This window comes from Gossypium arboreum, chromosome 2 (assembly GCF_025698485.1).
Source record: "Gossypium arboreum isolate Shixiya-1 chromosome 2, ASM2569848v2, whole genome shotgun sequence".
Lineage (NCBI taxonomy): Eukaryota > Viridiplantae > Streptophyta > Magnoliopsida > Malvales > Malvaceae > Gossypium > Gossypium arboreum.
Genome location: NC_069071.1, coordinates 5,942,868 through 6,087,046, shown reverse-complemented (window position 1 = coordinate 6,087,046; position 144,179 = coordinate 5,942,868). Strand labels below are relative to the sequence as shown.

General features: G+C 32.7%; 12 protein-coding genes and 2 long non-coding RNA genes across 19 annotated transcripts in view; 10 read left to right on the top strand and 4 right to left on the bottom strand.

Annotated features, from left to right (window-relative positions):
- Nucleotides 1–48,748: 48,748 nt before the first annotated feature.
- On the top strand, nucleotides 48,749–50,405 carry LOC108467150 (histone H3.3). Of its 2 annotated transcripts, none has more exons than XM_053023965.1 (5): nucleotides 48,749–49,059; nucleotides 49,456–49,529; nucleotides 49,628–49,704; nucleotides 49,800–49,890; nucleotides 49,982–50,405. In XM_053023965.1, the coding sequence occupies exons 2-5, from the start codon at nucleotides 49,458–49,460 to the stop codon at nucleotides 50,150–50,152; spliced, it is 411 nt and encodes a 136-aa protein (XP_052879925.1). In that variant the 5' UTR covers nucleotides 48,749–49,059; nucleotides 49,456–49,457; the 3' UTR covers nucleotides 50,153–50,405. The 2 variants fall into 2 exon arrangements, with proteins under 2 accessions (XP_052879925.1, XP_052879929.1); XM_053023969.1 differs by lacking the exon at nucleotides 48,749–49,059 and adding an exon at nucleotides 49,072–49,196.
- Nucleotides 50,406–52,831: 2,426 nt separating this feature from the next.
- Nucleotides 52,832–54,311, top strand: LOC108465899 (histone H3.3). Its single transcript, XM_053023974.1, has 5 exons — nucleotides 52,832–52,908; nucleotides 53,306–53,379; nucleotides 53,478–53,554; nucleotides 53,651–53,741; nucleotides 53,833–54,311. Exons 2-5 carry the CDS (start codon nucleotides 53,308–53,310, stop codon nucleotides 54,001–54,003), a joined length of 411 nt encoding a protein of 136 aa, XP_052879934.1. The 5' UTR covers nucleotides 52,832–52,908; nucleotides 53,306–53,307; the 3' UTR covers nucleotides 54,004–54,311.
- Nucleotides 54,312–60,609: 6,298 nt separating this feature from the next.
- On the top strand, nucleotides 60,610–64,471 carry LOC108465055 (pentatricopeptide repeat-containing protein At4g02750-like). Its single transcript, XM_017765369.2, has 2 exons — nucleotides 60,610–61,804; nucleotides 62,169–64,471. Exons 1-2 carry the CDS (start codon nucleotides 60,997–60,999, stop codon nucleotides 63,128–63,130), a joined length of 1,770 nt encoding a protein of 589 aa, XP_017620858.1. The 5' UTR covers nucleotides 60,610–60,996; the 3' UTR covers nucleotides 63,131–64,471.
- A 778-nt stretch (nucleotides 64,472–65,249) lies between these two features.
- On the top strand, nucleotides 65,250–67,580 carry LOC108465599 (putative WEB family protein At1g65010, chloroplastic). Its single transcript, XM_017765970.2, has 2 exons — nucleotides 65,250–65,569; nucleotides 65,659–67,580. Exons 1-2 carry the CDS (start codon nucleotides 65,557–65,559, stop codon nucleotides 67,386–67,388), a joined length of 1,743 nt encoding a protein of 580 aa, XP_017621459.2. The 5' UTR covers nucleotides 65,250–65,556; the 3' UTR covers nucleotides 67,389–67,580.
- A 1,650-nt stretch (nucleotides 67,581–69,230) lies between these two features.
- Nucleotides 69,231–71,481, top strand: LOC108461407 (40S ribosomal protein S6-like). The gene is made up of 6 exons (XM_017761256.2): nucleotides 69,231–69,399; nucleotides 69,501–69,565; nucleotides 70,251–70,308; nucleotides 70,417–70,525; nucleotides 70,619–70,891; nucleotides 71,012–71,481. The coding sequence occupies exons 1-6, from the start codon at nucleotides 69,394–69,396 to the stop codon at nucleotides 71,248–71,250; spliced, it is 750 nt and encodes a 249-aa protein (XP_017616745.1). The 5' UTR covers nucleotides 69,231–69,393; the 3' UTR covers nucleotides 71,251–71,481.
- A 1,111-nt stretch (nucleotides 71,482–72,592) lies between these two features.
- On the top strand, nucleotides 72,593–78,260 carry LOC108467056 (uncharacterized). Its single transcript, XM_017767521.2, has 15 exons — nucleotides 72,593–72,983; nucleotides 73,064–73,152; nucleotides 73,259–73,325; nucleotides 73,429–73,544; nucleotides 73,995–74,061; nucleotides 74,157–74,205; nucleotides 74,337–74,422; nucleotides 74,618–74,883; nucleotides 74,978–75,033; nucleotides 75,142–75,227; nucleotides 76,013–76,105; nucleotides 76,312–76,624; nucleotides 76,723–77,339; nucleotides 77,485–77,719; nucleotides 77,817–78,260. The coding sequence occupies exons 1-15, from the start codon at nucleotides 72,825–72,827 to the stop codon at nucleotides 78,080–78,082; spliced, it is 2,565 nt and encodes an 854-aa protein (XP_017623010.1). The 5' UTR covers nucleotides 72,593–72,824; the 3' UTR covers nucleotides 78,083–78,260.
- Nucleotides 78,261–78,401: 141 nt separating this feature from the next.
- LOC108467058 (ras-related protein Rab11A-like) lies at nucleotides 78,402–80,301 on the bottom strand. Its single transcript, XM_053023952.1, has 2 exons — nucleotides 79,873–80,301; nucleotides 78,402–79,006 (listed from the first exon to the last, which is right to left on the bottom strand). Exons 1-2 carry the CDS (start codon nucleotides 80,091–80,093, stop codon nucleotides 78,556–78,558), a joined length of 672 nt encoding a protein of 223 aa, XP_052879912.1. The 5' UTR covers nucleotides 80,094–80,301; the 3' UTR covers nucleotides 78,402–78,555.
- A 4,722-nt stretch (nucleotides 80,302–85,023) lies between these two features.
- On the bottom strand, nucleotides 85,024–86,488 carry LOC128289438 (uncharacterized). Its single transcript, XR_008279081.1, has 2 exons — nucleotides 86,406–86,488; nucleotides 85,024–85,231 (listed from the first exon to the last, which is right to left on the bottom strand). It is a non-coding gene; the product is annotated as an uncharacterized LOC128289438 (long non-coding RNA).
- A 13,656-nt stretch (nucleotides 86,489–100,144) lies between these two features.
- On the top strand, nucleotides 100,145–104,685 carry LOC108467172 (polyadenylate-binding protein 2). Of its 2 annotated transcripts, XM_017767724.2 has the most exons (6): nucleotides 100,145–100,477; nucleotides 100,567–100,669; nucleotides 101,066–101,136; nucleotides 103,870–104,061; nucleotides 104,215–104,342; nucleotides 104,429–104,685. In XM_017767724.2, the coding sequence occupies exons 1-6, from the start codon at nucleotides 100,355–100,357 to the stop codon at nucleotides 104,475–104,477; spliced, it is 666 nt and encodes a 221-aa protein (XP_017623213.1). In that variant the 5' UTR covers nucleotides 100,145–100,354; the 3' UTR covers nucleotides 104,478–104,685. The 2 variants fall into 2 exon arrangements, with proteins under 2 accessions (XP_017623213.1, XP_017623214.1); XM_017767725.2 differs by lacking the exons at nucleotides 100,145–100,477; nucleotides 100,567–100,669; nucleotides 101,066–101,136 and adding an exon at nucleotides 102,078–102,738.
- A 3,863-nt stretch (nucleotides 104,686–108,548) lies between these two features.
- Nucleotides 108,549–111,024, top strand: LOC108467080 (uncharacterized). The gene is made up of 3 exons (XM_017767572.2): nucleotides 108,549–109,355; nucleotides 109,841–109,951; nucleotides 110,409–111,024. The coding sequence occupies exons 1-3, from the start codon at nucleotides 109,101–109,103 to the stop codon at nucleotides 110,601–110,603; spliced, it is 561 nt and encodes a 186-aa protein (XP_017623061.2). The 5' UTR covers nucleotides 108,549–109,100; the 3' UTR covers nucleotides 110,604–111,024.
- Nucleotides 111,025–111,695: 671 nt separating this feature from the next.
- LOC108467068 (F-box protein FBW2-like) lies at nucleotides 111,696–114,382 on the bottom strand. 4 transcript variants are annotated; one of them, XM_017767550.2, is made up of 4 exons: nucleotides 114,144–114,382; nucleotides 113,745–113,818; nucleotides 113,179–113,486; nucleotides 111,696–112,706 (listed from the first exon to the last, which is right to left on the bottom strand). In XM_017767550.2, the coding sequence occupies exons 3-4, from the start codon at nucleotides 113,484–113,486 to the stop codon at nucleotides 112,052–112,054; spliced, it is 963 nt and encodes a 320-aa protein (XP_017623039.1). In that variant the 5' UTR covers nucleotides 113,745–113,818; nucleotides 114,144–114,382; the 3' UTR covers nucleotides 111,696–112,051. The 4 variants fall into 4 exon arrangements, with proteins under 4 accessions (XP_017623039.1, XP_017623040.1, XP_017623041.1 ...); XM_017767551.2 differs by lacking the exon at nucleotides 114,144–114,382 and adding an exon at nucleotides 113,922–114,115; XM_017767552.2 differs by lacking the exon at nucleotides 113,745–113,818.
- Nucleotides 114,383–131,533: 17,151 nt separating this feature from the next.
- Nucleotides 131,534–132,067, bottom strand: LOC108465159 (uncharacterized). Its single transcript, XM_017765486.1, has one exon. The coding sequence runs from the start codon at nucleotides 132,065–132,067 to the stop codon at nucleotides 131,534–131,536; it is 534 nt and encodes a 177-aa protein (XP_017620975.1).
- Nucleotides 132,068–140,277: 8,210 nt separating this feature from the next.
- Nucleotides 140,278–141,044, top strand: LOC108466642 (uncharacterized). Its single transcript, XR_008279080.1, has 2 exons — nucleotides 140,278–140,651; nucleotides 140,918–141,044. It is a non-coding gene; the product is annotated as an uncharacterized LOC108466642 (long non-coding RNA).
- An 881-nt stretch (nucleotides 141,045–141,925) lies between these two features.
- LOC108467250 (mediator of RNA polymerase II transcription subunit 18-like) overlaps nucleotides 141,926–144,179 on the top strand; it is a 2,345-nt gene continuing 91 nt past the window's right edge. Inside the window, exons 1-5 of the mRNA XM_017767841.2 lie at nucleotides 141,926–142,192; nucleotides 142,316–142,415; nucleotides 142,632–142,689; nucleotides 142,957–143,313; nucleotides 143,924–144,179. The exon at nucleotides 143,924–144,179 is cut by the window's right edge and continues 91 nt beyond it. Coding sequence (XP_017623330.1) covers nucleotides 142,157–142,192; nucleotides 142,316–142,415; nucleotides 142,632–142,689; nucleotides 142,957–143,313; nucleotides 143,924–144,026 — 654 coding nt within the window. The 5' untranslated portion in view covers nucleotides 141,926–142,156 and the 3' untranslated portion in view covers nucleotides 144,027–144,179. The remainder of the gene's footprint in view (nucleotides 142,193–142,315; nucleotides 142,416–142,631; nucleotides 142,690–142,956; nucleotides 143,314–143,923) is intronic.

Below are 144,179 nucleotides of genomic sequence, written 5' to 3'. Positions count from 1 at the left end.
AATATACAATAAAAAACTAATTGTTGTGTTGGTTAAAAGAAAAATATTCTATACTAGTAACATGTTCTTACTTTCTCAAGTGTTTTTGTAATATTATGTTACTAATATTCTACTATATATTTAAGACATGTTGTTTAATATTTTTATTTTTATTTCGAGTAATTTATTCTTTATATTTATAGAATTTAAAAATATAAGTTTAATTATTAACATTATTTTTTATTAAATTTAAGATCATTACAATGTAAATTATTATTATTATTATTACACTACAAGGCAGTATTTTGTTATTCCAAAGTGTCGCATCTATGAATTTAGCAAAATAAATTTGTCAATTGGACATGAATTTTAAAGCCGGAAAATAAAAAATTAAATTCCTATAAATATAGAAAGAATAAATTTTAAATATATGAAAAATACATGTACTTGAAACATATTTTAACCTACAAATTTAATTTTAAATTAAACTCCTACACATGAATATCTGATTTATGAATAATGTATGTCAAAATAAAAATTTAATAAAACGAATCAAACTTAAATTTTAACATTTTTATTTGAATCAAATTTAAACAAAATTCTATACGTATTTTTCAACCCGAATCAGGCCAAAACTTAACGCAGAAGCTTAAAATTTTAGTTTAGCCTAGCGGTAACCATCAACACCTGTGTTTTTCATATGGCTGTTTTTTAATATTAAGTTTTTCTATTTTTTATTTCTCAATGCACGTGTGGGGATTGTAAAAGCTAACGTCACGGCCTACTGCAAACATTTCAATGTACACGATCTCCACACTGATCCAACGGCGATAAAACAAACATTTGTTATCCTAACTCACCCACCTGAAATCCAACCCTGTTTTCTTTATAGAACGAACTTTCTGGGAAACCGACAGGAAATTTGTTTCCCACCCCTAAGTTGTCTATATATATATCCACCCAAACCAAACCAAAAGACATCAACAGTCGAAAAACTCCAAAAAAAAAAAAAAGATTATTATGGGGTTCTCTAAATCAAGCTATAAATGCAACAAGCACCCAGATCACCAAGAAAATCAAGGGGTTTGTCCATCATGTTTAAGGGAAAGATTATCTCGTCTTTGTTCTTCATCTTCTTCATATAAAGATTCTAGCTTAAGAATCGCTTCGTCGTCATCTTTTTCTCCGGTTGAAAACCGATGGGGTTCTTCTTCTTTCACGGTAAACGTTGATACGAATGGCTTGAAGAAGAGTAGATCGGTTGCTTTTATTGCAAGAAACGATGATGAAGTTATTAACAATGGGGGGAAGAAGAAGAAAGGATTTTGGTCAAAGTTGCTTCGTTTCAAAGGGAAGAATGATAAGGATTTTCTTACCCATTCATCAAGTATGAGATTTGTTATTGGAAGAGTGAATTAATTGTTTCTTTTTTTATTGTTACAGAATCAAGGGGATTGAATTGAATGTTTTTGCAATTAACAAAGCTTGAATCAATATATTTATCCTTTTGATTATGGGTGTTTCAATTTCTTCCAAGAAACACAAAATTAGGTTTTAGGTAGGTGTTGTCTTTTGTTTATGCTCACGTCTTTCTCCATTTTTCATGCATATCATGAATGTTGACTTTTCATCCACCATTTACATTCAATTATTATAACTCACACCGTATATCTATTTTAAAAGTTTATATTTTATTGTGCTTTTTAATTACGTATTAATTCATATTAAAAGAATGGTTTGTGATGATATGATGATCAAAAGTATTTAGATTCGAGTCGCATGTAAATAATGTATGTACGGATTCACGAGACAAAAATGTTTGTATTATAAAGTGGGTTCAAAATTCCCAAAAAGATTACAGCCAATTTCGTTGAATTTGAAATAATCTGCAAGACAATCCTAGTCAAATGCTTCCTACTTTTCACAATTGTGTTAAACGTGCGGATTCCGACATTTATCATTGACCAGTTTTCGTCCAATCGTTTGCACACGTGTAATATGCTGAAAATAATTTCATTTTTCAACAAATAAATCGTTAGTTTCATACAAAAGAGATAAAAAGAAAAAGAAAAAGAAATCAAAGTAAAATCAATCATATACCAAAACAAAGAAGATGAGTAGAAAACCTAAACACAAGGCCAAATAAGGCATGATCGTAACCTTTGTCGGTTAATGAAGTGTAATACAATTATAAAATATCTATAATAACTCGATTTAAGATTCAACCCCCATAAAATATTCTTAAAATATAATTTTAAATCCTCTCATTTTTCTCCATTTCCATTAATATTGTGTATGAACATAAATTTTTATCTAATCCCGATTTAGATTAAAAATGTTAAATTTGTGCATGATTTGGTTCGCCAGATTAATTTTTTAGATTATTTTTATATAAAATAATTTTAAAAATATAATATATAAATACACTAAAAATGTTAAAATAATTGTTTCTTAACAAATTGAAAATACATTTAAAAAAGTTGAAATACTTAAATAACACTAAGATAGTTGCAACTTAGTAAACAAATGTCTCTAAAATAGTATCAAAATTAACAATAAAACAAGAGTTACACAATATCTAAACAATAACAACAAAATAGTAGCAATATAATCGCTACATGATAGCAAAATAGCTGATTGGGGTCTGGGCCAAAAAATTCTACCCAATACTTAATCTGTTTAAAAAACGGTGCTTATTTTTTGTTCAAGCTCTTTTTTGGGGCCTATATTTTTGCTAATACCCTTCCATTTTTTGGGCGAACCTTCGGACTTGGGCGAGTGGCCAACCCATAATTAGGTCTAACTGCCCGTTACTCCTTCAATTTCTCTTCACATACAATAGTATTTTCAGTACTCGTTCTTCCCCTAATTTTCTTCCCCTATAAATGTTACAAGCTTTAGCCTTAGTTGAGTTTTTCCTCTTCTTCTTTTTTCCTACTCGTTGTTGAAACTAAAGAACTCGTGGAATCTTAAGAGATACACTATCAGGCGAAATAATTTCACTACAGGAAAATAGGGCTTTAATGGCTTTTTTAGTGGCATTTGGACAAAAAACGCCGCAAACACAAAAAACTGAGCAATAGCGGCGTTTTTGGTCCAAACGCCGCTAAAAACTGAGTAATAGCGCTTTTGGTACCAACGCCACTAAAAACTGTGTAATAGCGGCGTTTTTGGTACAAACACCGTTAAAAACTAAGCAGTTGCGGCGTTTTTGGTCCAAACTGAGCAATAACGGCGTTTCTGGTCCAAACGCCGCAAAAAGTTGAACAGCGATTTTCGAGTAGGGTAACCGACACTCATTTCGATTTGATTTGATTTAATTTTCATATTATTTTCTTTTTTTTTTTAATTCGATTTTATTTTGATGTTTGAAACTGACTTTATAAAAAATATAAACAACACCATTCACTTATCTATGAAAAAGTTTCATTTTAGTTACTTAATTACGAAAAGTTACAAATTGATAACTAAACTATTTAGAAGTTTTCATTTAAGTTACCAAGCTGTTAAAATCGACGCCGTATGGCTTTCTCTAATCCCCTAAACCTTAAATATTAAACCCTAAATTTTAAAAACCTAAACACTTAAACCCTAAACCTTAAATTCTAAAAACATATACCCTAAACACTAATCCATAAACCCCAAAATCGTAAACCTTAAAAAAATTCATATGGACGTTGATGTGTATATACATAAATATTAATGTAAAAGCTTATGTTTATAATAAATTGTGGATGCAATACTTAATATTGATTACGTAACACCCCTAACCCATATCAGTCGCTGAATTAGGGTTACGAGGTATTACTAGTAAAAAAAATACAAATTAAAACAATCACATACACATACTTGAATTTCAATAGTCAATTTAATCTCTACTACCACATAGCTGAATATACTTTTAATTTAAACTCATAATACATGTAGATAAACAAACTTCATTACAACTTAGTCGCATACTATAACCATATACAAATGGATTACACGAAATGTACTACTTATAATCATTTGATAAAAATCATGTCATATTCAAGTATTAATTTAATATTAAGTTAAACATTTATACATCACATAAAACACATATAATTTTCATCATTTATTATACCACATGTAACACTATATACATTCCCATTCACACATAAACAAAACACATCATTATACTTCATATAAATATCAAGTGTCATTATGTCCATTTCACTTATCAATACTAACAAACCTTAATAAAATATAATACTTATTTGTAAATATACAAAACCTTACTTATAACATAAACATACAAGAGAATAAATAATGGCCTAATTTAATCACATTTACCGAACCACATATAAAGCATATTGATAAGATTAAATAACATATTCTAGTTGACTTTACTTAGTCAATTCATTACATTAATATTCATAACTTATGCACATATAAATATATATACTCATTCAAATATATATATATACATATCAATACACAAATTTTACAAAATCATATATATATATATATATATATAATAGCTCCAACCAATTTCAAGTTAATACAAGATATCCTTTAACACCAAATCATTTATAAACCTTAACTAGACAAGTTACTAAATTCATTTATATACTTTATTTTCATATAAATCACATTCAAACCAATCAAAATACCTATGCATATATATTGTGGCCAATTCATTCATATCTCATCCAAAATTCTTTAACCAATTGCAATGCACAAACACATATTATAAATACTATTTATCCAAAGCACATAGCATTTTAACCAAAAATGAACTTGAAACATAATCCAACAAAGCCAAATTCAAACTTTGAAGTTAAGCCATATTCGCATGGCTAAATTTATACATATCCAAGGTTGAATAAAATACATATTAGCCTATACATGCCATAAGTTCGAAAATAGACTTTTAAAAGTACCGAAGGTTGACGATAGTGTGGATAACTTCACTGACGGTCCTGAGCTTGTAGCAAACTTCCAAAAAATCTATAAGAACAAAGAATAAATATTCTCACAGTAAGCTATCGTAGCTTAGTAAGTTATAAGCAATTTAAGCAAATTAACAAACTCTCTATATATATAAAATAACCCGAATCAAACATATATTTATCCATCAATATTCCATGGCCGATTATACTATATATATAAATTATCAATATATTCTCCAATTTCAAAGTCATAATATCATAGATAATCGATTATACATATGCATTCATATATATACAATCACATGAATCAAACTTTTAAATCACATACTTATACTTATCATAAAAAACCGAATACCTTACTCATAATTTCATACATTTTCAATATCATCACAAAATATTTCTATCACATATCTTTCAATCAACTAACTTTCATTTCGAATAGAATAGCCATATTTACATACCTGAATGCTTTAGCTCACTTAATACTTTGATTGTTTTTACCATTACTCATATAAAATTCATTAGGCATAAAGCCTTGTATAAAACACTGGCACAGAGCCTGCTAGGCAATAAACCTAATATCATACACCGGCATCAAAGTCTGCTAGGCAATAAGCCTGATATCATACATCGGCATCAAAACCTGCTAGGCAATAAGCCTGATATATCACTGTTACAAAGTTAATCTTATTTATAATTCATATCTCAATTGAACCGAAAATATTCCAAATCTCATAAACATTCATGCATTCGGCTCTAACCATAGGAATTCATACAATTAAATTCAACATATAAAAATCATACACATTCAAATTCAATAACGTTTATTGCTTATAAACTTACCTCGGATATCGACGAACGATGTAAATCGACTATTCGACTATTTTTGCTTTTCCCCGATCCAAGTCCGATTTATTTTGCTATTGATCTATATAATTTCAAATTAACTTCATTTAAACACAATTTCATTCAATTTAATCCAACAACACATAAATGGGCAAATTACCATTTTACCCAATTGCATAAAACACAAAATATACAAAATCTCATCACATCATAGTTAGGCTGAATCTTCCTTATGCTCATACTAATCCATATATTTCATTTATTTTTTATTTTAGTCCTTCAATTTATTATTTTTGCAATTTAGTCCTAATAATTCAAAATCATCAAAAACTCCAATACAAAACATATTAATCCAAAACATATCTTTCATAATTTATTATTAAACATCATAAAACACAAATATTCATCAATGGCATAACTCAAAATATTCACCAAAATCAAAAATTGAAGCATGGGTCGGGTAGTACTCGAAGCAGCGATATCAAAAACGTAAAAATTATCAAAAACCAAGCAAAGTCCATACCTTAATCAAGCTTCAAAGTTGCCGAATACCTAAGCTTCTTACTTTCTTTTCTTTTTTTAAGGTTTCAGTCACAAATATGAACAAATGCATGGCTTTATTTTTTTATGTTATAATAATACCATTTATTACTTTACATTTTTAACCTTAAAAATTTAATTATAAAACCATATAAAACATGCCTTTAACCGTCCACTCATAGCCAATAGCCTAATTACAACATAAGTACTCCATATTAAAAAGCCACTAACACTATAGTCCTTATGCTTTAAACTATTAAGTTTTCATTTTACGCGATTAAACCCTTTTATTTAATTAAGCAAACAAACAATCAAATTTTCATACGAAACTTTCACACATGATAATTCACATATAATAAACATGAAAAATAATATTTAAATATTTTTTTGACTTGGATTTGTGGTCCCGAAACCACCGTTTCGATTAGGGTCTAAATCGAACTGTTACAACTCTCCCCCTTAGGGATTTTCGTCCCCGAAAATCTTACCGGTGAATAGGTTCGGATAACGCTCTTTCATTGTATCCTCTGTCTCCCACGTTGATTCCTCAACTCTGTGTTTATGCTACAGTACTTTAACTAACGAAATTTTCTTATTTCGTAACTCTTTAATTTAATGAGCCAGAATATGTATTGATTTTTCCTCGTAAGTCAAATCTGATTGAATCTCAATCTCTGATGGACTAATTGCATGAGAGGGGTCGGATCTATATTGTCGAAGCATCGAAACATGAAATACATTATGGATCTTTTCTAACTCAGGTGACAACAGTAGTCTATATGTAATCAGTCCAATCCTCTCTATAATCTCGTACGGTCTAATAAATCTCAGACTCAGTTTGCCTTTACAACCAAATCTGAGTATTTTCTTCCACTGTGAGATTTTCAAAAATAATTTATCCCTGATCTGAAACTCTATGTCTTTACGTTTCAAGTCTGCATATGATTTCTGACGATTTGATGCTGCTCTCAAACTTTTACATATCACTTTTACTTTCTGTTCAGTTTCTTTGATCAAATCGACCCCGTGTATCTTATTTTCACTGAGCTCAGTCCAGTACAAAGGTGTACGACATTTACGACCGTACAAAGCTTCATAAGGTGCTATTTTGATACTCGATTGAAAGCTATTATTGTACGCAAATTCAATCAGAGGCAAATATTGTTTCGACGTACCTTCGAACTCGAGAATGCAACATCTCAACATATCCTCAAGTATCTGAATAATTCGCTCGGACTGACCGTCTATTTGGGGATAAAAAATAGTGCTAAAATGCAGTTTAGTACCTAATGCATCTTGCAGTTTCTTCCAAAATCGCGATGTAAACCTCAGATCTCTATACGAAACAATAGATATAGGCACACCATATAACCTCCCAATCTGAGAAACATACAATTCAGCCAGTTTATCAAGTGAGTAATCTGTACAAACCGGAACAAAGTGAGCAGATTTAGTCTATCTATCTACAATAACCCAGATTGCATCCTTCTTGCTCGGTGAAAATGGTAAATCGGATACAAAATCCATCGTAAGTTTGTCCTATTTCCATTCAGGTATCATGATCGGCTGAAGTAATCCAGAAGGTAACTGATGTTCAGCTTTTACTTGCTGACAGACTAAACATTTTGATACAAAGTCAGAAATGTCTCGTTTTATTCCTTGCCACCAATAGTGTTGTTTCAGATCATTATACATCTTCGTACTACTTGGGTGTACAGATAGCCGACTATTATGAGCTTCGTTCAAAATCATCTAAATCAATTCTGTATTTATTGAAACACATATTCAATTTCTGAACAGCAAACATCCCTCAGCATCCACTTGAAATTCTGAATCAATGTTCGAATCATATTGAGCTCGTTTTGCTATCAAATCATTATCAACCTTCTGAGCTTAGCAAATCTGCTGAATAAATGACGGTATTGCTTTTAACTCGGCTATAATCACACCATCATCTGATATAACCAAATGTGCATTCATTGCACGCAAAGCAAATAGGGATTTTCGACTTAGAGCATCAGTAACAACATTAGCCTTTTCTGGGTGATAGTCAATCATAAGTTCATAGTCTTTTAACAATTCTAACCATCGGCGTTGTCTCAAATTCAGATCTTTTTGAGTCATCAAATATTTCAGGCTTTTATGATCAGAATAAACATGACATTTCTCCCCGAACAGATAATGGCACCATATCTTCAATGCAAACACAATAGCTGCCAATTCTAAATCGTGTGTCGAATAATTCTTTTCATGCGATTTTAACTGTCTCGAGGCATAAGCTATGACTTTGCCTTCCTGCATCAAAACACAGCCCAAACCATTTAAAGATGCATCACTATAGATAACAAATTCTTTACCCGATTCTGGCTGAACTAACACTAGAGCTTCGGTCAAAAGGGATTTCAACTGATCAAAACTTTTCTGGCACTTTTCTGACCACTCAAACTTAACATCTTTCTGCAGCAGCTTCGTCATCAGGGTTGCAATCATAGAGAAACCTTTCACAAACCTTTTATAGTAACCAGCAAGTCCCAGAAAAATTCTAACTTCAGAAACGTTTCTCGAAGGTTTCTAGTCAAGGATTGCTGAAATTTTGCTCGGATCAACCTGAATACATGATGCTAAAACAACATGTCCCAGAAAGCTAACTTCGTGTAACAAAAACTCACATTTACTAAACTTCGCATGCAACTATTTTTCTCGCAAAGTCTGTAACACAAGTCTCAAATGCTCGGCATGTTCGGTTTTGTTACAGGAGTAGATCAGTATATCATCAATGAACACAACCACAAACCGATCTAAATACTGTCTGAAGACTCGATTCATCAAATCCATAAAAATAGCAGGTGCATTAGTAAGTTCGAACGGCATAACTAGAAACTCATAATGTTCGTACCTCGTTCGAAAAGTAGTTTTTGGCACATCGGAGTCTCTGACTTGCAACTGATAATAACCCAATCTCAAATCTATCTTCGAAAACACTGAAGCCCCTTTTAACTGATTGAACAAGTCGTCAATTCATGGAAACGAGTATTTATTCTTTATAGTCACCTTATTTAGCTGGCGATAATCAATACACATTCTCATAGTTCCGTCTTTCTTTTTTACAAATAGTACTGGTGCACCCCAGGGAGAGAAACTCGGTCGTGTAAAACCTCTATCTATTAACTCTTGCAAATGTGCTTTCAACTCTTTTAATTCTGTAGGTGCCATCCGATACGGAACTATTGAAATTGGAGTCGTCCCCAGTACTAACTCAATACCAAACTCTACCTCTCGGATAGGTGGCAAACCCGCTAATTCTTTAGGAAACACATCCGGATACTCGCACACAACTGGTACAGATTCAATTTTCTTTTCAATCACTTTACTATCAGGCACATAAGCAAAGTAAGCTTCATAACCTTTTCTCACATACTTCCGAGCTAACATCAATGATATTACTGCGGGTAAACCATTCAGATCATTAGATTCAATCTGAATAATCTCGTTGTTCTGACATCTCAAATCAATGGTCTTTCTTTTGCAATTAACAATGGTATCGTGCAAAGTCAACCAATCCATACCCAAAATTATATCAAACTCGTCGAAAGGTAACAACATCAAATCGGCTGGAAAACATCAATCTCGAATCATCAACGGGCAATTGTTACACACTTTATCAACCAGAACACACCGGCCCAGAGGGTTTGATACTCTAATCACAAACTCAGTAGACTCAACAGGCAAAGTCTTACTGGATACTAATGTTTCACACACATATGAATGAGTCGAACTAGGATTAATCAATGCAATAACACTAGAATCATAAAGAGTGAAAGTATCGGTAATAACATCTGGGGAAGAAGCATCCTCACGAGCGCGTATAGCATATGCTCTGGCAGGTGTACGAGCTTCAGATCGAACCGCTGTATCTTTTGTCCCTCTTTAACTGCCACCTACATTACTCGAATGTCTGGGTGGTCTGCCTCACACTGTCATGTTACTCGATCTCGGGTTCTGAATAGTGTTTTGCTCGGTTAACATCGGACAATCTCGGATAAAATGATCCATCGATCCATATTTAAAACAAGACCGATCATGCAATCTACAATTTCCAGAATGCCATTTACCATAATGCTTACACTCGAGTCTGTTCTGCCGATCATTGCCAACACTAGCAATCGAAGTGGCTTGTGAACTCACAGGAGGTCAGCCTCGATCTCGTCTAGAAAAGTCTGAAGTAGCTTTAGATCGCCCTGAATCATCTTTTAACTTCTTCAATGCTGAGTGAAAAGTCTTACTTGATGATCTTTTACGGGAATCTCTGACTTCAAAATTAGCTTTTATTTTCTCTTTCCCAAGCTCTTCTACTTTGCAAGCTTGCTCAACAAGTACCACGAACTCTATAATTTCAAGTATACCAACCAGCAATTTAATGTCTTCATTTAAACCGTTTTCGAATCTTTTACACATGATAGCTTCGGTTGAAACACATTCATGAGCATATCGATTAAGTCTCACAAATTTCCGCTCATACTCGGTTACGGTCATACGACCCTGTTTCAATTCTAGAAATTCTTTGCGTTTCTGGTCGATAAATATCTAGCTGATGTATTTTTTATGGAACCCAGTCTGAAAGAATTCCCAGGTCACTATCTCTTTTGGGACCACCGATACTAGTGTATTCCACCAGTGATATGCGGTGTCTCGTAATAAAGATATGATACACTTTAAACATTCATCCGGAGTACAAAGATAGCTCGTCAAACACACGAATAGTATTATCAAATCATAACTCAGCTTGCTCAGCATCATCACCATCATTAGCTTTAAACTCTTCGGCCCCGTGTTTTCTGATTTTATCTACAGGAGGCCTGTTAAATCTCATTGGATCAATCATCGGAGGTACCACAGGTATTGGAGATGGATTATTCGGGGGTGAAGGTTGTTGTACAACCGGATTAGTCTGAATATACTGAGTAAACCATTCATTCATCATTTGATGGAAAGCTTGCTTAGCCTCCCCCTCATGGCTACTCGAGATAGGTCGAGATTCAACTGGTACTGCCCCATGTGCGGGAGTAGGCACTACGCTCTCGACATCATCAGCTACAGCTCTCTCGGGATCTATTTACTATATGAAAGCACATTTTCAAATGTCAGAAGTTATCACACTATCGCAGTATATAATATGGCATGTATAGCTAGACTCACACACGCTACATTAGTCCTAGAACCAACTAAATTGTAGCTCTGATACCAAATCAAATGTAACACCCTTAACCAATATCCATTGCCGAATTAGGGTTACGAGGTATTACCAGTCAAAAAAATAAAAATTAAAATGATCACATACACATACTTGAATTTCAATAGTCAATTTAATCTCTACTACCACATAGCTGAATATACTTTTAATTTAAACTCATAATACATGCAGATAAACAGACTTCATTACAATTTAGTCGCATACTATAACCAAACACAAATGGATTACACGAAATGTACTACTTATAATCATTTGATAAAAATCATATCATATTCAAGATTAATTTAATATTAAGTTAAACATTTATACATCACATAAAACACATATAATTTTCATAATTTATTATACCATATGCAATACTATATACATTCCCATTCACACATAAAAAAACACATCATTATACTTCATATAAATATCAAGTATCATAATGTCCATTTCACTTATCAATACTAACAAACCTTAATAACATATAATACTTAGTTGTAAATATACAAAACCTTACTTATAACATAAACATATAAAAGAATAAATAATGACCTAATTTAATCACATTTACCGAACCACATATAAAGCATATTGATAAGATTAAATAACATATTCTACTTGACTTTACTTAGTCAATTCATTACATTAATATTCATGACTTATCCACATATAGATATATATACTCATTCAAATATATATATATATACACATATCAATACAAAAATTTTACAAAATCATATATATATAGAATAGCTCCAACCAATTTCAGTTAATACAAAATATCCTTTAACACCAAATCATTTATAAACCTTAACTAGACAAATTACTAAATTCATTTATATACTTTATTTTCATATAAATCACATTCAAACCAATCAAAAATACCTATGCAAATATATTGTGGCCAATTCATTCATATCTCATCCAAAATTCTTTAACCAACTGCAATGCACAAACACATATTATAAATACTATTTATCCAAAGCACATAGCATTTTAACCAAAAATGAACTTGAACCATAATCCAACAAAGCGAAATTCAAACTTTGAAGTTAAGCCATATTCGTATGGCTAAATTTATACATATCCAAGGTTGAATAAAATACATGTTAGCCTATACATGCCATAAGTTCGAAAATAGACTTTTAAAAGTATCGAAGGTTGACGATAGTGTGGATAACTTCACTGACGGTCCCTGAGCTTGTAGCAAACTTTCAAAAAATCTATAAGAACAAAGAATAAATATACTCACAGTAAGCTATCGTAGCTTAGTAAGTTATAAGCAATTTAAACAAATTAACAAACTCTCTATATATAAAATAACCCGAATCAAACATATATTTATCCATTAAGATACCATGGCTGATTATACTATATATATAAATTATCAATATATTCTCCAATTTCAAAGTCATAATATCATAGATAATCAATTATACATATGCATTCATATATATACAATCACATGAATCAAACTTTTAAATCTCATACTTATACTTATCATAAAAAATCCAAATACCTTACTCATAATTTCGTACATTTTCAATATCATCACTAAACATTTCTATCACATATCTTTCAATCAACTAACTTTCATTTCGAATAGAATAGCCATATTTACATACCTGAATGCTTTAGCTCACTTAACACATTTGATTGCTCTTACTATTGCTCACATAAAATTCAGTAGGCATAAAGCCTTGTATAAAACACTGGCACAGAGCCTGCTAGGTAATAAACCTGATTCAATACACCAGCATAAAGCCTGCTAGGCAATAAGCCTGATATCATACACCGGCATCAAAGTCTGCTAGGCAATAAGCCAGATATACCACTGTCACAAAGTTAATCTTATTTATAATTCATATCTCAATTGAACCGAAAAAATTTCTATATCACATAAACATTCATGCATTCGGCTCTAACCATAGGAATTCATACAATTAAATTCAACATATAAAAATCATACACATTCAAATTCAATAACGTTTATTGCTTATAAACTTACCTCGGATATCGACGAACGATGTAAATCGACTATTCGACTATTTTTGCTTTTCCCCGATCCAAGTCCGATTTCTTTTGCTCTTAATCTATATAATTTCAAATTAACCTCATTTAAACACAATTTCATTCAATTTAATCCAACAACACATAAATGGGTAAATTACCATTTTACCCCTGATATTTCATACTTTTACAAATTAGTCCTAATTGCACAAAACACAAAATACACAAAATCTCATCACATCATAGTTAGGCCAAATCTTCCTTATGCTCATACTAATCCATATATTTCATTTATTTTGTATTTTAGTCCTTCAATTTATTATTTTTGCAATTTAATCCTAATAATTCAAAATCATCAAAAACTCCAATACAAAACATATTAATCCAAAACATATCTTTCATAATTTATCATCAAACATCATAAAACAAAAATATTCATCAATGGAATAACTCAAAATATTCACCAAATAAAAAAAATCAAGCATGGGTCGGGTAGTACTCGAAGCAACAATCTCAAAAACGTAAAAATTACCAAAAACCGAGCAAAGTCCATACCTTAATCAAGCTTCAAAGTTGCCGAATACATAAGCTTCTTCCTTTCTTTTCTTTTTTTAAGGTTTCGGTCACAAATATGAACAAATGCATGGCTTTATTTTTTTTTATGTTATAATATATAATATATACCATTTATTACTTTACATTTTTAACCTTAAAAATTTAATTATAAAACCATATAAAACATGCCTTCAACCGTCCACTCATATAGCCAATGGCCTAATTACAACATAAGTACTCCATATTAAAAAGCCACGAACACTATAGTCATTATGCTTTAAACTATTAAGTTTTCATTTTACACGATTAAGCCCTTTTATTTAATTAAGCACACAAACAATCAAATTTTTATACGAAACTCTCACACATGGTAATTCACATATAATAAACACATAAAATAATATTTAAATATTTTTCTAACTCAGATTCGTGGTCCCGAAACTACCGTTTCGATTAGGGTCTAAATTAAACTGTTATAAATTAAATTTATTTTAGGGTTTAAGGTTTAATATTTAAGGTTTAAAGTCTATGGTTTAGGGTTTTATGGTTTAGGGTTTTATGATTAGTATGTTAAGTTTATGGTTTTGGGTTTGTTATTTTGGGTTTGGGGTTTAATGTTTTAAAGTTTGTTGTTTGGGGTTTAGTGGTTTTAGGGTTTAGGGTCTTAGTGTTTATGGTTTTAAGGGTTAAGGATTTTGATAAAAATGACAAAAAATCAATTTATTTTAGGGTTTTAATAAGCAAGAATAAACTTCTTTAATAACTTTTGTACCTTGTAATATATATATTTAGGGTTTTAGGGTTTAAGGTTTGGTTTCATTTTTTAAAATTCAATTTGTACACAATATAATTTTTTACAAATTAGATATATTGTTTGAAACAAAACAAACTTAGTTTAAAAGGAATTTAAAAACTAAATAAACTATTAAAACTTACTACTATCAAAGACATTAGTGGCGTTTTTGACAAAAACGCTGCAAAAACATTTTACTTTAGCTTAAACGGTGTCGTTTTAGGTTGCGTCTCTAGTGGCATTAGCGGCACATTTTTAAAACCGCCGCAAAAATTTTAATTAAAACGACGTCGTTTTCTTTTGCGATATAGTGACGTCATTATGTTTACCAAAACGTCGTCATTTTTGTTTCATCCATTTTATCCCCAATACAAACCCAAAACCCCTTATTTTTCCCCAAATCAAAATTTCCTCTAAACCTTAAATTTTCCCCAAATCAATCCCATCTGTTGTCTCCCTTTCTCTTTTGGTTTCATAGGTTTTTGAAGCTCATTGTTTCATTTCGATTCATATTTTGGAAAGTTATTATTTTTCTATTATTTTTTATGTGGGTTACACTTGTGTTTTATTTTTGCAGCAAGTAGAAAGATTAAGGAATCTAGACTCAAGGCTAGCTTTTGGGAGTCTAATAGATCTGGGTCCTCTCATTTAGTTGTTGTTTTGAACCATGGACTTTAGCATGCTGAGATTGGTAATCTTAGATTGTTGTGCTTATCTCTGTTTCTCTCAACTTTCTGTTAAATGTTACGTATGTAGGTTTTAGTCTTATTTAAAATTGCTTCCAGGCAGCCATTGAGCCTCGAGCCTTGGGGCACCCTAGATTTTGGAAGTGCCAAAGTTTTGGTATGTATGATAGAATCTTAATTTTTTGTCTAGTCGCTTCTTCAGTCGCTACCTTATTGTTCATGAGCCTAATTTTGATTTTAACTTTGTTAGGTGAAAGAGGAACCAAATGTAACAACCCGTTTTTAGGGTTAATCGAAACAGTGGTTTCGGGGCCACTAAATCTGAGGAGTAGGTTTGTAAATATTATATTTAATATTTACGAGTTATTTGTGATTTTAAAAATATTTTTGATATTGTGATTTTTTTTTGTTTTATAAACGGTTTATTAAGTTCAAGTGGTATGACCATAAGATTAAGTGGGTTTAGAAAATGAGGTATTGGGGACCTCATTTCTATAAACCGAGTCATAAATATTTTTATAAATATTTACAGAGTGGAAATAAGATGGTATTAAAGTTTCGTTGAAAAAATTTATCGTTTCCATAGTTAATTAAGCAAAAAGGACTAAATTGCGTAAAGTGTAAAACTTGTGTGCTATTAGTTAAGGTGTCTAATAGCTATGATTTATTAAAGTGGAGGCACTTATGTTGTAATTATACCATTTAAGTGTTAGTGGACATTTATGAGAGTTGGTATTGTTGAAATTTGTTTTAAATTAAAAGGTTAAAATTGTAAATTGGATATTAATGTTAAAATGAATAAAACAAATTATGTATCATCTTCCACTATCATTTTGGCAACTAAAAATTGAGAAAGAATGGCAGCCATAGAAGCTTTTACATTCGGCCATGGAAATTGGATTGCATGGTATGGTTTTTTATTCCCATTTTTAATAATTTTTACGTTGTGGGATCGTTGCTTTGTGTTCTAGCTAGCCTTGTATCTCCGATTTCAAACTGTTAAAGTACTTGAATGTTGCCATTGTTGAATGCATGAGTATTTTGTTAGTTGATGCTGGAAAATAAATCATTGTTCTTAAATGTACAAGTGTTGTAAAGTGAATTTTGGTAAAAATGTCAATTTTGGATTAAATTGTGAAATGTGGAAATTTAGTGCTTACTATGTGTAATAAATTGAAAATATGGGCTAATAGTAATATATGGAAAATTCTGCTAGCTTGGGTTTGTGTTTAATTTCATGAAATTGTGATTTTATGTGATAAGGACTAAATTGTAAAAGTGTGAAATTTTAGGGGTAAAATAGTAATTTTACCAAGATATGAAATTGAGTTAAAATGAATAGAATATGAATTGAAATAGCTGAATTTGATGGATTAGATCAAGTTAAGCCTCGTACGAGTCTATATCGAGGGAAAAACAAAGTTTCAGATTAGTCGATCCATTTCAACGTTTTGACGATTGAGGTAAGTTTGTATGCATTATGTATTATTATATTTAAATATTTAATGCGTTGAAATTGTACAAATGATATATTCATGACTATTACTATGTTAAGTAATACATCGAATAATTATATATGGCACTTAACGTGCGAAGTATCAGGGATGGCACTTAGTGTGCAAGGTATCTGGTATGGCATCTAGTGTATGATACATTTATTATTCAACGGCTAAATGAAAGATGTGATTGAGTATGAGATTGGTACGAGATGATACAGGTATCTACGGAAATTGGTACAATATGGTACAGGTATGTACAGAAATTGGTACAATATGGTACATGTATGTACAGAGATTCAATTGAGTATTGAATCTATGAAAATGGTGAGTTCATGATCATTGTGGAATGAATAGTGATTGAATAATAAATTTGGTTGATGATTACATGTTAGGCTTTTGGGTCAAAATGAGTTGAGATATACTCCATTTTCACTCATTTAAATTGTAGCTTGATGGTTATGAGAAAAGAGTAAAGATTGACAAATTCTTAGATTTTAATTGCTATTGAAAGCATGGAAAAGAATAAGTTTTTGGATGATTTAAAGATATTTAGCTATGTGCTTGATATGTGAATACACATAAGTAATGTAAACTCAGGTCATAATGCTTTATGATAATTTTCTAGTTCATGTGATAATAAAAATTTAAAAGCTAATGTTGTGTTAGGCTAAGGCCAAGACATGTTGGATTGACTTAAATGGTTTATGCTTATAAATTGAAGTGATAAGCTTTATTTCTTTGAATTACGAACTTACTAAGCTGTGAAGCTTACTTTGTGTTATTTTTCTATATTTTGTAGTGTTTCGGAAGTTTGCTCAGGTTGGAAGTCAACAGAGATCGCATCACACTATCCTGCTGTTGATTTTTGGTATTTTTACACTTTGGGGCTTGGTATATGGCATGTACAGGCTAGAATGTTTATGTATTTAAGTTTTGATATGTATATATGTTATGCCATGAGAGTTGGCTAGCAAATAATCTGTTTGTGCTTAGTTTTGGTATGGATTTGAATAAGTTATTGAATAATGATGATATAGTTATAGTACAGCATGTTTTGAGCATGGAATTGGCTGAAAATTATGGTATAAATGTTGTTTTATGTTGCTTGTAGGAATGACCCAAAAAGGGGTAGCAATTTTAGCTTAAACCAAGCCTGCATTGTACCAGACAGCCAGGGCACACGGGCGTGCCTTGTGGCCATGTATGCAAAGCAGTAACCTCCTAAGACCACACGATTAAGACACATGGGCGTGTCATATGGCCATGCGCTTAAGTCAGTAGCTAGCTAAGTATTACACGGCCATAGCACACGGGCGTGTCTGTTGGCCATAGGTGAAAGTCAGTATGTATACTCTATTTTAGGACGGCTGGATCACATGGGTGTGTCTGGTGCCCGTGTGAGGCACACGGCCAGGGTACACGGGCATGTGACCCCTGCAGAGATGAAAGTTTTCTAAGTTTCCAAAAGGTTTCAAATGTTATCGGTTTAGTCTCGAACCTCTTCTGAGCATGTTTTAAGGCTGTGATGAGCCTAGTAAGGGACAATATGATTGTGGATGATAAAGGTTTTAAATTATATGCAAAATGTATGATTCGAATGTGTTTAAATGTTATGACGTATGTTCGGTAATGCCTCAAACCCTATTTCGGCTTGGGATACGGGTAAGGGGTGTTACACCAAACATATCTTACATCTGTTCTAGGTACTATCGAGCACCTAAATTAATATGTAGTGCAACTGAATACACCACAGCCATTGACATCTGGTTTGCTGGCTCCATTTTGGCTGAGCTATTGCTTGGGCAAGTACATGTTTCCTTGCATATATTTTTTGGCTTATTTATAAGCATTTTCCTTTTACATAACTTAACAACTACTATTTTTCTGACTTCAGCCTCTGTTTCCTAGTGAGAGTGGAGTAGACTAGCTTGTTGAACTTATTAAGGTACATTTTAGTTAAAAATTCTCATCAATAATAGTTTTATCATGATGATTTTGGAAAAATTAATCTTTTGGGGCTCCGATTTTGTATAGATTTAATTGCTGATTTTTCTTTCAAATATTGGATCATTTTACTCATTTTACATTTGCCATCCAGTTTTCTGCCTTCAATTCTCTGTTATCTACCATCCAGTTATCAGGTAAGAAAGTTGTACTTCCATTCTTTCTTTGATATTGTTAGATTAGGGCATTATTTTGACATTGAAAATCAAATGAAGAATATGAGATTGTTAGGATGGTAGGGGCATTATTTCTTTCTTTTTTTATTAAATTTTATTACCATAAGAATTTTTTCAGGGGAGAAATGAGAGATATTTTCTTCCACCATCGATAATTATTTGACTCTTGCATTTCAAACAATTTACATGATACATCAGGCCGCTCTTTTATAGGTATAGAATTTAATGAGGCGGTAAATAAAGCGTGACTGCTTCGAGAAACCTCTAAGTGGGCCTTCCTACTTTACATCAAGAAAAGGCAAGGGCGTTAAGGTAGATAAAGCTCTCACAAGAGTCGCTAAAGAGGATTTCCATTTTAATTCCTTATAAACCGAAGCCCCGACAAGCTGTATTTGAGTCTGTGTTCTCCTCACTCTACTAAGGCGGGGTCGGTGATTATTGATATCCGACTTCGATGGGGAGACCATAGACTGAACTGAAACCTACACTCTTTCTTGTGTGTAATGAGTAGCTACTAATCAATGCCTAGTAAAAGTAAAGTAGAGTAGGACAAGAAGATACGGAGATTCAGCGCAACGTCCGATCTTCTTTCATCTCGATTTTGTGTGAAGCATGAGTGAGAAAGCTACAGACTTGGTAAGATCATGCCTCACTGCTTAGTGAGATGTTCCCATCTTGATCTCTTTTTGACTTTCCAGCCGGGACCCTTCCTTCTTTTGCCGAGGATTGCTGAATGAGTAAGCACTCTTTGCCGTTTTCGAATTACAGCCACTCCTTTCTCTTTCTTCCCTCACTATCCGAATTAGCTCTTCCGGGAGAGGTAGTACTTTACGTGACATTTTGATCGAGCACTAGTAATTATTTCGTTTACTTGTTTTTGGTGAGAGAATCTTTCCTTTATCCGTATCGGCCAGGTGCATGACTTTCCCCAAGGCGTATTAATGATCACCTTTTCTTGCTGCCATGGGGTCGACCTGTAAACAAGGTAAACCCAATGGGAACCAAAAAATGGGAGGGTACCGCATTGGGCAGAAGACGATCCAAAAAGCGAAAGCTCACCGAGCTGAAGGAAGGAGCTTTGGAAGCATTCTTTTTTAAAAATTAGTTGTGCACAATATAATATATAGTTTTGAAATGAAATATGAAAGCAAATTTGAATTTGGTAATTAATCAATAGCATTGGCATTTCCTTTCTAATACTAATCTCTATCCCAAACATATATTTGATTACAAATATAAAGGTTTTTGTATTAACGGTTATCTTAGATACGAGAAAAGGAAAGCCAAGGCATATTTAAAATTTATTAGAGCTGATGATTTTAAAGAAGAATGGAGACATATGTAGAAAAATAAAAGATATAAGAAAAGATTAATGAAACATGTGCATCTTGACATTGCCAAACCAGAAAGCAGTGAGATTTATTTTTTATAAAATAATATGATATTATGAAATTTAAATCAAAAAAATATGGTAATATTTATATTTGGGATCTACTTTTGAACTAAAATTATAATTTAAAAATGAGATCTACTTTTGATAATAATAATAAAAAACACTGAGATTACATGCGAACTCTTCAACAAACCAAAATTTCCTGTTATACTTATTATTATTATTTGTAATATATGATATATAATTTCAAAACTTGACCATATGCGATACAAAAAAAATTTCAGTCACAAATTTATATAATATTTATGTTATTTTATGACATCACTTTTGTATCATATTTTAATTATGGAAAAAATTCATAACTTATTAATTTTACAATTTTTTAGATCATTAAATCAAATGAAATATGTAGTTGAGATTAAATTAAAACTTTCTCTCTTTTTCCCTAATTAAAACTTTCCTTTTCATTTCAATTTTTTTCTACTCCAGTTAAAATCATAATTTTATTTTTACAATAAAACTTTCTCAATTTATTTTCTTTATTTTACCTTTATCTTCATGAATTAAAATTTTTAATCTTCTTTATTTCTTTCGTTAACTAAAGTGTCTATGAGCTGTGTGATTTATCTAGTCTAGTCATCTCTACTTGACTTGATTGAGTTTGAATAAAGAATTTTTGTTACAGAGTTGACTTGACCTATATATATCATATCATATCATGACTTACATAACTCAATAACTTATATATATCATAACTTACATAACTCACATAACTTACATAACTTACATAATACATAAATATATATCATATCATAACCTAAATAAATTAATTATACTTATAAATAAACAACTTATCCGTGTAATTTATTGTCAGCTTTAGACTTCAAAAACTATGAAATGGATAAGACTTGGATGAATTTGTCAAGGGTAAGCAACGACTATCGAAATGGGGTACAAACTTTTCTAAATTTTGCATTTCAAAATGCAAGCCAAGAGAATATGATTCTTTGCCCGTGTAAGAAGTGTGGCAACATCAATTGGCATTTTCCTGAAGTTGTCTACGAACATCTAATTGTTGATAGCTTTATTCGGGGTATAAAAAATGGATTTTCCATGGAGAGTGTACACCTAGTGGAACCATTTCAGCGATTAATCTGACTTATCCTTATAGTGCTTACTATCAGTCTGTTAGAGAAGATGACATGGAAGGTATGTTATGGGATGCATTTAATATGCGCAGTCATGGTTTACAATCGTTTCCACATAACTTTATTGCATTTGATGATTGTAATCTTGGTGGAAATGCTTTTACCGCAACAGGAAGAAGTGTACCTGATGAAGAGTCAAATGTTGAAGCGAATAAGTTCTACACGTTACTTAATGAAATGAATGAAGAACTTTCTGAGGATCAAAATTTTCAAAAATGTCCTTTTGCATTCGTCTTTTTCACTTAAAATGTTTAGGAGGGTGAACCGAAAACTCTTTGACAATGCTATTAGAGTTTTTGAGAGATATGCGTCCGTTTGCAAAAATCTCTCATTCATGCAAAGATATGAAGAAACTTATAAAAGATTTAGGCCTTGGGTACAACAAAATTCATAGTTGCTCAAATGATTGCATGTTGTACTGGGGTGATCGGAAAAACCAACAATCTTGTCATGTTTGCGGTAAATCTCGTTGGATATGAATAGAAATACAGAAGATGTGAATAAGGACGAATATGAGACACAGTCAAGAAAGAAGCCAATTAAGATTTTGCGATATTTTCCGCTAATACCAAGGCTTCAAAGGCTTTTCATGTCGTCAAAGACAGCCGAGTCTATGACGTGGCATCATGATGAACGAACCGATGATGGATTATTAAGGCATCCTATGGATTCTTTAGCTTGGAAATCATTTGATAGTAAATTTCCAAGTTTTGCAAGCGATCCTCGGAGTGTGAGGCTTGGGCTAGCATTTGATGGATTTAATCCTTACAAAATCATGAGCACTTCTTACAGTACTTGGCCTGTAGTGCTTGTTCCTTACAATTTGCCTTCATGGATTTGCATGAAGCAATTTTCTTTATCTTATCTATGATTATCCCTAGAGAGAAAGGTCCCGGAAATGATATTGACATTTATTCACAGCTACTTATTGAAGAGTTAAAATAGCTATGGGTGGATGTTGAGACATATGATGTATTAAAAAAGGAGAACTTTTATTCACGTGCAGCTTTGTTATGGACTATTAATGATTTCCCGGCTTATGCCAATTTATTTGGTTAGAGTACCAAAGGGCGTTATGCTTGTTCTTGTTGTGTTGTACAAACATGTTCGAAGTGGTTATACAATGGGAAGAAGTTCTCTTATATGGGGCATCGTCAGTGGTTAGATGGAAATCATAAATTTAGATTTCAGAGGACTCTATTTGACAGTACTGAAGAGTTCAAAGGAGCTCCTGAGCAGACCTTTGGATCTGAAATCTTGTTTATGTTAAAAGATATCAATTTTAGTTATGGGAAGATGAATCAACCACCCAACACGCAAACAAAGAGAAGATCGAGGGATGAATCTGATAATGACTCTGATGAAGAGGATGATCCTAATGCTGCGGACTTGTGGAAAAAAAGAAGTATTTTTTTTAATTGCCTTATTGGGAGCACCACATTTTACGCCACAATCTTAATGTCGTGCATATTAAGAAGAATGTTTGCGAGAACATCATTGGGACAATTTTGAATGTCGATGGAAAATCGAAAGACCATCTTCAGAGTTGACTTGATTTAGTTGACATGGGAATTCGGCTTGATCTTCATCTCCAAGTACTTCCAAATGGGAAATATCGGTTGCCGTCTTCTATTTTTGCAATGTCAAAGGAAGAGAAAGAAGTGTTCTGCATGGTGTTGAAGGATATAAAGGTCCCAGATGCATATGCATCAAATATATCTCGATGTGTGAGTCTTAAATATCGAAGACTATATTCCTTAAAATCACATGATTATCACATCTTAATGCAAGATTTACTGTCAGTTGCTTTACGGTGCTGTATGTCAAAAAAGGTGACGTCCTGTATAATTGAACTATCCAATATAATGAAAGCTATTTGTGGCAAATATTTGAATGTTGAAGAACTTGAGAAAGTACAAGATCGAGCCGCTTTGACTTTATGCAATTTGGAGAAGATCTTTCCACCTTCCTTCTTCACTATTATGGTGCACTTGCTAATCCATCTCCCTCATAAAGCAATACTTGGTGGACCAGTTTTCTATCGATGGATGTATCCTATAGAAATGTTCTAATTTATTTGTAAAGTATTCATTCATTCACCTCTATACATTTAGTTACAACTTTTGATAATGTTGTATATCATGTTTAGGTTCCTATGCAAATTAAAGTGTATGACTTTCTGTTCTAGATATTTATAAGATGTTGAAACAAAATTGAATAGACCAAGTAGAAATGCTGGGCTCACTAATCATAATTTGCCTTAAACTTATTTATTTCAAAGTTATGAAGAATCAATCGATAAAGTTGAAATTGTAGAATTAGATGATAGATCTTGGATACAAGCACATCGATATGTTCTTTTTCACCACGATTCAATTGAACCATTAAGCAAGTAAGTTCTAGAATTTGATAAATATTCATCTTTTTGATTTGTTCATCTTCTAACCAATTAAACCTCTTTTTAACATAATGAGTACAAACAAATCTTGAGATCTCGTTCACGCTCCCGAAGATTACTGTAATGGCCCAAAATTCACAGGTACCGAAAAAGTGAGTTATAGGGCCTTCGTCTTAGTGAAATATGTTCAAAAATAATTATTAAAAATATTTTTGAGCTTAGTGGTGTGTCTAATTAGGTTTTAATTAGGTGAATTTAGCTTAATTTAGAGTAATTAGTAAAAAGGACTAAATTGAATAAGGGGTAAAAGTTTAATTCTAAAGTAATAGAAAATAAAAAGGATTAAAATGGTGATTAAATCATTTACAAAAGTTGAGGCGGCATATATGTATTAAAATCTAAGATTTTATTTAGGTTGTATTTAAATATTTTATATAATTATTATAATTATTAATTAACATTATGGTTTTATATTAGATTATTATTAGTAGTATTATTATTAAATAAATTAAATAGTAAATAAGTGTATGGTAATAAAATATACATGTGTAAAAATTGTATTGATACATTTGTAATTTAAATACTCAAATTACTTATAATTTAAGTATAAAGATATTTTATAAAAATTAATTGTATTAATTATATTATGAGATTTTTATATAATAATAAATTAAAGTTATGACAAATGTATGAGGATGATAGGGTACAAATGTAATAATATGTATGTGTACAAATGTAATATATGTAATTGATATTAAAATAGATATTTATTAATTATTATTATGTTAAAGATATTTAATAGATAAATAATTAAAACAAGATTTTTGGTATGAAAAACAAATTAGATAATAACATTTGTATTAATATAAATATGTACACTTGTTATATAATTATTAATTTACTTAATATTAAAGTAAAAGATATTTTACTTAATATTAAAGTAAATATGTACATTTGTAATAAGTTTTATGTTGTATGGATTAAATTGAAGAAATTTTGAAATTAGGAAAATATGCTGAAAAATTAATAGTTAAATGTAAGTATGGAGGAAATTTGAATAGAAATAAAGTATGAATTGAATTAGAAAAGTAAGTAAAATTGTTTAGGATTAAATTGGGAATAAGGTAGGAATTGATTAGAAATTTAATTATTTAATTTAATTAGTATTGTAATTAATAGTATAATTATTTTAATTTTCAGTAGATAACAAAGAACCGTAGATATCGGCTCAAAAGGAAAGGAGAAGATTACTGAGGAGTAAATCAAGAATTTCGGATTTGTATTACTATAATTCAAGTTATTTATTTTAAATATTAATTTTAAATTTATTTATTTTATAGTAAGTAAATATTGAGGTAAGTAATTTTATTGAATTGAATTTAGAAAATTGAATTGAATGAGAAATACGTGTTAGTATTATTATAATTCAAATTTAATTGTTATTAATTGTTGAATTTTAAGTTAATATGCATGATAAGTATTAGTATTAAATTGTATGAAATTAAATTGAATTGTGATTATATGTGACTAATTGAAATGCATATTGAATTGAGAAAGTGTATTGAATTATGAATATGTGAATTGAAAATTGATTGAAAAGTGGAAAATGATTGAATTGAAAATGTGAGAAATTGTGGTTGAATTTAATTGAGATTTATATGTGATCTGGAAACCCTATTAACTAGTCGGGTTGAGTCGGATATAGTTGGCATGCCATAGGATTGGAAGTGTTCAAGGATGCTTCGACCTCGAGTTGATGAGACACTGGGTGTCACTATTTTACTTCGGATAGATTCAATGAGGTACTGGGCACCACTTTACTTCAGCTAGGCCGATGAGACACTAGGTATCAACTTTGCTTCGAACTATCCGATGAGGCACTAGGTGCCAAATTGGTGTGTTTGGTTGGATCCATGTATCCGCCAAAGTTCGAGTCTGTTAATAGGGTTAATTAAAAGAATAGTTAAGTTTAATAAAATGAATTGGTTGAGCCACTGAAAGAAATGTAAAAATGGAACATGAATTGAAAGTGTGATTTGAATGTGAGTATGAGATTGGAAAACATGAACTAATGGTTCATGAATTAGATAATGGCTCAACATGAATGTTTATGATTTCAATTGACGAATAGTTGAATTAAATTGTATGAATATATTGAGAATGGCAAATTTATGTTTGAATTAGTTTAGTAAATATTAAAGTTAGATGATTTAATTTACATGATTATTATGTTTATAATTTGAATTATGGTAATACCACTGAGTATAAAATACTCAGCATACGGTTGTTTCCATGCGTAGGTTAATAGGTATTCAGAGTCTCGGTTCAGCATCCAGGCAATTCTGACTCTAGCGCAAACTCGGTGATGTATTCTTCTTTTAGTAAAAGTGGCATGTACATAGGTGTTAATTTAGTCACTTTAAAATGTTATATAATTTTTGTTGTAAATAATGGTATTTGATATTTTGGTGTTTAAACTAATGAAATGGTATGAAAATTTACATGATATGCATGGTACAATTGGTGCTAAATTTAGAATGGATGAATGAAATTCTAATTAAATTTTTAATGGTAACATAAATGTTAATAGAGTAAATTATCAAATTATTGTTATAGGTATGATTTTAATACGATTAAACATGAAATTGCATTGGTTGAAATATTGATTTTGGATTGGTTTCGGTTTGAAATTGCAGGAAAGGTTAGATATTTATAAAAGGGGTTATATTGAATTTTTTTTTAAAAGAGAGACAATTAGTAAAAGTTTATATGAATTTATAATCATATTATAATATGTTCGATAATTATTAGAATATTATTCGTAAATTGTCCAATTGTCCGGTAATGCTCGTAACCCTGTTCCGGTGACTGTTTAGGGTTAGGGGGTGTTACAATTACAACATCAAGAGATTAATAAGTTATTCACAAAATCTTTTCATGAATGGTTAAGCCAAACGGTATGCAACTGAAGTTAATAAGTTACACATAATCGCAATATTTTGTATCAAATAATAATGTTTTCTCATAACATTTATAATTACTCAATTTACTTTCGATTCAATAGGTTTGGAGTGGCAAGGACATCAGTGAAGAAGTTAAATGGCTTTCCCAATATCCGAATAGAGTAGTAAAAAGATATAGTGTCTTTCTCATCAATGGATTCAGATTTCATACAAAATATCGCGAGAGATTGAGGAGAACTCAAAATTTTGGAATTGTTGTTAATTCTTCAATTACAAGTTATGCTAGTGCTAGGGAAAGTAATCCTGTTGAGGGAAATGTAGAGTATTACGAACTTCTTACTGACATTATTGAGTTAGATTACTATGGAAAATGGAAAGTTGTCTTATTTTGATGTGATTGGGCTGATGTTAATACTGCTCGCGAAATTAAAAAAGATCAATTTTGTTTTATAATGGTGAATTTCTCTCGCTTGATTCACACTGGACAACAATTGGTAGACGAGCCGTATGTATTTTCTTCTCAAGTGAAACAAGTTTTTTATTCGAAAGATCCAACTGATGAGGCTTGGTACGTAGTACTCCGAAACACCCCTAGAAACTTGTTTGACATGGGAATTGGAAGTAGAGATGACATCGTCGAAAGATCAGAAACTTTGCCTTTTCCAGAACAAAACTTAAATGAAAATATCCCTAGTACTAGTACATAATTTCAATGGGTTTGCCAAGATGTGGATTAAGATATTTACGAATTATGATGTAGTAAGATTTTATGATTTTTTAATTATATGTAATATTATAATTTAAATCTTAGTCTTGCTAAATATTTCAACTATTTTATATGTACTCTTATTGTTGTAATTAGTTACTAAAATTTCAACTATTTTATGTGTATTGCAGAAAAAATGCCTAGAAAAAGATTACGAGATCTAAGTATTGTTCAGAATACTCCAAATTCGGAAGAAACAAATAGTGAACAACAGACTGCTATTGGATCTTTGAATGTTCTGGAAACACCTGACGAGCCTGCAGAAATTCAAAGTAATGTTAAATTTAATTTACATGCGTGTTGACTTTTATTATTGATTTATTTTTCAAATTCTTATATTATAATATACCATTTTTCAGCTGAAAGTTGTGGAACGCGCAGAGGTTGAGGACGTACGCTACTTAAAGATTTATACGAGTTAAATCTTGTCGAGTGTGTCAAAGTATCTAGAAACATTCTTGGTCAGCCTGTTGGATCAAAAGCTCGACTTTTAGCAGGATATTTGGGCGTTATAGCACGAAATGCCAATATGTTTCCTATCAACTACGAATCATGGCATCAAATGCCTAACAGTAACAAAAATCAAGCTCTCGATAATATTAAGATAACAAAACATGAATGTAATTTATAATACTTTGGTTTAAGTTCCATTTATATTTACTTTCTAAACTTGTGTTTTTTTAGGAGAGATTTGCTTTAGAGGTCTCGGATACTTATATCAAGAAGGCTTTGGGGAAAAAATGGAAAGACCATAAAAGCACTTTAAAGAAAGAATATTTTAAGAAAGATATAAGCCTCGAAGAGAAATTGAGAAATGTCCCACTGGGAATGCTGAGGTACCAATGGGAGGATGTGATAGATTCTGGAATTCAAAGAAATGAGAGGTATTACGTACTTCCAAACTCTTATAATTCTTTCAGTTTATAGTATTTACTATATACATAATAATAATTTCATAATGTAGGACCGTGAGCGAGTTGGAACAAGCAGTAGGCAAAAACAAAAATTCACGCCCACAGCAAGGTCGAAAAGTTTTGCTTGTGTAGCTGAGGCCGAGGTATTTTGAATTTTATTAATTGTGTCAAATATTAATTACTTTCTATTAAATAATATTTTTACTACTATATTATAGGAACTCTCGTCTGGTTAAAAAGTTGGACGCCTTCAGCTTTTTGACATTACACATAAGAAGAAAGATAGATCTCCAATGACTTCTGAAGCTGGAGAAATTATGGTATATTTACTAAATAAAATTTGGTTTATTTTAAATGTTTATAATGTTTAATTATAATGGTTTAATTTGCCGTTAGTAGTTTTAAATAATGTTAAGTTATGTTGCATTTGCTTTTGTTATATATTTCGTTTCTAACTATTTGATTGATTTATTAGGAGGAGCTAAAGGATAAAAAGGCGGAGTATGAAGCGGTTGCTTCGAGTGATAGTTTTGTTAATCTTGAGGACATTGATAACAGAATTATTACTGAAGTTTTGGGTCCTGAAATGTATGGTTGGGTTCGATTTCAAGGATCTGGTGTTAACCCAACCCAATATTTTGGATCCAGCTTGCAGCAATACATGCCTTCGGAGAGTTAAGCTCAAGCTAAAGTTCAGAGGTTAAGAGACCAAATGGCTCAGTTACAAGCGAGCACTGTTGAGCAAATTGCTCAACTTAAAGCTGAGGCAGCATCGAGAGAAGTAGAGGTTCAAAGAAAATGTGAATAACTCCAACTACAACTTAAAGAGGAGGCAACAACAAGGGAAGCAGAGCAAAACAGAAAATACAACGAACTCCAGCGACAGCCTCAGAATATGATGAAGATGTTTCAGCAGTCGCAGAATCCACCATCTTAGTCGTTTATTTTCTTATTGTAAGGATGTTTTAATAATATAACTTTTAACATTACTGTAAGAATATTTTGTTATTTCATTTATTAATTTAGATAATATATCTTTCGTTGGATTTTTGAAGTATCATTTTGATTTGTTGTTATTGGTTGAATTGATGTTACATGAAGGGTTGTATATGAATGAAAATAAGATACTAGAAATCTGCTAAAATTAGTGGCGTTATTACTAAAAATGCTGCAAAAGAACATGACCTTTAGCGGCGCTTTTATAAAAGAGCAGCTAAAGGTCATAAAAGCGTCGCTAAAGGTCATGTTCTTTAACGGCATTTTTGAGAAAAGCGCCGCTAAAGGTCACGTTCTTTAGCGGCGTTTGTGTGAAAGGTGCCGCTAAACGTCACGTTCTTTAGCAGCATTTGTGTGAAAGGCACTGCTAAAGGTCATGTTCTTTAGTGGCATTTGTGTGAAAAGCGCCGCTAAAGGTCACATCTTTTAACGGCGTTTGTGTGAAAAGAACCGCTAAAGGGTCTCATTTTTTAGCGGCGCTTTCTCAAAAACGCCGCAAAATGTTAGCGGCTCTATCTTTAGCGACTTTTTTGTGGTGCTTTGACAGTTTTAGCGGTGCTTCCAAAAAAATGCCACTAAAAACTTGTTTTGCAATAGTGTTTTAAAGACAATGATCTACACACCTCATGCACTATTATTCGAAATTTTATGTTCTTCGGTTCTATTTTACACAATATTGAGGATACTTATGGATCCCATTGTCTTGTTATTCCTCTTGCTACATCTAATGTTGCTATCAATCTCATTGCTAATGCTACTGCCAACTTTGCTATCAATGTTGTTGCCAATATTGTGGCAATGCCAATGTTACCTGATATTCTTCTCAATCCTAGATATGCATAGAGTTGCCTTTGTGCTCACAAAATGCAAACCAACTAATTCCTCAATTAAGCGATTTAACCTATGGGTTAATGCTAATATAGTATGCAGGCACACTATTGTTTCCACACTTTTAAATGATATTTTTGATGTCTACTCTTTGTACATAGAAATAAACGAAATTTAGGACTATGCGATTACTAAACATATTATTGAATTTGTTGGTAAGTAGAAAATTGTAATAGGGAAGTACTATAGGGTGGAGGTAATTGATGACAAAAACATTAAGTGCAAATCCATGAGTACCTCAAATTGCTAAAATACCTCAAATCTTAGAATATATCTCTGTAAGTAAAGTTTGTTGCTGGACTTCTTTTCGCAAAGCTGCCTCTAACCTAGAGTGATAATAAGCAACAACTTAAATGTATGTTGTCAATGTCTATTTCAATTTCTTAATAGAACTTTGTATTGGAAGTTTGGCTATGGGTGAATGGGAGAATAGAGACAATGCTTATGATGAATATGAGACTTATCTTAGGGTGTGTTGGAAAAAAAAATTATCATTAAAAAATTTAACATTTAATTTTTTTATGCGTCTCGATAACTATAATAAATTCACTTAATTCAATATTTTAAAAAATGTTGAATAAAATAAATAAGTAGATAGTTATTTATCACATAATATTAAAAATATTAAGTTAATTTTATTTTTAAAAATATTCAAAATAAATTCTCTTGCTTTTGTTACAAAAATGAAATAATCAAATTATTTTATTTTTCAAAATTATCTAAAATAATATAAAATGTCATATTAATAATATTAAAAACATGAAATAAGCAATTTTGAAAATTTAAAATGTATTAATATCAAGCAACATAATTATATTCGTACTTAATTTGTATTAATATAACAAATAGTTTTATAATGAAAATCCAACACTTACTTTTTTTCACTTAATTTTAAATTATCAAAAAATATCATAATTCGCTTTTTGACATTGTTGACTATTTTTGACAATTAATAGCCTTTTATTTTACAAAGTTTCATTGTAATGCAATGTTGAATGCTAGCTATAGCTAAGTTATTGGACTGGAAAAAAAAGTGTTGTTTCAGAAAGAGGTTGCTGTTTGGCATAAGCTTAACCATCCTAATATTACAAAGGTTTCAAAATTTCTTCTACTTTGTATGTTCACTTGTTGACATCATATTACAAAGGTTTTAGTATATTCATTTTGTTTTCAATTCTAACACACACACACATATTTATATTCTTATAAATCACATTTGTATGTTCTCCATGCCCTCCACTTATTATATGAATGATTCAATATCAATTGTAGTTCTTGATTAACATTTAAAAAGAGAAGTTCTAGCTTGTATTCTGAATGGAATAAGTACTAGAAGAATATTGACAGATTTTATGCTCTTGTTTATTGTGAGTTATGCTCTTGTTTATCGTGAGTTTAACACATTAAAGAAAACACTATTTGCATAAATAAATTTATGTATAAAAAACACAAATGTGAAAAAGTTAACAACCTTTCCTCTCCTATCTCCTAGATTGCTTGTTTTCACATAGGGTTATATTGCCCATATTGATTTCCCTCATTTTTTTGTAGAGTATGGGAAACCCTTTTCGTGGTTGTAAAAGGGACTCCGAAGCATTTCGTAAATAACAACATAAATGAAAAATAACTGAGAAACACTACTATATATGTCTTAATAGAGTGAGTACCGTTATATTAATTTTGTAAAAATTGACTGATATGCATTAAATGGCACACAACTCAAGATTGTATAAACAGAGTCTCAGCAAACAGGAAAATGAAAAGACAAAACACAGCAGGCCAACAGCCAAGCCATAAACCGCACATAGAAAACCAACAAAACCATAAATGCAAAAGAAAAAACCACCCTATGCCAAATACCAAGAATGATTCAAAAACAAAATATTAGCCAACACCTATCTTCTCTTTGTGTAGAAAATGTAACTGAGGTGAACAAAACTGAAGAAAATTCAAAAGCTTTGAACCCATCAATGGAGATTCTTAGAACCTTCTCCATATTCAAAGTGATTCTAAAAAGAAGCTTGGTGATTATGGATCCAAGCCATTCGATCCTTATCTACCATTGTCCTTACCAATTCTGGAACTCTATCTACCCAGACGCCAGAGATTTGTCTTCTCCTTCCTTCCAAAACCAAAGTGTAAGCCACTCTATTAACCGTTCAAGGAACAAAAAGGTAGGATACTTCTTTGAAAATATTTTCAAGGGTACGAATATGGTGCGTAATTGGTCTGAGAATTATTTATCTTCCCCTTTTGTCTTGATTTTTTTATTACCGTCAGGGAATTCCTTTCCAAGAGAAGATGCCGAAAACACATATTTATATTCTTATAAATCACATTTGTATGTGCATCTCCTGCCCACCACTTATTATATGAATGATTCAATATCAATTGTAGTTCTTGATTAACATAATTTGTCTTTAAAAGGAGAAGTTCTAGCTTGTATCCTGAATGGAGTAAGTGCTAGAAGAATATTGACAGATTTTATGCTCTTGTTTACCGTGAGTTTAACACATTAAAGAAAACACTATTTGCATAAAGAAAAAAATACGAATGTGAAAAAGTTAAGAACCTTTCATCTCCTATCTCCTAGTTTGCTTATTTTCACATAGGGTTATATTGCCCATATTGACTTCCCCCATTTTTCTATAGAGTTTGAAAACCCTTTTCGTGGTTGTAAAAGGGACTCCGAAACTTTTCGTAGATAACAACACAAATGAAAAATTAATTGAGAAACACTACTATATATGTCTTAATAGAGTGAGTACTGTTATATTAATTACATTGGTTTTATTAAACATTAACTTAAACAGGTGAAAATATTTTCAGCCAAAAAAGTGGGGCAATTATGCCAAATGGAGCCATAAAGTTTTCAATGAGGTTGATGTAATAAAGTTTCTTTAAATCTGATTCTTTTGTTCATGTAAGAAAGAAAAAAATTTGCAGTCTAGGAACACATTTTCCTTTAATCAATTTGTTAGACTTAGAGAAATAATATACAATTGATATTTCCTTCTTTATCTATAGTTTTCTTGAAAGTAATGTATGTAACATTTTGATGCTATATATTTTTTGCAGCTATTGTTTATTGTCTTCCATGTTTCTAAAACAATTTATTCTTTTGTAACTCTATTTTTAATAACATAATTTCAAAAATAGTCCCTAACATTTAACTGATTAGTCAGCTTAGTACATTTAAAATGAGTTGCTTTGATAACATAATATAATATCACACATTTAGATTTGACGATCGAGTCTGGAGTGAGGTTTCACATACCATATATCCAAGGAAGATTAGAGATTTAAATTCGTATTTATTCTTAGGTAAATTTTGGAACTTATTTTGAAGGTGATTATGGGTGTTGGATATTTGTTGTTGTTATGTGGCTTTTACATTTGGCAAACCACTAGTATTAGTGGTATTTTTTTTTATAAAATTTATTTCTTTCTGAGAAATTATTTTTTTGATAAACATTATAAATTTTATTTGTTTTATAGGAAAACTCTATGCTACATACTTTGTCAACACAAATGACTTAACTATTACACCCCCTATAAATTGGAAGGAGAAAGAAGCTAGAACATTGGTGACATAAGAGATGGTTTTGTTTTTTAGGTGAAAAATGGTTTTGTTTTTTAGGTGAAAAATTACAAACGAATATTGATTGTTTATTATAAGATTGTTCCATCCAAAAACAATAAATAGCTACGAAAAATAGAGAAAGAGATCATATAAGAGGTGATGACACAACCTGAATGTACAACTCCGTGCAGAGAAAACAGAATTACACAATACAATGGTGGTTTGTAGGGAGGCCCTCCTTCAAATTCTAAGGAAGGTTTAAAGGATCTTTCTATAAGGAATTTAAACTGCAGGCATTAATTGTTGGATATGGTTCTAAAGATTCATGAGGTAAAAGATAGTGAGTCAATTGATAATCATATACTAAATGCAATACAAAAAATCCTAACGCATTTGTGAGATTAATTTACATGATTCATATCCATTGATTTATCGAATTCTTTGAAGATGTTTATGAGATTAATTTGCATCTTATGTATTATTTGATCAAACACCTAATATAGCAATAGTTGTTGAGTGGTTAGCACGCTTTCATCTTGTAAACACTTACGAGGGAGAATTGAGACAACTTTTGCGTGTATTTTGTTAAATTTATAAAATAAATCTAAAATATAACTTAATAAATCAGGATCTGTCATGTCAAATCATCAAGAATAAATCAAGAACAAAACCCTGAATCCATGAATTTCTTGAAGTTTTACCGGATCTTGGGGATTTGATCTTCCAAATTAGTACACAAGAAGTTCAAAGAATATCTGCTCTCTCTTTCCTAATGATGGGATATTAGAAAAGATATCTTGTGTGTAATTTGGGGACCATAACCTTAATATTTATAACCTTGGCATATTAGTTCTAATAAAATTCTAATTAGCCCATCATTAATTAGAATTTGATTAGAACTTAATTACTAGAGTATCTACACATATTTGACCCATACTTTATATAATAATTAAAGCCCAATAAAATTTTAACCAAATTAGATCACTTTTAATTTGGGCTAACCTATCATGAGAGTAAATAATAACATGTAATTACCCTTATTATATATGTGATGTCCATATTTTCCAACAATCTCTCACTTGGACCACATATATATAATAATTACTCTATAATTACATGTCATTATATAACCTTATGAGCTCAAAATTTTACTATCATATCCAAAAAGTATTCCGAACAATCTCGTCCATTAATTATGTTAACATAGAACCAATGTGACTTTCGTTACATATATCGTAACTAAATCCATCCATGATCACATATATTAACACAACCAATTGACAAAGATCAAGTATAGATGTGTAGCATGGAAATTACATGCAATATGATCTAAACATGTATATTTCCAACAGGTCCTCCTTAGTGAGATCAAACCTTACCAAAATCAGAGTGTGAATAAACCAAATAAACTTTATTTTTGCAGAAAATAAACTTAATATCTTTAAACTGAAAATATGTCTATAACATAAAAGCATTTAAAAAATACAAACTCCCACTAAAACCAAATATCCTTTAAATGACATTACACCCATATGAGCAGTATGCTCTTATAAAACCTTTGGTGTAGTTTCTTAGTAAGCGGATCCGCAATCATGGAGTTTGTCCTAATATGCTTTATAGGCACCTAACCACTTTGAACTTTTACTTTAACAACAAGGAACTTAAAGTCTATGTGTTTTGACTTTGATGTACTCCTGTTGCTATTGGAATAAAAGACTGCAATTTGTTTTCACAATTTGCACCTTAGTGAGAAAATCTTGTATCCATATTCCATCAAAATCGGAGTCTGTATACCTGATGATCTCTAACTGATTAGACCTTCGATATGTGAGCATGTAATCTTTTGTTCTCTGAAAATACCTTATAACCCTCTTGGATGTTATTCAATGGTCCAAACTAGGGTTGCTTAAAATATTTGCCTAACATCCCAATAGTGCACACAATATTCCAATGTATACAAACCTGAACATACATTAGACTTTCTACTACTAAAATGTAAAAAATCTAATGCTTTTTTTTGTAATCTCAAAATCATTCTTAGGGCATTGATTGAGGCTATACTTATTATTAACAAGCAGTATGTCATTAACATATAAAACCAAATATAGAACCTTACTCCTACTAAACTTATGGTATATACGATTATCAATAAAATTCATCTCTAAACCGAATAAGATAATCATTTGGTAAAATTTGTAATATTATTGACGAGAAGTTTGCTTAAGCCCATAGATGAAGTTCTTTGCAAATCATTAACTTTGCATCATTAGACACAAAGCTTTCTAATTGCACCATATAAATGTATGATCAATGTTACCATTGAGAAACCATTAACTTAATATTCATATGATGTAGCTTAATGTCAAAATATTCCACTAAAGCCATTATAACTATTTTTCTAGTGGACCTTTTTAATGACATTCATTCTTAAGGTTGTTGAGTTTGTTCTTCTGGAACAATACCTCATATTGAATAATGAGTTGTTCAACATTGTCTTATTGAGATTCTAGATTCACTTCTTAATCAATAATAGGTATGAGAACCTAAACATTATCAAAAATGATAGTAAAAACTGAGTTAGAATCCAATTCCTCCTCAAAAGCAATGTCTCTAACCTTATTTCTCCCCCCAAACTCAACATCCTCAAAGAATATTGTCATTCTCATCTCAAAAATATTCCTAATTGTGGGATCATAAAATTCATAACCCTTAGATCGCTCAGAATTTCCTTGACCCTTATACTTTATAGACATCAAAGAAGTCAGAAGTGATGTCATTTCAACATTATCGTTTTTAGCAAAACGTTTCTCAATTTCGTCAAGGAAACTTTGGCCTGAGTAATCTTTTTAGATTCTTTGCCCCTAAAGGCTTATGAAATGTTGTGCTTCATGATCATTAGACTCTTGCAATTTGAACGATCCCACCTCTCAAAATCCATTTTAACATAAGGGGTGTTTTCTGCAGTAAGAGGTTCGAGTAGTTCTTCCTTTAGTGTAAGGTCTATGTTCATACAGCCAAGCACTATAAGTAAGTGCCTTTTCCATTCATTGAAATTAGTCCCATTAAGCATGGGTATAGAATTTATATTAGCAGATATTGTGGCAGTAGAATATGAATTAGCTAAATATAGAACAAAAAAAAAATAAAAATAAGCTCACATCAATATTCATAAGTAAACAATAAATTCAGGATAATGGCTAATCCCATCTCAAAATACCAAACACAACATTAATATCAAGTCTTTGGACAGTAATATTAACAGTAAGCGGTACTCTTGTTGTAGCAATCAAACATTGACAATAAATTATGTCAAACAATGAATTAATCTTTGGACTAACATATTACTCACATAAAGTACCTTATAATTATCACACACTTATCGCCACAGATGCCGTTGAAATTTTGCCAAATATTAAATTCCCTTTGGGTCAATTAATAAACGCATGAATTACAAAAACATATAATCATCTTGATATTTTAAATAAATTAATCTACACAAAAGAGGCCACTTTGGCAGCATTTTATTTCAAGTAATTTATTTAAAAATATTAGACATCCTTAATTAAAACCTAAAGCCAAAATCTGAATTTATTTGTTTCAAAATATTTTTTTTAATTTCATCTTTCAATCAAATTAAAATATACTAGTATATATATATATATGTATATATAGTTATCCCAAAACAACATACAGTGAAGTGGGTAAATATAATAATAGTTAAATAAATCATAAACTATAAACAATTTCACATAAGACTTCAAATTTAAACCAAAATAATTTGAATAAAGGTAAAACTCATCTTAAGATATCGGACACTCCATTAATATTTCATCTTTGGACAAAATATTAACTTGTAAGTGATATCTCGGTGTAGTAATCAAACATTAACAATAAGAACATGTCGAACAATAAATCTTCCTTTGGGCAAATTTATTACTCACATGTGAAACCGAATAATCGTCACATGTTTATCACCATAGTTGCACATGTAATATTATTAACCTTCATTTGGGCCGATCAATATCAACATAACTTGAGTTACATGTACAAAACTTTTATATTTTAAAACAAAATAATTTATACAAAAAAAATCACTTTGGTGACTTATTGCTTCAATTAAGTTATTTTAAAATATATATAAACATACCAATATTTAAATTTAAAATTTCCCCAATAGTCAAATGTCAAAACTATTTTAAAATAGTCCATATTATAGTCCATATTAAAATAATTTTATGGTCAATTACGGTATTACCTTCATTAATTAAGTAATTGTCTACAATATACTTAAATACTTCAAAATTTTTAACATATATGTATAAAGCAAGATGCAACATAAAAGGCTATATTAAATATTAGGCCATAATTAAATTTAAGGAACATATTTATAAAAATTTTAAAATTTATTTATTTTGCTAATGTCATGTTAGTATTTGTTGACTAACTTAGTAACCATTAATGATCACGTCATCAATTCTATTAGAAATTAATTGTCAACATCAATTAAATGATTAATTTAGTCAATTTATAAGTTTAATGGTTTAATTGAGTACAAAAGGTTTGAGGGATTAAATTAATATGTTGAAGTAGTTCAAAGGCTTATGATACCATTTAACCTTTAATTTATCCAGAAATAAGTCATGTTGAAACAAACAAAAATAATTCACATATGTTGTGTTGAATGGTAAGAAGTTCAATAACCTTTAACAAGGTCTTAGATTTGAATATTGTAGTTCGAAAAAATGAATTTGGAAATATTTCGTCCTTTGTTTTGATATTCGATCCAACTTAATTTTAAATTTAATTAATGCATGTTATTGTTGTCAATACCAAAAGTTTAAAAGATATATTTTCTAATTAATAATAAAAATTTTTTGATTTCTCTCCGCTTTGATATTAAACAAATTGGCCCCTCTAAAAAATTAAAATAATTTGATCACTCTCAAATTTGAAAGTTAGAAATTAAGGACAATTAATCACAACTTTAATATTTTTGGTCAAATGCACTTAATTTTATTGGTATAATAACAAATTTATCACTCAAAGTTTATTATGCATTCTACCAATTTGGTGTTTATTTGACAAATTTAGCTTGTGACATTTACACACTTTATCAATTTAGTCCTGATTTAACAAATTTAGTTTACAACATTTACACAAAACATAGAAACATTGAGGGCTAAAAATTGTAATTATATAAAGAAAAATTATGTACAGAAAATATTAATGTCATGATTAATTGTTGTTAGATACTCACTTTCGAAGTTGACAAGATTAAATTAATGTAAATTTTTTTTTTGGTGATAAACATAAAACTTAAAAACTTACAAATAAACTATTGAGGGAATGTAGCAATCATATGCTTGTCCCTATCAATAAGACTACCCTTTTGGAGAGACATCAAACACTTGTATGTTAGCTTTTCCAATTAAAGCTTGCTTAGCTAGATAATATGCCACTTGATTATGTTCCCTCGGAATGTATCGGGTAAAGACCACTGATTTTCCTGAGTTAAAATATTGTGAATGCGTCAAATTAGAGTATAATTAGAATTTGTAGAAGAACTTCAAATAATGGCTTTGATTACTTCCAAACTATCTGAAAAGATGATAATTTGGTCATGTCCTCTTCGTTGAACAAGTTTGAGGCCATCGAGAATGCCCCAAAGTTCCGCATAAAAAAATGAACATTTACCGAGGAATCTATGAAAACCAGCAATCCAGTTTCCTACTTTATCACGAAGCACCCCCTGCTGCAGCGAGTCCAGAATCTAGATAAACTGCTCCGTTAGTGTTGAGAAAAACTCGTTCCTCAGTGGAATGTGCCTCAGCGAGATGATTGATACAGATAGAATTATGAACTTGAGTTGAGGAGAAATATTGAAGTGCCCAACCAAGAGACCCTTGGACCATTTCTTTTGAGCTCCATGGTTTGCCATGAAAACTGTATAAATTACGATTTTTCTAGATACGCCAACTTAGTAGTCCAAAAAGACAAGCCAAATTAGCTCCCCCTCGTGAATCATGATGTTCACCTGCAAATTTAAAAGAATCCAATCCTGAGAAAGAATAGAGAAAAAATTAGAGAGGTACGTACCTGGATTAACCTGGGCCCAAACATTCTTAGCAGTAGGACAGTCACGAATAATATGTAGAACATCTTCCGAAATGTGTCCACAAATATGACAAGAGCATCATCTGAAAGTCCCTTCCTAACTCTTTCCACATTACTTAGAAGTCTTCTTTGTAAGACCGTCCAAAAAAAGACATGAATCTGTTGAGGGCCAGGATACTTCTAAACAATCTTCTATTTATCATCTCTCGAATTCCAAACTCCCTCATTAAGGACCTTATAAGCAGATTTAACAGGAAAAACACCAGACGAAGTGTGATTCTAAGCAATTCTATCAGGACCTTCAGAAAAGTGAGGTGGATGGATGCTTTTGATAACTTGAATCACATCTTCTGATAACCAAACCTGAAAAAGATCAAGGTTCCAAGAACCATCCTCTAAGATCATCTCTTGCAGAAGACAGTCGGCATTCAGGTTACTATTAAGGGGGATGTATTGGCATAGAGGTCCGATATCGAGAATCTAAGAGTCCTTCCAGCATTAAATTTTGTGGCCATCTCCAATGGACCAGTGCAAGTTTTCTCTAAAAAGTGCCCAAATTTTTGAAAGAGACTTCTAAAAAAAAGAATACCTCTTCCTATCTATACAATCAGGTACCTCGTCTCTGATTTGATACTTCGACCTGATCACATGAACCCAAAAAGCTTTCTTATCTGGCACCAATTTGAAGCACAATTTCATTAGAAATGAAATATTTTGATCACGTAGTTTCCTCATTCCTAAGCCCCCACACATTTTTGGTTGACAAATAGAATCCCAACCAACCAACGACATTTTTTTTATCCTTTTAGAAGACCCCCAGATGAATTGTTTAACTAGAATTTCAATCTCATCTTGAATTTTCCTAAGAATCATTATGGATTGCATGAAATAACTAGGAATAACTAAAAGAACTAATTGGGCCAAAGTGATACGTCCAGCTAACGAGAGTTTTTTGGCTTCCCAACTTTGAAGCTTACCGCGCACTTTCTCCACCACAAACTGAAGAGTACTACCAATAACCCTTTGGTGAAAAAGAGGAACTCCAAGATAATGGCCAAGATTATGAACCCGTTGAAAACCAAACATAAAACTGATCGTATGTAACGACCTAAATTTCACGGGCACCAAAAAAGTGAGTTTAGGGCTTCCGTCTTAGGAAAATGAGTTCGTAAATATTTATAAAAAATATTTACGAAGTTAGTTGTGAGTTGAATTAGATTTTAATCAGGTGAATTTATTTTTAATTAGAAGTAATTAGTAGAAAAGATTAATTTGAATAGAGCATAAAAGTTTAATCATAGAATAGAGAAAAGATAAATGATTAAATTAGTAATTAAACTAAATTAGTGACATGTGTAAGTTAGAAAATAAATACATGTGTATTTAAATTATTAGTACAAATGTATATAATATATAAATTTACTTATAAATTAAGTAAAAGATATTTACTTATTATTATTATTATTATTATTATTATTATTATTAATTGAGATAATGACAAATGTATGGTGATGAATTATTTCATGTGTACATATGTGTATGAATATACATGTAGTATTTTTATTTATATTAATTAGATATTTATAATTAATTACTAATTAGTAAATGAAAGAAAAAAAAAGGTGCAGAGAAGTTACGAAAATTAGGAGAAAGAAAGAAGAAAAGAAAAGAAAAAGGAGAAATTAGGGTTTAAAAGTTTGGAAGTTAAATTGGTAAGTCAATTAAGTCCCTTTCTTAGTGATTTTGATGTTTTTGAAGTTCTAAAGTTGAATACTTTTGAAATTTGTGTGAAAATACTAAAAGATGATAGACTTTTAAGCAGGGTTTATGTTGAACTAATGATGAAATTGGGAGTTTAATTGATAGAAATTCAAAATTATGGAAAAATGATAAAAATTTGATGGTTATATTAAAGTTTTGATGGAAATTGAATAAGGAAATAATATGAATTATAAAAAGGAAGAAGATGAAAATAGTTGGGACAAATTTGGGATTTAGGTTAAAGTTACATGGAAAGTTATTATTTTCTATAAAATATGTGTGTTATTAATTAATTATAATTATGCTAATTTTCGTAGCAAACAAAGAAACCGAGACGTTGAATGCGAAGGGAAAGGAAAAAGTGATCGAGGAGTAGCTCAAGAAAATATCGATTTGTATTATCTTAATTCAAGTTATTTATTATTAAATGTTCAATTTCAATATATGTGCATGAAAAATGAAATTGAGGTAAGTAGTGAAATTTGAATTTAATGAGAATTGGATTTGATTGATGAATGTATATATGTGTGAAATTGAATTGTATAATGATTTGTGGTGAATTTGAAATTGTGATTGAATTGTTATTGCGATTGATTTGAATTCAAATGATTATGATCAACTAAAAGTGAAAGTGATATGAATATGTGATTCTGATACCCTATTAACTAGTTGGGCTAGGGTGGATATAGTTGGCATGCCATAGGATAAGAAGAGTTCAGGGATTCTTCAACCTCGAGTCGATGAGACACTTGGTGTTTCAAATTTGCTTCGGATAGATTCGATAAGGCGTTGGTCGCCACTTTGCTTCGGCTTAGCCGATGAGACGTTGGATGTCACTTATTTACTTCGAACTATCCGACGAGGTGTTGGCCACCACTTTGGTGTGTTTGGTTGGATCCGTGTATCCTCCAAAGTCCGAGTTATGTTAATATGGGAAATATATGTGAAGAGAAAAATTAAATGAAATTGATAAATTGAATTATTGAATGAAATTAGAAAATGATATTGTAAGATGAAATGAAAAATGCAATTTGTGCTATGAGATTGAAGGCATCAAACCAAGGTTCATGAATTATTCATATTTGAAATGTGAATTGGATATTTATATGTGATTGAGAGATGAACCAAAGGTTCATGAATAGTTCGATGAGATATTGATTCAAATAATGAAAATGATACAATGAAAATATGATAACTTGGTACGAATTATATGTATGATTTGTTAATTATCTATGCATGTTTATGATATTTTATATTTGCTAAAATTTGAATTATGGTAATGCCACTAAGTATTTCCAATACTCAGCGCACGGTTTGTTTCTGTGCGCAGGCTAGGTATAGTTGAAATTCGGTTTAGTATCCGAGTCAATCCCGACCACAACTAATTTCTGGTGATTTAGCTTAATTTCTGGTGATGAATCTATCTTTTGGAAATATGGCATGTATTAGGTCTTGTTTTAGTCACTTAAATATATTTTATGTTTTGGATGTAAGGTAATTTGTAATTTTTAAGAAGTATTTGAAATGAATAAATGAATGTTATTTGATCAAGATTTATAAGTCAATGTTTTGGGCATGAATTAGGTGTGTTTAATATGTGAAAATAGCTTTAAAATGGTGAAAAATCAGATTTTCACAAGGCTAAGTCACATGGGCATGTGCCCAAGCAGTGTGGCAAAGTCAGAATTGCCCACAGGTTAGTCCCATGACCGTGTGAGCAAGTCAGATTTGCCCATGAGCTGGCCCCACGGCATGGGAGCCCCACGGGCAGGCCACACGGGCATGTCCCAGGCCACACGAGCGTGTGCCCCTATTCTCAAGGAAAAGTTTCCAAAGTTTCTAGTCTAGTCCCAAATCACATCCTAAGCTTATTTTGGGCCTCGTAAGTCCATATTAGGGACTTAAAGATGGAATTTGATAAATTTTAAATTGAAATACAGATTTATGACTCGGTTTTGTTCGTTTATTAGTGTTTAATTTTGGTAATTCCTCGTAACCCTATTCCGGCGACGGGTTGGCGTTAAGGGGTGTTACATCGTACTCACCACAATTTCATCCACTCCTCTAGAAAAGAAAATATTGGTCTTTCTCGCATTAATTCTATGCCCAGACAAAGCACAAAAATTATCCAGGATAGTTTTTAAACACCACCATGCCTTGAGTCAGCTTTACTAAAGATAACCAAATCATCTGCAAAAAATAAATGCAAGATAGCATGCTCATTCCTAGATAGCCAAATAGGGTTCCATTTACCTTTCGCAATAGTAGATTGGATTAAGTGCTCGAGCCATTCCATGCAAAGTAAAAAAAGATAAGAGGAAAGATGACAGCCTTGCCTAATTCCCCTAACAGGTTTGAATTTAGGAAGCGGAGCTCCATTCCACATAACCTGCAAAGTAGAATTAGAGATAGATGATATAATAATGTTATTAAGATAGTTAGGGATACCTGCTGCTCTAAGGGAAGTTGTAATGAAATCCCAACTAACTCTGTCATAAGCCTTCTCAAGTCTATTTTAATAGCCATCCATTTCCTTTTCTTCTGACTCCTCATAATATAAATCACTTCTTGAGCTAAGATTATATTTTCATTAATGTTTCATCCTGCAATAAAACCAGCTTGCTCCTGTATAATAATTTTAGGAAATATGTGTTTAAACCGATTTGCAATAACCTTCATAGTCAACTCGTAAAGAATAGAACATAGGCTTATAGGTCAAAATTAACCAAAATTATTTGGATTCTGAACCTTCGGAATGAGAACAATCAAAGTATTATTCAAATTAGGATCAAAAGAATTTCTGTTGAAAACCTTTTGTACCCAGCCGCAAACTTCTCCCTTTATAATGCCCCATTACTTCTAGAAAAAAAGGGCGTGAAAACCATTACTGCCTGGGGCCTTCAAAGGTGCCATATCAAACATAGCCTCATTGATCTCCTAATTTGTCACCAGTCTTTCCAAGAAGCCAATATCCACTGGATCAAGCTGGAGGAAACCACAATGAGACAAGCTTCCCATAGGATCAGGAATTTCTCTATACAGTCTTTGAAAAAACTTATTTGCCTCATCTTCTATATCCTCAAGATCATAAATCCAATTACCATCAGAATTGCGAATGGCAGTAATGCGGTTATTTTTTTTCCTTAGTAGAGTACGAGTATGGAAAAACTTTGTATTTCAGTCTCCAAATTTTAGCCAATCGCATCTTGCTTTTTGCTTCTAAAGAAGTTCTTCATGATGTAGAATAGTTTCGAGTTTTTGTCTAATGACCAAATCCACCTTATTCAAATGAGGAGAACCGGAGAAATCTCCAGTCTTCTGAATGCTGGCAATTCTTTTAAGAAGGTCTCTCTTGAGAGTGGTAATGTTACCATAAACTTGTTTATTCCAATTCTTAAGATTAACAGTGAACTTACCAAGGGTATCAGACATATTCCCTGAGTATTCGCACTTCTCTTTTAGAAAATCATCAAACACTGGGTGCTCAGTCCAACCAGCTAAAAATCTAAAAGTCTTTCCTTTGGGAAGTATATTACTCGGATTCAGGGACAAGAGGGAGGGTCAGTGATCTGACTTAATCTTTGGAAGGTGTGTAACCACGCCATTAGGAAAATTACAAAGCCAGGCTTCATTTGCTAGAGCACGGTCTAGCCTCTCAAAACAAAGAACCCCTATGCCAAGTGAAAGGCGACCCCTTAAAACCTAAGTCGTAAAGCTCCGCAGAATCAACAAAATCACCAAAATGTGGACATCTCTTGCCCCTAGTGAGCCCCCCAGATTTTTCCGAAGAGGAGAGAATTGCGTTGAAATCTCTAATGGAGGTTCAGGGGCTCTGATCAAGTGGAATAGATTTCATTAATTCACTCCAAAGATTTTGACATCTTTGTCTATTAGGACTCCCATAAACAAAGGCGAAGAAAATAGGATGAGACAAGGATGAATGCCAAACCCGAGACATAATAAAATACGGATGGCTACGAATCACATCATGACTAACAGAGTCTCTCCATCCTAGCTAAATGCCCCCTGAATATCCAATTGCTTCTACTCGATGTGAATACTGGAAACCCAACTTAGCAATAATATTGTCAGCATTAGACCCACTGAGTCTCGGTTCAAATAGATTAATAATATCCGGTTTGTACTAGATATTATATTCCCAAAAAATTTTGGGAAATTTCGCACTTGCATATCCCTGACAATTCCACGACAAGATAGTGATATTCATTAATAAAAATTAAAAAGTTGGGATAACATACCTAACTGTTCAGACCGATATTGTTATCCGTCTTTGATCCAGCACCATCAACCTCAGCATTTGAGCACTCATTAAGGATTTGAGGGGATAAAAGTTCAGCCACTGTTTCCATAGATTTAGCTAAAGGAACACGCGTGGTTCCCGAGGATTTAAAACGGTTCCCTCGACCTTGTAGAGCGATATAAGCTCTCTTAGAACTTCGACTACCCCTGTCTTTACCCCCACCTCTTCGATCTTTGGAACCATTAGATTCCGATTGCAAGTTAAAATTGGGGATTCCACAGATTTTAAGGTTAAATTATCCTGTATAGATAAATAAAATTTTTTATTAAAACTAAAAGCAGAGTGCTTACCTGGATCAAGGGTATTATCAGATATAGGGACGATAAAAACCTCGGATTCGTCAAAAATCAGATTATAATAAGCTTTAATATTTTCTAAATCCTCAGCTTCATTGTTTTCTTGTACGTTAGAAACCAAATTGCCTTGAGAAATTGCGCATTCCAAATAAATGTTTTTTGGTATATCCACCTTTTTTGTTCCTGCGCCATTAGAAATAACCAAATTAGAATTAGAAAAATTTCCAAAAGCCTTCCTGTTATTTTCCCCTAATCCGCTTACTCCTATTGGCCTTTTTCCTAGGCTCTTGTCTAAAGATTTTTTGTAATTTTGGCCCAAATTTTTCTACCCATTTTTGCTCGTTATTTCCTTCCCGATGGGCCTATTAGAAAAACCCAAATCCATCAAGTCTCTTTGACCTGGCTCACTAGCCGATTAATCCACTTCAATAAAATCCCTAAAATCCCTACTCCTTGCCTTGTCTGCCATCTTATCCCCTAGATCATTCCCAAAAATCCTCTCTGCAGACTGTCCCGATTTCACTCCCAAATTTTCATCCTCTAACAGCACCGAAAATCTGAAACCAATAGCGACTTTATTCTGATTCGCCGGAGCCTCCGTTTTGTTTCCCCACTTTTCTCGCCGAGAAGACCTCATTTCCATCAGCATCCATGGCCCGAAATTCAGGTTGGTGACTGATACAGGTTTTTCCTCGTTCAAGCACCCCGCCAGAAAAGATCCCTCCATGGCTGTTGACTACTCGGGAGAATTATTTGCCGAGTTCGCCAAATTCGCAAATTTTTGGTTCGCCATAGCCGAAGTACACAAATCTTTAACATGTCCGTATTTGCCACACACAAAACACACAATCGGAAGGGCCTCATATTCGACTCGTTGAGTAACTCTGTCAACATATATTTGTGAAATCAGTGGCCTATCTAGATTGATATAACCTGCTAATCTTGCAAAACGGCCTCTGGTCTGATTTTCAGTTTGTAAATCCAGTTTAACCACCTTTCCAATAAGGCCTCCGATAGCCTCAATGATTTTCCGTTTATACAAATTGCTCGGGAGATTCGACAATCGAATCCATGTTAGCACCATACTCGGGTAAGGTTACATTGGATTGAAATGCTTAGACCAAGGTTGTACGGTCAGGTACTAGCCATAAACTGTCCACGGACCCTGTGAAAGAGTTTTGTTGTAATATCTAAGATCCTGAAATTTCACAAAAAAATATCCGTTAGCGATATCCATTAACCGAATAGAATTCACAAGCTTCCAAAAAAAAAAGAATGCAATTATAAATGGTGTTATAGCCAATGTTTCGCCCTAGGAGTTTAACGATGACTGTCAACTCCATTTATTTGAAAATGATTTCCTTGACCCGATCCGAAAACTCAATCGCAGGAATCCCATCAATGATTGATGCATTAATGTCTCCTTCAAGTAACTCGAATTCATTTTCATTCGCGGTAGAAGGCACTGCCCGAACTGAGTTAGTGACATCATCTTGTTTCCCTAGTAATTTGTCTTTCCACTACACGATCTGTTGTGGCACGGGATCCACAGCCATAGAATTTTCATCGTCAACAACAGACTCTTTAAATCTCACTTTTTGGGTGTTACGATCACCGTTGGAGTGAGTGTCACCCTCCCCAACATTGCCGAAAATTTGCGAAGTTGAGAGCATTTTAATTTTCAATGTGCTTTGTTATGCTCTTTTAAGTTTTGAAATTTTAATTTTTTAAGAATGACTAACTTGCTAATTATTGAAATTGAGATGGACTGAAAAAGTAGTTTTTACCATTCGAATCCCATCCTTGACAATTACATTGACCTATTCTTAAGCAAATGCTAAATTCATCAGTGACAAATCAAAATTTTCTACTTTTAATTTTGTGTTAAATTCTCATAACATCTTCGTAACCTTTCCCAAACATAAAACATTAGAGCTAAAAAGAACTTTTCGTCGACCAATAAGAATCAAGCACTCAACCATCACGATCCGTGTCTTCCCTCTATAATCTAATCCCAACCGTCCTTCTCCTCTCAGAAAACACAACTTGTGGCAGTTTTTACCGTCAGATTTCATACAAAAGAAACACACGGATAGTAAATACTAACCGTTAGATCAACTTCATTAACAACCCCCGCAACCTTCTACAAATAGCTCTCAATTGCATCACTTTTCGAACGTTTGATCCAGAAGATAACAAAGCGTTTGTCTTAGATCTCAGAGTTAGTCACCTTCTCTCGCTCTCTTAGCTTTTATTTATTTGTTTATTTTTATAATAAATTAGGGTTTGTGAATTCTGATTCTTCTATTTTGTTTTTGTACTTCATGTTGTGTAAGTTGAATTAGGGAAATAGGGGAGGTAAGGTTGAATTTATTTATAATTAGGGCACTCTTATTCTGTTCTGAGTTCATTTAGGACCTTCGACTTCTGTTTTAATTATTATTCTGATTTTCTTTTTTGGCTTAGAAGTTTTCTAGTTTGAAAATTAGGGCTTTTGGGAATTATACAGTAATTATCTAAGATCTGGCTTTTCTGTGTTATGTTTGGTAGTTCATGAGAAAATGTAACTAGTTTTATATTTTTTAATTGTCTTCTGAAATTATTCATATCTTTGCAGAGATGGCCCGTACCAAGCAAACTGCGCGTAAGTCGACTGGTGGGAAGGCTCCAAGGAAGCAACTTGCTACCAAGGTGATTCATTGTATTGCATTCAAAACATTATACGGTTTACCAAATTTGAGCTTTCTTGTTCTGTAATTAACTTCTGAAATATCTCTGTTGTATAACAGGCTGCCCGTAAATCTGCCCCAACCACCGGTGGTGTGAAGAAGCCTCATCGCTACCGTCCTGGAACTGTTGCTCTTCGGTATTCTTTCATATTTTCTAAACATTGTTCTTGTTCTTATGAGTGTGGGTGTTTCGTTTTATGGGTTTTTAACATATTGTAATTCATTTTTACAGTGAAATTCGAAAGTACCAGAAGAGTACTGAGCTTCTTATCAGGAAATTGCCTTTCCAGAGGCTTGTTCGTGAAATTGCCCAGGACTTCAAGGTACGGAATATCTCTATTATTGTGTCAATTCCTTGGCAATTGATGGTATTGTCTTTTGGTTGACAATCATTGATATGATCTTTGTTTGCAGACTGATTTGCGTTTCCAGAGCCATGCCGTTCTTGCTCTTCAGGAAGCTGCAGAAGCATACCTTGTGGGTCTCTTTGAAGACACCAACCTGTGTGCGATCCACGCCAAGCGTGTTACTATAATGCCCAAGGACATCCAGTTGGCTCGTAGGATCAGGGGCGAGCGTGCTTAATTTCCAAGTGTGTTGATCACTTACTTAGAATGGAGAAACTATTGTTTGTTGTTAAGCAGATGTATTGTACTATTTTTTTTTATGTTTAATTTTATTCCTCTTTTAGGCCAATATTAAAAGATAGGTTTATCTTAGTGCTGAGGTTCAATGTTATGATGAAATGGGGTTATGGTGGAGAGTGTGATGTCTGATATTTTAATGGTTAAGAACTCATGTCTGGTATAGTTTGTTTAAATGTGCTTCCTGATCAAAACTAGTGACTTCGAATATTTATTCATATATTGAAAAGCAAATCTTGTTTAGTCGTGTTGTGGAATCAGCCCGTGAAGAGAATATTTTGGAGGGGGCATGTTTAAATTTATGGGCTTAAATTTGTAAACCTGCCGGAAAGAGCGATTGAACCAGGTCGGTAATGAAAATGTGTCCATGGGAAAAGTGGGACGCGTGTTTTTCAGCGTATCTTATTACTGTGGTCAGCGTAAAATAAAGAAATGATATTGGTGCTTTTGTTAAGAGGCTCAAGATGTTTTGTGCTTACAAGTGGCATTTAAGGTGAAATTTTTGGTTCCAAGAATTTGAATTTGATTCTATATTTACCTAAGATACTTCTTATTTAATAATTTGAGATATTAGAAAAATGTATAATTACTTATTTAGGCCAACTTTGGAAAAAAATCATTTTAGCTTTCAAATTAATTTATTTATTTTTAAATATTTATATTTGTATCTTTTTCAAATTATTCGAAAATTAAAGTTGAAACTATAACATCAACAACTAGTTATTTTTAAAATATTGAAAATTCTTAGAATTATTTTAAAAATTGTAAAATAAATAATATTTCAAAATATTAAAAATTAATTAATTTCAAATGTTGAGATTCAGAGTGTTAAAAATTTCAGTCATTTTAAGATGTTTTGATAAAAAACTTAACTTCTAAAATTAAAGAAACGAGTAATTAAATGGTTAATTAAATTTTTTTTATTAAATTGTAACGTGAATAGGTCATTATTTCTAAAACAAATTTAGCGCAATGAGCCTTGGAAGGAAATTAATTAGGTAATGTAGTTCTCGGGGGAGTAATTTGTGATGAGAATGGGAATGGGTGTCTTGGCTATAACTGTTATTTAGAAAAGTGTTTAGTAATTGATGCCGAACTTTAGGGTATCTTGGATAGTCTCAAGCTAACCTAATGTAGAGGCCATGAGGCCTTTGATAATGGAATAATCAAATCTTATAGTTTGGAGGTTGTTAAAGCTAATTAAAGAAGCGTTTCTAATAGTCTAACGCGTCAAATTCAACTTTGATTAGATGTATACAAAATATTTTGGCACAAGAAAAACGGTGGCTCTTGCTTTATTATATTCCTAGAGAGTAAATCAATCTACAGACTGTTTAGTCAAACTAATTTTAATTAGAAAAAGGATTTGTAGATTTTTGATACCCTTCCTATGTCGTTTCTAACCTTTCTAAAATTAGACAAGATAGAGGATGTTTTTCTTTTCCGAGTATTTCTATATAATTAATTAGTTAATATCTTAACAAAAAAAATTTGCCCAAAAATCAAGGCTCAAGTTGATTATTTATCTGTTTATATTTATTTGACCTAATTGAAAATATTGTAATATATTTAAAATCTTGTATAAAATTATAAAGAATGTTAAAAATGATTAAAGATCATAAATATTGTTAACTATGAAAAGATTTGTCAAAATAGTCAATTATAAGCCAAAATATCACATGTTATTAAGGACAAATAAAATTTTCTTCAAAACACTTCTTACTCTTTTTAAAAATAATTTTTAAATTTTATTTTTACTATTAATTATTATAATTTTTACCATTTTGTTAATATATATTTGAATTGTGTTTGGAATGAAGCGAAACAAATTTATATGTTACATCAAAAGGAGCTTTGATGTCTATTTCTCCCTCTTTTAAACAAAAATTTTGGTAATGAAAGAGTTTTATTTTTATTTTTTTTAATTTTGCTTTTGGGACTTCAATTCTGTGCATATATTTTTTTAAGATGTAAATTGATTTATTAATTTTCATTAAGAGTTTTTAATCCCTTTTGCCAAAAAAATTATGATTTTTATAAATTTAAATAATCTTATAATTTTACTATCAAAATTATAATAAAATCTAAGTTCAAACTACTCAAAATTCTTTCTTAAGTCTATTAAGGACTAATACCAAATTACAACAACTTTCATAATTTAACCCATGCATTCACCTATTTATAAGTAAATGTTAATCCAAATCAAAATTGCTATGTATATTTTTAATAATCTCATTATAAATTATGATCATATCTGTTTTTTTACACAATATTTAAAATTATCTAAAACCCTCCCATCCCATAAATATAAAGACAATACACTTCAGCATACTTGAATTCAAATTCTTCTATATTGAACATTAAATTAATCCAAGTTTCTGTGGTAAATCCAACCTTAAAAACATTTGTGCTAAAAAGCAATTTTAGTCGACCAATAAGAATCAAGCAATCAAACCATCACGATCCGTGTCTTCCCTCTATAATCTAATCCCAACCGTCCTTCTCCTCTCAGAAAACACAACTTGTGACAGTTTTTACCGTCAGATCTCGTACAAAAGAAACACACGGATAGTATATCCCAACCGTCGGATCAACATCATTAACAAACCCCCCAACCTTCTATAAATACCTCTTAATTGCTTACCTTTTCGAACATTTGAACCAGAAGATAATAAAGCGTTTGTCTTAGATTTCTGAGTTAGTAACCTTCTCTCGCTCTCTTAGCTCTTTATTTATTTGTTTATTTTTATAGTAAATTAGGGTTTGTAAATTCTGATTCTTTTAATTTGTTTTTGTATTTCATGTAGTTTAAGTTGAATTAGGGAAATAGGGGAGGTAAGGTTGAATTTATTTATAATTAGGGCACTCTTATTCTGTTCTGAGTTCATTTAGGACCTTCGACTTCTGTTTTAATTCCTATTCTGATTTTCTTTTTTGGCTTAGAAGTTTTCTAGTTTGAAGATTAGGGCTTTTGGGAATTATACAGTAATTATCTAAGATCTGGCTTTTCCGTGTTATGTTTGGTAGTTAATGAGAAAATGTAACTAGTTTTATATTTTTTAATTGTCTTCTGAAATTATTCATATCTTTGCAGAGATGGCCCGTACCAAGCAGACAGCCCGTAAGTCGACTGGTGGGAAGGCTCCAAGGAAGCAACTTGCTACCAAGGTGATTCATTGTATTGCATTCAAAACATTATACGGTTTACCAAATTTGAGCTTTCTTGTTCTGTAATTAACTTCTGATATATCTCTGTTGTATAACAGGCTGCCCGTAAATCTGCCCCAACCACCGGTGGTGTGAAGAAGCCTCATCGCTACCGTCCTGGAACTGTTGCTCTTCGGTATTCTTTCATATTTTCTAAACATTGTTCTTGTTCTTATGAGTGTGGGTGTTTCGTTTTATGGGTTTTTTAACATATTGTAATTCATTTTTACAGTGAAATTCGAAAGTACCAGAAGAGTACTGAGCTTCTTATCAGGAAATTGCCTTTCCAGAGGCTTGTTCGTGAAATTGCCCAGGACTTCAAGGTACGGAATATCTCTATTATTGTGTCAATTCCTTGGCAATTGATGGTATTGTCTTTTGGTTGACAATCATTGATATGATCTTTGTTTGCAGACTGATTTGCGTTTCCAGAGCCATGCTGTTCTAGCTCTCCAGGAAGCTGCAGAAGCATACCTTGTGGGTCTTTTTGAAGACACCAACCTTTGTGCGATCCATGCCAAGCGTGTCACAATTATGCCCAAGGACATCCAGTTGGCTCGTAGGATCAGAGGAGAGCGTGCTTAATTTCCAAGTGTGTGGATCAGTCGCTTAGAAAGAAGAAACTATTGTTTATTTTTAGGCAAATGTATTGGTTTTTTGTTTTTTCTAATCATCTTTTAGGCCATGATGGTAGTGGTAGGTTCAATGTGATGTGATGATGAAGTGGGGCGTCTGATATGTTAATGGACAATAACTCATGTCTGGTATAGTCTGTTTAAATGTGTTTTTGCTTAATCGAAAGTTGCTTTGCCACACAGTAGTGGCTTGGGTTGTTTATTTGTTGCGAGTCAAACTTGTTTAATCGCGTCAGTTATTGATTTGGCTTAAGAAAATGTTGTGGAGGGTACAAAATCTTTGGTATGTTTGGGTAGTAACGTGAATTCATGGGCCTTTTAGTGAATTGGCTACGAATTTCCGAGAATGATTAATCAAATAGCCATTAACCGAACTAAATGACAATAAAAAATGTGTCCATTTGGAGTGTGGGCTGCTTTTTTATTTTTATTTTTTGAGTGGCAGCGATCACAAATCCCTAATTTGCTTATGGTCATTTTGGATTGGTTAAAAATAATAAATATATAATGTTGGTGCATTTTAGTATTTTATTTCACACGATGTTTTGTGCTTAGATGTGAACATCAAATAGTGGTATGAAAATCCAACTGAAAATTTTTGAATTATAAAATGCAAAATAATGTCCAACATTTAATGGATTTTACATTAATTGAAATATGTCAAGCTCTCTTTTAAAAGTTTGATTATCTTATGGGAGGCCTAATGTCTTCCCAACGTGGATAGTTGGTATTAAAAACAAGTTAGGGTTTTTTTTTTTTAAATAAAGAATTAAATGAGCTCCAAGAAATAAAATGGAACTGATCGAGTCTTTGGTGGAAAAAGAAGTAATCTAGATAAATGTATGACATACGTGTTTATATCAATGTCAACATTCATTTGTCTTAAGTTAAAACGTTATTAAATTATAAAACAATGAACGCATTATAAAAGTATTAAAATTACAAAAGTATTATTATTAAAGAATTATGGAACTTCATTAGAATCATAAAATGGTTATAATATTTTTAAAATTCTAAAGAAATTGTGAAATTATAAATATTATTAAAAGGTCAAAATAATCACAGGACTGAAATAAAATGTGGCACAAATATATATGTGCAATAAATATACATAGTTCCAAATTAGTGTTGATATTTCATCCCACCATCCAAACACATTCCAAATTAGTGTTGATATTTCATCCCACCATCCAAACACATTTTACTTTTCATTCTTTTAAGGATTTTATGATTTTTCATAATAATTATTATTTTTACTATTTTTTCGCAATATGACAAATCATGTTTAAAACAAATTTAATATATATATATGCCCATATTTAAATGAACTTAAACGTTTATTTGTCCAAATTCATTTTAGATGTGCATTATCATATTCTTTTAATTATCATTTTTCTTAAATATATATCTTTATCTTATGGCATGTGTAACTTTTCATTGCTTTTATTAGTCATATTAGCGATCATTAACGGTTAAACCGGTTAATGATAGTTTTGTTAATGGAAGGGCTTAATAGACTTCCTTTTGCCACCACAAGCTCAATTGGATGCACATTTTTCTGTTTAATTTCTTTTACTAAAAACTTTTAGTTCTATTTATTAAAAAAAATCATGTTTTGTAATTTTAAATAATCATATAAGTTTCATCTCAAAGTTATAATAAAATCAAAATCCAAAATTTTCAAATTCATTGTTTTTATTGAAATCTAAGTAGTCTTCGACTTATATGGGAATTGTAAGTAATCTTGTCATATCAGAAACATTTTAAAGTACTCTTAGCAAGCGTACATGAAAGGTCAAGTTCAAATAGAACTTATGCATACCATTGATAGTATACATAATCGTTCAAAATAGGTCTAATCCATAATACCAACCTCATATTCTATTTAAAATTTTCTATATTTGTAAATGGTTAGCTCAAATTAGTTTAAATTTTCCCGTACTAATATTTTTGGAAGATTATATATTTTTTGGTGATAAACAAGCAATCGGGTTACATCAAATTAAATTGTTCGAAAGCTCTACTAGCTTTATCTTGTTGGAAAATTTTTAAGACTTCATTAAAGGCGTCATCATAAACCTGTAAGCCTGTCTTCCATCCTAAACTCAACTTAGCCAACCAGTCAGCAATTAGATTAACCTCCCTAGGAACATACCTAATCCACCATTGTCCTTCAATTTTCGTAATCCGTTGGACCCTCCTGAGCACCGTGATTCCTGAATCCACCGTCACACTATCTTGTAATGCTCTGGCCACCTCTAGATTTTCAGTCTAAATCCTAACTTTTTAAAAACCTTTGCTAAGCAAAATAAGTATACCATCTAAAATATCCCATAGTTATTGTAACACCCCGAACCCGAGACCGTCGCCGGAGTCGAACACGAGGTGTTAACAGACTTCAAACCACTTATTGAGAATTTCCTAGACAAGCTGCCAATCTGTGTACTAGTCGCTTCAAAAATCATATCTTGAGTTTTACAACTCGAAAATCAGTTTCGTAATTTTTCCCTGAAACTAGACTCATATGTCCATCTACAGATTTTTTTCTAGAATTTTTTGTCGAGCCAATTAGTACAGTTTATTAGTTAAAGTCTCCCCTGTTGCAGGGATCGACTACACTGACCTTTGTGCGTTACGAATTGGATATCTCCCTGTACAGGGCTTCAATACTGATGCCGTTTGTTTCTATAGAAACTAGACTCAGAGAGGAATCTACATATGGCATGACTCCAAATTATCTCTGGTTAATTTACAATGATTTTCCAAAGTCGGAAAAGGGGATCCAGAAACCGTTCTGGCCCTGTTTCACGAGAACTTTAATATCTCTTAAAATACAGCTCATATGGTCGTTTTGTTTCATCCATATGAAAATAGACCCATCAAGCTTCGAGTACGTAATTTTTTTAGCTATTAATTCCACTTCTACTATTTTTAGTGATTTTTCGATCTCATATCACTGCTGCTGTCCGCAACAGTTACTGCAGTAGACTATGCCAATTTCATGAATCCTTCCTTAGTCTTACTACTCATCCATCATACGTGACACAAATTATGGCCACCTTATCAAAATTAAGGTTTCTAAGACTCGTGGCTATAGATTCTAGCATCCCACTCAAACGACCACATAGACCATTTTCACATGGCTTAAAGTTTACAACCCAAAATTTAACAAAACAAAATAGCTCATACATGCCAAATGTTCTCCTAAGTCGACTAAGAAGATAATACCAAAGATTGCTCGCTGGTGTGATGACTTCGTTGTGATTCTGAACACCAAAAGGAGACGAGCCCAAGGAACCTAAAATGGGTGACAAGAAAACACCGAGTGAGTTTATAACTCGGTAAGTCATAAGCATTCCACAACCATCCATTAATACAATTATCATAAAATGAAATAATGAAACAAGGCCAAATGTTCCAGCCATACCGAACTATACCATAGTTCCTTAGATCTTCGGATCAATCTCATACCAAGTCATACATTTACATTTCATATACTGTTCAATAGGATATTTGAAGCAATTTCCATACATCATTTCATTTCCGCAACAATCATGCAATCAAATGAACTTTCATCTATTCCACGATACCTTATTTACGGAATGCAATTGAAATCATCACATAGATTTAAATCTTACCAACTCCACCCCGAGCATAAACATAGCATCTATTAGCCATGAACTCAAGGTACTTACTCTTTCCGCTGTCCATACTCATCTCGATAAAGTCACGCCTCCATATAAATGTTCAATCGGAGATATGTGTAGAGTTCGCGCACATAGTGCTTAATACTCAATCACGCACACTTAGTGCCATATGATTCAAGCCCGCACACATAGTGCCATATAGTCCAAACTCGCACACTTAGTGCCGTACATTACAAGCTCGCACACTCAGTGCCAATCTTGTCACCGTACACATCTATTTCTCGCACACTTAGTGCCGAAGCAAACTTCCTACACATTTCACTATCTCTTTTACGTTCAACATTATCATCTTTTCATACACATACATTTGTATATATTTCATCTCATTAAACACAATTGCATAGATATTACAATCATTTAAGCAATATCAAATATATGCTTAATGACTTACCTTGTGTTGGGTAAAATAGTCCAAGTCGGCTACTCGATGACCTTCGCCTTTCCTTGCTTGATTCTCCTTCTTTAACTCCTTGAGCTTAATCAATAAATCAACTAGTTTAACTATCTTGCTAAACATTCATAATTCAATTACACATGCATATGTATGTTTGTATATTCGGCAACCATCCTCACTTATTACCCATTTAGTCAACAATCTAAGCCAAGATAAGGCTTCAATATGGTTGCCTCTAACCGAATACATGCTCACCAATTTCCCTTCACGTGGCCGAATATACTTGTCCATGTTGAGACCATTTATGCACTTATTACCACACAAAAACAGCATACATTACTAACTAATACCTTTCCATATTGTAACTCAATACACATCTATCATTTCCTTCATAACCAAAACATCATCATAAATAAGTATATACCTTAAGATAGTATATACGTCATACCAATACATCATGCTCAAACATATATACATATATGTATGCTAGAGCCGAATCTCAAGTTGATTGTAACTAAACATGAACATGATTTCGAAACACAAATCTTACTCTCCATGCAAAGAGCATAAATCACACTTGGGGATGTACCATGGCCGAATACATCGCAACACCATAATTTTGGTCACGATTACACAAAGAACTTAGTATATCATTCAAAAATGCTCAAAGAAAATCTAAGAGTCCTCAATCCACCATCACATGTATCATCATCAAGCTTCATATTTAACATGCAATGGCATTAACTCAAAATCCACCTTGGCCAAATACCATCCCCATGATATAATAAAGATTTGAACCATGGGCTAATAAGAACATCAAGTTAGCAACCAAAAACATGCATGAATCTTATGGCACAACATCAAACATACCTTAATCTTGATGCAAATATAGCCAAACCTCTTCCTAATCCTCTTCCAACCCAAGCATGAAGCAAAATTCCTCCCTTCCCCTCTAGTATTTTCGGTCAAGAGAGAATGAAATGGATGAGCAAAATTTTTTTCTTTTCTTTTCTTCCATGTACGGCAATGGGGGGGTTTCACTCACACGTTTTTTTTTCTTTCTTTACTACCCATGCTTATTTGTTTATTGTTTCCCCCTAATGCACCAATAAAACATGTTTCATGACATGTTTAGCCCATACTCCTTGTCATGGCCGGCCATCACTTGTAAAAGAGGGTATTTGACATGCAAGGCCATTGTTTTGCATGCATGCTTTAATTAGTCATCATACATTTCCCATCATACTTTCAAAGTTTTCTACTAGGTCCTTTCTAGTGAAATTCACATTTATAACTCTAAATTAAAGCATCAAAATGTCACACATGAGTTAACACATATTATAGGCATCAAAATAAATATCAAATTATTTTTATGCCTCGATTTTGTGGTCCCGAAACCACATTCCGACTAGGGTCGTTTTAAGGCTGTCACAGTTATAGTTTCAAAAACTGTGCATTTTCTCATATAGTGATTATACCCCAAGATCTAATTCCTATTCTAGTCACACAACACTCCACCATTAGAAGCACGTACAGAACCTCTATCCACTGCACCATCAGTGAATAAGTGTACCTACTTACCTAGCAAGGGTGCTCGAGTATCAAAAGTATGTTCATTTGTTCATATCCATTATGGCTTAACTCATACTGCTGTGTCTAACTATAGGAAATTTTAACAATTTTAAGACTGTTCTTGGAAGATAAGCAAATTCTTATTCTTCCATATGCAACAAGCAATTAGTCCAAAAAGACAAGACTAGATTATTCCTCATCTAGGAAACCTTGTGGAACAAATAATGTTAGAATTTAAGCAATACTATAGAGTCCTAGAGAAAAAAATTGTGTTGTTGATCAAGTGGGGCAATATGCATCCACACTTTTTTCGCTGCCGAACAATCCGAAACACATGAATAGTATCCTCTGTTTCATGTTCGCATAACAAGCAAGAGCTGTTATACCCAATTCCCCATCGAGTATGCTTCGCGTTAGTAAGTAGCCTTTGCTTAGAAACTAACCAAAGGAAACTTTTGACTCTCAGCGACCCTTAATATTTCCATGTGTTCTTCCATAAGTCATCTCTAGAATTTCAAGAGTTTTCCTTTAAAGACCAAAGGGCACTTTGACCAGAAAAGGACCTTTATGCTGTACGTGTCCAATAACCTTATCCGATCCTGAAGAAGGGTGAGGAGGAGGAATACTTACTATTTCCCTAACCACATCCTTTGACAACCATATGCAAAAAAGGTCAAGATTCCAACTTCCATCCGGTGTAACCATTTCACTAAGAGGGCAATCCGAATTAAGATTATCAGGAGCATGTATTTGCATTATCAAAGGACCTGCTGTCGGAACCCATAAATATTTCCAACTACAAATGTTATTATCATTTCCTATTGACCAAGGTAAATTCTCTCGAAATAAGGGTCATAGCTTAGAAAGGGCCCTTCAAAAATGTAAGCATTTACTTCTAACAATGCTATCCGGTAATTGTTCTTTCAAATCATACTTCGCTCAAAGGACTTGTACCCGTAAGGTACGGTCCTTAGATACCAAATTCACCCGATCTTCATAAAAGAACAAGATATCTTGATCTCTCATATACCGAAGTCCAAGACCACCAAGAGAGACTGAGGTTGACTCATGGAGTCCCAGCCAACTAATGTCATCTTCATATTTTTTTAAAGTATACATTTGTATTTCATGTTTAATAGTTTTTTATATAAACATTTTTCTTTTATTAAATTGTTAAATTAAACCCATCTTTCTTGCACAAAAACTCGCCCCACTCAAAATTCCAATTTCTATTTCTTCTCATGTAATAATAATTCAGTATTTTGCTGTCATGCTCCTTCGCTTTTCCCTCCAATCCACACCCATAATCTCTCCCTCTCTTCTCCCCATATTTCAAATTCCTTTCGCTTTCAAAGCTCTTCTTTACGCAGCTAAGTACCACTCCTTCTCTGCTCCCCGTGTCTATGATTGCAACGTTAGGATCCGGGAGCTTTCACGGGCCGGTAACATTAAAGCTGCCCGCCAACTGTTCGATAATATGCCAACTCCCGACGTCGTCTCCTGGAACTCTATCATTACCGGCTACTGGCAGAATGGGTTTCTTCAGGAATCGAAGAAACTTTTTATTTCAATGCCTGATAGAAATATACTCTCCTGGAACTCCATGATCGCCGGTTGTGTCGAAAATGGATACTTAGATGAAGCTTTCCAGTATTTTAAAGCAATGCCTGAGAGGAATACCGAGTCGTACAATGCGATGATGTCAGGGTTTATAAGATGTGATAGAGTGAAAGAAGCTGAAATGCTTTTCCAAGAAATGCCTAGAAAGAATGTGATTTCTTATACAGCAATGATGGATGGGTATATGAAGGTAGGGGAATTTGAGAAGGCGAGGGCTTTGTTTGATGAGATGCCGTATAGAAATGTTGTTTCTTGGACGGTGATGATTAGTGGGTATGTTGATAATGGCAGGTTTGATGAAGCCAAGGAGTTGTATGAGCGGATGCCCAATAAGAATGTTGTTGCTATGACGGCTATGATAACTGGGTATTTTAAGGATGGAAAGGTGGAGGATGCTAGGACCTTGTTTGATGGAATTTGGTGCAAAGATCTACCCTGTTGGAATGCAATGATAACAGGTCTGTTTGCTTCTTTATCTACAATAGAGTGTCTGTTTTGCTATTTTTGATGATCATATAATGACAAAATTGGAATAAAATTGTAGTAATCGTACTTTGATCCGAATCAGAAGATGTATAGTAGCTGCACTGTGTTCCTTTCATTTCTTGAGGGAAAAAATGCTTAGTATGTACTAGTTGATGCAGAATATAGTTTACAATGGCTTTGCAAACATCTGATACAAAAAAGTGTCGTGGTTGTTGACTTTGGAAATATTGCTTTAGATATTGAAAAGCTAAAGATCCTTTCATGTTTTAGAAGGGAGATTACTTTTTTTTTTTTTCAAAAGTTTGAAGGCTAAGGTGATTGTAATATATGGTGCAGGTTTTACACTAAATGGGATAGGAGAGGAAGCACTTAAGTTGTGTTCAGAAATGGTTAAGCTGGCTATCCAACCGGATATTTTCACCCTTGTTTCTGTTTTCACTGCTTGTTCTGGTCTTGCATCAGTTAAGGAAGGCAGGCAAATGCACGTGCTTGTTATAAAATATGGCTTTGAATCAGATGTTTCTTTGTGTCATTCCTTGATTACTATGTATAGTAAATGTGGTAGCATTCTTGATGCTGAGCAAGCTTTTAGACAAATGAATGGAGCATGCCTTGTTTCATGGAATACAATCATTTCTGCATTTGCGCAGCACGGTCTCTATGAAAAGGCTGTTGATTTCTTCAACCAGATGGAAGTGGTTGGTGTTAAACCAGATGGGGTAACTTTTCTTAGTTTATTATCAGCTTGTGGTCATGCAAGGAAAGTAAATGAAAGTATGGACTTCTTTGACCTAATGGTAAAAGAATATGGGATTTTTCCTGGACCTGAACACTATTCTTGCTTGGTTGATATACTGAGTCGAGCAGGTCAGCTGGAAAAGGCATCAAAAATAATACGATTGATGCCTTTTGAAGCTGATGCTGGAGTCTGGGGTGCTCTTTTAGCTGCCTGCAGTGTTTACTTGAATGTAGAATTAGGGGAATTAGCAGCTAAGAAAATTGTGGAATGGAATCCACATCATTCTGGCGCTTATGTTGTTTTGTCTAATATATATGCTGCGGCTGGCATGTGGGATGAAGTCACAAGAGTGAGGCTACAGATGAAAGAGCAAGGAGTGAAAAAGCAATGTGCATATAGTTGGATGGAGATTGGTAATAAGGTGCACCACTTCCTTGGAGGGGATATCTCTCATCCGGACACCAATAAGATTCATTTAGAGATTAAGAGTATTAGCTTACAAATGAAAGCACTGGTTAATATCGCAGAAATTGATTTGTTGTGGAGTAGTTTTGATTGACATATATCTCAATGTGAGTTGTGATTCCAGATAGAAAATGTGCATTCATTTGGTTACAAACCAACAAGGATATCTTATGCCAAGGGGGGAAAACACATTTCACTGTCTCTCTAGTCATAGAATTTCAGGAGAAACAGGGAAGTCATAACTGTTGGTAGGAACTTGTGAAAACAAGTTGTGAACATAGCCTGTTGTTGTTCTACTTATCTGCTATCAACTCCTTGGCTGCTCTGTTTGTGACTGACAGCAGTGGTGGCAGTTACTGATTATTTCGGCTTATGCCACAAATTTGGTGACAGGGAAGAAATTGATCTTCAGCCTTCTACTCATATACTTAGATACTATGTTGGCATAGTTCTTCTTTGCATATTATCAGATAGGGAGCGGATTTTATGGTGGAATTCATGCTAAAAGATAGTGCGAGTGTGTTCCACCTTAGTTGTTTCTTACCTGTGAGTGACTGTGACCAATGTCTTAAAAATTGTCTGATCAATGAAGGAACACCTGTTTTAAAGTAGCTATGTTTGGCCTTCAATTGCATTGGCTCATAACTCTGGACAATTAGTTATTATCATCTAGATTAGGTAGGGTGGATTATGATCTGGCAGGTGGTGCTGGTGGCTGGTTCTTCCATTGGATTCTGGCTTCATTTGTTGCATTTTACCTTATCTTCGCAGGGATGGAATTGGTAGGGATTAATGGGTATCTCTTGCATACCTGTGCGGAATCATCGGAAGAGATGGGACTAACTGAATGATATACCTCCATGCAACTGAGAACACGAAAGCCAGTATCCACTGCATTTGCTTGAAGGACATCAGTAAAAATTAAAGATCTGTTCACTCTATTTGTCATAGCTTTGTTTAATTCCTATTCCTTCAATCTGTTGTATATGGTAGAAAGTTGAAAAGAAAATGAGATTATGGTTTTAGTTGTAAATCATGTTAAAGATGAATGATGAAAGAACGGAGCAATTGGAATAGATAGTGTTACATGTGACCACTTAGTTCAAATCAACTACTTTGACCAAGAGAAGCGAAGAGGGAGAAGCTCGCTCTACTTGTAGTCGAGGGGCTCACTAGACGCCCCGTGATCATCATACACAAACTACGTCTTTTTGCAATGTCCAGCTTGTGGTTAACACTTCAAATCACATCAAACACACTTCGGGGTTTCATACATATACCATGACTCAATTATGTGTTCTCTTTAGCCAAGGTTCAATTTTATTATTAGTCCTTATATTTTACAAAAGTTGTAAATTTAATCTTTCTACTTTAATTTGGTCATTCTTAGTCCTTGTACTTTTCAATTATTAAAATTTTGGTCCTTACCATACAATATTTTTAATTTCACTAAGTTAAGTTACACTATTTCCAAAACTTGATGCACTAAACATATTATTATATGTATAATGTCATGTCAACTTGTTATTTCCACATAACACTTATTAAAAACTTGGTTAATGGATTAACTGTTGTCATTTTATATCAAGCCTAAACTTTCAAAAATCGAAAAGTATAAGAACTTAAAATGATCCAATTGGAGAATGTGGATCAAATTTACAGTACTTATAGTACAAGGCTAGTAATTGAATTTAACCAAACAGATATAAATGATACTCTCAAGACTAAAAGTAAAAGAATTAACATTAATCAAATTAAAGTGTAAGGACTAAATCCACAACTTTCTTAAAGTACATGGACTAAGGGTAGAATTTAAGCATTAGCCAGTCAAAATAATGTAAAAGGATCCACTTCAAAAGTTATACATACCCTCTCCACTAATCACCAATAACACTTTGAAAACTCTATCAAACTCACCGTATAACATTCATTCTATACTTTTTCCAAACTACTAAAGCAATCTTGGGAGACCCATCTCAGCCGGCTGGCTAATAAGGCCTAACCCACCAATTTTCTAAACCATTAATTTAAACATTTTGAACCACCTTGTTTGATTGTTACAACTTTATGTTGCGACAAAGATTCGATCACTCTTATGAGAAGGATATTTTACGTGTGTTATTACTCCAACATTCTTAGCATTGGTTTTAACTGATTATCCCCCACCAACTTCGGATTTTCTTACAGAACCACCCATTTTCTTTCCCTCTAGATTTGGAACATTTTATTTAACCAATTTTATCCTTTTAGATTTTGGTCCCCTTGTTTTTCTCCAATAGGATTTTTCTTGTTCATCATAGATTAAATTTAACCAATTTTAAAACATTTCAACATTGTTTAAACTGGTTTGTTTTCACTTGTATCTGTTATTAGAAAACAATGGAGTCAGTATAATCTCAATCACCAAATCTTGTTTATTTTTAGAATCGTTGCCCCCCAATGGTGCTTTTTCAAAAAGAACAACCCCTTCCTTCCAACAAATAAAAAAAAAAAAAAGAACACTTCAACATCAACATTTTCATGTCAATCAAAGGTATACCAATGTTATCATGTTAGTATGTTTTTTTTTTCAATAATCATCGATGTCTGAAACTTTTCATGTTTGTTTTTTTTAATGATCAGAAATGGAGGAATCAATGAGTGGGTATGAAAATGAAATTGGGATGAAGTTAAGTGAAGATGTCAATCAAAGGTATACATCAATGGCGTCTGGGAAAGTTGCAGACATTCATACAGAACTTAAGAACAAGGAAAGGTACATCCAATCCTTGAAAACTGAACTTGGGAAAGCTAAAGAATTGGAAGTGAAATTGGCTGAAAAAGAAGCGTCGTTTCGTAAACTAAAACAAGAGTTGGTAAAATCAAGATTATTCGAGTCCGAAGCCATGAATTTGTTGTCTCAAGGGAAGAAGAGAATCCAGGAATTAGAGGAAGAGATTGAGAGAAGGAAAGAATCGGAGAAGAAGATGCATGATTCGTTCGTTGCTCAATCAAAAGAACATAAACAAACCCAGATTTCTTTAGAAAGATCCAAGCAAGAAATCAAGCTTTTGTTGGAAAATCTGGATAAATCTGAAGGTTCATCAGAGGTTGCATCACAGAGTTCAGTGGGGGATGATCATTTAGACAGACATGAATTTGAGCTTCAATTGACTAAAGCTAACTCAGCTCGTGCTCTTGAAGATGAACGAGCTTCGTCATTGAAAGCAAAGAAATTAGCTGAAGAAGTGAAGTCGTTAAAGAGTCAACTAAGATCCACCATTGAAGCTGAAGAAAACAACCAAAAGGCCATGGATGATTTAGCCTTAGCATTGAAGGAAGTGAAATCTGAAGCAAACGAAACAAAAGAGAAGCATTGTTTAACGATCCAAGAGCTCGAGAAATCGAAAGAGGAAGTCAAAAACTTGAAGCTGCAACTGAAGAAAGTTGAAGAACAATACATGGAAGCAAAGGAAGCAGCTGATAGATTCAACAATACCTCAGAGAGATTGAGACTTGAAGCTGAAGAAACCCTTTTAGGATGGAATGGAAAAGAGAAGGGATTCGTTGAATGTATTCGAAAAGCCGAAGATGAAAGGAATGCGGCTCACGAAGAGAACAAAGCATTGCTTGAAGCACTCGAGGAATCTAAAAACATGTATAAAATAGCCAAGGAAGAGAATCAGAAACTACGGGATATAATGAAACAAGCTATAAATGAAGCTAGTGTAGCAAAAGAAGCAGCTAATATTGCCAGGGAAGAGAATTCCCAACTCAAAGACACCATTGCTAAAAAAGAAGAAGCTTTGAATATCCTTTCACAAGAGAATGAAAGTCTTAAGATCAATGAAGCAGCAGCAGTTGAAAACATTAGGGATTTGAAACTATTGTTTTGTGAAGCAAATTGGGAAACTGAGGATCATCATGAACAAGCCACGAAACAAAAACCAGTCAATACTAGTTCTGCAGAAAAGGATCATAGTAAGAAAGTAAAGCGTTATCATGAACGCAGTAGTGGTCCTTTGAGCTTGACATTCCCAGTGAGAGCAAGTGATGAAGATTCGAGTTCGGATTACTCTGATGATCCACTTAAAGGATCCATTTTTGATGTGGCTGAAACCCCAAAGTCTGCTCCTGCCGCTGGTTCAACACCAAGTGTTGGAACCCATCAGAGGAAAAAGTCATCTTCTGTGTTGACGGATGATGAAGGAATGAATGGCGAGGAGTTTGAGGGAATTGATACAAGCCATTTTGATGAAGAAGGTGATAGGAGCACGAGAAAGAAGAAAGCTTTGTTAAGAAGGTTTGGTGATCTTATAAGGAGAAAAAATATTCCCAAAAAGGAACAACCTTTAGATCAAGGAGAAAAATAAAATGAAGTTTGTATATGATTTTCAATTTGTTTGTTCTTTTTTTTAAAATTATTTTTCTTTAATTATGTGTTTCTTATAAAACTGTAATGTGACTTATCATTACACAAATACTTGTTGGTAATATATACAATTAAAACGTGTATAATAAAATTAAAATTAAAATTAGAAAATATAAAAATAAATTAAAATTAAGTTTTGGTTGATTGATAAATTTAAAGTTTTTCAATGTAATTGACATTGATTCAAATCTCATTAAAGTATCCTCGAATTATATAACTTATTTTAAATTTAGAAAGTCATTTTGTAATTTTTCTATTGAGTTAGTGTTTAGTTAACTCATCACACCTACTCGATTAAAAATTCTATTACTAATATATATATTTTAAGGATATGTGTCATTTTACTAATTTATATTTCTATTTAACTCCATGATTTAGTTGGTGTTACGAGCTAACCAAACATCAATTCGGTTAGAGAAATTACAAAAATATAATTAAAACAAGTTATATTATTTGAGGTAATTTTGTATTTTTATTTTAATAAAATTAATAAAAACTCATACTAATTAAATTAATATTTACTACTCAACTAAAATTTCATTTAATTTTTTATACGTTTTATTTTAATGTACACAAATTATATATATTAAAATTTAAAAACTAAATTAATATTGGCATATTTCATAAATGAATTTAAATAAATAATTTTATTAATTAAAGAATAATTGAAATCAAATTATGAAAATAACTCACTCAAGAACTTTCTTTTTTAAGTATTCCTTCTTCGTGAGATGTATCTTCTCATAAATAATTGTATTTATTCAATATTTTTAATTTAATGTATTTAAATTTTATTTTAATCACAACTTAATCTAATTTTATTTATTTTAATGTCATATATATATATTTTATGAGTTATTATTAATTAATTTTAAACTATATGTTTCATTATTTATTATATATTATTTTCAAACATACATTTGTGTTTTAAATATATGGTTTATGACGCATATGCATGTTGTAAAATTTCTAGCATTAATAATTTTGTTAATTGAGTTAGTATTATAAATCAACTCAAGATAACTCATGATTGGTGACAACACCATGATAACAATCATAGTGTATTCCAGATTGTTAATATGATGTATTTATGTGTTTAAATTTCATTTTACTTACAAATTGATCTAATTTTTAATTTTAATATAGTACATATTTCTTGTGTTGTTATGTCTAATTAATTTCAAAAATTTCAAACCACGCGTTTCATTATTTACTATATATTATTTTTAAACACACATTTATATTCTAAATCTATAGTTTTCACATTCATACCCCATTAAATAAGTTGTTAAACTTGGTCTAATAAAATAAAACTACACAATTAACCATTTAGATTTTTTTATTTCAAACATATTTCTAGAATATAATCTTCACTTTGTTTTTATAAAGTATTTTTTTAATTGAAAAATAGAATTTGATAAAACCACCCATGGAGGTTATAAATTTTCAAATTTCTATTTTTACTAGTATTTTTTCTCTAAATTGTTAATGGTTGATTTTAGTTTTTTTTAAATTTGTGCTTTGATTTTTATCAATTTTTTATTTTAAATTATTGATTTAAGTATTCTCAAATCTTATTTATTTTTGGTTTGTTTTTTCCCTGCACATAATTTCAACGTTTTCCCACAAAATTTTAATTATTTTAATTAAATTTAAAATTAAATTAGAGTAAAGCGATTATAGTGGGTCCAAGTAAGCCCATTTAACCAATTAACTCAAAGCCCAAATTAGAATTCAGGACCCATAAAATGTCCACATTTATGAGTCTAATTTGATTCAGGAAAAAGTTACCGTGTTCAATAGCAGCACCCAATTATTCCCCTTTTATATATATAAATATCCACAAATGAAAACCCTTTAACAGAAGCGAAACCCTAACCTTAAGGCTTAAAGCTAGCAAGAGCAGTGCTGCGGCATTTCTTCCTCAGAAGACCCGTCAAACAGAAATGAAGGTTTTTTTTTTTTGAACGAAATATAAATAGATTTCAATCCTTTTTTGGGGTTTGTTTATTCTTTTCATTTTGCTGATTTTTTTCTTTTTTCTTTTTCTCAGTTCAACATTGCAAATCCGACTACTGGTTGCCAAAAAAAGCTGGAAATTGATGATGACCAGAAACTGTAATTTTCTTCTCTCTGTCTGATAAAATAGTTGGGTTTAAGTTGAATTCGTTGATTTAATTTCAGTATTTAGTGTTAAATTTAATGCTGCTTGTCTTAACCATGAAAAGACCCATATGAAGGATATGGCTTCTTTTTGGTCATGTTGTCTATATATATATTCAGGTTTCAGTTATATTTTGTTTGGGTGGGATTCAACTTTGCTGAGTATTTATAGAATGTGAAAAGTCAATTATGTGAAGCAAAATAAAATGTATATTATTTGCTAACGAAGTTTGGATATCTTCTATTTGAGGCATAAATTTATGCAACTGTGAGAAAGAAATTAAAAAAAATCTGATGGTCTTCTCTTTTATCTTGCAACACAAAATCAACAAATGGATTTGATTTGTAGGTCTTTTCTTTTTTCATTTAGATATGAAGTGGAACTTATAATATTATGGTGGATTAGCCTTCTGGATATAGTTCACTTGTATCCAATCGGTGCGTCAAATATACCTTATAAGACAATAGCTCATCTGTTAAATTTGTAGCTGATTATTATGTTAAAATAATAGTTTCTTTTAAGCAGCTTGGCTTGATCTTATTTGTGAGCATCTATTTACTCTCTTGTGTCAATGCAAGTTGGTAGTTGTTACTTTGTATTAAGAAGAAAGTATTCTCACATTGACATTTGAAAATGCAGTCGAGCCTTTTTTGACAAGAGGATCTCACAGGAAGTCAGTGGTGATGCCCTCGGTGAGGTATGTTTCCAAGTTACCTTTAGCTTTTTGTTCACTGTCTCAAGTTTCTGCTGGTGCATCTGGACTTCATAACTGCAATTTGCTCACCCCTTAATTATCCTTCAACAGGAGTTTAAGGGCTATGTATTCAAGATCATGGGAGGCTGTGATAAACAGGGTTTTCCAATGAAGCAAGGAGTTCTCACTCCTGGACGTGTTCGTCTTTTGCTTCACAGAGGTCTGTGGACTCTGAAATATTTTTCCTTGTTCTTAATTGTGTAGAAATGTTTTTTGGTTAATTAAATTTCTGCTTTTCTAATTCTTTGAACAGGTACTCCCTGCTTCCGTGGGTATGGTAGGAGAAATGGAGAGCGCAGGAGGAAGTCAGTTCGTGGATGCATTGTTAGTCAGGATCTTTCAGTTTTGAACTTGGTTATTGTGAAAAAGGGTGAAAATGATCTTCCTGGACTGACTGACACTGAGAAGCCAAGAATGAGGGGTCCAAAGAGAGCATCAAAAATCAGGAAGTTGTTCAACCTGTCTAAGGAGGATGATGTTCGGAAGTATGTTAATACTTATCGCCGAACCTTTACAACCAAATCCGGTGAGTACGAAGTGATACATTTGAGCTTAAGTTTGCAGGTGGAAGAATTCTTGTTCATAATATGAGTTTATGACAAGCTGCACTTGAGTTGGAAATAACAATCACTTTCTTGGAATGCAGGTAAGAAAGTCAGTAAGGCTCCCAAAATTCAGAGGTTGGTGACTCCTTTGACCCTGCAGAGGAAGCGTGGCAGAATTGCAGAGAAGAAGAAGAGAGTTGCAAAGGCCAAGGCTGATGCTGCTGAGTACCAGAAGCTGCTTGCCCAGAGGTTGAAGGAGCAGCGTGAGCGCAGGAGTGAGAGCTTAGCCAAGAAGAGATCCAGGCTCTCTGCTGCTTCTAAGCCTTCCATTGCAGCTTAACTGTGGTTTGGCATTTTGGTCAGTAGTTGAATGTTTGATTCTGAAACCGTTTTTATATGTTGAGGTCATTTTGATTATTCAATTTTCTAGAGTCTGCCGATGGTTTTTTGGGGTATTGTTTTTTTAGTGTATCAGTATCACATGAACAATATGTTTTGAATGTGTTATGACTGTTTTGGATGTTTACCTACTCAATTACTTTATGAATGGTTAAATTTACTGATTAGATTACATCATGACACACTAATATAGACAGCAAAGAACAGCTTTAAAAACGTGAAGAAGGCTTTTGATTCCAATTCACAAGTCCTTGGGTTACATTTTCATCTCCACCAAGTAGACAAAGCTTGTCTAGCTGTCCTCTATACCATCAATTTGGTTAGATATAAAATTGTTAACTATGCAGATCTTTGATTGATTTGGCACACCCTTGCTTGATTAAAGAACTGAAAGATAAGCCAAGTTAGTAACCGTCTTTTTAAACAAGGAATTCTCGAAAGCAAAAATACCTGCACGGATTCATCCAATGCAGCACAGGGTATTGTAAAAATGGTGAAAAAAATTTGGCAATGTTTTAAGTTGATTTTGACTTTTAAATTTGTAAAAATATGAAAGTTTGATGATGTGATATCATGCAACATTTGAAAAATTAGACTTAACGATATGACTCGAACTTTGATTAACTTTTTTAAAGTAGACTTATTTTTCAAAAGCAGTTTTGGAAGCTATAAAACTTAAGTGCTTTTGCATTTGGGAAAAACTTTTTTAAAGTAACTATTATTTATAATTTAATGTATTTTATGTAATATTTATATTGGATGTAAAAATATTTTTCTATTAAAATTTATTTCAAAAATATAAATTATATATATTTATATTGAGTTTTACAAATAATTAATATTAATTGCTTAAAAACATTTAAAATTTTTATTTCACATATCAACTAATGATAAGTTACAATAAATTTTTTTTATATTCTATTAAGATATCGTAATATTAATGAATTTAAATTGTATTTAAATGCAAACATCTCATTTTTTTAAAATATTTTTTAAAGACAATACTAAACACTTTATTTCTCAAAATCTTAATCAAATTTTTTAAAAACACTTTTCAAAATCGATACTAAACTTGGTATCAATCTCAAAGCGGTATTTGCTAAGCTAAAGAGAAGTACAAATACTTTCATGGCAAAATTGAATTATCCTAAAAAGTAATAAACCAGGGGAGCTTCAATTCCCTGTTCGACCAATTTCTAACTATTGGGCCTGGGCGAACTTCAAAGGTAGCCTGTTAGCTAACCTTCAATGTCGTCAACCATCCAACAGCAGCCAATTACTGGATTAGGTTTCAGACATGGCAGGACCAATATCTACATCCTTCAAAAACTGCCTTTCGGCCGTTTCTGGCAGACCAGATGGGCCATGTTGTAAAAATAAACAGTAGTAAGCCCATGTTCTTTTGTAACTAATTATCTGAGAGCAAAAAGTATAACAGATCCCACTCTCAATCTCACCCTCTCAAAACCTCAGCGGCGGCCACTATCTTACAGAACAACTAAAGAAGCAGAAACAATGGGAGGTCGAAGAGGGTCTCGTACTCAAAGGAAACATTTTAAACAAAGCAGAGAAAATGTTTGGAAACGACCAAAAACCGAGTCTTCATCTGACCCCAATAACCCTGCTTGGCAGCCTTTTGCTACTCAAAACCCTTCCTTTGATGAATATTACAAAGTAGTTTTTATATGTTATTTTTCTTATTTCATCTATATGTGAAAGATGGAAGTGTTTTATGTAATTTCTTTTTCTGGCAGGAACAAAGGATTGTTTCTCCTGAGGAATGGGATGCTTTCATGGAAATGCTTAGAAAACCATTACCTGCTGCTTTCAGAATTAATGCCACGTATGTTTTTCTTTCCTTTTTTTACTTGTTAAAGATTTGGGGTTTGAGGATTGATTGTGAAACAATCATTTCTCTGCTTAGTAATATCTTTACTAATCTTTTGCAGTAGCCAATTTTGTGAGGATATTCGTTCACAGTTAGCGAATGATTTTATGAAATCTCTTCAAGCTGAAGTGCGTTGCTGAATTTTCCTTGTGCTATGGATATCTTAATTAAATGGTATTGTAAGTAACTGTCTTTTGGCCTTGTTGCTTGCTCTTTTTTTTTTTTTGGCAGGCTATTGAAGGGGGTGATTTGGAGCCTATAAAACCTTTGCCTTGGTACCCTGATAACCTTGCTTGGCAATCGAATTTTTCACGCATGCAGCTAAGGAAAAACCAAACTCTTGAGAGGTAGGTCGTTTTACATGATCATGTATTCGGCAATCCTGTATGATTACACAGTGTCAATTTGCCTTACTCTTCGGGTTGAGTTATTTGCATGTTCTTGAATTTTACTTGTATATATAAGTTAATGCTTATCTTATCTGAATTTTACTTGTATATATAAGTTAATGCTTATCTTATCTGGGTTATATCTTTTCTATTTCAGCAAAGAGGAAGACTGATATGATGCATTTGCAACATTTCAATGTCTTCTAGATTTTACCTGTATATCAATTATGTGATTTACAAGTGCTGGTTTTGTCATGTTAATGCCTTGTTGCTTTTCATATACTAAGCATATATGTTATGTCCAAGCTGCCTAGTATGATTTTAAATGGTTTCCATGCTCAAGTTATGTGTTATTATTATTATTGTATGGTCATTAGACAATTCATGATTTGGTTAAATAACTTTCAGGTTTCATGAATTTTTGAAACTTGAAACTGAAATAGGGAACATCAGTCGACAGGAGGCTGTCAGCATGGTAGGTGGATGTCACTTGCAAGTACTTTGCTGTTATACATTTGGGAAGTTTCTGACTGTTTTCTTTGACTGATATTCCACTTGTTCATGATGTAGGTGCCTCCTCTATTCCTTGATGTACGTCCTGATCATTTTGTACTTGATGGTAAGCAACTTTCATTGTTTTTATGTTCTTTCTAAACATCACCCCCTTATTTTGTGCAATTTTAGTTAAGAAACTGTATCTGATCTATGTTGGAAATATAGTTTACTATTTTCTGCTGTTCCCTTGTGCAGTGTGCGCAGCACCCGGTTCAAAAACTTTTCAGTTGCTTGAAATTATATACCACTCAGCTAAAGGACGATTTTTACCAGATGGCATGGTTTGTTTACTTTTTTTTTTTTTTCTCTGAACTTTGGGTTTTAGTTGGTCTGCCCATCATCACCATATAATCATGCATTGCTTGGGTAGCGTCTTGGCCTGCTCGGATAACAACTCTTACCCCTTATTTCATATGCTGAATTAATTGTTATATGCACAGACATCTATAACAATTTTTCATTGTTTTTTGCTTTAGGTTCTAGCAAATGATCTTGATGTACAAAGATGTAACCTTCTCATCCACCAAACAAAAAGAATGTGCACTGCTAACCTGATAGTTACAAATCATGAAGGTCAACACTTCCCTGGCTGCCGTTCCCACAAAAATATCTCAAATGGTTCAGAAACAACAAATAACTTGGAGCAGAGCATTACTCAACTTCTCTTTGACCGTGTATTATGTGATGTGCCCTGCAGTGGTGATGGTACTCTCCGCAAGGCTCCTGATATCTGGCGTAAATGGTTCGCCATTTCTTGCTCTGCCTTCTCTTCTTTCGCATCCCTTCACTTGCTAATATCACATTTCATAAGATCTTATTTATGTGCATTCATACAGGAATGGAGGAATGGGCAATGGACTTCACTGCCTACAGATTCACATTGCCATGCGAGGTATCAATTATAGAACTTAGACTTTTATTAGTGGATGTTATCAATTATAGAAGACCTTAATTTTTAATTAGTGGATGTTCCAGTCTCTAATTTGTTGCTCTATGGCAGGTCTATCTTTGTTGAAAGTTGGTGGAAGAATGGTTTACTCAACCTGCTCCATGAATCCAGTTGAAAATGAAGCTGTGGTTGCTGAGGTAATTTATGCTGCCCAAGAGACAAAATCACTAAACCGAAGTAACTTCTTTGGTTGTTTTTACTTTTGTCTTTTAGAAAATGGAGTTACCTTTTTAAAAAAGAGAGGGAGAGGGGAGAGAGAAAGAGATGTCTCTTTATTTTCGTGGTCAATAATGTAATATATAGGGACGCTAATTGAATCAGAGATTTAGAATATCATCTCCTCTTTGGAAAAGAATAACACCCATTAAAATATTATGTGTTGAGCTGCATTAAGATGAAAGTTTAAGGCCCTAGAAGGATCCCAATTTGTGAAAGTAACCAATCATGTCAAAGCGAGATGAATTTTAAGAAAGATGAAACAACGCAACTTCTAATTGTCATGTGAATTTGAAAAGCTGATTAAAGTAATTAGTGTAATTCAATCCTCCAAGATGAATCTTTGATGGAAGCTTATTGATAGAGTCTTGCCAGTGATGGTAAAACATTAACAGATACGAACTGGTCAGTAAACTAAAGCATGAATTGGTTGTTCAGTTTGAGTTCAGGTAGCTGATAAGATGTTCGTTATTAAACATGTATTTTGTGGTTTTATATTTAAATTAAAGCATTTTTTAGATGAACTTAAAATTTTTAACCCTGGTCTTAGTAGTTACTCCTACACTTTTATGTTATGTTTTACTATCCATATATATATGAATTTTTTCCCTCAGTTTCTTGATCTTACTCTTTCCTCATCATTCAATTTTGCTGGGTTTTTTAACTTGTGTTTAAACAAGTCCTTTGTCTCCCCTTTTTGCTTCAGATTTTACGAAGATGTGGAGGGTCTGTTGAACTGGTTGATGTCTCAAATGAACTGCCTCAATTAATTCGTCGACCAGGTCTAACTAAATGGAAGGTTAGTATATGGTGCCTTATCTGTTAACTAAATGTTCCATATTTGTTCCCTAAGTGAGGGTCTGGATATTTATGTTTGAAATGCTCTCCCGATAAGATTGTCTAACTACCAACTAATAACAATAATATGATACTTTTCATGAAGATTTTGCTTTTCAACATTCCATTTTCTTCTTTTCATGTGATAAGGTTTTACGTGTTCATCAGGTACGTGATAAGGGAGTCTGGTTACCATCATACAAGGATGCTCGCAAGTTGCAAAGAAATGGGATTGTTCCTAGCATGTTCCCTTCTGGCAAAAATTATGCGGATTTAACTAACAACAACCAGAAGAGTGAGAATGGTGAAAGTGTAAATGCTGAAGATGTAGTTCAGCCTGATGATACCATTTCTTCGATTGATGATTTGGAGGAAGAAGTTTCTGATCTCCCACTACAACGCTGCATGAGGATAGTGCCTCATGATCAGAACACAGGAGCCTTTTTCATTGCTGTCCTCCACAAAGTTTCTCATTTGCCAGGTAAATTAAAACTATCAATTTTGATTCCCTAGCTCTTCTCTTTCATTTAGCTTGCCTTATTGGGCTTTTACAAATTGGTTTCATAATGATTGCTGCAGCAATTCCTGACAAGTCTTCTACTTCACAAGGAAAATTATCAACTAGAAGTGAACTGTATGAAAATTTGTCAGACCAAGCTACTGAAGAAATTAATGGATTAGAAGTTAGTTCTGTGGATGGGGCAGATGAAAAGATCTTGGAAGTTGCTTCAAAGGCTGAAGAAAATATCTCTGAGATGGCTTTGGAGGCTGCTGATGAAAAGATCTCAGAAGAGACTTCAGAGGTTGATGAAAAGATCTCTGAGGTGGCTTTAGAAGCGGATTTAGTTGATGATGAACCAGCTGGAGGTGCTCCAGAGAGCAATTCTTCTGAAGCAGCTGATAAGAAAACCGATTCTGCAAAAACAGGAGAGAAGAGGAAATTGCAGATTCAGAGCAAGTGGAAAGGCGTCGACCCCGTTCTTTTCTTCCAAGATGAAACTATAATAAACAGCATTAAGACATTTTATGGTATTGATGAATCCTTCCCTTTCACTGGCCACCTTGTTACAAGAAACAAGGATGCTAACCATGTGAAGAGAATTTATTATGTTTCAAAATCAGTTAAGGATGTTTTGGACTTGAATTTTCGAGTTGGACAGCAACTGAAGATAACTTCCGTTGGCTTGAAGATGTTTGTGAGTATATATTTTTTTCTTTTAATTGCCCTATTTATTTTTCCGTAAGGAAATTTTCATTTTATCAGAATTTGCATTTCCTGGTTTGCTTCTGAGTCACTGAGGATTCTTTTTCTCATTTTATTTGATTTTGTTCTAAAAATAGGAGCGCCAATCATCTAGAGAAGGTTCCTCGGCACCATGCTCATTCAGGATTTCATCAGAAGGGTTGCCTGTGATTCTCCCATACATTACCAAACAAATACTGTATGCTTCCCCAGCAGATTTCAAGCATCTTTTGCAATATAAATCAATCAAATTTGCTGACTTTGTTGATGCTGATTTCGGTCAGAAGGCAGCAGACCTGATGTTAGGCTGCTGTGTGATTGTTTTGAGAGAAGGTAAGTAACTTCATTTGATCTGCCCTTCCTGCCAGAACAATTGGTTTCCATGATTCCCTTCCTAACCTTTTCTTGGCGGGTGACAAATCATTATCAGACCATATCCAAGCAGATGCATTGGCAATAGCCATTGGCTGCTGGAAAGGCCGGTCGAGTTTGAGTGTGATGGTTACAGCAATGGACTGCCAGGAACTGCTGGAAAGGCTTTCAGCACGCATGGAGACTGAAAAGAATGGAACTTTGGCACCCGAAAGCCTTGGCGTGCTAGATAAGAAACAAGATATGAGTGGTGAAAATGGAACCCCACTGGAGGATCACAATGTTGAAGCAATGAAAATACAGGATACCAATGCTAGTGAATAGGACTAAAGATGAAAGAGTTTCAAGGTTCTATAGATACTTTAGTAATTTGAAGGTCTTACTTACTGACTGCTAGATCGAAGCTTTGATTATTATTGAGAAATTTTAAGGTTTATTTATTGTCACCGTAGGTATAATGGAACATAACAGTTTAACAAACAATTTGGTTCACGCTATCAAAGTTGTCAAATGCAATTTTATCTGGCCATTTGTATGTTTGAACTCTTATCATGTAATTAGAGGGAATCCTTAATGTTGTTATATGAAAAAAGGTGATGCTAAGAACTAGAGTGAAATAAAAATACAATATAAATGGAACCTATTATTGAAGCTTCAAAATTTTGGTTTCATATCATTCCTCAATCTCAAAAACATTCAATTAATTAGCTGCCCTTGCAAGCTATAGCAATGTAAATATACAAGCAGATAAAAATGTGAAAGAAAGAAACTGACATTAGGTGATAAATCCAATTGCATCATGATCTACAACACATGTTGCTCTTTGCTGGAATTTCTTGAGCTGGACCTGGAATGATGATTTTCTTGCCTGCTAGTGACGTGGGATTGCCATTGCCGTTCCATTGATTCTCACCGGCAACTAGGTTTTTCTTGTTCACTATGTTGAAGATCTCAGTAAGCACTGTTAAGAATGCGGTCTCAACATTTTTCGCTGCAAGAGCTGAGGTCTCCAAGAAAAATAGTCCTTCCTTTTGAGCAAATTCGGTGGCATCCTCTGTTGAGACTTCCCGCTGCTTTTCGAGGTCACTTTTGTTCCCAACCAGCATTATAACAATGTTCTTGTCAGCATGACCACGCAACTCTTCTAGCCAGCGTGCGATGTGATTGAAGGTCTGGCGTTTCGTTACATCATAAACCAGCATTGCCCCGGCAGCACCCCTATAGTATGCACTCGTAACAGCCCTGTATCTGTTCCAATATAACATAAGAAAAGAAGCAAAATCATCGACTACTCTTGAAACTGTATTCAAACCAGGAAAATAATACCACCAAAGGAATCCCCATAACCAAATAACCAATGCCCTGGACGAGACCAGCAGATCAGACAGGATCAAAACCATTATATACCTTACCGAACATTCATTTTCAAGCTAATACGATAAATATCTAAATGGTTGCAACTTAACGGCTCAAGTTCAAGGACACCGGTCGCAAGCTACTGCAAGCACATGTTTTTCAATGTGTAGGCCAGAGATCTGTTAAAAATTTATGAGATCAAGGATCTAATACAATACAATACTTTGCAATAAAGGTGACACCAAGGTTCAACTGATATGTCAAGATTGTGATCGAGATCCATGTAAATGTTTACCAATCCCATGGCCATCATTAAAAATAAAAGGAAATATATATATATATATATATATACACGATCAACAGTAACTATACAATTCATCCATCGAAAATCCAATCCAATCCACTCCTGATTGAAATGGCAAACATCTCACCAACCATCCATCTAGACAAGCTAAATACAATCAATACATGTCTTATCAGTCCACAGTAAAACTAGCAGAACAAAATAATTCTATCTACAAACATACAGATCTATGAACGAAGAAGAAGAAAGATGCAAATGCAAATAAAACGAAAAACCCAGAAAAAATTTCACCAAAAACAAATCCTTTTTTCATATCTTTCCACAAAACAAATTGCAAGTGTAAGAAAGAACAAGAAAAAAAGATGCAAATGCACATAAAACGAAAAACCCAGAAAAGAAGAGAAAAAATAAAAAAGAAGCAGGGAAAAAGGTATGAATTTGCATGAAAAGTTACCGTTCTTGACCAGCAGTGTCCCAGATCTGAGCCTTAACACTCTTGTGCTCAATGAGGAGGGTTCTAGTCTGAAACTCAACTCCGATGGTAGACTTGGAATCTAAGCTGAAGTCGTTTCTAGCAAAACGAGCAAGAATTTGAGACTTACCCACACCTGAATCACCGATCAACACTACTTTGAAAACGTAGTCAACCTTCTGGCTTGGGTCTGCATTTGCCATTTTCTTGTTCTGCTTTCTTTTTCCACTTGATCTTCTCTTGTTTTCAACTTTTCATTTGCTTTCTCCCCCTCCAATATCATATATATATATATAATATGTATATGTATAGCCAAGAATTAATTCGCAATACAGTGAGTAAAGATTTTGATGTCTGATGAACAGTTGGAATTTTGTTGTTTATTTTCGTTTAATAAGTTAAATAAATAGACAGGAATAAAATTTTAAGCTTCATGTTTAATTGTTGTGGCTGAAAATATTTAATTATTGTTTTAATTAATAATTATTTTATTTATATAAATAAAATAATAATTATGTAATTATATAATAAAAAATATATTTTATATATATGTGAGAAAGAGAAGGAGAAAAGTTTTGGATTAATTATAAATAGGTTCCTAAATTTTAATCAAAAGTAAAAAAAAAAAGTTTGTGTCAATCACTTATTGCCATGTAAGCAATTCATTAAAAGAAAATAAAAATTTTAACGATAACAATTAACTTGCACAATTATTTTATTTAGAGTTGCTAAATTGAGAAAAAATTAAAATAATTAAAAGAAGACAAATTCTATTTTAAAATAATCATGAATATAATTTATACTCAAATTTATGTTGAATTTTATTTATAATTTACATAGAACCTATATTCATAGATATATTATATAAAACCAACTCCTAAGAGAGCCATGAGCTACTTTCAAATTTATTTTAATATATATTTTCACTTTCTAGGAAATAAATAAGGTTATAATAAATTTTAATATGTTAGAATTTGTATATCTATATAATATTATCTATATATATACATAGCTCATTGAGTTCATAAGAATTAATAGGGTTAAATTTATTATTTATTCGTAATTTCTTTTTAGCTTATAAAAATATATAAGATCAAAATTGAAATATCTCACGTTCAACTTGATCACTAAATTTGAATGTGTCATGTCATATTACATTGCCGAAGTAACTCAAGTTACTATAACACAAATATGTTCAAATCAATTGTCAAAATAATTCCTACACATGCATTTATACACTCATTGATTTCATTTAATCAATTTACGAGGTTGTAAGAGTTAATCTCAAAGTTAAGACCTGAATCCAAATTCAAAAGTCAAATTTCAAATTTATGTCTCGAGATAGGTCATAAATTATTTTGGGAATTTTAGCTTCGAAGTTAATATGTCTCAAGTCACTACAACTTGTGTCTTGAGACCTAGTTGCAAGACCAACCTCCCATGTTTTCCTTTTTCTACTTCTATGTTTGAAAGTCTCAAGACAATAGGTTCTTGTTTCGAGTCTTAAAGCAAGACAATATCTATTTAGCTTTAATGTTTTTTTTTTTTTTGTCTTGAGGCAAAGACTACTTGCCTCGAGACCTAGGAATAATTATCTTGAGACTATACAAATAAGTCTCAATGCCTTAAGCACTTAAATGCAACATTTAAATGAAATTTGTTCTAGCGGTCTAGAGACATGTTCTTTTTGTCTCGAGACTCTGTGTTCAAATGGTTAAAATCATGCACTTTTAAGTGTTCAAAACTTTAACCAAATGAACCTAAACATACTTAAAATATACCACAAGACATATTCCTCCAATTAACCTATCTAAAAATGTTCAAACATTTCCAAATCATAACCTCCAACATAACATTACTAAACCAACCAATTTGCACATTCAAACTCACATAATCAAACTTAATTACCTAGTAATCAAAAGATAAAATTCAACGATTATAACATTATAGGTTACTCACAAGAAATGCCAAAACTAACTTAGATAACAAACATACCAACCTAGGTACATGCCATATGACTTCAAGCATACATAGACATAAAAATATGACCATAATGGTTTCCAAGCTAAGCGTAAGAGTTGGATGCTTGACCGAGAAACTTTTATAGCTTTTATCCGAAACCTACGCATGGAAACAAACTAATCGATACACTAGGTAATAGTTACTCAGTGGTGCTAACATAATTTAAATTTAATTAAAAACATAACAAAATCAAATAGAAATAAGTAACAAGAAAGTTGTAACACCTCTCACCCGATTCGATGGTCGAGTTTGAGTTATGTAATGCTACATTGTCAAATAAGCAGTAATTATTCAATCACACATGCGATTAAACATCGATCACATTCAATATATGTTAAACACTCATTTTCATTTCTTAAATGAGTTTATGAAAGCTCTTTTGTCAACCTGAGCTTGAATTAGAATCAAATTGTAAGGTTTGGAAAATTCAGGGTTGACATCGCAACCTCACATCTCCCACATCTTGACGTTGTCGAAACAATAAGTCACGTCGTGACCTCAAGCATTCTGATGTCACAACGTTACTCATTGTTGGCACCACATTGTGACGTTGACAATCGTGGTCGTGATGTGAACCTTATTTTTGGTAAAAATGCACAATTTGGTACCTAATTCAAAGATTCTAACCAAACCTTTCAATACACATATTCATATATCATGTTCAGTTCTACCAAAACATGTTTGTTTAACCTAGAACAATGTCAATAAGACATCAAGTATATGACCATTCAAATGGCATCATATATATATATAGTCAAAACCAAAACATATTCAATCCATCTACCTATTTCCTTTCATATGTAATTCTTAGCATACCTATGTGACATATTCAAGTTTAAAATCATCAACTAAACAACTTCAACCATAGTTAAACCATACATCATTTGTCACATACCACTTTACATACAACTTAACACTTGCCACAAACATCAAAAGTACCTGATGAAAAAGAAAGATTTCCTTAACATCTTATCTCTATATACATGCCACAATCCCGAAACTAAAATAAACATTTTATTAACATTTCGGTGATAGTGTGAGCTTCGAAATGATCCGACTTGTTATGTTTCGCAAGGTAATAATCTACAAGGAAAGGAAAAAAAAACAAGGTAAGCATATAGGATGCTTAGTGTGTTCATATGTATTAAACATAGCTTACCTTATTTATGCCTAACATTTCTAAGTTGCTTTAGATTGACACAACATTTGGCTAGACATGACAATAAAAAGCACCAACATTGTAAGCATTTACTTAAAATCTATACAATATGATACCACAAGTACTTAACATACCAATTCATGTCACATCAGGTACAATCTCAAATTCACATTTCATCAAGGGATAATATAATTACATACATGTCAAAGGCATTACTCCAATCAATTTTTCATCCTCAATTCATTCAATAACTTTCCATTTGAATATCAAGTTCATTTCATTCCGTTTCAATTTCTCATTTTCATATAAACTGTTTCTCCCGATGAACCCTAATAAACAGACTCGGATACACTGGTATCTACACCACACCAATTGCTAGTCCGAGTTGAATATATACATGTCAGGTTACTCATTTGGGCTAAACCTTTATAACAACAGATTAGGTTACTCGTCCGAGCAAAACTTATGTCGCATTCACTTGAAGAATCTGTAACAAATGTTGGACCTCAATAACATTTGTAATAAATTTTGTACAAGCGTGCACAAGACCCTATTAGCATACCAATCATATCCTAACTTTTTCTAAGTTCACACGGGCATCTTTTACATGTACAAACACCACATTTCAATTCAGTCTAATTTTAACTTTTCATACCAATCCTCAATTAATTATTCCACAACCAAACATACATATACAACTTAAATAGATAACAACCCAAGTAAATAAATACCATATGAACTTACTTTATCACAACACCGAACAAGCTGATTCTTTAGGGACTAATCAACAAATTTAGTTTTTCCTCAACTAACTCCACTCGGATCCAGTTCTTGATCTAATCAATTATTTTATACAATCCATTAATACCAAACATTTTCATATTATGTCATGCCATAAACCTATATAATTTCATTTTTCTAGCACCCCTAAAATTTTATATTTTTATTCAATTTTATACTTTTAATTTTGAGCCTCGGTTTAAAAACTGATTTCGCATACATTCATTAAGGACCCTATACTCTTTATTTATACCGAAATTTAAAAAAAATCACATTTTATTCATTTTAGTTTTTATGTACAAAACTAATAATTAAATGTTACAATCTAGTCTTTTTCATAATCTAAGCTTAAAATCTATCAATTTCACACCAAATTCTTCAAGAAATCAACAATGACAATTTTCAAAAACTTTAACAATTTTATAAATTGGTACATGGGCTAGCTAAATCTGTAACACTCCTTACCTGAGACTATTGCCAGAATCGAGCACGAGGCATTACTAAACTTATTCTATCCCTTAAATAGGTTTAAATTGTTTATTTAAGCATTTCGGAATGTACTGCCATTCTGCGTCGTAGTCGCCTAAAAATTCATATCTTGAGTTCCGAAACTCGAAATTAAGATCCGTAAATTTTTCCTGAAACTAGACTCATATATCTATCTACTAATTTTTTTCATAGATTTTTGACTTGGCCAATTAGTACAGTTTATTAGTTAAAGTTTCCCCTGTTTCAAAACTCAACTGCACTAACCTCTTGTTACTACGAACCATGTTTCTTCCTGTACAAAATTCATATCACTAAGCCGTTTGTTTCTCTTAAAACTAGACTCAACAAGGATTATAACCATATAAAGTATACCTTCTAATTAGTTTTGTACAATTTATGGTGAATTTCCAAAGTTGAAACAGGGGTTCCAGAAATCGCTCTGACCCTGTTTCACTAAAACTCAGATATATCATGAAATATAATACCTTTACCTATTTTTCTTATTCCATAAGAAAATAGACATAATAAGATTTAATTTCATATATTATTCATCTTCAAACTATGTTTATGCAATTTTTAGTGATTTTTCAAAGTTACGTCATTGCTGTTACTTGAATCTGTTTTTAGGTTACTTTCACATTTTTCATAATTTTCATGTGATAATCACCATTCAATCATACATATTAATAAACATGCATATCATCGGCCATTTTTATTAGCTAATCACTAGCAAGTATTTACACATCATTCATTGTTCATATTATACCAAAAGTGGCTAAGTTTCTATACATGCCATACACAAAACAAAACGTCTAATTATACCGAGTTATTTCTTTGATAGTGTGATCGGCCTCCGACGTTTCCTTCGATCCCCGAGTGGCTAGATAAGTACTATAAGAAGAAGAAAATAAAGAGATTAAGCACTAGGCTTAGTAAGCTTACAAGCAAATAAATCACAACATTCAACATAATGGATAATTATGCATAATATCATCTAACATCATAAATTTCTTTACTTCTCAATTTCTATCTTCTTCTTTATTCTCTTACCTTCTTTCTTACCTGACCTTTCCTTTTTCATAAGTATAATCTACTTTTCCTTTGCTGTTAATTCACTGTAATTTAACTCGTATCCTGACCCGTTGAACCACTCGGAATACTAAGGATACTAGGGTCGTTCTGCTCTATCAATATCCTGCCAATGCCATGTCTTTGACATGGACTTACATGAATTATTCCTGTCTCCAATGCCATAAATAATATGGACTTACATGGCTCAATCCTGTCTCCAAAGCCATATTTCTAATATGGACTTACATGGCTCATTTCGTTCATCTGTCAACCTTAATATCCTAACATTCCTAGGGTTCAACCGGCTTTCTAACACTTTTCCTCTGTCACTTCACCTTAAATTGACTTTAAATATTTTCATAACATAAATATATAAATGCTGGAAATTGACAATAATAATGTAAAATAAAAGAATATTGCATTTATTTACTGTAAACTTATCTCGATACAAAATGTGACTAAACTTTACAATTTAGTCCTTTACTTTTTCTTTTCCCCGATCTACTCTTGAATTTCACTCTTCTTGATCTATAATAGCAAATTTAGCTTATTTAATATCAAAATTTATCAAAACAACCCTTTACTCAAACTTTGGAAAAATTACATTTTTGCCCCTAAACTTTCACATATTTGCACTTTTGCCCCAAGGCTCGTAAATTAAACTTCATCCTATTTTCTTATGTTTTATGACATGCTGATCATTTTTCCTTCTATGGTAACATAAAATTCACACACTAACATGTACTTATGACTATTAGGTATTTTTACCGATTAAGCCTTTTTACTCGTTTTCACTTAAAACCAAGTAGCACAAGTTGTCTAACATAATTTAAAACCTCATATTCCATCATAAAACATCAAAATACACAAATTTCACCTATGGGTATTTTTCCAAATTTGATTCCTAACTTAAATTATTGCTAGCATAAGCTTTATCGAACTCTTGGGACTTCAAAACGTAAAGATCATTAAAAGCGGGCTTGGAATCACTTACTATGAAGCTTGAAAGTTGAAGAAACCCCAGCTATGGAGAGAGGTAAGGTTCTGCTGGTAACTTGAAGAAGATGATACAATTTTATCATCTTTTTACCTTTTATTAATGTTAATAACCAAATGACCAAAATGCCCTCCTTACTAAACTTTCAAAATTCCTTCCATGTCCTAATTTTTCCATGAACTTAAAATTGGTCAAATTACCATTTAAGATCTCCTAATTAATATTCCAAAATAATTTCATACTAAAAACTTCTAGAATGCAAGTTTTGCAAATTATTCGATTTAGTCCCTAACCTCAATTTAAGCACTTTATGCATAGAATTTTATCACGAAATTTTCACACAATCATGTAATCATACCATGAACCTCAAAATAATAATAAAATATATATATATATTTTTTTTACCCTGAATTTGTGGTTTCGCAACCACTGTTCCGTTTAGGCCCTATTTCGGAATGTTACAAAATCAACCTCCCATAACCTAAAATATATAAAAATTACAAGAAAAGAACATGAATTCACTTTAAAATGTATGGCCAAATGCTTAAAACCTTTGGAAGCTTTCTTGTTTTTCTATTCTATGGTGGTGGACAGTTTAAAGGTAGGGGATGAAGAGAATTCTCGGTTTGTTTCCACTGAAAATGGGTTTTATACCATAATTTATGTTTGATTATTTTTAATTAATCTTACTTAACTAATCATGTTTTAATGCATAAGTCACCACCATCATCTAACACTTATTTAAAAATGGTTTAGTTACGATTTTGAACCTTTAATTAATTACTATTTAAGTCCCAAGCCTTTAGACAATTAAAACTCTATAGGGATTGGACTTTACAATTTAGTCCCTACACCTAAATTAACTATTTGATTGATAAATTTGATGGACCAAACATCAATATACTTTTATTGTAACACCCCCTACTCGTATTCATTGCCAGAATAGGGTACGAGGCATTACCGGAGTTTACTGAACATTTTCAGATAATTTTGAGTCATTTATTATTCATATTTTGAAATAATCATAACGTCTCTCTATTGGGCCCTCGAAGCCCAAAACATACATTAGAAACCAACTGGAATAAAATTGAGATCATAAAAAATTTCGCAAAATCTTAAATTATATTTTCATCTAAGTACTTACCATTTCAATGTTCCTTATAATTAAACATTTTACCATTCAATCAATAGCTTGGCATTTGTCTAAGCGTCAAACAACAACATTGTTAGTATACTTGCACATATTTCATATAAATTCAACATTGATATACCTATTTTCTCAACATATCACTCTTGAGTTTAATAATAGTCTCAACTTACATAATTTCCTTGTATCAACATATCAAAGATAATTATATATGTACATGTCACAAAATATATTATTCTCTTCTGTTTCTTCATAAGCATATATCATTCATTTCGTTATATCAATATTTCATGCACCACCATTTCCTTATATCTTGTATATATTTATTTGGTAATAGTTAAGTATTAAACTTAACATAAATTAAATTCTATGTACCTATACTTATTTCATTTATCTATCTTCTTAATTATTTCATACAACTATTTTGTACATATATTTCCATATGACCAATTCCGTAAACATTTCACACAACCATTTCATATAACCATGCCATCGATACATATTACACGAATATCGATTGTTCAATAGATATCTTGGCGTTTCTCTTCTTCGATCTTATTTATCTTCGACATGATGTCATAGTATCTTTCAACTATGGTTTTACTCGTTTTCTGTCATGTTGCCATGGTATCTTTCAACCATGGTGTTATTCATTTTCCCGTCATGTTGCCATGGTATCTTTCAACCATGGTCTTACTCATTTCATATCAGGTTGCCATGGTATTTTTCAACCATAGTCTTATTCATTTCATATCACGTTGCCATGGTATCTTTCAACCATGGTCTTACACATTTCATATCACCTTGCCATGGTATCTTTCAACCATGGTCTTACACATTTCATATCAGGTTTCCATGGTATCTTTCAACCATGGTCTTACACATTTCATATCAGGTTGCCATGGTATCTTTCAACCATGGTCTTACACATTCCATATCAGAGAGCACACTCCTGCGAACCTCATCCTTATGATGGGATTACCGGTCAGGCTAAATCCTGTAATATAAACTCATAGAGTATTGTCGGGATTACGGTCCGGGCTAAATCTCCTGCAACTACAATTACTCTAATGAGCTTGGATCCGAATTACGATCCAAAGCTAAATTGACCCTAATTGATTAGCTGTCCGGCTAAATCCATTTTCCACATATTCTTGGAGGGCTATATCAGGATAGGATCACTGTCGTGCTAGATCCTTTTACCATCAATTCCTTTTCGAGAGATCCATCAATTTTCCTTTCATTCAACCGGATTTCTTCCCATTTTATCAAATATATCAATGTTTCATCAATTTTCATATAATGAACATTCAAATCATATTCATATCAAAAACATGCATTTCAAGCATTTAAGAATATAATTCAAGTTACATGAACTTACTTGGCGAAATTGCAGAAATATCAAGATTAAGGGGCATTTTGGTAATTTACCATTTTCTCAATTTTCACCAGATCTTAAATTGAAAATTTCATTCAATTTATTAATTTAGATAATAAAAAAATTCATTCCTTCAATTTGGTCATTTTTTACATTTTTACAAAATTACCTCCTGAAGTTTTACTTTTATTCAATTCAGTCCTTAAGCCTAAAACATGCAAATTAGCCATGCTACCTGGATATTCATATATATTTTCCTCCTCCTCCTCTCCATTCCACATCCTTAATGTATATAACACACTTGTAAGTAACATTATCTATAATCTTTATTATTTACTTTTATGAATATTCAAGCTGTCCATCTGTGTCATAGTCACTAAATTATTTATATCTGGAGCTATATAACTCTAAATTAAGATCCGATAATTTTACCTAAAACTAAACTCATATATATTCTTACCATAAAATTTAAAAAAATTTTGGTTTAGCCAATAAATACATTTTATTCTTTAAAATTACCCCTGTTTTGCTGTCTAACAGTTCCGACTCTTCTTCACTAAAAATTAATTATATCCTTGTAAAAGATTCAAATGATGTTTTTGTTTATTTATATGGAAAATAGGCTCATTAAGGATTCTAAACATATAAATTTAAGCCCTTAATTATTTTTATCCAATTTTTTATGATTTTCCAAAGTCAAAATAGGGGAACCCGAAATCATTCTGACCTTGTCTCATAAAATTTATTATATCTCATGATTCACAATTCTATTGCTTACATCGTTTCTTTTATAAGAAACTAGACTTAATAAGCTTTAATTACATATTTTATCCATCCTATAATTCGATTTATAAAATTTTTGGTGATTTTTCAAAGTTACACTACTGCTGCTGTCCAAAACAGTTTTAGTGAAAAATGTTGATTTCCATTTTGCCTCAAATTTCACAGTTTATACAATTCAGTCCTTGCTCAATTAACCCCTCAATTGAGCTAATTTTTCTCAATTAATACTTTATTCTATCATTTTAAACTTCTTCATAACCCCTAAAAATCAGAACTTTAGCATTAGACATTAATTCCAAACTCTTTCTTAATTAGGTCCTAAAATGAATTTCTATCAATTTTACTTGATAAAATCATCATATACCAAAAGTAAAGCTTCAATTCTATGATTATTCATCATATTATTTCAGCACTCATCCATAAAAACTTTAAAAATTAACCATGGAATCAAAAACTAATGAAATAGTAAGTTGGACCCAATTGTAAAATTCCAAAAACATAGAAATTTCAAGGAGAAAGCAAGAATTAAACTTACATGAAGCTATAGAATGAAAACCAGCTTGAACCCCCTTCCATGGCTGTTTTTCAGCTGATGAATATGAAGAGAAATGAAGAGAATTCTAGATATTCCAATTTAGTCCCATTTTTATTTAGCTAATTTTGACAATTTTCCAATTTTGCCCTTATTTCACCCATTTCCTGATTTTTCTCAGCTATTGCCGCCCAAAATATCTCATTTGGTCTTATTTTCACTTTAGGTCCTTCATCATTTTACAATTGAGCTATTTAATCCTTTTAGCAACTTTTACACATTTTTCAATTTAATCCTTTTTATTTAATTGACCACCTAAACGTCAAAATTTTCTAACAAAATTTTAATACTACCTTATTGACATTCCGTAAATATTTATAAAAATATTTATGGCTCAGTTTATAACATCGAGATCTCGATACCTCTTTTTCTCAATTTCTTGACCAAATAAATCTTTATAAAACACAATTTATTATTCCAAAAATCTTTTAAAAACTACATTTGGCTCGTAAATATTAAATAATATAATCTACGAGTTCATTTGTCAGATTTGATGGTCTCGAACCACTATTTTCGACATCGTTGAAATTCAGGCTATTACATTTATAGCAACTCCGTAAACCTTCATATTAAATATTTACGGACTAAGTTTACGGAAATGAGTTAACCAACCAACCATTTCAACATTACCATTAAGGATACATATATACCAATAATTCATTTACCATTTCAAATGATTCTCATCAATGCTTTGCTCACCTATTCGATATAATTTTTGATGCACCTCAAGGTATTTGTATCTAGTTTAACATATCATGTCATGTAACATTTCAACATTTTTATCACATTGCAATTACACATGTATATAATAAGTAATATTACATTTTTAATCCCTATTAGCCAAATCAGATACAATAATGGATATACAGATCAATCCACCATCATAGCAAATATGCATTGAAATGCTAATCGGGCATAAATGCATTGATCCCATCATCCACACTAGAATATGCTCGTACCCCAAGAGTATTTGAGAGGGTGATATGCTCTCGACCCCAGGGTATTAGAAAACTATCACAGTATGTACGTGCATAGCGTTGGATCTCCCACTTATCAATACGGACCCTATGTCATGCCAACTATTCCCGTGACTCTATCCAACAATGTTAATAAGGAAAATATCATCATTATTAAACGTATAATATCATCAAACATGTATATGTATATTCATTCAACCAATATATCACAAACCACTCAATCAACTATATACATACCTGTCGAGCACATTCTTATTGATAGTTAACCATTCCCAAACATGTACCGGATCAAATAGTTTTATATAATTATTTAATGAACTAAAATTATGAGAGCACAAACTATATTATCTATTCGTCGACAACTTTGGATTTCCCTTAATCCCGGGATGGTCCTGCATCATCTTTAACTACGAAATTAAATCAAAATATGAAATATTCCATATCCATACAATTCAAACACAAATCAATACCTTAATATTAAATTGACTTTAATTTGAGATTATAATATTGTGATTGAAAAATATTTTTATGAAATTATTTAAATATGATTTTGGATATATTAGTTAAGTACACTATTATTGATAATTTAATGGTACCTAAATTGATATGAAATATTTATTTATTTATTTTTATTGAAGAGCAATACTGAAAATAAGATAAATATCTTATATTTTCAATTCAAATTTTAAGTAATGTTATATTTTTTTAATTTCACTTAAAAATAAAAAGAAAAAGAAAATTGAAATTTATTTTATGAAATTTTATATATAAGATGTTTAAAATAAATTAATTAAAAAAATCTAATTAGAAATAACAATCAATCTAATACGTCGGTTTAAGCGAATAAATATATTTATAATATATATAGTAAAATAAAAGACCAGTTTACCAATAAAGGTCCATTTCCAACTTTGTTTACGGAAATGGGCTAATTTTTTCATTATTTACCGGAAAGGGCTGAAAACTACAAAATGAGTCCACGTAGGAGCGTTTTTGGGAGAAATTTCAGCAAATCGCATCCCTGATGGAACGATCTTGCCATGTCAGCACAAAACGGACTGACATGGATGCACTTTTCTGACGCCGCAAAATCGTTTCCTTAAGGACGCGATTTAGCTCGTGTTTTTCTAGTGTTAAGGCTATTTGCATGTTTAGTCCCTAAGATTTGTGGGTTTAGGGTTTTAGTGTTATAGTGCTAGGGTTTTGTTAAAATAATTGAGGGTTTAAGAATTTTTTAAAAAAAATCAGGGTTTAAGGTTTTTTCAAAATATTAATTAAATTAGGGCTTAGAGTTTTTAAAAAAATAATTAAATTAGGGTTTAGTTTTTTTTTAAATAGTTTTGTGTTTAGGTTAAGGGTTTATAAAAAAATTATATTGAGAATAAGGATTTTGTTTTTTTCTATAGTAGTTTCAGAAAAATTAATTTTGAAAAGACGGTTCTAAAAAGATAATGTAAAAAATGCTTAAAGTAGGATGCATTGTCAGCAAAATTATTGAAAAAAGCTCCCACGTGGACGCTCTTTTTCTACAGTAGTTCCTGAAAAAATAATTTTGAGAAGACGATTCTGAAAAAATAGTTTAAAAAATGCTTCAAGCAGGATGCGCTGTCAGCAAAATTACTGAAAAAAGCTCCCACATGGACGCTCTTTTTCTATAGTAGTTCATAAAAAAATAATTTTAAGAAGACGATTCTGAAAAAAAAGTGTAAAAAATACTTTAAGCAGGATGCATTGTCAGCAAAATTACTAAAAAAAGCTCCCATGTGGACGCTCTTTTTCAACAGTAGTTCCTGTTTGGCTTTAGGCTATAAATAAGCCAAATTATATTCTCAGGTTGCATAAGTTACAGCAAGAAAAATAGAGAGGCTAAGCAAAATAAAAATTGAAGATGAGTGAACATATTAGAGCTGTTATTTACTATGATGATGAGGTCCATGACACCGAGAACGACGTTGTTCTTTTATCAAAGAACACAACGCGATTGGTTTTTAACCAGAACATAGATTTGACAGACCTTCGTAAAAGAATTAGGCGCAAAATCTTCAAAACAACGCTAATGAGATTTTTGTCTATTAAATATCAATTTTATGCTTCGGTTGATCCCGTGACATATGACTCATTTGATATCAAAGGTGGTCATAGCTTGGAGGCGATGGTGCAAACTCATATCACTAGTGGATCACCATATATTGAGTTATATATACAATTTTCATCGCCAAATGAAGCATTTGCGACTTCAACATCTATTGTTGTTCGAGAGAAATACACGACCTCTACCGACACTCTGTTAGTGGGAGGTAGAGCACAGAAGTGCCCATGTTTGGTGGCAGTATAGAATACACAACTCTTGCATGATACTAGGTTAGTAGATGGGACATGCACATCGGTGAGTCGATATTCGATGCAGGAAATACGTATTAGGGAATGACATCAACTTCTAGTGGTTAGAATCCACATCTGATTGGGGACATTACGAAATGTCTACAATAAGGGATAATGTACTCCCCACGAAGTCTACTAGCGAGGGGACCTCATACGTTACAGATGATGGTGGGTTGGATGATTAGTCCGATGTAGATCCACCTCGAGAACCAGGCTCTGATGGTACAGAAGTTGTACTATTTTCTAAATCGAAGCATATTCCAACCGAACCTGAAGACGTTGAAGAGGGTTCAGATGAAGAAGAAGAAGATCCGCGATTTAGTGCGTACTCGCCTTCAGCCACATACATAATATTGATATATTGGTAGATGATGTGTTGAAGTTTCCAGATCTACCACGTAAAAGGTGTGACTGTACGAGTTTGTTATTAGATTCGGGTAAATTGAAAGTTGGTAAAGAGTTTTCCAGTAATGATAGTTTTCTTGGTGCATGAAACAACATAGCATTATGAATTAGGTTAACTACAATGTGGTTATATCCAAATCTAAGAAGTTTGATGCTAAGTGTGCAGTGCAAGATAGTACATGTTCATGGAAAATCACGGCTTTGGTTAGGAAAAAGACAGACTTGTGGGAGATAAAAAAGTACAAAGGTTCACATACCTGTGTTGCTAGTACAATATCACTGGGTGTTTAGGGTTTTTAAATGATACTGTTATTAATTAATGTTGTATTATTTAACATACTTCGTTAACAAGTGTTTCACAAAATTATCCCAAGATGGATTCAGATATGATAGATAGCTTAATACTACCGATGGTGAAGATAGATTTTAAGACTTTTGTATCGATCTTAATTGCCAATGTTCGTAGCCAATTGAGGTACACGCCCTTTTACCGCAAGGCTTGGGTAGCTAAGCAGAAGGCGTTGGAAAAGATGCATAGTGGGTGGGACGCTTCATATAATGAGGTGTGGCAGTGGTGTTAGGTGCTAGAGAGGTACTTCCCAGGTTGCATAACAGACCTTGAAATGGGCCCTGCATACTACAACTACCAATTGTTCCGTGGATGCCAAGTGCTCAAGTGATTATTCTAGAGCTTTAAGCAATGTCGGGACGCATTTGTGTATTGCAAGTCATTGGTACAAATTGACGGCACATTTATGTATAGTAGATATACCTATAGGCTATTGCTAGCTGTAGCACAGAATAGCGGTGGAAGAATACTTCCAATTGTGTTTGCAATAACACCGGGGGAGTTAGATGATAATTGGGATTTCTTTTTTTCTAAGTTAAGGAGGCATGTCTGCCCCAACTTGATATCTGCATTATATCGGATCAAGGCATTGGAATACTAGCCGCAATTGAGCGACAGGAAAGCCTATGAGATCGCACACATCATTGGTATTGTCTAAGACATATTGCGTCCAACTACTACGAGTAATATCAGCCTACCATTGAATGACTGCAAGTGACCAACATGGGTATTTAATCTCTATTAATATAATTTCGTTTGTAATATTCAATTTATTCTGAATGGAAGAGTGGTATGTAATTTTCACTATCGACTTATATTGGCATGGTACGAGATCAATAAGGACTATTTTCATGAGATGTTGGTGATTTTGCATTCAGTTAACGAACAAGGTGCAGACTACCTCTGTAACATATCTTTCGATCAGTGGACACAAGCATACGACGGCGGCCTACGATATGGTTATATGATATCAAACTTGGTTGAATGCATAGATTTTTTCTAAGAGGAATACTTTATTCGCCGATAACTTCGGTTGTGTGAGAAACATATTTTCGTTTGGCGATACTATTTCCAAAGCGAGCAGCGAGTTATAAAGGCCAAATGTAGAGAAGCCATGTATGATGCCAGAATGTATTGCAAGAAATTAACAAGGCGAAGGCGTGGGCCAACATCATGCACACAGTGTGTCATGATCGTGACAATCTATGGTTTCGTGTGATGGAGTTCGATAGACCTAACCAAGGTATTATCGGTAGGCAACATTGTGTATACCTGAGAAATAAGACTTGCGATTGTAAGACGTTTGACGCATTTTGTTATCTATGCACTCATGCAATTGCAGATTGTCAAAATTTTCGCTTGGATCCAATGAGATATGTTGACGAAGTGTACAAAATATAATACATGTACAATGTGTAGAGACACGTATTCCCACTGGTCCCAGATGAACATAAGTGGTCTTCTGTATCGCTTGCTTCGTTTAAGTTGTTATCGATAGAGAATTGCATCTCAAACTAAAAGGTCAACCTTGCTCGAGTAGAATACGTAATAATATGGATATCCAGGAAAGAACAAACCAATAGAACTTGTACGGATGGTGTAGGAACCCAGGTCATACAATTCGAACATGTCTAAATCTAAATAGTTGATAATTGTTGTAATGAAATTATGTTGTATTATTTCTATTGCCTTATTCAAAAGTACTTCTATTTTATTAAAAATATAAAATAATTTCTATTAAAGTATTCAAAACAACTTTTATTTTATTAAATGAAACAATATAAAAATAATTTATACAAATATATTAAAAAAATAATATGTGTACCGGTCGAAATTAATGCCACATCAGGGTGGTCGACGGTTACGCGTTGGATTCCTCATTGGTTCAGCTTCCAGCAGGGGTTGTAGCTGTTCTGGTTGTGGGTGTTGAGAGGATGACTAACTTTGATAGAATAAAAAATACAGAGATATTTGCATCACCCACGACAAAGGTGTTTGAATCACATAAGACAATGGGGATTGGTAATGAGATGAGCTTCCCGGCGGTGCCTCGTGTGATCCCTCTTGCGATAATGACCTATTTATCATCGATTAAATCGGAGACATCGGGAAAGGAGATGCACCGGTCCATGCATTCCAACCTAACATAGGATTGGAAAAAGGAAACATATAAGGGTTATGATACATATAAGGGTTAGGATACATATAAGGGCTAGGATACGCGCTTGACATAAACTGAATGGGCTGTGGTGTGGGTGTTATCGCTTGAGGTATTGGGACCGATGATTGTGTGGATGCTGTTGATGGGCCCCTACCGTCATCCATTCTTCTTGGATTTAAAGGGCCCCGTCATTCCTTTTCGACACGAATTTAGCGATGCATCTACTCTTCGGGTAGTAAATATGGCTTGCCATGGATCCTAAACCATGGCATGCAATCTGACGCACACGCTAACTCTGAAACGATGATCGGTTCACGAGTAGGTATATGATCATATTGATTTTTCTAAATTTTGATAAATTCCAAGAAGAATGTCAGCCAATTCGTATTCGATTGTCGTAAGTTGATTTTGTATTCATCATTGAGTACTTCAGGTGCCATGGGAATCGGTTGTTGAAATTCAAATCACCACAACACTCTATCCGTTTGGTGCATCTCGACAGTAGCATAGTTGACCAATGGGACCTTAACATTCCAAATGTTTAGATTTTGAAAGAATTCATCCGAAATTACTGCCCGAATTGTCGGATCCTCATATGGTGTCCATTGAAACTATATGAATGTGATAAAAAATATTAGTTATATACATAATACTAAGTACTAAATTTGAAACGACTATGTTATGTATATATATTTTATTTAATACTTACATAAGCTTCCAACTGTAGGCTTAATAGAAGCTGTATATCTTCAAGAGTGGTAGGTATTTCAACATAACTCGCCGAATAGTTCTACCTAATTAAATAATTTTTTAGCATAAAATTATATTTTAAATCTATGTAATAATTGTAAAATCTAATATAAATTTTACCTCGTTATGAGTGAGAATATATATGGTGGTTCACTCGAAGATGTAAAAATGGAAAGCAAAATCTAGCCCATGATTGTAGTAGTGATAGGAAACATTCAATTTTGGCTTTATTTGTGGTGCCGCCCCGCACATCTCCCGGTACAATGTTGCTAATACGGCAGACTCTCAACTAAGTTCGCCAGCTATTCTAAAATCAACGAGTTTCAGCAGTCACCTCAGATTACGAGGTTTCATGACAAGTCCAGCATCAGATAACCTCCAATCATCTCAAAGATGTATGCTTGAGCATATCGTATTCTTTCTACTTCAATCTAATCATTCCCTAGCTCCGGGAATATGTCTTGTAACCAGCTCATCTCGATCCGACCTTCGTATATATTATCTAGAATCGCACCCAAAAGATCGTAGCATATGGCTCTCCAATCAGCAGATTGAACGAACTCGGTAAGTACGGACCTATCCATAGACAATCCCAATTGTAATTGCACGTTCTCCAAAGTGATGGTACACTCACCGCATGAAAGATGAAATGTGTGCATCTCGAGTCTCTACCTCTCTATTAACGTGCTGATGAGTTTCGAGTCCAACTTGCACCCCCAGCCTATATTGGCCACGTGCCAAAAACTCATTTCCCTCAAGTAATTTTCTATCAATGGTGATAGAGGACTAGACATATTACAAATATATCATTGTAACACCCGATTTACAAACTGTTATCAAAAATTAAAAATTAAAAATTAAGTAAAATTACATAAATTAAAAAATAATAAATAATATTCGAAAATTAAAATTAACCCTTACCATTTTCATTTATTTGACGGAGATATGTTTATAATCGAGACGAATTATTTCTCCGGCCATTGCTAACACGATCAAATATTTTTGAAATTATAAAAAAAAATAATACTAATTAAAAAATAAAGAAAATAATTTAATTAAAAAGAGCTTTGAAAGATTAAGGGAGAAATTTGAGAGATTTTTTAAGAAATTTAGAAGAAATGTTGTGTGAAAAAAAATAGGAGAGAGGTTTTTATATATATTTTTTGACGTTGGACCTCTCAATGGTCAAATTTTTAAATGACCGTTGGGAAAAAAACACGGGCTAAATCGCGTCCCTGAGGGAGCGATTTTGCCACATCAGCAAAATGCGTCCACGTAAGCATGTTTTGTGCTGACATGGCAAAATAGCTCCCTTAGGGACGTGATTTGTTGAAATTTTCACTAAAAACACATCTACGTGGACGAGTTTTGTAGTTTTCGACCCTTTCCGGTAAATAATGGAAAAATTGGCCCATTTCTATAAGTAAAATTAGAAATGGGCCTTTATTGATAAAATAGTCAAAATGTAAACCTAAAATGTGAAAAATATAGGTTTAGCGTAAGCATTACTTCTTTTAATAAGGTTTTCACATGGTGTAAGCATATATTCGCATGTTTGTGTTGTCTACCATAAAAAATTATAAAGTATTAATAAATAAATAAAATAATTATAAGTACGTGCTAATACTCAATTGTTGGGGTTTCAATTTTTTTATAATTTAATTAATTAATTAATTATAATAATTAATTTAAAATTATTTTTAAATGGTAATTATTTTTAAATTTCCAAACTTTAATTTATTATGATTATTTATGATATATTAATCTTAATTGAATAGTGAACTAGCATATGGATTAAATATTTTAAATAATATACTTTGAAAGTGATTTGTGTTAGAGTTATGTGACCCGGATTTTTATTAAAAAATAATTCACGTAAATTTGTGTATTTTATTTTATTTCTTTTATTGTTTTGTGATCGTTCTATATTATTATTATCAATGTTCAATTTTAACAAATTGTATGCGAATCTTGAATTAATTATAAGTGATTTTATAGATTAATTATTTTAAATAGATCATTTAAATTTAAAATATAATTAAATACTAAAAGAAATTTCCTAAATTGAATTGTTATAAAATAAGGTTTCCATCCACCCTTAACAACAACAATCATACCAGTTTTAGGATAAAAAAAATTGAGTACCAATGAGGCATCAAATTGAGGGTCAAAATATAGAAGTAAGTATAATTTGATTCGATTTAAAAATTTGATAAAAATTAAATTTTGAATTAAAAATTTGAGTTAATCAAGTTATTAGGATAAACTAAAAAAATCAAAATTTTCGGTTTAACTTGAATATGAATTATACAATTCGAGTTATCCGAAAATCTGAATAAAAAAAAGGTAAAACTACGTCGTTTTAATAAATGTTTACCCATCAACTTTACTTATGTAGTTAAATAATCTTATACTTCGTTTGCTAGTTAAATAATCAGTCCATGTAAACGCAACATTGAGTATAAATAATACGATTCGTTAACTCAACTCGAAAATTTTTAACTCGATTTGATCCCTAATTAAAATGTGTGTTGAGCTAAATTATATTATTATAAAAAAAATATGTATGAAATAAATAAATAAAATAATTACGGGCAATATACTTTCAACTTTGCCAATTAAAATACAACTTAATTTAAATTTTACATAATTAAAAAAATAATTTTCAAGAATATTATAGGTGGAAAAAATAAATAGAAGAAAATAACAGTATCAAAGTCCATTAGAACTGAAGGAGGCCCAAACCCAAGAAATCCAGCAGCAGGAAGCGACATCGTTTAAATACCTTGGAGTTGGAAAGGCTTAATAACATTTGCAAATTGTAAACATAAAATAACCCTGGGCCACTGATCACCATTGATCTTCCATCATCGTACGGATATGATCGCATGAACCGAAATCCTTCGTTTCTAATAGAAGTTTAACCACTGAAGAAAGTACTAACAGACTTGGGAGACTCTTTCTAGAAGAATCAGAAAAATAAACAGATCAGAGAGAGGGAAAAAAACAATAAAGAGAAAAAATGGATGAAGAGGAGCATGAGGTGTACGGAGGGGAAATCCCCGACGAAGGAGAGATGGAGGGCGAATTGGACCCTCAGAACGCCGACGTCGACATGTCCGCCGCCGATGAAGACGCTGTCAAGGTAATTATTTAAAAAAAAAAGAATTAAAAACCCTAACTCAAGACTGTACTTTGTCTTTTTTTGTTACTCTTGTTGTTTGATTGTGGTAGGAATTGGACGAGATGAAGAAACGGTTGAAGGAAATGGAAGATGAAGCGGCGGCACTCCGTGAAATGCAGGCCAAAGTCGAGAAGGAAATGGGTGCTGTTCAAGGTTTTTCTTATCTTTCCTTGCTTTTTTTAGTGTTTTTATTGGGATATTTATATGATCTGAATTTTCTTGTTAAGTTATGATGTTAGGGTTTAAGATTTTGGTTCTCTGGATTATATTGTTTTCTTTTTTAGTTTGATAAATCTATCGAATCTGAAACTTCAAAGTTAGTTTTTAAAATGATAATTGAATATTATTTATTTTTCAAGTGGTTCTATCGTAGTAATAGTTTATAGATTTAGTGGAGAATTCTAACCGGTAGTTATAGCCAGGATGTTTGTCAGTTCTATCTATATTTCAAGGTGAGAGATATGTTTAAATTTTTTAATCATTTTTGTCTAATATTAATCTAAATTTGACATTTGTTCGAAAACGAACCCTTTACCCTTTCTATAACAGATCCCGCTGGTGCAACAGCTAATCAGGCGAGCAAAGAGGAAGCAGATTCACGATCAGTTTTTGTTGGCAATGTGAGATAAATAATGTCTATTTTCATTTTAGTTTTTGCCTTAAGACTTGTAGCATGTTGTCTTTGTAGACATAACATCTACATGGTGAACCTTGCATTATTAACTGCTTTGATATTTCTTGAAATTGGGGTGGGTGGTTTTACTCTCTTGTCTATTAACTTTCTAACATCCATTTATGTGCTGGTATGTTTACCCTGTCTTATATGTTTCCTGTCCTACTGTTGACATTTAGTACATGTTTTCTGAATTGCATCTTAGGATTATTTTGTTTGGTATAAGTTGTGTCCCTGAACTTATAAAAGAACTTGAGACATCATCCAATACAGGGTTGGTCTGGATAAGATCTTCCAGATATATTATCATTCATATGAATTACGTCCTTTAGCATGATTTTTGTTTTAAAATTATTACCTTTAATGTATGGGATAAATTCCAAGGGCTTAGGGAGGATGTGGAACTACTAAAACTCCTAGATTTTTTAGACTTAGATCAGCATAAACTCTAAAGAGCAGAGCGGATTAAAAAAAAAAATCTGTGAATGAGCTGATGTCTAAACATTTTCTTTGAAAGAAATTCCTTTTTAGCTGCAAACACAAAAAATTTGGAATGTATACAGTACAGTACACAGTTCTTACTCTTTGGTTGTTTTTCCTGCATCTGTAACCTTTTCGTTTATCCGTTTTGAGTTATCGCTTTTTGTATAGGCCATTATTGTATAAATATGTTATCTTGTATTCAACACCTTTTTATCCCGTATTCTTCTCCTTTTTATGTTTTTAGTTACCTATAGTAATAGTTATTCATGACTTCTGTATTTTGTTTCTCTCTACCTTTCCTTCTTCTAGGGCTTAACTAAATGGCTTCAGATGACATTTTCTATTCATTTCTGGGTGACTTTGGATTGGATGTGGGTACTTCTCCACAATAGAATCATGGTTTGACCTTAATGTCTTACTATGATCGCAGGGTTGTTAATTTTCCTCGACCTGCCTTTGTGTTATCGCTGGAATAGTTACAATGTTTTCGAGGGTTGGCCAAAAGCTTTTTTTTTTTTTCCTTTAGATAACATTGTACTTAAAGATAGTGAAAATGATTTCTATATGTTAAATTTCAAAAAAGCAAATAAGAGAAAAAAAAAAGTGAGAAAATGAGGGGTAAAATTCTTCAAATTTTTCATGGAAAAAAGAAAAAAAAAGTGATGGAAGAACATGTTGAATGAGAAAAATATAGAGAAAAAAAAAGAGGAAAAAAATTGAAAGAAATTGTATGTGAAAAAAAGGAGAAAAAAGTATCAATATGATGGAAGTTTTGATTAGTTATATATGATGATTGTATAAAATTTAGTGTAAAAATCAGGGAGATAAAGGCATTATATACCAGTCCCTGAAAAGTGTAACTGGGCTTGTTTGGACTGGATGGATGGATGGAAGTAGCATGTTATTTAACATGCTTCAACTTCTTGCAAGGGATTTAGTTTGCTTCTTTTGAAGAGCTAAGCCAAGTCAACATATGCAATCTAAGTTGCAAGAACATCGTTGCTGGTGGTCGTGGTGGTCATTGGAGTATGAACCTCAGATATTTGTGGTCATTTTGGCTGATGCGGTGAGAGGCGTTTGTTTGCTTCTTTGTAGCCTTAATCTCTTCTTGCCTGTTTGTGGAAATACATGTGTTCTTGTTTTCTTGATTAGTTGTTGCTGTGAATCTTTTGCCCTTTTAATGTTTTTTCCCCTACTGAGGAAATGCATCCTGCAAACTGTCCTTTTAAGAACCGTCTGCATGAATTCTCTTTCTGGATTTCCTTTAAGAATTGACTCTTAATTTATTTTTTTCTTCTGGTGGATCCTAGTCGGTGGAAATTGTATTCTATAGTTCAAGAAAACCCTTTCTGAATCATTTATTTTTCGATAAATGTCTAGTTTCCGTCAACCGGTGTGTTCTCCCCTTTGTACTTTGGTTGTTATATCCCAATATAAGGTGTTAATCTAATTTCTACTTCTCAGTACCATGCTTCTGAAGACGTCTCTTATTTGAGTTACCCTTTTTTTTGAAGTCTACAACTGTCTTCATGTTTTAACTGCTTTAAGTTCATCGAATATTGATAAAAAATTGTATGTTATAAATAAATGCAAGGTTGAGATTTGAAATTATTATAATATGCAGTAGGTACTGCATATTATGCATAAAATTTATAACCAACATTGATAACAAGATGGGAAATGTACGAGTTACTGTCTCTCTCCAAATATTTCACTGTAAAAAATTGTTTTACTGCAGTTTGAAGGGTGCCAAATTCAGCCTTTGCATTGTGGTGTCAATTAGACATCACGAAATAGAATTTAGTAAAAGCATTGAATCATATTTCACTTAGCATTTCAAGGAGTTTGAGTAATAGGAGTTGAATGGTGGCATTGCTTAGAGAAAATTATGAGTGCCAGAAGATTGATATACTTTTTAAAGCCGAATTAAATGTGACATTGCCTAGACCCCTAAGTACACATGTAAACATTTTGTTTAATTTGAGTATTGTCAACAGTAAAAAAGGCCATTACATCTCTAAGCTCCCCCTCCCCCCTCCCTTAAGAGGAATATATTATGTCCTCATTTTCCGAAGCTGCACAAGGTCTAAGGTGAAAGTATCATGATAACCAAGCATTAACGGTGTAGCTTTTCTTTGGTACTGCTGTCTGACTCACATTTCTCTTTGAAATCCTTGGGTTGAATTTTATCCTGTAGGTTGATTATGCATGCACACCTGAAGAAGTGCAGCAGCATTTTCAATCTTGTGGCACTGTAAACAGAGTAACTATTCTGACGGACAAGTATGGTCAACCGAAAGGATTTGCTTATGTAGAGTTTCTGGAAGCAGAAGCTGTTCAAGAGGCTCTTGTGCTGAATGAATCTGAATTACATGGCCGCCAGTTGAAGGTTATGTGTTTTCTTTATTAAATATTAAGAAGCTTGGTCTTTTGTTTCTTAAAACTAGATCCTGGTGATCCTTATAATTAAGGCTTTGTTCTTTCTTTAGCAACTAATAAAGCCTCACTAAAACAAATTTCGGATATTCCTTGTGATATTCAGGTTATGCCAAAAAGGACTAATGTTCCTGGGATGAAGCAGTACCGTCCAAGGCGATTCAATCCTTACATGGGCTACCGGTCCAGGAGGCCCTATATACCGCCTTATTTCTATTCTCCTTATGGATTCGGGTGTGTTTTTTGGATGCTTGGATTCTCTTCCTCCTATTCATTAATTGGATTTTTTTTTCTTACCCGCCTTCATTGACTCTCTGCAGGAAGATTCCTAGATTCAGGAGGCCGATGCGGTATATGCCCTACTACTAGAAGACTGAGCATGTCATGACATAATTATCGAGTATGGATGGTTTGATAGAGAAAGTATAATCTCATGTAAGCCATTCTGCTCAGAGGATATAACCAGGCATTTCTATTTGCTATATGCAATTTGAATCATGTACCATCTGCTGTATGACATTGCAAACGTTTTCGAGTTGTTTTGAGTTAAATAAATTGGACGATATATGATTATGAATGGTACTGTTTCTCATCTTTTGCATGTTTCTAATTAATTGAAATTGATGTCGTACTTTCATGAATCATGATATCCTAGTTGAATTGTTTAGCAGAGGACTGAAATTGTGTGTCCAGTGGAATTATTAGACGATTGATATGTATAGGGTTAAGCTGTGAAATTCCCATCCCTCATTTTCGGTGCTTAAGGTTTTTAGTGTATGAAAATTATGAAAGGTCCTATAATATTTTATCTAGTTTTTTTTCCATTTATTTGTTGCTTATTTGTTTGAGGGTTAATTGAACCATTCATCCCAAAACTATGGTGGTCTAGATTCTAAATTATTTCCTAAGTTTAAAAAAATTCTAATTGAGACCTCAAATTAGTAGTATTGTATCAATTAAGTTTTTTTTTTTTTTGTTAGTGTAGTTTAGTTAGCTTCAGCATTAATGCATAGTAAATTTAGAACATGCATGGAATTTTGTTTTGATGGAACATGTATGGAATTTTAAACTTATTTCAGATTCAAGTTGCTCATGGGGTATATTATACGTGTTGTTCAATGCCAAAATAAAGCTAGCATTAAATGCTTAAATTTTTTTTCTTTTTTATTTTAAGCTAAAGGAAGGATGGATTGATATTGATATTTTGAGAATTTTTTTTGAAGTTTGAAATCATTTAGAATTTAGACCATAATTTGAAATGTCTGGTGTAATAAAACAAGGTGAAGTTTAAATAGTGAGCAATGGCTAAGTTACCTTATTGACAGAATTATTATCAATAATTAGGGTTTAAATCTAGTTGATGTAATTTACGACTTTAGTCTGTAAAAAAAAAGTGTGAAATTTAATTAGTCTTTTTTTAAATTTTAATATATACAATTTATTATCTCTAGTAATTATATATTAATAATGTTGTTAATTGGGTTGATGTTACGAGTTAATTCGATATTAATTTACAATTATAGTGCATTTAGTATTATTAATATGATGTATTTATGTGTTTAAATTTTGTTTTACTCATAATTTAATTTATTTTTTTAATATAGTATGTATTTTTGTATTGTTATAATTAAATAATTTCAAATAATGTGTTTCATTAATTATTATATATTATTTTTAATACATATTTCTAGTAATAATAAAACATTTTGGGTAAAAAAATATTTTGCCAGCACATCATGTGCCACACATGCAAAAAAAATAAATAAATAAATAAAGAAGAAAAAGAAAAGGAAGGTAACTTCCACTTTTTGTATGAAGTTCAAAACCAGAGAAACAAAACAAAATGTCCATGAAATCTCTAATGGCAATTTTTGGATTCTTGGATCTGATTTCAAGAGCGTAGTCAGTTCCAAAAATCATTTAAATAGCGGTGCTTCAATGTCTAACAAAGGCAAGTAGGATGCACAAGGCTCATCCAAAGACACATAGCAACTGGAAAAGATCTTAGAACATGGCCAATCGATTCAACATTCTTTATGCAAAACGAACAGTTCACTTCTATAGTCATTTTCCTTTTCAAGTGTTCTTCATTCATGAGGAGTTCGTCATTACAAGCTAGCCACAGAAACATGCGCACCCTTTCGTGACCCCGACACTTACAAAACTTCCGTAATGACGAATAAGCTGGTTTTATTGTGAAACGACGCTTACCATCCCAAAGCCACCTTGGAGTATCCTCAACATCCATCTTACAAGGTAATGTCGCTGCTATTCTTCTTAAAGCACCAGTAGGAATAATGTCGACAAATCGATTACAGTTCCACTCGCCAACCCGATTTACCATACTAGCTACAGATAAACAATGATTAGGAAGAGCCCGTGGAAGTAAACACATATCAACTAGAGGAGACTCTAAGCCAAGCCAATGTCTCGCCAAAAATCAACGTTCTTACCATTGCCTAAATTCCACACAACGTTAGAAACGACTTGTTCAAATCCGACATACATCGAAATCCAAGTCCCCCTTCCTCTGGTGCCTCGCAAACCTGTTTCCAATTCACTCCCCTCTTCTGATCCGAGTGGTGGATAATCCTTTCCATTTCTAGGCAAACACTAGAAGGAATGACAGATTTCTGCATAGCATAAATAGGCATTGCTGAAAGAACTGGTTTTGCAAGCATAATACGACCTGCTAATGATAAAGAATGTGCTTTCCACCCTACTAATCTCTCTTGCATTTTCCCCACCGTATAGCCATAGTTTCTTTTTGACTCGACTATGTAGTAGAGGGACCCCCAAATATCGACCGAGGTCCTCAACAACCGAGACACCCAACCCACTACCAATTTTATCTTTTAAACCTCCATTCGTATTAGCTGAAAAAAACACTTGGGTCTCTCGATTCACTGTATGCCCGAAGAATTTACCAAAGTCATTTAGAACGGTGTTAACAACCTACATTTGCTCTTTAGAGGCCTCCATGAACAGAACTAGGTTGTCCTGAAAAAAACAGGTGCGAGATTGCTGGACCACCTCGATTAATCTACTAGGCTCCCAATTCCCGTTTGTCACCTCCCAATTAATAGCTTGTCGAAGTTTTTCTGTGGTTTAATGACAAATTTGGTCACAATTTTTGCATCTTTTGTCAATATGGTCCTAATTGTATTTTGAGTCCTTTTTAGCCATAACTTTTGTTTTTTTTTTTCAAATTGCTTTTTCTAACAGATTCAATGAAATCACCGTTAAAAAAGTTAACAGGGATGATCTGAAATTTCATATGTAGAATATTTTTAATGAGATGTAATTTATTATTTAAATAACTCTATAAGATAATTACATGTGAAAAACAATAAAATAAATAAATAATACATGAAATTAAAAATTAATTTAAAGAAAATCAACGTAAGTATCTAAAAAATTTAAATTAGTAGAAAAACCTCTCAGTAAACAAATGCATGAAAGATTGAAACCTTTTGAAAAAAAAGAAGAAGAAAGATTGAAATCTTGAATTTATTCATTTAAGTCCGATAGAAAAAAATAGTTTGAAAAAAAATCAAAGGTTGATGGCCAAAAAAGGCTAAAAAATACAACTATGATTATTTTGACAAAACATGCAACCGTTAGTAACCAAATTTATCATTAAACCTATTTCCATACACAATACAAAAAGATATGGTGATTAAGGGTCACCTTACCTTATACCCCTAGATGGTTTGAAGTCCTTTGAGTATGAGCCATTAAACAAAACTCTCACTCATGGCGTAGTAATACAACTCATAATAACATTTCATATGTAACATACTTAATACCTCCCAAGATGTGAATAGTGTCAATTCAAGTTGGTACGTGTTAAAATTTTCGAAGTAGATAAAATAGTTGTTATTATTATTATTAACGGAGAGGATAGTTGAATATTATAAGAGATTAAAAAGATTTTTGAATTTAGGAAAATTAATTTGAGTAATGGACTAAATTGTAAAAGTACAAGAAGTGTTGGGCCATAGTGTAAAAAAATTACTAAATTAAAAATAATAAAAAATTAATAACATATTGAGCTATTGTAAAATTAATATATTTGAATTCTTTCAAAATATTTAATTTTAATTAAAATTTAGTTAATATTTTAATTTTGAGTTGAATTTATTAAATTATTTTTATAAAATTAGTTAGTTATCATTATTTGGAAGTGTGATTAATGAAAAATTAATTAAAATATAAAATTAAAAAAATCTCAAAATTAATATTATAATTTTAAAAGTTATCTCAGAATCAATATTATAATTAAATTAAAATTTAAATATTTAACGCATAAAAATATTTAAAATAAAAAAATACCTTAGGGCTCTCAAATAACATGTCATCAAACTAAGTGAGTAATTTTCAAATGATTTTTTTCTTTCCAAAAGGAAAATCCATTATAAAAATATGGATCCTTATGGCGCAATTTAAAGTCATTTGAACTTTGCTAAGCTAACATACGCAGAGAGACCTAGGCGCCCGAAACCATTGGGTGCATCGCCGTCTCCATATCTCTCACCAAGAAATTACCCCTAACAATGTCTTCTCCTCTCAATTCAAACCTCCCCCCTAAACCCTAATCAGAAACCCCAACACGAACAATGTCAATCGCGTTTCAAAACCTCCTTACTCCTTCATCTTCCCTTTTAAACCCTTATCTCAAAACCCCTAATTCTTTCCTTCCAATCACCTCCCCCCATCTCACCTTCCCCCACTGTTCTACATTTCCGGACCCGAAATTTTCTCAGTCTCAGCTCCCGCCATCCTTCTTCCCATTCCTTTATCAAAGCCTACGACTCCGGTTCTTCAATTGCCACCTCATCAGACCAAAACCCTACTTTTGATTCCATCAATTTAGATTCTTTTCTCTCAGCTGCTGAACTTTTTTTCATTTTTTCTTCGGCTGTTGTTTCGGTTGTTTATGTCGTTTCGGATTGGAAAGGTGTTGTTTTGGGTGGGGTTTGGAGGAGGGTTATGGCCTGGAATGTCTTAGGCTTGGTGAGTGGGTTTGCCATCGGGGCGTGGATTAGGAGGCGCCAGTGGCGGAGAATTTGTGTGGAAACAGCAAAGGCTGGTGGAAAAAGGTTGAATTTGGTTGACAGGATTGAGAAATTAGAGGAGGATTTAAAGAGTTCCGTTGCCATTATTCGTGTTTTGTCTAGGCAACTTGAGAAGTTGGGGATTCGATTTCGAGTAACAAGGAAAGGTTTGAAACAGCCTATTGAAGAGGTAACACTAAAAAAAACATAGTCATTTGTTGTAATTCTTGTTGATAAATGTTAAAGCTTTTAGTTATATAATTAAAGGAGTTGACTAATTCTTGCTGCTTAAAGTTATAAGGTTTGAATTAGAGAATTAATGATGGAGTCGAAGAAATAGCAGAGGGTAGTCGAAAATTATATGCATTTTGATGTTCAGCAAAATGATTGTTTTGTTAAGGCTAAGAGTATTGAAGGCAAAATGTTTGCCTTGCAGTTCTATTTGATTGTGCCATCTTTAGTCTATGTAACCCAGCGTTTGATGCTGAGACTTTATATAGATGAGTAAACTAGCATTAGCTATGGCTCCAATTTGATAATAATGAAGATTTCATTCCCCTTGCTGCTTCTATCATGAATAAATGGGAAGGCAAGCTCATGATAACAGATTATATTTACTAATTTGTAGTGATTTTTTGTATTTATAACTTCCTAAGCATTTTACCGTATCTAAAGACTGCAGCTTTGGCTCAAAAGAATTCCGAGGCTACTAGAGCGTTAGCAGCTCAAGAAGAAATCCTGGAGAAGGAGCTTGAGGAAATTCAGAAAGTTTTGCTGGCAATGCAGGTAACATTTTAGCACTGATTAATTCTTTTAATTTTCTGAACTTGTTAGTACATGATGCTCCGTTGCTGTTGAAGTTCCATGATGGCTTTAAGTGAAGTTAAATTTGGTTCTGATATGAGCTAAAGATTTACAGTCTTGTACTCTTGTTGTACCAAAGGGTTTTCAGAGATCAAATATCCCAAGCTCTATTCTGTCTTTTACAGTGATTTTGAATGATAGAAATAGACTGTCGCTTGGATTTAGCAAAATTTTAAGCCTCTCTAAAACTGAATTGCTTGCATTTTGTTGCAAAATCGTTGTGCCAATAGAAAACTTCTTGCCTTCATTGGCAACTGGTAATCAGTAAGAACAGTCAAGCTTGTGGCTTTTGGATTCTCAACTTGTCATTAATGATTGATTCAACACATGGGATTTCATTGGATTCTCAACATGTGATTAATGATGATGTATTCTATAGGAGCAACAACAAAAACAACTGGAGTTAATCCTTGCGATTGCAAAGTCGGGGAAGTTGTTTGAAGACAAGCGGGAACCTAGTCAAGAGAAAGATACGGTTGAAGCATGTAAGTCAACTGAGGAGGCAAAACAAATGGAAGTCAACCAGACTCGACCTTTAGGTACAACTAGGGGATCTGGCAATGACAGAACATAAGAATTGAAGCAGTAGATGTTGTCAGCGTGCATGTAATTAACAGTGCATTGCCAATTTATCTGAACCTTACCACATACAAGGCCCTTGGACTGCCATAGATGCCACCGGAGCTTATGTTTGAGCATTAACATTTTTTCCCTGAAATTCTGCTTGTCTGTTGATGGTTTCCCCTTGCAGCCCTGCTGCAATTGAAGATTGATGAAGAGCTAGAAATGTATAAAAACATAATAAAATGGTACACTTGCTTAATTTTTAGTTGAGCATAGAAACTTGCCTAGATGAAAGAAATGGCTTTTTTTGTGCTTAGCTTGTATCTGCAATTCTTTTGCATCATGTTCCTGATAATCATACAAAGCGGGTTATTGTTGTATTTTCTCTATGTTATAGTAAGTTTTTCTAAAATAGTTCTGTTTTGGTACAACTTGGTGGCAGCCTTCTTAGTACTCACCACTCTCCAGTTCTGCAAACTTTTTATATTGTACCAGTTTCTCTTTATCAGAAGCTTTCTCTGGAGAATAATAGTACATCTTTCATATTCAATATCCGACTCTAACATGGATATTGTCCTAAGCATTATAGCTGCTTTCACTTAGCTCCTCTGCTTTTTTTTCCATACTAAGATTCTCTCTAATCTTTGGATGAAGAAAATTACTTAGAACTCATAATATGTTATTTCAGCAGTGTTTAACATATGTTTCTATGCAGCCGTGTTTCACATGTGCTGATTTATGTACCCTTGATTTACCATTGATTTACATGAGTCCACATGGTATTCCACTATCATTATTCAGGTGATTCGGTTGAAAAGATGTTTTCTTCATGGTGATTGAAAACTGCAGCCCGCCATCGAATCAGATGCTTCAAAATGATGGATTATAATGCAATCATGAGATAGCTTTCTTCTCTGGCTCGACCACAATGGGACACACGGCTTTGGCTTAATGATGAAGCATTGGAAAACAATGCTTTAAAGACAAGCCGTGGTTCTTTTTTTCTCCCAATCCTCAAAATTGACCTTTTTTGAAATACTTAATTGATTATAAACGTAAGCATTAACTCAAAGTCAAAAAGGATAAAGTATGACAATCCTCCTTTCTGTCACAATCTGATCAATTAATTTCTTTGATATTCCATACAAGTCATCATACACACTATTTGGACCATCTTTACAAATCCCACTACTAATTGTATAATTATTGTAGGTATAGTACATAAAGCATGTGACATGGGGCATGGGAATGCTATGACATGTCGATCTCAATTACTAGGGAAACACATTCTTTTGCTACATATTACAAGTTCTATTTTATTATTATTATTACAAATACTCATAGGAAAACTTGTTTTATATACTACTACCTTATAAGAACAATGTTTGTGCATAGCAAAGGGAAAGCAAAGAAGTGCTCACCGCAGTCTGTGTGGAGCTCGAATGGATAACAATCCCTTCAAGGGGAGAGGGGCCAATCGAACGCAGCATTTTCCAAGTCAAAACCGTCGTAGAACCTCATTTCCACATCTTCTATACTTTGGTCGTCTTCCCAATCCACATCTGATATCACATCATCGTAACCAATACCGACATCTCCGGCAACAAAGTCCCAGGCCAAGTAACCTGAGGAACCTGAATAGTTTGAACAATCATCCCAGCCCTTCATCCCAAAATAATCCACAACAAGAGGTCCGACCACCTTCAGCCGTGAGAATTTCTTGACAAGATTTTCATCCAGCTTCACGTTCCAACATCCTCTCACGTCCAATAATTCAAGCTCAGGGCAGTTTTCAAGTATCTTAACCACACCTTCTGTGCTAATAAGCAAGTATGCTACCTCGAGTTGCTTGAGCTTCGGCATTGTGGTAGCAATAGCAAGGGCCTCATCATCTTGAGACAGTTTGCCAACTACCTCTAACGGGTGCATTGTTCTCCTCAATCCCATTAGTAACTTACAGTGCTTGCCTATTGCTTCAAGTGCTGGAGCTCCAATATTCCTGCAGTAACTAACATCCAAGAAAGTCACCGAAGAGAGTCTCCCAGCAACCTGTTCCACTACTGAATCACTTATTTCACTTCTTGGCAGCCGTAAAGTCCGAAGAGATTTCGCACTAGAAGCAGCAGGAAGTAAGAGTATCCAATATAAGTCACAAAATTGAACAGAATGTAACCATTGATGATAGAATCTTCTACAGATTATTTACCATGAAATTGGTTATTGTTCCCTAATCTATCAGTAAGATATTCAAAATAGAAACTCAGCAAATTCAGAGGGAAATGAAACTTACAAGTAGCTTCATCTAACTATACATTAATTTTCAGTTTCATATTAGTTGCCTAAGCCAATATTTCAACAACACTATATACTCCCATGCCAAAGCCAATATTTCAACAACACTATATACTCCCATGCCATCTTTTCCAACTAAACCGGTTAAACTGGAAGTGCAGATTGACCTCGTGAAATAATTCATATAGAATCTATAGTGTTGTGTTTCTATGTTCTTCCAATCATAATGCCAAAGGGCTATAAATAGAAAATGCAAATTGAAAGGCATAGATGGAAACATGTTATGTCCTTACTTATCTGCAATGAATGAAAAACTCTGGCTATTAGGGAGACCAGTAACACAGAGCTTGCGGAGTGAACCCGAACTTCTAGTTATCAGCATTTGAAGCATGCGATCAAGGGTCTCGGGCCGGCATTGTTGGCTCCATTGTTCGATGTCGATGTCCTGCCAGCAATAGGGTCCACTAACTGCTCTCTGCCATGATTTGCACACCCTTGGGATTACAGTGAGTATCTCCTGGAGTGAAAGATTCTTGAAAATCAACCCAAGTGCATCTGGAATCAATTCATCCCAGCACCTGAATTCACCATCCTCTTCCATCTGCAAAAAGTAAGGCATAAAAATATTTCAATAAACAAATTACTGAAAATTATTTCTTAAAAAAAAAAAAGACAAGCTAATAGAAACTGAATCATAATCTTCTAGTAGGAAGAAAATAAAGATACATGTAGCTCAACAGAAGGTAATGAAAAATGGGGCCTAAATAGGATTAAATGAAACAACAACAAAAAATAAAATCAGGGTTTACTAGTAAAAGAGAAAAATGAAGAACAAACACTTTGCCTGTGCACCACAAACCTATTTCAAGCATCTAGAAACCCAAATCCAAACACCTTTTGAAAATTTCTACTCCAACCACATTGATCAGATACCTAAGAAAAATAAACAATACCCATATCAAGAAACAGCTAAAAGAATCCAATTATGCAATAAAAAAAAAATTAAAGCAAGCAAGCAAGAAAGAAGACTTTTTACCCAAACAAACCAAAAAGGTCTTTACTAGTTAGAAAAGAAATGGGATCAAAGAGAAACAAGTAGCATCATTAAACGAGTCAATGCAATAACACTGTACCACACACACAAAAAAAAAAAAGAACTTTCTTTGAACAATAAAAGCAAAACTGACAAGAGAAAAGCTTTACACTTTACAGATAGCAAGAAGAAAAAAAAAGCATAAGAACAGAAAAAGATTTTCACCAGAAGATTGGTTTTTTTTTTGGTGCTGGATCTTAAAACAACGCGGTTTATACGGCAGAAAGAAAGGGTAAAGAGAGAAGAAAGGTGAAAGAAGAGAAGGGGGGAGTGAGTGACAGCAGATGACAACAGAAAGAACAAGGGAAAAAGCAAAAAAGAGAAACGTGAAAGAAAGAGTTTTAAGTAAAATTATTGAATGAGGATATGTCGGGTAACAATGGGAATTTAGATATAATATATAAATATCATCAGATATTTCATATTTGTCTGCTATTTTTATATATGTATCTTAATTCTAATTTTTCTTTTTATTTAATTATATTTGAGTTTAGCAATAGCTGAACAGATAGACGTCAGAGGAATTGATGGTTACCACTGTATGGTTGATTTTCACTTGATGATAGATAAATTATGTATTTTTTTTCAATTTTTATTGGTAAAGTGAATCATTTCTTTTCTTAAAATATCTATGTTGGTAAGAAGGATATACATGATTTTACTAATCATACAATAATAACAAATATAACATATTTTGAGGGAGATAAATTAAGTTGTTGATTGGCTTGCTAAGATGGTTATTGAAAAAAATGTAGATATACACGTGTGTGAAGACATCTGTTCTTTGAGACAGATAATGCGGTAAATTATTCAATTATGATTATTTAATATAGATAGTTTGTATTTATTTATAAAAAAATCTATATTGAATAATTATATTAGATTCTAATTTAATTCAGAGTGGAGTTAAATTGGATATCTAGGTGAAAGTTTTATAAATTTTGGAGCCTCAGTCCCTTCTAAAATGGAAAATTTCTTTTAAAGTTCTTAAATTTTGATAAAATTATATTTTGACCCCTAAAATGATAAAATTTAATTTAATCTTTTCAAATTATAAAGATATAAGTTATTTTTAAAATTTTAAGGATAAATATCAAAAGGTAAATTTTTTTGGAGTCTGAATTTGATAATTATTTTCATATTAGAGTTTGAATTTTTTGGTCTAAATTAGGATTTGAATTTGGCATTTATTTTTGTACGGGGCCTCAAAATTTTTTTTTTTGGTCCTAAACTTGGTAATTGTTCCTACATTGGGGTTTTTTTTTGTTCATATCAATCCCTTATATTTCTTTGAAAACTCTAAAGTTCAAGTTGAGAACGATTGTCATCAGAAACTAATTTGGACAAAAAAAAAGTTCAAGCTCCGTTGTGAAAACAATTGTCTAGTTCAGGCTTTGAATTATGATTTAACCCAATATCAAAATTATACATGAACTTTGATCAAATGTGCAATTTTATACATGAATTTTGATTTTGTATGATTTTATATAAGAAAATTTTATTTGAATCAATTTTCATAAATCACTAACAATATGACCGAATTAGCATTATTTTACTCAGATATATTATATAAGCAAACAATTATATTAATTCAAAAATAAATATATATATTCATTTCTTTAAATATATATAATTAAATTAAAATCGAAATTTTATATGTACATATAAACTACAATTCAAGATTTATATATGTAATTGCACTACATTAAAATACTATTCATATATACATTTAATATTTATTCCAATTTTTCACTCAATCTAAAGATTCTGGTTCGATTAAATTTTTTTGAAAATATTTCGATTCGATTAACAATTAAAAGATTAAAAAAATTTAATTAATACTAATTTAATTTGATTAACTGTTTAACACATCCTATCTGTTTCGTTAACTTTAAAAACCGTTGAAATTGAAGCCTAAAGCTATATATGACCATCTAACTGATAGTGGAGCCATATCAGTTGCACTTGTGTTGTTTCTAACAAATTTTTAGGCGACAATGATCATAAAATGTATACATTGGTTACTAGAATTGTCATACAAGGATCAGATATGTGTTACCCATTGGCTACTAAGTTTGACCCAAAAAAACAAACAAACTTTATAACAAGTACAAAGCACAAATTCCTTCAAAGATGAGATTTTTCCATCATGGTATCTATAGATAAACTTGAGCCCCACTGGTGGCTCCTGCTAACATCCCAACTTCATATGGGTGTGCATCAAATCTGAAAAGGATTGCAGACATTTGTGGACTCTGCAAATCCATAATTATTCTTCTTTGTGCAGGAGAGATTACATCAACACCTCTTTTCATGGGGTATAACCACCAAGCAGATTATTTGAGAAGAACAAAGCGGGACATAAAAGACAAGCAAAAAGCCACCTTCCAATCTAATTATCTCTTTTATTAACAAGTAATTGTCTTACTGCATGTTTATTTGCCATAATTCTATTCACTATAACACACTATTATTCTTAGGTGTTTCATTAAACCTGAGTTATAAAAAAAGAAGAAGAAAACATTGCATAGAATAAATTAGTGCATTAAATATTAATTTGTATATATTATATTTGGTCTGAATCATATTTCATCAATGATTTAGAAAAATTATTGTGCATGAAAAATTTTATTGTGATTCATTGACAATACATATAACCGATGCACTATAAATTTTTATTTGATGAATCTTACATCTTCGTATCCAAATCTAGTCAACATAGGATGCCAATTGACTATAAAAGTATTACATGGTAACATGCAATTACACTGGTCTTCTTAATACTTTTACCACCAATTAACTTATTAAAAATGAATATTACCACTTCATGTCCGCATCTAGTTCACGTAGGTGACTTTAAAATTTTTGTTGCTCTTTATTTTTTTAACTTTCTCCTCACTCATATCTCATTCTTTGTTGTTGCCTTTTTCTTTTCTTTTTTTTTAACTTTCCCCTCACGCATATTTCACTTGTGGTCAGTTTATAAATGAAGTAGAACACAATACGTACTTCACAACAAAAAGGGAGTAAAAAGAGCTGAGAATCCATGGCAAGCTCAAGCTCTCTCCCACTCCATCTCTATCATGGTAACAAGCTCACAATGATCATCAACATGTCACATGCAGTCCTTTATCTTTGTCAGGCGTTCAATTTTAACTATCTAAATAAAATAAGGAATAGATGTGTTGAAGGAAGAAGATGAGGAAAAGGAAAGAAAAAATAATGAAAAAATTATAAGAAAAGGAAAATATAAAAACAATTAAGAATTAAAAATAAATGGATTTAATGGTTGAATAATCAATTTAATTAATGATAATGACTAAATTAATAAAAATATTGAAATAATAAAATAAAAATAAAAATAAAAATAATTTAATTTTAGAATGACTTACATAATGATTTACCTTCGTATAAATAATAAGTACCGGTTAGAATTAATAAAGATAGAATTAAAGACTATGATAAACATTATCATTTATGTCATTAATAAACATTAATAAACATTGAAGATGAATTCAGCAGTTTAGGATTACAATAAAATAATGTAACCTTAATTTTACAATTGATTTTATGGATGGTTTTATTATCGTTCTATCTAGTTTGGTGAATGCTAGACTTTTTTGTCTATTTTTGCTCGCTGCTCTAGACCATTTGGGGCTGATTTCTTTATCGTATTAAGTGCTTACAATCATTCCAGATATATCGTGCTTGAGTTGTGACAAGGTTAAACCCTTTATTTTTTTCCCTTGAATTTTATAGTTCCATTCATTAAATGAATTAATAGATTTATCTTTCAAAAAAAAAAGCTAAAATATTCTCCAATTCTTTGTATATTTAGAATTTAGTCTTTTATTTTTATAAATATAGTATCTCTATTTTTAAAATTTAAAAATTTAAGTACGATTGTTATCTTTGTTAAAATTATATTATTAAATTTCCGATGTGATATTTTGAAATTATAAAAATACTTACTTAGTAATCATGTAAAAAAGATATTGTAATAAATCTAAATTTAACAAAATAATTTGACAATGTTAATAATTGAACTTACAATTTTTAATAAAAATAGATAAATTAAATTTCTAAAAGAATAAAAAATTAAAATTAAAATATATGAATAGTACATGGATCCGAAGCTTATTTTTACCTTAAAAATAATGCTTTAAAATAATTAGATATAGTACAACTGACTTGGGTTGATTTTAAGATTAAATTTACCCCAAATACAGAGTGCAAACTTTTGGGCAAGGCCCTTCCTTTTCCTTTTAACCGGTGGCTAAAATAAAATTCTAAATTATAAACACAAAATATTTTAAATTATATATTTGGAAAGTGGAAATAAGTCAAATGGTACAGTTTTAACTTGTGGTTTATGTAAGTGACTTCACATCCTTATTTTTATGCTTATACTTACAAATTCAGGGTTGATAAATTTATAAATTATTACATATAAGTATAATAAAAATAATTTGACCCAAGATTTAATTTGAGGTCAGCTATATTCATAATCCAAATATTAAAAAGGAGCATATCGGGGACGGTACTAAAATCACTTCATTTTTTATGATCCTTTTTTTCTCTGCTCTTTGATTAGAATATTATTTTTTTTCTCATTTTGATCTCCATTGATATTGTGTATTAAAATATATTATTACACTCTTTTAGGGATTTGAATCTATTATAATTAGAATAAAGTATTAAAAATATAATTTAACTAATAGAAATATATAGGTGTTATATATGCAGCATTTGGTTTTATCAAAATAGGTTTTGCTGAAAGAATCTGTGTCGAAGACTGCCATTTTATCTTTTGGCATAACTCATTTGCAGGACTGGTTAAGCGTAAGATTGGTGTTCGCTAAAGTAGTATAAGGTACTGTTGGTCATCTTAGCATTGACGGTAGATGAAGCCACCTGAAATTTGGTTGAAATGTAACGTTGATGCAGCAAGCTTTGGGGTGGACCAATCTACTAGTTTTGTAGTTGTAGTGAGGGATTCCAATGGTGTTCTTGATAAGAGCCTTACGAGTCATCACCGAGCCAACTTGGAGCCTAAGTTGGCTGAAGCTTTTGCGATCCAGGACGCTCTTTCTTGGTTGTAGGTTCTTTCTATGGATAGTGTCTTTTAATAGAAATTTATTAAGTAATTTTATTTAACCAAATATTTTAGTAAATTTAGATAATATATTAAAAGGCAAGTTTTTGATGTGGCTTTTTAAGTGTCAATCTTATATTTTGTGAACTTTAATATTTTTATTTATACATCAATAAAACAAAACTCAATAAATGCGAAGAGGCAATAAAAGGGACAAAAGGAAACTATTCCTCTATTATTTTCTTAGATTATTTCTTAGAGAAAAAATTAATTTTTATTATCTATACTATTATTTAATATTTTGATTGAGTTGAAGTTATTAGTCAATTAATAGAGTCTTAATTTAATTATGAATTTATTAAAATTTATTCAAAACAATAAATACTATTTTTAGAGTATTTTTATTTTATATTTATTTTATAAAATCTAAAAATATTTATACAAAAGAATTTAAATCTAAAACATCTCGACCTTCAATATTACAATTTCAACTAATTTTTATATTAATTTTGTTATAAATTTATTACGCAATTGTTTCACAGATATTGTGAGAATATCATAATCTAATATATATTATATTAGTTTTTTTTTTATGAAAAATGAAAAAAGAAGTTGGTTTCTATGGCAAGAACTAAAACTGATCACATGTTTGAAAATGAAGGTGGGATGGCCAATTTTCTTCATTTGGGTTGGTCTACTCTACTAGTTTTGGAATCTTGGTTTAACCTTTTAGCCTCCTTTTTTTCAACTCTGCTGTCCTATGTGGGCTTCCTCTTGTCTGCTTCAACTTTACACTACCTTTTATTTCTTTCATTTTAACTATTTTTTTCATAATAAAATGTTAACCTAATTCAAACTATACTTATTTATTTAATGAGAATAACTCAAAAATAAAATAAAATCTACCTCATCCTAAAACTCAATTTTCCAAAAAAAAAAAAAATCATGTTTGAACTCATTGGATTTGAGTAGCAATATGAATCGTGAATTCGAATATTATATATACGTGATTTATTTTGTGTATTTAAATATTACGGGATAATTAAAAAATTGAAAATATTTAACCCTATGTCATTCCTAAATTCAAGTTAATTTTCCACTGTAGTTTATTTCAACTTAAAAATATTATTTATTTTAATAACTTGATAAAATTTCAAATATTCAAAATAATGCAAACATTTATATATATTGAAGTAAAAATAAATCATACAAATACCAAACCGAATAACTAATTCAATAATTAATTTAATTTTTACTGATTCACTAGAATAAATCTATATTGAGAATCTATACATTTAATGTTGCTATTTTAAGTTGTTTATTTGCTTAACATGACAAACGCAATGAAAGTGCTAGATTACAGTGGTCATTACCACTTAACAGTGTAAAATTGTGCAAATAAAATAACAAATAATACTGAGGATTTGTTTATGCAATTCGGTTTCCCTATGTTTACGGAGTCTAACTCAGTGAGAAATCCCAGTATCTTTAATCAACAATGCAATAAGTGACTTGCACTCTATTACTCTCCAACTATAGAGACTTCACCATTATACCTAAATACTAGAACTCTCACCTCCAAATTGTCCCCCCTGAGAACTTGGGCAATAAATACTCTCAACAATGTTTACAATACAACCTTTATACTCTCTCACAAAAACAGTTCCTCAATGAATAGGTTTAAGTGCTCTCAATAAGCTCTCTTTTCAAAGCCTGGACAAGCCTTACAACATATATTCAATTCGGCTTGCTAACATAAAATCTAATTGAATACAAAGTAACTTATTAAAAGTAACAATTACAATTACAATTTTAATACAATTAATCGAAGATTTGATTTCCAAAACAACTACATAGTATCTTCCATGTTTTCTATAAGTGAACCATAGTATCTTCAATAAAACAACAAATAACCAAATCCAAAAATTTTATTCATTAAATTACCAAACCAAAGAAGGCAAGTATTAAAACTACCTTAATAGCAATTTGCAGTTGACAATGATGAGTGTCACTTAGCAACTATCAGTTCATTTTTACTCTTAAAAAATAGTGTGGCTAATAAAATAACCCTATTTTGATATATAATGATTAATTTTAATAGTAAAATTAATGAATTTTTAATAAAAACTCGTTTGCTCATTAATTCAATATCTAATGACTAATTTATCTATTTCTTAAATAGATAAAGACAAAACACCATCAAAATTCTAATACAAATAACTCCATAACACTTAATAATTTATAAGTACATTAGTAAATATACAAAAATCAAAATTATTTACAAAGTGGAGGTCGGTTGTTAGCATATCAAAATCAAGGAAACAAATACCTAAGAATCCTTTTTTCTACATCTATTGTACTAAGACAAGACAAGTAATATATATATTCTAAAGGCATGCGTAAATCTAAATACTGCTTGCTAGGGTCATCCAACGTGTTTAAAGTTGGTGAGTAAAATGGAATCTCAATTTTGTACGATTGGTTTCTTCAATTTCAAGAAGATTTTTTCCTTCAAGGTGAAAAAAACTTGTGGATCAAATTTTCAAATTTTAGATTTCAGATAATTAAACCTTCTTCAATCTTCATATAAATGGAATTTATGTGCCTATGATCCTTTTAATTACTTGTTTTTAGCTCATATTTAACCACAATAAATATAATATTAGAATTTTAAATTTTTTAAAAAATTAGACGAACATAATATTATTAGATACTTATAAATAATTATCAATCAATTCAAAATCCGAATCATCATAAAAATAAATTTGGGTTGAATTGGAATACAAAAGACTATGTCTGTTCAGCATGCATTAAGTAGTCGAATTGGATTGGTGTGATTAAAAACAAAAATGAAAAATGTGAAAAATTACAACGATGATTGGAAATATCTGAATTTAATGTTTGTGTGAACTTAGTTAGGATACTATTGACATGTCAATAGGGTCTTATGTGCGCTAGTATAGGATATGTGATTATATGAAAATTATCACAGACAGTGGCAGAGCTAGAAATATTTTTAGGAGGTTGGAATTAAATTGTATATAAATTTTACGATAATGTAATTTCACCATTTTAATAGTCTATATTTTTATAAATTTTAAAGGATTAAATCAAATTTTTATCATTTGGGGGGCAAAGTGTAATTTTACCATTAATAATTTAAATTTTTATAAATTATAAAGGGCCTAAATGAAGATTTTTTCATTTTAGGGGGGACAGGGCCCCTGCCAACTCCCTGGCTCCGCTATTGATCACAGATCATATCGAGATCTAACATTTGTTGCAGATTATTGAGTATTATATGTCTCTGTAGATACCTTGGTGTAGTGGAAAGATGTATTAGCATATGAATATGCACATGATGCCTATGGACTTTGCACTTCGGTGTCTTGGTGTGGTGTAATTTTAGCTCGGACGAGTAACCTGGTGTGATGTAGTTTATTCATGTATCCGAGTCCGCTTACTAAGGTTCTATTAGGAAAAATGTTAAACTGAAGTTGAAAACTCGGAAATGTGATGATATAGATTGACAATCAATTTGATATGCTATTGAAATGAATCATATGTAATTGGTGAAATTTTAAAGGTTGATAATGGAACATGTTATTGAATTGAACTATGTGTATGTTTGATATAATCAATAGATTAAAATGGATTGTGGCATTGAAATGAACCATTTGAAACTTATATGTTTTTAAGGATTAGGAATAGAATATGTCTTTGGGATAAGTTATGTGATTATGATATGAAATGGTATCTTTTAGTTTCTTATGTTATCAAATATACATGAATACTTATGTTCAGTTGTTGATATTTATAAGTGTTGTGTTCTAGATAAACTTGTGCCAAATTAAGGTAGCTAACATGCTTGTGAACAAATAAGGTAAGTATAGTATTTTTCATTTGAATTTACTAAGCATTCTAAATGCTTACTCTAGCTGTTACCTTCTCTTATTGATCACCACCTTGCGAAACTTGCCAAGTCGGATCAACGTAAAGCACAAACTATTAAAAGATAGTAGAATTATGTTATTTTGGGTCCAAATTTTACGGCATGTATATAGAGGCACCTTAGTGTCCAAATGGTCATTTTGGATAGTTGGTTATATGGCAATTGTGACATAGCTCATCTTGTGTAATATGTTTTCCTTATGACTTAATAAACGTATGGCATTGATTATGTTTCATGCTAGAATAAGTGATTATATAAACTTGTATGTTTTGATATGTAGAAGATTATAAAATATGGTAAATAGGGTAACTAAGTTGATGAATGGTTGGAATTAATATATTTGAATGTTACGCTTGGAAATATAGTTGATGTATGTTTTGTTTTGGCTTAAACTAAGGTCATATAGGTTCATGGTGTACAAAAATGAAATGTATAGGTAAGCTTGTGGTAAACTTGAATGCCATATTCGATATGCTTTGGTGAACAAATGAATTGGTTAAGTCTAAATGATAACATGGATTGAAAGTCATTGATGATCACTAAACTAACTAAGATTTACGACAAAGGCAAGTGAACCTATCGAATAATAGTATAGTTATGGTGAGTTGAGAATATCGTATCCACGAGGACTAAAAGTACAAGTAATTACCTTTTCTCTATTATTTAGCCTATAAATTGAAGGGTTATTTTTAATCTAAAATTTAACTAAACTAATTACTAAGAACGCAACAGAGAATGAATTAAGAAAATAATTGAATAAACCAATGATATAGATAATACCCAGGAAAGAATCCACCTAAACTTCACTTATTATTCTGAACTTGAATTAAACAATTTATTCACTTGTGCCTTGATCAGTAAAAATCCCTAAATTATGTTAATATCTCTTTCAAGAGTAAAAACAACTGACTCTAGGTTGATTAATTGAAATCTCTTTCTAATTAAAATCCATACTGTCGCATTAACTCGATCTAGGATTCCCCTATTAGATTTGACTCTAATCATGTAGATTGATGTCATCCTATTTCTAGGATTGCATGCAACTCCACTCAATTATGCTAGATCTACTCTTAGACAGGGACTTTTGCTCCACTGAATAAGCACATTTAACTTGAATTAATATCCTGAAAATATCAAAACACAAAATAAGCATACATAATTGAGAACAAGAATTCAAGTATTTACCATGTAAATCAGAAATTAAATAACAAGATTCATCATAGGTTTCATCTTCCCTAGGTATCTAGGGAATTTAGTTCATAATCTGGAATAACATCTTCTCAAAGTTAGGAAAACAACAAGACATAAAGAAACCCAAGAAAACTTCTAAAAAAAATTAAATGGAGATCTTCAATATTGAAGGAGATCTGCTTTTAAAATGAATCTGATGACGTTCTTCAAGTCTTTTCTTCCTTTTTCTCTGTGTGTCCCCTTTAGGTCCTCTTTTAGTATGTATTTATAGACTTTAGAATGCTCAGAAAGCCTAAAAATGAGTTTTTTTGCGTGTTTGGGAAACAGGGAGTGATATCGACACGGGCTGGCACATGGGCGTGTGTCCAGCCCGTGTGGCTCACACGGGTGTGTGCCCAGCTCGTATGGCTTACACGGGCGCGTGACTAGCCCGTATGGAAATGCCTAGGCTGTGTGGTTCCTGAAGATAGCTTTTTTTATTCGATTTTGGCCTTTTTTTGTTCCTTTCACTTCCCTATGCTCATCTAAGTATAGAAACATAATTTTAAAGGATTAAGAGCATCAAATTCACTAATTTACATAATAAATCATCCAAAAATGTGTCAAGAATGAGATTAAAAACATGTTACTTTTATGGTTTATCAAATATCCCCACACTTAAGCGTTTGCTTGTCATCAAGTAAAATTCTCAACTCACAATTAAAATTAAACTTTCTCAACTAATAATTCTTGTCAATAATATTTTATCATAATTCACATACATTGATAATTCAACTAAAAGAGCACTAAAGATTCAAACAATCCAAGTCGAGCATTTTTTTACACGTGAAAACATAGGTATTTCCCCTCATCTAAGTAATTACCTTTAATTCAAAACCGACAAGGATTGACATCCTTACTAAAGATTCACTCAAATCACTCAAAGTGTTTAAGGTTCAAAAATAAGCACTCAATAGTTAAACATGAAAAGTTACCATAGGCTTGCATGAAAATTAAATCTCCACCACTATAAAATGATATGATACACAGATTAAAAAGTCTTTAAGAGGTTGTAATAGGGCTTAGGTTAAGGGTGTGGAAAAAGGCTAAAAAAAATGGTTAGAATTGAGATCGAATCGATAAATTACCAAACTAGAAAAATAAACAAATGCTAAATTAAAAACAATTACATCAATCGAAAGCTATTCAAGAATAATACGAGCTTCTTCTCAAAATATGAATTTAACTATTCAAGCTCACTCAACATAGAACTAAATAATAATGTATTATATATATTTTTTCATTTTTCTTTTTCATTTTCATTTTTTTTAAGAACAATAAGAAATAACTTAGCAAATGAAACAAAAGAGCATAGTTAGGCAACTAACCAAATCAAATCTCGATAAAAAGGGAGTTAGTAAAACGGAGAAAATTCTCAATGAATCAAAAGAGTGAGCTATGGGTTAACATGAATGGGTAAATCAAGAAACAGTGTATTAGGCTCAATGGGGTCCATTAAGGTTAATTATGAAGGTAGGCTTTTTATGGGATAAGTGGGTTAAAACTTAAGTGCCTTTACCATCTCAGTATATCAAATCAAAGGTGTGGTCTCGGCATGCATAATCGAAGCAAGTTCTAAAATAACAAATCAATATTGACATACTCATAACCAATAATAAAATGAGCAAGAAAAGTGTATGCTCTAAAGGCTTAAAATCTCACAAAAAATTATAGTTTTTGATGTCAATCTTGCAAATCTCAAACTTTAAGGTAATACCTCAATTCAGGGAAACAACCTAAAATTTTTTAATTTTGAAAATAGACTTATCATGCTTGGTTCTCTCATATCTTAAAGTTTAAACAATCAATGCACAAATACCTATGAATTTAATCCAAAACATATCAATAAAAATCATAAATCGATAAAAAATCATTCTAATAGTAATATGAGAAAATTACTTAAACACAAGACATAATTCAGTGATTTTCTAATAATCATATAAATAACCTCCGCACACTTAAGATGTACATTTTCCTCAATGCACAAGCATAGATAATCACAGTATAATCAGAATATCATAAGAGAGGGAGAAATTGAAACTGCCCTGACTATTGGATGAAATCTTCAGAAAAGTGAAAAGCGGAATTGTAGACAAATCTAAATGTAGTGCATGATTCTGAGCAACTAATAAGAAAATAAGCACAAATGGTGAAGAAGATTAAAGGGTTACTAACCCGATTAGAAACAACCATAATAAATAAAAATATAGTTCAAAATATAAAAGCAAAAGAAGTCTAAGAAAATAACAAAAAACATAAAAATAGAAATAAAACTAAAAATAAAGATAAAAATAAAATAAAAGAAAATAAATGGACTCAATGGTCTTCATCATCAGACACGTCGGTGTCGTGAGTCGTCGGCACTGGAGAGGAGATATGGAAATGTTGACAGATCCGCTGTAATGTCGCGTCAAAAGTGTCGAACTTTTGAGTGCAGTACTGCTCAAAGTGAGTGAGCCGCTTGGAGAGGTCATCTGAAGTAGTAGTAGAAGACAGGTCGGTGGCTCGAAGGTGGAGGCTATGGTGTGTCCTTGTGATGGAAAGGAACATCATCAGTGAAGTCCTCAAGTTTATTCTAAGCGTCAAAATGAAACAATCAATACTGAGAGGGATCCACTCTACGACGTCCCTCGATCATCCTCATATGTATAATGCTCGAGATTCCTTGCAGGGACATTTGGCCAACTAATGTGAGTGTAGAGGACTACTTCAGTGTGTCTAGGAGACCGAAGTGTCGAGCGAGGCGAGTCACATAAGGGCCTAAACAGATGGGGCCCTTTCTGTGGTGGTCAATTGGATGGCGAAAGGCTAGAGTAATGAAGTATGCCAAATTAATGATATGCCCATTTGCCATGCTCCATAGAAAATAAGCATCATGAGTGCTAACGACTCCGGTGCTCTCTCTCCTACCTGTCAAAGTGTTAGCTAAAAATGCATGAAGGTACCGTAAAGCTGGAGAGAGAGAAGTTACTTTCGAGCGACTCGTATCATAAAGTGTCTAGCTCGTTGTAAGCCCTATCCAACAATGTGATGGTTTGTAATGGATGTGTCGATGAAGTCGAAAGAAGTTCTCGGCACTCATAAATTCCTCTGTGTAGAGTCCCATAATAGCATCGAACTCAGGGATGTTCATATGGCACACCAAACCACCAAGTCGAAAAGTGATGGTGCCTAACTCACATGAGTCATCATGACCTGCTGTAGAAGCAATGTCGTGTAGAACTCTAGGTAAACTTCATGTAGTTGGGTTTGATGATGGAGAAGAATCTGTCCTACGGAGCTGTGGCAATAAATGTGCAAACATCATCAGCTAGTTAGACCTACTCCAACACGGCTCAATCGATACAGCGGCCTAGACCTAGTAGGTGCTGTCTAAGTAACTGAAATAGATCTTCCTAGGGGCTCGTAGAAAATCAAAGATAAGGGTGGGAGGCCTCTGCAGAAGCGCTCGAGGATGAGGTCGCACCATGGGTGTTCCGCTTTTTCGAAGCTGGGACGACGACCTTAGATTTGCCTCGTGTGTTCGTCATGGTGTGCCTGAAAAAGGAAAAGAATTCATCACTAAGTAAAGCATCACCAAAGGCCAAGAAGGTAAATTTCAATTAATCCTAACTAGTAAATTACTCCTAAAACAATAAGGAATAATAAAAATCAAATCATGGCATTTTGAAAACAAAAATAATAACAAGCATAAATAAATTAATAAATAAATCATTCTAATACTAAGAACAAAGAACAATAGTAATTGAAACAAGAGCAAGAAAGTAAAAATAATAAAACAAGAATGAATCATAATAATGATTATAAAAATAACTAAAATAGTAGCATGAAGAATAAACAGTGGATAGTAAGAAAATGAAACAAAATAATAAAAAGAGCAAGTATAATATATATATATATATATAATAGATTCAAAATAATAACAATAATCATATTGATTAGAATAACTAACCTAAACTAGCTACAATGAAATAGAAGTCAACATAATCAAATTAGAATAATAAACTAAAATAAAGGATTAATAGAATAATGAAATAAATAAGATACAAAAAAATAAAATAAAATAAAAATAATAAGAATGAATTAATAAAAATAATAATAAACAAAAAATAAAAATAGGAAAATGAGGAAAAGACCGATGGAAAAGTGTTGGGGTGGACATGCGGCGGTTGGGCGGGCGGTGGTGGAGCGATCGTGGGGTGTGTTGTGTGACGAGAGTGAAGGAGAGGGAAATGAATGAGAGGGGAAAGAGGGGGTGGTTCAATGGAATGGAAAAGAAAGGGAGAGGGGAGTGGTGCGACGGGGAATAGGGGCGTGAGGTTCGATTGGAATGGGACTACAGGAAAAAATGGGATAAGGGAAAAATAAAGGGAAGAGAGAGAGGGGGCTGCTAGGGGTTATGGTGCGTTGGGGAAGGGTCGAGTAGCTGGAAGTGTTAGGGGAAAGGGGGGAGGGAAAAATGGATAAATATGGTGGATTCAGCGATGGGTAAAGGGAAAATGTTGAAACGATAGAGAAAAGGGGCTGTTGGGGTTGGCCGGATTTACAAATGGAGGGTGAACGGCGGCCGGAGAAGGGTGGTTGAAGGGTTGCGACGGCTAGGGTTGAAGAGGGGAGGAAGAAGACAAAATAAGAAAAAAGAAAAGAGATTAGGGCTTTTATGGGGTGACACGGTCGTGTATAGGACTGTGTTGGGCCACACGGTCGTGTCACACACTCGTGTGGTTCTTTCTAACCCGTGTGCATTTTAAAAATACAAGCCCAGTCTTCACACAGCCTCGGCCACGACTATGTGTCCAGGCCGTGTGGTACACACGACCGTGTTACATGGCCGTGTGCAACCTCCTTTGCTTCTCTCATACCCTTGTGATCTCCCACACGCCTGTGTAGCTCGGTTGTGTCTCATACACGGCTGTGTGCCTTGCCCGTATAACTCTCTAACTTGTTTTAAAATTGAAAATTTTAGCTCCAAGTTTCACACGGCCTAGGACACAGCTGTGTGCCTTGCCCGTATAACTCTCTAACTTGTTTTAAAATTGAAAATTTTAGCTCCAAGTTTCACACGGCCTAGGACACGCCCGTGTGTCCAGGCCGTGTAGTCCACATGGTTGTGTCACACGCTAGTGTGGACTATTTTAGGTCGTGTCTTTATAAATTTTTGAAGAATTAAGTTCTAGGATCCATACGACCAAAGACAAGCCTGTGTGTCTAGGCTGTGTAACTCACTGTCGATTTTCTTCAAATTTTAAAACTAAGTCATAGAATCCACACAGCCTAGGACACGCCTGTGTGTCCAGACCATGTGGGTTTTAAAAACTCTTTTTTTTAATTAATTAATTTAAAAAAATGTCATGAGAGAAGTTAGCAATGTTAACGCCTAGGTTGCCTCATGAGAAGTGCTTATTTAAAGTCTAAGCTCGACTTACCTCGTATTCACATGATCACGGTGGTTTGCGGAGTCTAAACTTCTCTTTCTCGCTGCCAATTCTATTGACAAAATAAGGTTTGAGTCGAGTAATGTTTACCTTAAAACTTTCAAATTCAGAATCATTTACCTCGATTGTACCGTATTGGAAAACATTCAGTATTGTAAAAGGAGTTGCTCCGTTCGTATTAAGCTCTGAAGTGGCAATTTGATAATCTGTTTTATCTAACATTACTTAGTACCCAACCTTAAATTGGTTCGTTCTATCCTTGTGCTTGTCATGGCGTCGCTTTGGTTCTGTATTTTGTATTCTCAGTTTCTCCTTGACATGTGTCTGCCATTTGTCTAGTTCATCGATCTACAACCTTCGTTCTTCATGAGTTGTTCTGTTTTTGTCACATAAGCTAGAACGTGGCTCTATCATGTTTTTCCAAGGTGTTTCCTACAAAGAATGTTGAGCCACAAGGTTACTCATATTAACAGAACTCGTATAATCAACTCAATCACTAGATATCTTAGCTGAATCACGAGCTTAGAGTTTAATCGTGTCATCACCTACACGAAGTAGTAATTCACCTGTACCAACATCGATAATAGTTCTAGCAGTTGCTAAAAAGGTTCGTCCTAAAATTAAAGGTACGTCACTATCCTCATCCATGTCTAAAACAACAAAATCAACTGGGAATATGAATCTATCAATTTTCACAAGTACGTCTTCAACAATACCCCTAGGAAATCTAATGGTTCAATCTATTAATTGAATATTCATCCTAGTTTGTTTAGGTTTCCCAAGACCCAGTTGCTTAGACATTTTATAGGGCATTACATTAATACTTTCCCTTAAATCAGCCAAAGCATTAGCAACATTTAAAGTACCAATTAAACAAGGAATAGTAAAACTTCTTGGATCTTTCAATTTATTGGGTAGTTTATTTTGCAAGATAGCTGAGCAAATTGCATTTAGCTCTACATGCGACGAATCATCTAACTTCTATTTGTTTGCCAAAAGCTCCTTTAGAAATTTAACTGAATTGGGCATCTACGAAAGAGCTTCAATAAACGGTAAGTCAACTAGTCTATACCCAATATGACATCAAACTCATTGAATGGTAACAACATCAGATCGGGTGGAAAACAGTGACCTCTAACTATCAAGGGACATTTCTTGCATACTTTATCGACTATCACATGCTTACCTAAGGGGTTTGACACCTTAATCATAAACTCCATAGACTTACCAGGTATGTTTATACTAGACACCAATTTCGTGTACACATACGAATGAGTAGAGCTAGGATCAATCAAAGTAATAACAACATTATCATAGAGAGAAAATGTACCGGTGATCACATCGGGAGAAGATGCATCTCACGTATGTGTATGGCGTAGGTTCTAGCCGGAGCTCTAGCTTCGGATCTCCCTGTGGTGTTTCTCGTCACATTCTTGATGCTAGCCCCAAATCTAACATTTTTCTCTGGTCTTCCTTTAAAATTTGTGCCACTCTTGTACTCTGAAATTTTCCTTTCTCATTCATCTCAGGGAAATTCTTCATGAAATAGTCTTGAGAACCATATTAAAAACAGGATCCATCGTTCATTCTACACTTGCCAAAATGACTTTTACCACAATACTGGCACTTTGGTCGAGAAGACCTGACGTTACCCACACTAGCCACCGATGTAGCAAGAGATTTAGAATCTGAATCTTACTTCTTACGATCTCTATGCGAGTGTTCGGCTAACACATGAGGACGAAAGTAAACGTCTCTGGATTTCTTAGACTGAGATGGAAATGACTTGCTCGAATGTCTCTTCCTTGCATCCCTAGTTTCTGCCTCGATTTTTTCTCCTTAATTAATTCTTTGGCCTTACAAGCTTGATTAACGAGCACCACTCCTTTAATTCAAGGACATCAACTAACAATCTGATATCCTCATTAAGTTCGTCTTCAAACCTTCGACACATCTTGGCCTCGGAGGACACACACTCCTGAGCATACTTATTAAGTCGGATGAACTCCCTTTCATATTCAGTAACCATCATGCGGCCTTGTTTCAAATCAATAAATTCCTTATGCTTTTGATCCATGAATCTTTCACTAATGTATTTGTTCCGGAATTCTTCTTGAAAGAATTCCCATGTAACCCTCTCGTGAGGTACTACTGAAACTAATGTTTTCCACCAGTAGTATGCCGAATCACTCAACAAGGATATGACACACTTCAAGCATTCTTCGAAAGTACAAGATAATTTATCGAATACCCTGATGGTATTCTCAAGCCAGAACTCTGCCCTTTTGGGATCGTCATCTTTATTTGCACGGAACTTCTCGGTTCCATGCTTTCGGATCTTGTCTACTGAAGGTCTATTCAGTTTCAAAAAATCCATACTTTGGGGTGCTACAGGGACAGGTTTAGGAATAAATAGAGGTGGAGGGGGTTAAGTATTCGGGTTTGCTCGAACAAACTCTGTATACCATTCATTCATCATGTGGAGAAAGGCTTCCTGAGCTTTTTCTCCCCTCTGACTAACCGTGGGAGGTCAATTATTGGATGGCACCGCCCATTTAGCAGGAGCCGGTGCATTACTTTCTACATCGCCCATCATAGTTCGATCGGGATCTATTACTATAAGAAAACATGGTAACAAAATCAAGAGTAATCACTCTATCGCAATTTATTTATGGCATGTATAGCTAGACTCATACACACGCTAGGTTAGTCCGAGAACTGATTAAACCATAGCTCTGATACCACTAAATGTAACACCTCTTACCCGAGTCTAAGGCTGAGACTGGCTACGATGCATTACCATACTTAACCACATGCATATATTCATTTCTGAGTTACCAAGACTTGATCAAATTTAAAACTCTTTTAAACTTTGCCTAAACCCCTTAACATGGGCCTACGAGGCCTCAAACTTTCATTGGAAACCATTTAGAATCAACTCGGGTCCTTAAATCGACTAAATAAAAATGACTCTTGAAACATAGCACACGCCCATGTGGAAAGGCAACACACCCGTGTGGTCATTATAACATGGCCGTACTGATGGGGTGCCATTATAACATGGTCATTATAACACACAGCCTAAGCATCTAGGGATACGCCCGTGTCCCATACCCGTGTAAATTAAATTCTAAATTTGAACTTACAGGGGTTTTCATATGGCCTGACACATGCCCGTGTCTGTGGCCCGTGTCCTTCACACGGCCATGACACTCCCGTGTCTAAAAACCTTGACATTCTGCTTCTGACGTTAGTATCCCATTAGGGTACATGGCCAAGGCACATCCGTGTGCTAGGCCGTGCCCTTCACACGGTCGAGACACACGGTCGTATCACTACCTGTGTGTTTACTACCATGCATACTGACTTGAAAAATTTACGTGCAAGAGACACACGGCCGGACACCACGCCTATGGGCTGGCCGTGTATCACACAGGACCTAGACACACGCTCGTGTGTTTATCCGTGTGGAAAATATAAGGCTATTTACAAATCCTTATGCCACCCTGAAACAAAATTTAATACCAACTAACATGTCAAAGTATAATTTAATATGAGGTATCAACCAACAACCATAGCTAAGGCCTATATACATTTACAAATTTAACCATGTCAACAATTTCACATTCGCAAAAGACTATCTTGCATTCATATAATGATTATAGAAAATGAGTCCAATGTTAAAATAAGCTAACATATTTGGCCCCAAAACAATGTGACACAAAAATAAAATCAAAGGTTCTTATACATGCCATAATCAAAATGATAAAACTAGCTATACCAATTGATTCAAGGATAGTGTGACTGGCTTTAATGACGTAGGCGACGATCCTCGAATTACTTTGGCGGCACTATAAGAAAAGGGGAAGAAAAAAGGGTAAGCATGGGAGCTTAGTAAGTACATATATGCAAATAAGTGTAACTAGAAACACATTCATCTAACAATGGCTTATCATACTTAAATGATATATCATTTTAACTTCACTATCTTGCTCTTCCTTCTTTTACTCATACTTACTACATCTCATCACATACTAAGGATTTCATTCGAGAGTTTAGTATACATACCTGTAATTACCCATAAAACAACTCAAGTTCATTCTCTCTATTGACATACCTCATTGGAAGTATCGCCAATCCATTCGTCGAGTTACCCCTTTGAATACTCGAAAATACCAATGAATACACGGCTAGTTTACTCTTAAGTACTATACAAGTAGCCAAAGCTACCTCGTACTTTGTAATACTTTCATATTTGAGCTACTCACGGGCCTTTTCACCAAGTCAGTACCCAGTCCCTATAGCTTTATCATGTAATGCTCGCTCATTGAGCTACTCACGGGTCTGCACACAAAGTCAGTACCTGAACCCACATTACGTAATTCACTTATCTCATGAACTCAGACTCAACTCATGAGTTCAGATCGCTCAATTTCTCATGACTTATATTTTATATCCTATACTATTTTCGAGGTTCGACGAGTTCTCGTGTCTAACCTGATGTTGTCGCACTTGTTCATAATATGAATTTACTCTTATTTCGTACTACTTATACTTTCATGGTATCAAGTAAGATTATGATACATAAATAAAACATTTAAAAGTAAGATAAAATAACACATTATTTACCTATGTACTTACCTCAGCACAAAATGATGGGAACGAGCCTAATCCTCGTAAATTTTGTTCTTCCCTCGATCAAGACCCAAATCACGTTTCTCTTGATCTAAAATGTCAAAAATTAGCTTATTGAATACACAAATCATTCAATTCAACTTAAGACTCATACTTTGGTAAAATGACTATTTTGCCCTTGAACTTTACAAAAATTACGAGTTTACCCCTAGGCTCGAAAATCAATTTTTATCAAATTTCTTTATTAGCCAAGCCTAATTGACCATTTATTTCTCTAATGACCACCCTAAATTCTCAATATTTCACAACATTACTATCTATTTTACAAAATTTACAAAATGGTCCTATTAGGGTTTTCATGAGAAGTCCCTTCACAAAAGTTGTTCATTCAACAACCAAGACTCATTTTCTTCCATAAAACTCAGTAAACATACAAATCCTTTCATGGTAAGTCTCTAGACTATCAATCATTTCACAAAATAGTCCCCTCAATAGCTAGATTAAGCTTTAGGGGTCCCAAAAGTACAAAAATTATCAAGAATAACCCTCAAATTGACTTACTTGCAAGAGGCTATCTTGGCTGAAATTTCAAGGCTTCAGAACCCTTATTTTTTCTGAGAATTTTGGTGAAGAAGAAGAGATGAAATGCGTGATATCACCTTTTGTTTATTTTATTTCTTTTTAGTCAAACAAATCACCAAATTTTTACCTAACATTGACTAGCCTAATTCTTTGTCCATATGGCCGGCCATGCTGCATTTTAAGTGTCTATTTTTCATTTAAAGACCTTAAATTTTGGCTCTCTAGCTATTTGGTATGTCTATCAAGTGAAATTGAACTTACCGTTTATGTGATTTAGTCCTTTTTTGCGATTAAGCTAACAAACGCTAAAATTAATTCACAAAAATTTTCATACACCTTTATAAACATGCCGTCACACATAAAATAATATTAAAATAATTTTCCTGACTTTTGAATGGTGGTTCCAAAACCACTGTTCCGATTAGGCCTATAATCGAGCTGTTACATAGGGTCTCTAAATTCATTTGCACGAAGGAAGAAATATCATTCATCAACTTAGCTGTCTTAGCCGGTAGAAAATACTTTAGTAAAAATTTCTCAATCATTTGATCCCATGTAGTGATAGAACCTCGTAGTAAGGAGTTAAACCACTGTTTAGCTTTATTCCTCAACGAGAAGGGAAACAACCGTAGTCGAATGGCATCATCAGAAACGCCATTAATCTTGAAAGTGTCGCAGAATTCGAGAAAATTAGCCAAATGAGTATTTGGATCTTCATCTTGCAAACCATTGAACTGAACAAACTGTTAGATCATCTGAATGTGTTCGGTTTCAGTTTAAAGTTATTCACAGCAATAGTAGGTCCCACAATACTCGATTAAGCCCTAGTTAGAGTAGGCTTAGCATAATCGTACATAGTACAAGGAGCAGGATTTGGATTTACAGGGTTCGCAGCCACCACAAGAGGTAGCTGATTATTTTGATTTCTAACCATCTCTTCAGTAACGATAATAACGTCCTCTTGCTCTTCCACTATATTCTGTCGACTCTGCCTTGCTTCTCTATGATTTCTGCGAGCTGTGCTTTCAATCTCACTGTCGAATACTAAAGGTCTTGACGGGTTTCTTCTAGTCATAAACTAAAGGAACCTGCTAGAAACAAACAAAAGAAAAATTAGAAAACAAAAATTAAACTAAAAACAAAAATAAAATGCAATAAAAAAATGGCTAAGCTAATAAAAATCTAGTGTTCCTAATATTTTAGTCCTTGACAACGGTGCCAAAAACTTGATGATCACTAAACTAACTAAAATTTACGACAAATGCAAGCGCACTTATCAAATAATAGTATAGCTATGGTGAGTCGGGAATATCGTATCCACGAGGACTAAAAGTACTAGTAATTAACTTTTTTCTATTTTTAGCCTATAAATTGAAGGGGTTGTTTTTAATCTAAAATTTAACTAAACTAATTACTAAGAACACAACAGAGAATGAATCAAGAAAATAATCGAATAAACAAATAATATTGACAATACCCAGGAAAGAATCCACCTAGACTTCACTTATTATTCTGAATTTAAATTAAACGATTTATTCACTTGTGCCTTGATCCGTAGAAATCCCTAAATTACGTTAATATCTCTTTCAAGAGTAAAAATAACTGACTCTAGGTTGATTAATTGAAATATCTTTCTAATTAAAACCCCTATTGTCGCATTAACTCGATCTATGGATTCCCCTATTAGATTTAACTCTAATCTGGTAGATTGATGTCGTCCTATTTCTAGGATTGCATGCAACTCCACTCAATTATGCTAGATTTACTATTAGACAGGGACTTTTACTCCATTGAATAAACACATTAACATGAATCAATATCCTGAAAATATCAAAACACGAAATAATCATTCATAATTGATAACAAGAATTTAAGTATTTATCATGTAAATCAGAAATTAAATAACAAGATCCATCATAGGTTTCATCTTCCCTAGGTATCTAGGGAATTTAGTTCATAATCTGGAATAACATCATCTCAAAGTTAGGAAAACAACAAAACATAAAGAAACCCAAGAAAACTTTTAAAGAAATTAAATGGAGACCTTCAATCTTAAAGGAGATCTGCTTCTGAAATAAATCTGATGGCATTCTTCGAGTCTTTTCTTCATTCTTCTTTGTGTGTCCCCTTTAAGTCTTCTTCTAGTGTGTATTTATAAACTTTAGAATGTTCAGAAAGCCTAAAAATTGGGTTTTTCCACGTGTTTGAGAAACAGGGAGCGATATCGACACCGGTTGGCACATGGGAGTGTGTCCAGCCCATGTGGCTCACACGGGCGTGTGCCCAGCCCGTGTGGAAATGCCCAGGCCGTGTGGTTCCTGAAGATATCTCTTGTCTGATTTTGGCCTATTTTTCGCTCCTTTCACTTCCCTAATGCTCATCTAAGTATAGAAACATAATTTTAAAGGATTAGGAGCATCAAATTGACTAATTTACATAATATATAATTCAAAAATGTGTCAAGAATGGGATTAAAAACATGTTACTTTTATGGTTTATCAGTCATGTTAAATGGTTGATTCAAATGTTATAAACTTGCTATAATAGGTTTTGTCATGATCTGGCATAGGTAGAATTGGTAAATTGATTGAATATAAACATATGATTTTGTTCAAAATTATTGAATAGGTACAAAAGAAAATGTATTTTGCCAAGAACATGGGCAACGTTGCAACCAAGAAATTCCAACATCGCAACTTCATCCAACAATAAGTGACGTTGCGATGTGGAGAGATTTGACGTTGCAACGTAACTCACTGAGTTGACGTGGTCAGGATAAGGAAATTATGAAGTCGTGACGTCGGCCTAAAATTTTTAAAACTTTATAATTTGGTCCTAATTCATGTTCAAGTTAGCAAAAGAGCTTTCGTAAGCTCTTGTAGGACTTAGAAATGATTGTGTAACATACTTTTAATAGGAATGGTACTTAGGTTTTGTCATGATTTGGCATAGGTAGGATTGGTAAATGATTGAATGTGAACATATGATTTGGTTGGAAATTATTGAATAGGTACAAAAAAAAGTGTATTTTGTAAAAAATAGGGGCAACGTTGCAACCAAGAAATTTTGACTTCGCAACTTCGTCCGACAGTAAGTGGTGTCGCGATGTTGAAAGGCTTGATGTTGCAACCTAACTCACTGAGTTGATGTGGTTGCATCAAGAAAATTATGAAGTCGCGATGTCGACCCGAAATTTTTAGAACATTATAATTTGGTCCTAATTCATGCCCGAGTTAGCAAAAGAGCTTCCATAAGCTCGCGTGGGACTCAAAAATGATTGTGTAACATACTTTGAATGGGAATGATACTTAGTTACGAGTAGGAATGACTGAATGTTGCAAAACTGTCTATAATTGCTTTGACGATGGTTGTGGCATCTTGCAGCTCAAACCCGATGGTTGAGTTAAGTGAGGGGTGTTAGAAGTTATTAGTGAAGGATAGATTAATGACTAATGTAGAAAGGCTTTGAAGGGGTTTATCTGAAATTGAAGAATGTGGTATATATGGTGCAAGCAAAGAGACGGAGTCGCTTGTAGTTCGCAATTGTGCCATCGTGGTAACCATGTGGATGAGAGTCATCCTGCAACATATGTATGGGGAATTTTTCTCCCCGAATCTGAGTAATTGGATCAGTAGCAGCATTCTTAGTACGAATAATTTAAAGTGGACCGTGGATTGGAGCAACCTTTTAGAATTCCTTTGCTGGAGAATATGGAAACGAAGTAATGTTGTGGTTTTCTCTGAGTGAGACTCGTTGGTTTGAAGATGCGGTTGAGTGTAGTATTAGCTGGGCTAAAATTTTCAAGCAATATAACCATGTTTATTCTTCTACTTGCGTGCTAGATTCAAGGCATGAAGAATGAAGACCACGACTTGCAGGATGGGTCAAATTAAATACGGATAGTTCGTGCCAATTAAATTCTCAATGTGTGGGTTCAGGTGGTTTACCGGGAGATAGTACAGGTAGATGGTTGTTGGGATTTATAAGGTGTTTGGGGGCTCTTTTCCACTCCAAGTAGAGTTATGGGCTACGTTCGGTGGTCTCTCTCGTTAGTTTGGAACGAGGGTTATCGAAATGTGTTTCTTGAGATGAAACTGATCATAATAGCTGCTCCGTTGTTTTAAGCATTAGGGGATTATTGGACTGTCAATGGAATGTTAAAATTGAACATGTGTATAGGGAAGGCAATGTGGCTGCAAACTGCTTGGCTCATGGGCTCTAATGCTGGTTATGATTTATGCATTTTAAGGGATGTTCCTCATAGGTTAGAGTCCATCCTGTTTGATGATTAATCTGGTATTGCTCGTGGGCAAATGTGCCCCGATGCTACGCCTAATAGTTTAGGCTGTGTAGCCTCTTTTATTGATCCAAAAAAGAAAAAAGGTCCAAAGTCTTACAGTAAATACTTTGATCGGATCGAAGATCAATTAGAGATTAGAATTTTTCTTAAGCTCATTTTGTTATTTTATTTTGCTAATTATTCTTCTGGATACGAAGCAGTATTGGGATCAAAGTGAGTCTTGAAGCAAATCTTCCCTTTTTTTGGGGGGTCAAAGTATTGAAGCAAAAATGATAATTTTGTAGTTATTAAATGCTGGAAATTAATTACTACTACATCCCCTTACGCATTTTTCACCCAATTCCAAGTGCCAATTTTTTTTTTTTAAATTGTAGGATTTAGTTTTAATACTTTAATTCTGTAAATTTTAATTTTTATATTTTTGAATTGGTAAATTTTTTTATATTTTTAAATTTTAAAATTTTAGTCTTAATCCAGATGGTAACATTTAAATTTGTTTAGCTAAATTTTGTTATTGGTTTTGCATTATAATAAAATTGTAAATCTAGTCCATCTAGTCTCCAATTTAATCATTTTTAGTCTTCATACTTTTTGGATTTTGATATTTTAGTTTTGATTCAAACGATGGTTATTAATTGACTTTTTGTCAAGTAATATATAAAAATAACAAGCAAACATGACATTAAACATAGAATAATATATTTTTTGCATAATATTTTAAAATAGTAAAAATTAATGAATTCAATAACTATCATTTGGTCAGGATTGATATTTTAAAATTTGAAAATTATAATAACTAAAAATGAGGAAATTGAAATATGTGAACTAAATGTTCTTGCACAACACACAAACTAATAGTAAAATTTAATCAAAAGAAGCTTTAGCTTACTTAATAACTAAAATAAGGCAGACCTAATATGGTGGTTGGTCACATCGTCCTTTAAAATGTGGTTAGAGTTTAATCCCTACTCATGGGAATGTAACATATTTCATGGTCAATTGATTATATTTTTGAAAGTATAGACGATGAATAAATTAACTTGTTTAATTATGATTAAAAATTAGAGACAAACCCAATCCAATGAAGTAAAGAGAAAAGTGATTAAAGTCCTTAATGGTTTTTCAACGACGAAAGTTGAAACATTTTCATGCAATTCCCAATTTATAAAAGATAAAATTAGAGTTATTTGGTCCCCCTCCCCTTTCCTTTCTAATGCAGATTCTCCCAATTTGTTTGCAAATTCTGTATTGTTCTTTTCACTCTTCTGCCACACTTCTCGCCCTCTCTCTCTCTCTCCCATGTACATTAATGCTTAGACCACCACCCACCACCACATACACCAATTTATGAAACCTTCCCTTCCTTTTCTTCCTACTGACTTTTCTCATCGCTGACCCTATTTCTTCTCTATCTTGCTTTGGGTTTTTTATTTCGCAGCAGAAGTAAGTTTCATATGTACTTGAACTTAGAGTTCCATTACTATTCCCATCTTTTTAGTTTACTTCCTTGGTTACATGAAACCCTTTCATCATCATGACCTCACTTTCTCCCCTCCTTAACACCTTCACATTTCTTTTGCCCCTTTCCTTTCTTCTTCTTTCCTCTCCAACCTCTTCCCTTGTTCAGGTTAGGTTTCAGCTCATATATCTTTCATTCTTTTCACCATGTTTCTATATTTGATCTTTGATGATGTTTGGGTTTTCAACAGGGTTTATATTTTGAAGACAAAACAAGGTTGGGATCAACTCCTCCAAGCTGCCACAACAGATGTAATGGATGCCACCCTTGCAAGGCAGTTCAAGTACCTACTACACCATTACTTAGCCATTACCACCAATTTCAACCACCTGGTTCGAGCAAAGCAATCACTAATCCCATGGAGGTTTTTTACCCATCATCAGGCAGTCAATACTCTAATTACAAGCCCCTTGGTTGGAAATGCCACTGTGATGATCATTTTTACAACCCTTGAAAAAGATCAAGCCTTTTAGCATGTAAAAGAAAATTGTTTAATAGGTGATTTTGGTGTGTTTCTGGGAATTTTTTTCTTCAGATTTTTAGCATTAATGTATACATTATTGTATCTTATAATCATTATGTACAAAACTTAATTCTCCTCAACTTGGCTTTTGATTTTGTCCGCTTCTCCCCTTATCTTCTCGGGATTTTCACGCCCTCCTTGCTTTGGATAATTTATAAATATATATTCATGGTATATGTTATTTACATTAATTACTTTTTTTAATATAACAACTTTAACCCTCAATATTTTTACATTATGTCAATTTAGTCTTAATTCTAAAAATTTAACTCTTAACATTTACAAATTATGTAATTTAGTCTATTTATTTTTCAATTTTACTTTTCTTTATGATCCTTTCTAAAAAATAAATTTATTAACTAAATTTAATAAAAATATACCAAAAATATAACCACTAAAAATTCAAAATAATAATTTTATCTTTTCTTATTATTTTAAATCTAACCCTCAATGTCATAAATAAAAATAAAAATACAAAAATAAAATAAAATTGCACAATGTGTAAATACTGAGAATTAATCTTTTTGAAATCAATACTAAATCTCAATACTAAATTATCATAATATAAAAATATTAAAAGTTAAAATTACTATTATACTAATTTTAAAAACCGTAAAGTTATCTTCTATAAATGACCAAAAAAATAATTTAATAATCGAGTGATGAGTAATGTAATTTATCCTAAAATTAAAAACTCTAATAATATTTCTAGTATTATCGCTCAACCTTTAAAGTTGTTTCCGCCCATAATTTAGTTCGGGTCGGGTGACATCTCGGGCCAAGCAATGCCCGTATTACCATTCGTATAACGAACTGAGCTCGAACCGGATTTTAAGAAAGGCAAGGGTTTCGCAGTTAGCTTACTGCTTGCATTTCTTCGTTTAACATTGAAAAAAACTTGTAAAAATGGAGTGCGTAGTTCAAGGAATTATAGAGACACAGGTAAAAAAATTCACACCCAAAATCATTATTTTATGTCTATTTTAGAAATTTTATAAATTTGGGGATTGATTTAAACAGATTTGTTTTTGTTCATTCTTTTTTTTTTTTGGGTGAGATTTGCAGTATGTTGAGGCACTTGAAATTCTACTTCAAGGTCTTTGCGGTGTAAATAGAGAACGCTTGAGGGTACATGAAATTTGCCTTAAAAGTGGTCCAAATCTTGGTAAGTCTCTCACATTTTCATTACACAGAAGAGTTAATTATAGTCTACTAATCTATCCATGACGTGTGATGGTATAAGCATTTTTCCCTATTTAGTTAATTTTGTAAATTACTCTCCTGCTGAATCATGTACTAATTTATAATTTATAAAACAGCAATATAAATTAATTGATCAAGTTGTTAGGTTCTGCCTTGCTAATGCCTAAGAATTTTACAGGATTTGTTACTTCCGAGGTCAGATTATTGTGTGATCTTGAACAGTCCGAGCCTGCTTGGTAATTTGGAGTTTTTAATTGTGCTTATATTATATCAATTCTATATAATTCGGACATGGATGTGTGAGTGTTTGGGGTGGATATATTCAATTTTTTTCAAAGGTTGCTCCGTGTTTGGGGTTTCATATTCTCATATCCATGTCTAGATATACAGTTGATACAGTGTCGGACATGAATACTTCAAAAAAAGTAAAGGGTCAAGAATAACGTAGTTGGTGTTATTTTTTGTTGTGTTGGGTGGTTATTAAGTTTATATAATGTTTGTAGGACTGTGAAACATGTTGGGGGTGCAATGAGGGGTGCTGGAGCAGAGCAAATCTCTGTGCTGGTTAGAAGTATGGTAGAAAGCAAAGCCAGCAAGAACGTGCTTCGATTATTTTATTCACTTGGATATAAGTTGGATCATGAGTTGTTGAGAGTGGGATTCACCTTTCATTTCGAAAGGGCTGCTCAGATAACCGTGACTGTCTCATCGGTTAATAAGATGCTGAAACTGCACGCAACGGATGAGGCTGTCCCGGTAACACCTGGTATACAGATGGTTGAAGTGACCGCGCCTGCAACATCGGAAAATTATAATGAAGTCGTTGCTTCTGTCTCTTCTTTTTGTGAATATCTTGCACCGTAAGAGCCTTTTTTCTTCTTGCTTATTAAGATGCATGGCTATTATAGAACTTGTCTACCTGAAAATAGGATCCTCAAACATGATTTTGTGATCGTTATTTCATGGTTTTGATTCTTTCCACTGATGATATTTACTACAATTGACTAGACAGCATTCATTACACTATGCAACTATTAGGGGGACTGCCAGATATGAGTATTGGTCACTGGTCACACAAGTGTTAGACATGAGTGTTCCTGGGAAAATGAGAAGTCGAAATAACATAACTTTGCAACTGTGAAAAACGCGATGCACAACAAGAATTTAAGTAATTGGGCTAATCATAATCTAGTCTTTTAAGCTCATGATGATTGTATAAATCATCATAAATATGAATTATCATTTGTATTAGGCAGCAGGAAAACCTGTTTCTAGTGATTATAATAGATTAGTGTTTCTTATACTATGGTTATGATTTTAGATATTCAGCTTCTAGCACATAGGATATGGTATTTTGATGGATCCTGAATGAAGGATTTGTGTTAGCGTAAGAAACTGGTGGCTTTGTCATCTAATTTTGATTGTATAATTTGTATCGCGGACAAAGCTTTGTGGTGTTTGATTTTGCAGGCTGCTGCATTTGTCAAAGCCAGGCGTTTCAACCGGGGTTGTCCCGACAGCTGCTGCAGCTGCCGCATCTCTTATGTCAGATGGTGGAGGCACAACTTTGTAATAGGATTTGTAAAGGTTGCAGAATGTTTATAACAGGGTACTTTTTGCATAATTGATGATTCGTCACATTTCCCCCCTCTATTATTATGGCTATACTCAAGGATGCTATTTTTGATCCCATGTTTCAACTTCAAGACGATTTGTGGAGTTTCCA

What these genes read in the sequence shown, in the direction of transcription:
- LOC108467056 (XM_017767521.2), top strand. Translation starts at nt 72,825, where the DNA reads ATGGGAGGTCGAAGAGGGTCTCGTACTCAAAGGAAACATTTTAAACAA. An exon ending in CAAAGTTTCTCATTTGCCAG is followed by an intron (nt 76,625 to 76,722) that starts GTAAATTAAAAC and finishes TGATTGCTGCAG; the next exon opens with CAATTCCTGACAAGTCTTCT. An exon ending in TGTGATTGTTTTGAGAGAAG is followed by an intron (nt 77,720 to 77,816) that starts GTAAGTAACTTC and finishes AATCATTATCAG; the next exon opens with ACCATATCCAAGCAGATGCA.
- LOC108467172 (XM_017767724.2), top strand. Translation starts at nt 100,355, where the DNA reads ATGGATGAAGAGGAGCATGAGGTGTACGGAGGGGAAATCCCCGACGAA. An exon ending in GGAAATGGGTGCTGTTCAAG is followed by an intron (nt 100,670 to 101,065) that starts GTTTTTCTTATC and finishes TTTCTATAACAG; the next exon opens with ATCCCGCTGGTGCAACAGCT. An exon ending in TATTCTCCTTATGGATTCGG is followed by an intron (nt 104,343 to 104,428) that starts GTGTGTTTTTTG and finishes GACTCTCTGCAG; the next exon opens with GAAGATTCCTAGATTCAGGA.
- LOC108467150 (XM_053023965.1), top strand. Translation starts at nt 49,458, where the DNA reads ATGGCCCGTACCAAGCAAACTGCGCGTAAGTCGACTGGTGGGAAGGCT. An exon ending in GGAAGCAACTTGCTACCAAG is followed by an intron (nt 49,530 to 49,627) that starts GTGATTCATTGT and finishes GTTGTATAACAG; the next exon opens with GCTGCCCGTAAATCTGCCCC. An exon ending in AAATTGCCCAGGACTTCAAG is followed by an intron (nt 49,891 to 49,981) that starts GTACGGAATATC and finishes CTTTGTTTGCAG; the next exon opens with ACTGATTTGCGTTTCCAGAG.
- LOC108465159 (XM_017765486.1), bottom strand. Translation starts at nt 132,067, where the DNA reads ATGGATTTTTTGAAACTGAATAGACCTTCAGTAGACAAGATCCGAAAG.
- LOC108461407 (XM_017761256.2), top strand. An exon ending in ATTGATGATGACCAGAAACT is followed by an intron (nt 69,566 to 70,250) that starts GTAATTTTCTTC and finishes TTGAAAATGCAG; the next exon opens with TCGAGCCTTTTTTGACAAGA. An exon ending in AACCTTTACAACCAAATCCG is followed by an intron (nt 70,892 to 71,011) that starts GTGAGTACGAAG and finishes CTTGGAATGCAG; the next exon opens with GTAAGAAAGTCAGTAAGGCT.
- LOC108465055 (XM_017765369.2), top strand. Translation starts at nt 60,997, where the DNA reads ATGCTCCTTCGCTTTTCCCTCCAATCCACACCCATAATCTCTCCCTCT. An exon ending in TTGGAATGCAATGATAACAG is followed by an intron (nt 61,805 to 62,168) that starts GTCTGTTTGCTT and finishes TATATGGTGCAG; the next exon opens with GTTTTACACTAAATGGGATA.
- LOC108467080 (XM_017767572.2), top strand. Translation starts at nt 109,101, where the DNA reads ATGGCCTGGAATGTCTTAGGCTTGGTGAGTGGGTTTGCCATCGGGGCG. An exon ending in TGAAACAGCCTATTGAAGAG is followed by an intron (nt 109,356 to 109,840) that starts GTAACACTAAAA and finishes CCGTATCTAAAG; the next exon opens with ACTGCAGCTTTGGCTCAAAA. An exon ending in AAGTTTTGCTGGCAATGCAG is followed by an intron (nt 109,952 to 110,408) that starts GTAACATTTTAG and finishes TGTATTCTATAG; the next exon opens with GAGCAACAACAAAAACAACT.
- LOC108467058 (XM_053023952.1), bottom strand. Translation starts at nt 80,093, where the DNA reads ATGGCAAATGCAGACCCAAGCCAGAAGGTTGACTACGTTTTCAAAGTA. An exon ending in GACACTGCTGGTCAAGAACG is followed by an intron (nt 79,007 to 79,872) that starts GTAACTTTTCAT and finishes ATATTGGAACAG; the next exon opens with ATACAGGGCTGTTACGAGTG.
- LOC108465899 (XM_053023974.1), top strand. Translation starts at nt 53,308, where the DNA reads ATGGCCCGTACCAAGCAGACAGCCCGTAAGTCGACTGGTGGGAAGGCT. An exon ending in GGAAGCAACTTGCTACCAAG is followed by an intron (nt 53,380 to 53,477) that starts GTGATTCATTGT and finishes GTTGTATAACAG; the next exon opens with GCTGCCCGTAAATCTGCCCC. An exon ending in AAATTGCCCAGGACTTCAAG is followed by an intron (nt 53,742 to 53,832) that starts GTACGGAATATC and finishes CTTTGTTTGCAG; the next exon opens with ACTGATTTGCGTTTCCAGAG.
- LOC108467068 (XM_017767550.2), bottom strand. Translation starts at nt 113,486, where the DNA reads ATGGAAGAGGATGGTGAATTCAGGTGCTGGGATGAATTGATTCCAGAT. An exon ending in TTTTCATTCATTGCAGATAA is followed by an intron (nt 112,707 to 113,178) that starts GTAAGGACATAA and finishes TGCTGCTTCTAG; the next exon opens with TGCGAAATCTCTTCGGACTT.